The 108,102-nt window shown below is 30.7% G+C and overlaps 11 protein-coding genes and 1 pseudogene across 24 annotated transcripts; 3 read left to right on the top strand and 9 right to left on the bottom strand.

The window, feature by feature from the left end:
* Positions 1 to 12,388: 12,388 nt before the first annotated feature.
* LOC111306343 (plant/protein) lies at positions 12,389 to 20,029 on the bottom strand. Of its 4 annotated transcripts, XM_022904239.2 has the most exons (11): positions 19,723 to 20,026; positions 19,385 to 19,487; positions 17,600 to 17,613; positions 15,855 to 16,088; positions 15,681 to 15,752; positions 14,122 to 14,211; positions 13,660 to 13,698; positions 13,475 to 13,579; positions 13,070 to 13,235; positions 12,774 to 12,883; positions 12,389 to 12,685 (listed from the first exon to the last, which is right to left on the bottom strand). In XM_022904239.2, the coding sequence occupies exons 1-11, from the start codon at positions 19,936 to 19,938 to the stop codon at positions 12,599 to 12,601; spliced, it is 1,236 nt and encodes a 411-aa protein (XP_022759974.1). In that variant the 5' UTR covers positions 19,939 to 20,026; the 3' UTR covers positions 12,389 to 12,598. The 4 variants fall into 4 exon arrangements, with proteins under 4 accessions (XP_022759974.1, XP_022759975.1, XP_089606524.1 ...); XM_022904240.2 differs by lacking the exon at positions 13,475 to 13,579 and having other exon boundaries at positions 19,723 to 20,029; XM_089750398.1 differs by lacking the exon at positions 17,600 to 17,613 and having other exon boundaries at positions 19,723 to 19,993.
* A 1,109-nt stretch (positions 20,030 to 21,138) lies between these two features.
* NAC028 (NAC domain containing protein 28) lies at positions 21,139 to 24,606 on the bottom strand. Its single transcript, XM_089750397.1, has 6 exons — positions 24,282 to 24,606; positions 23,214 to 23,494; positions 22,768 to 23,100; positions 22,256 to 22,684; positions 22,075 to 22,156; positions 21,139 to 21,990 (listed from the first exon to the last, which is right to left on the bottom strand). The coding sequence occupies exons 1-6, from the start codon at positions 24,436 to 24,438 to the stop codon at positions 21,296 to 21,298; spliced, it is 1,977 nt and encodes a 658-aa protein (XP_089606523.1). The 5' UTR covers positions 24,439 to 24,606; the 3' UTR covers positions 21,139 to 21,295.
* A 455-nt stretch (positions 24,607 to 25,061) lies between these two features.
* LOC111305818 (Regulator of chromosome condensation (RCC1) family with FYVE zinc finger domain-containing protein) lies at positions 25,062 to 32,925 on the bottom strand. Of its 2 annotated transcripts, none has more exons than XM_089750714.1 (9): positions 32,779 to 32,925; positions 32,622 to 32,708; positions 31,085 to 31,174; positions 30,912 to 30,998; positions 30,621 to 30,815; positions 28,398 to 30,515; positions 27,472 to 27,618; positions 26,161 to 26,579; positions 25,062 to 25,563 (listed from the first exon to the last, which is right to left on the bottom strand). In XM_089750714.1, exons 1-9 carry the CDS (start codon positions 32,833 to 32,835, stop codon positions 25,452 to 25,454), a joined length of 3,312 nt encoding a protein of 1,103 aa, XP_089606840.1. In that variant the 5' UTR covers positions 32,836 to 32,925; the 3' UTR covers positions 25,062 to 25,451. The 2 variants fall into 2 exon arrangements, with proteins under 2 accessions (XP_089606840.1, XP_089606841.1); XM_089750715.1 differs by having other exon boundaries at positions 28,398 to 30,404.
* A 7,810-nt stretch (positions 32,926 to 40,735) lies between these two features.
* Positions 40,736 to 42,153, bottom strand: LOC111305816 (putative glutathione S-transferase parC). The gene is made up of 2 exons (XM_022903657.2): positions 41,398 to 42,153; positions 40,736 to 41,308 (listed from the first exon to the last, which is right to left on the bottom strand). Exons 1-2 carry the CDS (start codon positions 41,713 to 41,715, stop codon positions 40,964 to 40,966), a joined length of 663 nt encoding a protein of 220 aa, XP_022759392.1. The 5' UTR covers positions 41,716 to 42,153; the 3' UTR covers positions 40,736 to 40,963.
* Positions 42,154 to 42,400: 247 nt separating this feature from the next.
* APG5 (autophagy protein Apg5 family) lies at positions 42,401 to 48,027 on the bottom strand. Of its 4 annotated transcripts, none has more exons than XM_022903651.2 (8): positions 47,771 to 48,027; positions 47,572 to 47,696; positions 47,408 to 47,474; positions 46,957 to 47,046; positions 45,144 to 45,231; positions 44,160 to 44,294; positions 43,011 to 43,139; positions 42,401 to 42,792 (listed from the first exon to the last, which is right to left on the bottom strand). In XM_022903651.2, the coding sequence occupies exons 1-8, from the start codon at positions 47,867 to 47,869 to the stop codon at positions 42,446 to 42,448; spliced, it is 1,080 nt and encodes a 359-aa protein (XP_022759386.1). In that variant the 5' UTR covers positions 47,870 to 48,027; the 3' UTR covers positions 42,401 to 42,445. The 4 variants fall into 4 exon arrangements, with proteins under 4 accessions (XP_022759386.1, XP_022759389.1, XP_022759387.1 ...); XM_022903654.2 differs by having other exon boundaries at positions 42,401 to 42,711; XM_022903652.2 differs by having other exon boundaries at positions 47,602 to 47,696; positions 47,771 to 48,018.
* A 1,343-nt stretch (positions 48,028 to 49,370) lies between these two features.
* On the top strand, positions 49,371 to 51,611 carry LOC111305813 (Pmr5/Cas1p GDSL/SGNH-like acyl-esterase family protein). 2 transcript variants are annotated; one of them, XM_022903648.2, is made up of 2 exons: positions 49,371 to 50,997; positions 51,355 to 51,611. In XM_022903648.2, exon 1 carries the CDS (start codon positions 49,682 to 49,684, stop codon positions 50,798 to 50,800), a length of 1,119 nt encoding a protein of 372 aa, XP_022759383.1. In that variant the 5' UTR covers positions 49,371 to 49,681; the 3' UTR covers positions 50,801 to 50,997; positions 51,355 to 51,611. The 2 variants fall into 2 exon arrangements, with proteins under 2 accessions (XP_022759383.1, XP_022759382.1); XM_022903647.2 differs by having other exon boundaries at positions 51,347 to 51,611.
* A 1,070-nt stretch (positions 51,612 to 52,681) lies between these two features.
* LOC111305814 (expansin-A13) lies at positions 52,682 to 53,904 on the bottom strand. Its single transcript, XM_022903650.2, has 2 exons — positions 53,323 to 53,904; positions 52,682 to 53,241 (listed from the first exon to the last, which is right to left on the bottom strand). Exons 1-2 carry the CDS (start codon positions 53,808 to 53,810, stop codon positions 52,932 to 52,934), a joined length of 798 nt encoding a protein of 265 aa, XP_022759385.1. The 5' UTR covers positions 53,811 to 53,904; the 3' UTR covers positions 52,682 to 52,931.
* A 1,907-nt stretch (positions 53,905 to 55,811) lies between these two features.
* LOC111306606 (homeobox-leucine zipper protein ROC8-like) lies at positions 55,812 to 59,058 on the bottom strand (annotated as a pseudogene).
* Positions 59,059 to 64,675: 5,617 nt separating this feature from the next.
* Positions 64,676 to 70,130, top strand: LOC111305812 (UTP--glucose-1-phosphate uridylyltransferase). Of its 2 annotated transcripts, XM_022903642.2 has the most exons (21): positions 64,676 to 64,921; positions 65,001 to 65,048; positions 65,150 to 65,241; positions 65,328 to 65,418; positions 65,508 to 65,568; positions 65,678 to 65,755; positions 65,854 to 65,904; positions 66,018 to 66,091; positions 66,643 to 66,715; positions 66,829 to 66,886; positions 67,008 to 67,054; positions 67,135 to 67,200; positions 67,793 to 67,825; positions 68,677 to 68,729; positions 68,796 to 68,871; positions 68,943 to 68,999; positions 69,095 to 69,178; positions 69,267 to 69,365; positions 69,449 to 69,553; positions 69,669 to 69,740; positions 69,849 to 70,130. In XM_022903642.2, the coding sequence occupies exons 1-21, from the start codon at positions 64,869 to 64,871 to the stop codon at positions 69,873 to 69,875; spliced, it is 1,398 nt and encodes a 465-aa protein (XP_022759377.1). In that variant the 5' UTR covers positions 64,676 to 64,868; the 3' UTR covers positions 69,876 to 70,130. The 2 variants fall into 2 exon arrangements, with proteins under 2 accessions (XP_022759377.1, XP_022759379.1); XM_022903644.2 differs by lacking the exon at positions 67,793 to 67,825.
* Positions 70,131 to 71,495: 1,365 nt separating this feature from the next.
* Positions 71,496 to 76,644, bottom strand: CICDH (cytosolic NADP+-dependent isocitrate dehydrogenase). Of its 2 annotated transcripts, none has more exons than XM_022903640.2 (16): positions 76,551 to 76,644; positions 75,740 to 75,783; positions 75,532 to 75,641; positions 75,021 to 75,058; positions 74,789 to 74,866; positions 74,653 to 74,706; positions 74,462 to 74,563; positions 74,259 to 74,350; positions 74,055 to 74,158; positions 73,889 to 73,957; positions 73,686 to 73,801; positions 73,494 to 73,528; positions 72,890 to 73,032; positions 72,646 to 72,768; positions 72,344 to 72,442; positions 71,496 to 71,810 (listed from the first exon to the last, which is right to left on the bottom strand). In XM_022903640.2, the coding sequence occupies exons 1-15, from the start codon at positions 76,597 to 76,599 to the stop codon at positions 72,355 to 72,357; spliced, it is 1,245 nt and encodes a 414-aa protein (XP_022759375.1). In that variant the 5' UTR covers positions 76,600 to 76,644; the 3' UTR covers positions 71,496 to 71,810; positions 72,344 to 72,354. The 2 variants fall into 2 exon arrangements, with proteins under 2 accessions (XP_022759375.1, XP_022759376.1); XM_022903641.2 differs by having other exon boundaries at positions 74,259 to 74,344.
* A 2,536-nt stretch (positions 76,645 to 79,180) lies between these two features.
* On the bottom strand, positions 79,181 to 102,415 carry LOC111305809 (Protein kinase superfamily protein). Of its 4 annotated transcripts, XM_022903635.2 has the most exons (16): positions 102,236 to 102,414; positions 102,055 to 102,138; positions 100,784 to 100,924; positions 100,614 to 100,684; positions 96,891 to 96,984; positions 93,186 to 93,263; positions 86,589 to 86,655; positions 84,934 to 85,019; positions 84,750 to 84,800; positions 82,292 to 82,339; positions 81,900 to 82,020; positions 81,602 to 81,782; positions 79,990 to 80,127; positions 79,785 to 79,897; positions 79,496 to 79,567; positions 79,181 to 79,393 (listed from the first exon to the last, which is right to left on the bottom strand). In XM_022903635.2, exons 1-16 carry the CDS (start codon positions 102,389 to 102,391, stop codon positions 79,275 to 79,277), a joined length of 1,620 nt encoding a protein of 539 aa, XP_022759370.1. In that variant the 5' UTR covers positions 102,392 to 102,414; the 3' UTR covers positions 79,181 to 79,274. The 4 variants fall into 4 exon arrangements, with proteins under 4 accessions (XP_022759370.1, XP_022759371.1, XP_022759372.1 ...); XM_022903636.2 differs by lacking the exon at positions 79,496 to 79,567; XM_022903637.2 differs by lacking the exon at positions 93,186 to 93,263.
* Positions 102,416 to 106,006: 3,591 nt separating this feature from the next.
* On the top strand, positions 106,007 to 107,091 carry LOC111306342 (TPX2 (targeting protein for Xklp2) protein family). The gene is made up of 5 exons (XM_022904238.2): positions 106,007 to 106,082; positions 106,151 to 106,261; positions 106,369 to 106,428; positions 106,509 to 106,603; positions 106,691 to 107,091. The coding sequence occupies exons 1-5, from the start codon at positions 106,050 to 106,052 to the stop codon at positions 106,818 to 106,820; spliced, it is 429 nt and encodes a 142-aa protein (XP_022759973.1). The 5' UTR covers positions 106,007 to 106,049; the 3' UTR covers positions 106,821 to 107,091.
* Positions 107,092 to 108,102: the final 1,011 nt, after the last annotated feature.

Raw genomic sequence — 108,102 nt, 5'->3', positions numbered from 1 at the left:
ACTTGTAACTGCACACAAAGCTACTAACATCTTGTATTAGTATCGAGGCCTAAGCTTTTTTTATTGTGTAAAGTTTTTAAGGTTTTTTACTTTGGAATTGACCTAATATCATATGATTTGAGACATACGCCATTCAAATTCAAATCAAACAAATATCAGATAAAAGATGAAATTTATTTTCTTTCTTTCTTTTTTTCTTTCTTGGTAACCAAACAAATTAAATAGTGAAGAAACGAAAACCCAATTTTAGATTAGATTTTGTATATCTAAGAGTGAATTCTACAATAAATTGATAACAAAATTATATATGGAAGAAAAATAGAATTTTTAATTTTCTTTTGAAACCAAGTAATAATAGAAAAAGTGGAAGCCATGAAAGAGTAACAAATAGATGAAAATGAGATAATATCATAATATGGTATTAAAGCGTAAAAAGTTATGTTTTTAGTGCTTTTTACATTAAATTACACCAATACATATAGGCATTAAACAAGAGGAAGAAAGCACAAAGGCCAAGAAATTTTTTGATTTCAAACACATTAGATGCATAACGACGGGATAAGAAAGAAATATACTTGTAGAAGTGAAGGCGGGATGATGGTGCAACGATGATGACAATATTCTAGCAATGGAATGACAATGCAACGGTAATGACAATGACAAAGGGAAAGTGGTTGGGGATCATAGAGAAAGAAAGAGGTTTGGGTTAGGGATTATGTGGGGAAAATAAGAAAGGGTTTTAGAGATTTTAATTTTATATTAGTTATCAAATTACTTTTTTAAAAAAAAATTTTACCAACGGAGAAAATATGTCGATAAAGACTATGGATTACCAATGAATTTTTTTCATCGGTAAATCTCACGGTAATTTACCAACTTTTTGCACCAACATTACTAATGAAATATTGAAGGATTGTTTTCCATTAGTAAATTTTGTTGATATTCTACTAGTAAATCCATAGTAATTTTTTTTATGATCCATCGATAAACTATTAGGAATCCGTCGGTAATTATCAACGAAAAATTTTTGTCGATAAAAATCTATCGATATTAAACAATTTTTACATAGTGTAATGAGAAACTTTCTGTTGTAGCAAACATTAATTCATCAGAGTCTTGCATTGTTCTTGTTATCTAATAATACATATGGTGCATATGGTGTTTCTCAAAATTTAAGTACCAAGAACATTAATCCATATGGTGCATTATTCATTCCACATGTTTTAGTACAATCTTATGTCTCAAGAATTTATGGTAAAAATTAATTTTATTATTTGATTGGTGTTACACATTGGTGTTTGACACAATTAAAGTAATTAGTTATTTTAGAAAATACGAATATTATCACAAATGTGTTAGTGACAAAATATTCAACATTTTTGTTTAATAAATGACAGGCGTAAAATAAAATTATACTAGTTGGATATCATATAGACAAGATAAGCTAAAATGATATATTATTTGCAAGTTTAGGATGCAAATTAATATTTTATTTCTTAAGGTACCATTTTATATATTCTCAAAATTCAAGTACCAAAAATGCAATTAATTCATAGAAAATTTACATAACAATATTTACATGAAAATTAATTTTTAATTTGGATTGAAAATGCTAAATAAAAAACCTAAAACCAAGAAGCTTTTTGGTTCTTTTTTTTAAATATGATTTTACTCATATTCAAACATATGATTTATCAATAGTACTAATAAGACTGTGTTGTAGCAAACATTAATTCATTAGAGCCTTGCATTTGTTCTTACCATCTACTAATCCATATGGTGCATGTGGTGTTTCTCAAAATTCAAGTACCGAAAACATTAATCCATTTGGTGCATTTATTTTGCATATTTAATACAATCTCATATCTTAAGAATTTGTGGCAAGAAATTGATTTCATTATTTGATTTGTATTACACATTGGTGTTTGACACAATCAAAGAAATTAGTTATATTAAAAAATACGAATATTATCACAAATGTGTTAGTGACAAAATATTTAACATTTTTATTTAACAAATAACGAGCATATAATAAAATTATATTGCTTAGATATCATATAGGTGAGATAAGTTAAAATGGTATATCATTTAAAAGTTCAGGGTGCGAATTCTACATTTTATTTCTTGAGATACCATTTTATATATTTTCTCAAAATTCAAGTACAAAAATTGTAATTAACTCAACAAAAATTTACATAACGATCTTTACATGAAAACTAATTTTTAATTTGGATTGAAAAATGCTAAACAAAAAACCTAAAACCAAGAAGCTTTTTGGTTTTTTTTCTTTAAAGATGATTTACTCATATTCAAACATTTTATCAATAATAGTAATGAGAGACCATGTGTTGCAGCAAACGTTAATTCATTAGAGCCTTGCATTTGTTTCTGCCATCTACTAATCCATGTGGTGCATGTGGTGTTTCTCAAAATTTAAGTACCAAAAACATTAATCAATATGGTGCATTCATTCTACATACTTCAAAAGAATCTTATGTCTCAAGAATTTGTGGTGAGAAATTGATTTCATTATTTGATTTGTGTTACACATCGGTGTTTTTCACAATTAAAGAAATTAGTTATATTAGAAAATATGAATATTGTCACAAACAAAGTGACAACAAATGTTAATATGAAAAAAGTTGTTCTAAGAAAAGAAAATGTACTTAAAACGTCGTATCTAAAGTCAATTATATTTTTAAAAAATATACAAATTAGTGTCTAAAAAAATAAAATATATAATTTATACTTAAAACTTTCAAATTATGTTTCATATCACTCAAATTCGGATCCTACTAACTATATCAAATTATATATGTGAGATATGACAAATATTATCAAATAATATATTCACCACACATACTATTAACATATTTTTCAATATGAATTAAAGCATATATTTTTTACGTTAATCCTAAAGATATTTATCTAAGATCGATTAATTATTGTTTGTCACATGATATCTACATGAAATCCATATAAAGTTTTTACAAAGTATTTAATACTTTTATTTAATAAATGATGGACAAATAACAAAGTTATACTGATTAAAATTTAGATTAAAATGATATATTATTTGAAAGTTCAAGGTATAAATTATATATTTTACTTCTTAAGGTATCAATTTATATATTTTCTTAAAGCTCAAATTCCAAAAATAAAATTAACTCAAAAGAAATTTACATATCATTCTTTAAGTGAAAATTAATTTTTAATTTGGATTGAAAAATACTAAATAAAAAACCTAAAAACAAGAAGCTTTTCTTTTTTTTCTTCATATATTTTTTAAAAAAATGAGTTTAATCGTATTCAAACATCTAATTTATCAATAGTACTAATGAGAGACGTATCAATGAGAAACTATGTGTCGAAGCAAACATTAATTCATGGTAGCCTTGCATTTGTTCCCTCCATCTGCTAATGTTATAAGTAGGTAAGGTGATGTATTATTCTAAAACTATTTTTGATCACAGGAAAAGATTCAACTATTTTGTTTAACTTGTAATTTGCATTCCACGTGCAAACCTAATAGATGATCAGTGGGCTTTGTCTAGGCACTTTTTGAAACTCACGAAGCAAACAACCAAATCTGGCCTAGTAGCTGTAAGCACCACAAACTCCGAATCAACCTTTTATAATTGTATAAGTTGCATCAACTGAGTCACAATCACTGTTACGTCACATCACATCTCGCTTCTTGCTAGTGTTTCTTTTCTCATTCTACAGAACCATGCGACCATCAAAATTAGAGTTGAAAAAAAAATTAAAATTAATTTAAAATTACAATGTTTAATTTGATTTAAATTATTTTTTATTTAATTTCAATCAAAATTGGATGTTAAATATATATTAAATTTGAATTAAAATTTAAATCGAAATATAAAAAATAAAAAAAGTAAACTAAATTGAATTATATATTTTTATTAATTTTTATATATTTTTAAAATTTTTATAAAATAAAATAATTATTTTATATATCTAAATGTATTTAAATATATTAAAATTTTTATTAAAATAATATATAAAATTTAAAAAAATTTAAAAATTAATAAACCATATGAGATTAAATCAATAAAATTTGATTCAAATCAAATCAATTTAAAACAAAAATCTATTAAAATATAAATTAAAATTTAAAAAATTATAATATTATGCATTATAAAAAAATGAAATTCAATTTAATTCAATCTAACTATTGTCATCCTTAATCAAAATCTTCCTTGTTAACAAAGATATTTTTTTCTAAGGGTCCTTTATACAAAAACCTAATAGATGAGGCCAATTGCACTACATCTTCAATACATACCTTTTTTTTTTTAGATTAATAATGTTTAAATTAATCTATATTAATTCGATATCTTTGCTTAATGGTTACAAAACAAAAATATTTTTTCTCACATTTTTTTTGTTTTATTTAATAAAAAATAATTTAATAATTGAGCTACAACATAACATACCTTATCATGTATACCAATAATTAAATAAGAATGTTTTCCTTTCTTATTTTCTTTTTACCAAACAAATTAAAGTGTATAGTTTTTTGTTATTTTTTTTATTAAAACTTTGTTTTATTTTTTTTCTTTCTAACAAAATAATAATGAGTCACTCAAACTTTATCAACAAAGTTGATAATATGGCTCTTTCGTATTACTTGAGTCATGTTTTAAACGAGTGTTTCATTCAATATTTAAACAAATTACTTAAACAATAATTATAGAGTCCGTGACATATATAAATATTTATTTATTTATGTGCTATCATGAAAGGAATGAGATTTATAGAGTGAGAAAAAATTACATTTTTTTTTTACAGCAAGACTTATTAAATCTCTCTATATAATCAATTATTTATAATATATAATCTATATTAATAATATATATAAAAACAAGGATGTGAAAAATCTTTTGAAATGATGAAAATGTACATCTTTTTTCATTGAATTTTTAAATTACCATTTTCAATTAATTTTTATTTAAAATTTAATGATAAGATTAATTTTATAGATACATTAAAAAGAGTTTTAATTATATCAAACTTATATCAAACTGCTGTCATTATGATATAAATTTTTGGATACTAATTCTTTAAATAACTCTAGTTAATATTCATAAAAAAAAAAAGAAGATAAAGTTAGAGTCCATGAGTAATTAAATATCCTCTTTGATTAAATTTCTAAATTATTTTTTATTATTATAATTTTGAATTTAAATAATAAGGTTAGTTTTATAGATACAAAATATTTTTAATTATATTGAATTGATCTCATTATGATAATAATTCCTTAGGTAACTCTTAATTGGTGAAATTTTTTAGAGGTAAAGTTGGAGTCCATGAGTAATTAAATCTCACGCCTTTATATATAAATATATATATTCAGCCAATAGTAGAAATTTATTGAATCGAAAAAGTTAATACATAACGCTTAATCCAAACAGAGGAAAAAGCCCCAATACATCAAAACAGAGCACCGTGAAGAAAAACAGAACAATCATCTCCCATTTTTGTAAGGAATCTATGAAATAGTCAGCCTCTTTTTAAACGTTAACAAATTCCACCACCTCAACAAGTTGTCTTAATCTATCAGTCTGAATAGAGACCATTCATTGTTTCCAAAATTAAGAATCCTTATAACACAAGCAGCTAATAGCCACCATAGAATCTATTGATCAAAAGAAAGATGCAAGCTATCCATAAAAGACACAAACTGCTTCACCGAGAATTTTTATTTCTATCAAGTTCCCCCACTAAATTGTTCTTTGTATTTTTTTTTCACTGCACTTTCGATCACCGTTTCCATGCAAGAAGGTTGGGCAAGTAAGATTTTTTTTAATCAATATGGACTTAAAAATTAATGAGATATAAGATGTTTTTTCATCCAATGTGGTAAGAAAGAGTTCTTCAAGCAATTCATACAACAAATGGTGGTAAATCAATTACTCTAATTGGTTTGCATACCCTTCAAATATTTAAATTGATATAATCAATATTAGTTATACTTTTGTCATTTTAACTTATTTTGATAAAAAAATGTTTATTTTATAATTAAGATTTTTTATAATATCAAATGATGCAAAACTCTACTAATAAATCAATTATTAATTAAAAATAAATTATTTATAGTTTATAAGTATAATTTTAAAAATATATTCATAACATATATTTAGAAAAGTCAATTTTAGTTCACAAATTCATTTGTTTTAAAATGACACTATATTTTTCATGACTTTATAATGAAGAATTCGTGTAAGTAGAATGAGAATTTAAAATATTTGAATCTTAATCTCATAAAATTTATAGCAACTTGCAAGTTATATGTTTTAAAAAAAATTAATTGTTTTAGGATTAATTCAGAAACATTCATAAAACTACTTGGTTAGATGTCAAAAAAATTATCAACAATTAGAACTATCTTATAATTATTTATCTAGGATTATTGTTGATGTCAAAGTAAACCTATGGGATGAACGGCTTGCAAATATAATACAAAGTTCAAACTCGGTTTGAAATATTAAAAGTAAAATATTAAACAAAATAATATTTTAATAAGATAAAAAAATGTAACAAATTTAAATGAATTTTAATAAACAAATAGAGCCAAAGCTTGGATCTATATTTCAAGGAGTGAGGGAAAATGGATGATAAGATTTCGATTTATTAAAAAAATAAAAATTTGGAAAGTGCTAAATTAATTTACAAAGGAAACGCAATAAATTGGGGTTGAGCATCAAAATCTTTCGGATTTGGTTTTTTGGGTAAAGATCATGTTTTGTGGGGTGGACAGGACATTCGGTGGCCGGTGTTGTGCTGTGTACAGAAGGAGACATCACATCGTTATTCTCAATTCAGATATGGTCTGATGCAACCTTCCGTTCCCAGAAGGAAATATCAATAAAATAATTAGTTCTCCATGACCCGTCTCTGTATATACATGAATTGTCAGCCATTACATATAATGTATGAAAAGAAGAATAATTTATGGATGTAAAGGGCCTTAATTACCCTTGTTTTGACTTTTGACATTTGAGGAACAAAAGAAAACCATGCGCTACACACGCCACTTGTTGTCGACTTATCGCATTCAATGAGAGCTCTTTTGTTTTTTGTTTTTTAAGGAAGGTTCATGTCGTGTCGTGTTGGTTTACAGAGAAAATAAAATAAAATATTATTTGTACAAATATATTTATAAGAAGTGAAGTGTGAACAAAACCTCAACAACCCTAGGCTTTTAATTTCTTCCAATTTGAGATGGGATAAGTGTTGTTAATACTTGAATTAAGAAAGATATAATAAAAATACTAAAACAGAGCCATCAAATCATTGCTTTTCAACATTTAATTACTATGCTAATATTTATTTATTTATTTATTATATGTGACTAAATTATATTTCATATTATTACTTCCTTTTCTGCTTATCCAGTAGTCGTGTAGAATTAAACGTGCTGGTTTTGCTATTGAACCTTGAATATAAAAATACAATTGTAAGCATTCCCACCGAAGATTATATGAAATTATGGGGGCCATAGTCTCTATAAATGGATGCCCTTCTTACAGTCTCGGCATTCCCACCGACTGTCATCAACTCTACAAATATCTTCATCAATGTCTCTCTTTTTCTTTTGGTGTAGTTTCTCTGCCAATAGTTCCAATTTTCAATAGAGTAAGTTCAAAGGTTCAAACCCCTTTTTCTATGTTACAACTTCAACTAATCTAACATTTGCATTCCTCTTCATTCATTCTTCATATTGGAAAAAACTTCCACCACTACAAAAATAAGGAAAAAATTAGAATTATTGCATACTGGAACAGATTCAATATTTATGGCACAAAAGAACATTTCGTATAAATTGTTGTTGTATAATATATCCAATTATTTTAATTCACATTTTATCCACCAAAGACAACCAAATTTCTTCCTTATTGTTCTTTTATTTAAAGTTTTATTGGATGAGGAATACCTTTCAATTTTGATTGTAAACATTTGCTGTTGATCCAATTGCTTTTCTCCATCTCTATTTGATGTTCTGTACATCACTAAACACTAAAAAAAAAATAAAATCAAAATCAGTACATTACTAAAATATCTGTGAATTTAGGCAGAAAATATTATCAGGCGAACTATTCTGTCACAAATAGCATGGTGCATGACTTTGCCTACAGCCACTGAAACATTGAAAGAGTCCATCATGCCTTTCATCAAAATACTGCAATGCAAATCTGATAGTTCCAGGGCCTCATCACTTTTGCCCCTGTAATAACATCAAAAGAGATAGGAACCGACAGAACTGCGACAAAAAAGTTTGGCCTCATTAAAGAAGCAAAAGAAACACATATTCCATGACGAGACTTGGCACATATTCACAAAACTAAGGCTTAATATAAACTTGGAATGAGAAAACCATAAACAAATAACCTTTAATAAATTTGTCCTGTTAACCTTTATTGTTTTTAGTTGATATTTAATGTTGTTATTAACTATTGAAATTTAAATCAAAAGACAACTAAATTCTAATGCTAACTAAGATAGGAAACTGATAAGAAATTTTACAATGTAACTTAACTATTTTCATTCCCAACAAATTGTTAGTGACTGAAAAACTTGATCTAAAAGGAAAAAGGTGCATTCAAATGTAGGATGAAATACAATTATTTATCCAAAACACCAATATTGTAGTAAAAAGGAAAAATGATCAATACTGCATCCATTCCCACATGTGTAGCGGCTATATGGTGACCACGTGATTTTAAAACTTCAAAACTGAAGCAAGTGGAGTTGTTGGGAGTGGGTTACTCTTGACCGAAGAGGATTGAACTAGAACAGGAGAAACGCAAGGATTCGACTCAACTCGCATGGTGGTAGCAGCGCTGCTAGAGATTGGTGTCGGGCCTAGATTGGGCTGTGATTGGAAACCATGGAAACTTCAGGCTTCATAAAAACCTGAGGAAAAAACCAAACAATTCAATTAAAAAAATTGAACCCAAAAAATCATTTCCAAATGCATGCAAAGAAAGCCAAAAAATGAGAAGAAATTCTGCATGAAATTCTTCAGTAAAAAATCTAAAATAAAATAAAATGAAACCTCAAAGAATTAAAAATAAAAACAGAAGACAAATGAAAAGAAAAAAAGAGAGGCTAAATGGGGTAAAGGAGAGAACGAAGAAGAGTAAATAAAGAAAAATGAAGGTAGGACTGCCGACGGCTTGATGGTAGTGGCAGACAACAATGAGCACCGTGGCACTGGAAAAACAATTTTATGCTCGTATATATGTTTTAAGCCCAAAAGATTGAAAAGGCTGGATTGCATTGTGGGGAAAGCTAATATTTTCCTAATTTCTATAACAACGATTATTAATCCGAGTGCTGAAAAGCTCCATTTTCTTTAAATAAAATTTTGAATATATCTTCTATATATTTTTAACAAAAGAAACCATAATTAAAGAATAAAATAAAAAATTATAAATGTTAAAATTTAAATATAAATTTATTGAATATTGAATAAATTTAAATATAAATTTATTGAATATAAATTATAAATGATGAATTACCTGATATTGGAATCATAGACCGTGAATTTGATTAAGATTTCATGTCAATTTGCAAGGTTTGTCTCCTTAATAATTATTATTATCACTAATTCTCAATCTTGAGAGGAACTAGGAAACCTTTGTTTTCATTAATTTATATTAAGCCAGAGAAGTTTATACAATCTTTAGATGGTATGCAGTGAAGAATTAAAGTGGGAACCTTGCTAAATATTTTTATTTATATCATTAAATTTAAGGTTGGTGTATTGCATGCATTTGGGTTTGGTTTTTTGGGTACAAATTTAAACCCATCAATATTTTTTATTTTTTCATAATTTTTTTCCCTTTTGGGAAATGTTCATATTTTAAGACAAAAAATGTTTGTTTTTGTTTATTTATATTTATTATAGGAGGTCATATACGAAGATGGACAGTGCGGGGAAGCTGTTCATGAATGGAGTGGTGGTTAGAGAGAACATCAACATTTTCATGTTGTGAAAAGGGAAATCAGAGGTATATAAAAAGAACCTTAGAGCGGTATTAACTGTGGAGGTCATATACGAAGATGGACAGTGCGGGGAAGCTGTTCATGAATGGAGTGGTGGCTAGAGAGAACATCAACATTTTCATGTTGTGAAAAGGGAAATCAGAGGTATATAAAAAGAACCATAGAGCGGTATTAACTGTGCTTTACTCACATGGTAATGCATCTGATTTGGGTAATTAGTTTATATCTCTGAGTTATCTTATTGGGGTAAGTTGAAAAACTTAATCTGAGACATTTTATTTGAGTGATCATTTTTTTATTTATTTATGTGCTTTTTGCAGGTATGATTATTCTAGATATGGGTAGTCAATCGAGAAGGTATGCCAAAATATTAGTTTTTTTTGTTATATTAATATTTGTCTGGTTGGCAAGAAAGACTGGTATTTAAGGAAGAAGTTTTCAATATTTCATTTTGTGATACAGTGGATTGAGAAAGTTGGGGAGTGGTGAGAAGAGTAGCCTATGTCTTGAATTTTTATATACTCATCACTTTGTTTCTATGTTTGTTTACTGATATCTTAGTTGTAAAAAAATTGAAATATTTGACGAATCAATAATTTAAGGCATTTTAGTTTTTTACCCTTATGGCAGGAATGATTACTTTCATTACTAAGATTATTTTCAAGGCCAGGAAATTGCTAATGCTAAGTTCAATCTATTATTTTAATTTTAGGTCACTTATCCTTCAGCCCATGGGGTGTATGAAGAAAGGATCAACAAGATATGTAAGACAATCAATGACAATGGGGTCAAGTTACTTTTCATGCCTTGATTGATTGTTGCTTTTGTTGTTGCCAATATTGTTATGTTTATCATCATCGTGTATATGAATAATTGTCCTAAGAATTTTGTTTCTTACATTACTGATTTCTTAGGTAGATCTTCCTTTTAGCCTGAATCCTCTTCCGTGTTCTTCTTTTGTCATGTACGTCATTTATTACTTTGTTGGTTTATTTTTCTTTATTTCAATTGAATTTTTTTTAAAAAAATTTATCTACTTTTAATTCATGATTATTGGTTCTAGGCCAATGAAGATGAGGCTCTGTATGTAAAGAAAATGGTTGATGGACACCAGAGATAGCGCCATATCACTTGCAATTGGTTCCATGGAGGAGTTTCGTTTGTTGGCAAACATGTTCAGTCTTTTAGTCATTGGATTCTATAAGTTCATGCTTGCTTTCGAATTGATGCATAGAGTCTGTAATTTATAGAATCCTCTGAACTTCCATCTTGTATTGTTGCTTTTATGGAATTGTTTATGTTCCATACCTATTTTCTTAGGTTAATTTATACACGTCTGTGCTATGGAATCAATACATTGACAAGATAAGATAAACCCTTTTTTTACTAATTTTAACTTTTTTTTTTTACTTGTTTTGCTTATTTTTTCTAAAAAAACTTTTTATTTTTTATTTTTCTTACAAGTAGGTTTGACAAGTTGGGCTTTTACTATTAGATGTTTGTCTTCTGAATCTCTACAAAACTGAAATAGAGGTGGTGGACTTGGCATGGCACCTATTGGTGTCAAGAGGCATTGGGCACCATTTCTAACCCCATTTCTCGTGGTATATACTTCTTGATATATACATATGCATGTATATATACAAATTTCTATCTTTTCATGTACATCTTATCAATTTTTAGGCATTCCTGTTAAAGAATTGCATCCTAAAAGTTGGTTTGGATTGAATTTCATTTTTATATCTTATCTTTAGAATTCACTTGTTATTAGTTTTCTTATCATAACTCAATAGATATAACTATGCTTGAAATTCTGAGTATGTCATTTCACATATTGTTAACAATAGCTTTTAATCATTATCATTTATCACTGGCATCACATTGCAAAGGCATTTAGTAATGGATTCTTTTGTCACAAGATATTTTTTCTGCAGTGTTGATTTCGTTGTAGTCATATTGTAGATACGTACTAACGCTCTCAAGATTGCTATCTTCAATGCAAATTACTGGCAAAACGCTTATAGATAGCTAATTTTTTCTTTAAAATTCTATGCTTATAATCTGTAGAAACCAGAATACATTTTGATTTTCATGAAAAATCATGATCTGTCTTTTACCATTTTAGCAATTTTTAGAACTTTAAAATTGGTTTTTTCTTATTATGATACTGATATCGTTCATTTATGTTTTAATTTTTTTAATATATGATGATATTTATTGTGCGCTTTGACTGTACAATAAAATAATTTATTTTCAGTTTATCATTATAAAAGAAAAGCAGTATTATATGATAACACATTTATTATATTTTTTCGCGGCGTATCGCGGGTTATAATCTAATTAATATAAATAAAATAGGAAAATCAATGAAATTCAATCTCATTCAAAAGTTTTCACAGCAAATATCAAGTTTGTACGTAGTGAACGACTTAATAAGTTAATATATTAGTATTGCTAGCTAACATAGTATCATGGATACAATTAAATTTTTGGTATGATGGAAAATATCCACGTATTCAAATTTCGGTATTAAAAATTAAAAATTTTGATTATAAAAACAAACAAATCATCCGCAAGATGGTATTGTGGGATCCATTGCTGTTGAGCTATCTCTATCGCACATGCTGGGCTCAATGCTTATAACTCCTTCTCCCTAAATGTTATTTAATATAAATAAATGAAAGAAATAAAAAAAAAAGAAAAATTTAAAAACTAATTATATACAAAATAATTCTACGTACCTTTGCAATATTTCTAAAGTAAGTGGTGTTGTAGTTTTGAGTTGGGAACAAAATCTCAATAAGATCAGCCAAAACAAGTTGGGGTTGAGAGACCGCACCATCAAACCAATCTTTACATGTAAAAATAAAAAAAGAAAAAAAACAAAACAAAAATATATACTATGAACAACTAGTAAAGATGTGTGATGTAAAATTATATATATGTGAGACCATAAATATGAGAAAAAATTTCACTGCTAATTTATAGAAAACGAACTCTTAATCAAAATATAAATATGCGATTTGAGAAGCGTTACCTAGAGTAGTTAAATTATGAATTCTCTTATCATATCTCCATATGCTTTGGTTTGCAAGAAAAGCAAAACAAGAATGATCTTCAATATTTATGTTTCGGAGGAATGTTGATTGAGTGTATCCTACTGGATCCCAACTGTATGTTTCATCAATCACTACATCTACGGTCTACATTAAAAAAAAAAAAACCATAATACAAATGTTAGATTAATTGCTAAATAGAAAAATTAATCTAAGAAAAAACTCCAATCAATTAATTATATATAATCAAGTATTGATTAGCTAATAGGTAATTTCTTGATAGACTATTAAATTTTTAATTTCAGAAAATTCAGTTCCTGATAACTTTAAATATAAATAAATAAATGAATAAAGCAATGATTAACAGATAAAAAAAAAAAACTTACACATAGGATAGCATGCAAATCTTCAATATCATCAGGATTGGAGATATTATAGGTTATCTTGTTAATGGAGCCATCCACATTTTCTCCTCTTGCATCTTCTACATACTGTTTTCCATTTTTAGTCATATCTCTTTAAAAAACCATCTTCTATTATATTCTATGTATTGAACATAATTATTTAATACCTTTAATTTATATGTTTCCTTGGTGAAGGACCATATGCCCTGCATGCAAAAGGTAATTAAGTTGATTTAGTATATTATACATCAACTATATATAATTCTTACTTTCATTTTCATCTTCCATCCATATATAGGAGGATAATTGAAAAGAAAGTTGTTATTTTCACATAATAATAATAATGAAAAAAAAAGAAAATAGATTTTCATGTTGAAGTGACTAAGATGTACAAGTAAATGCAACAACTGTGATAAATACATTTTTTTAACACATTTTCAATTTTGTTTTTCAAATTAGAGTGATAGGAAATTAAGGGTAAAATTATATATATATATATGTATATATATAAATCATAGAGAGAATGGAAAACTCATCAATTATGTGACAAAATTATAGCTAAAATGTGTAGTTGAAGACATGTATATATATTGTATGCATGCTCTTTAATTTTATAAATATAAACCTACATTTTGGTACTCCATCCATGCAACTATTGGTTTGAATGATTTTTGCTTGGCCTCCGCAACTTTAGTTAAGCACAAGTAATTGTCTTTTACCTGCAAAAATATATATGGTATCATCTTAATTTATAAAATCAAAACAATATCATTCCAACTTTATTGCTTTTATAATTTCTTTTGTAAATCCAAGAAGAATAACAACAAGCTATACATGTATGACACTACTCTAACAATTGAAAGTCCTTAAATTATGTAACTGCATGCTGGTTTAAAATTAAATGAATGACTAACTCATTTGCTTAACAAAGTATCATTGAGCAAGGAACCAAGAAACCAGAAAACATAACCCAACGAGATCGATTTATTAAGCAATGCATTTCGATGTCAGTTTTAGAATTTTGCAAACAAAACCACTTGTTTCAATTATAATTTTTATTGTAAAAATTAGAAAAGCTTAATTCAAACGTTATTACTCTCTACAACTAGTAATTTTTTTTATTTAAATTGTTGGGAATGCTCGCTCATAAGAAGTGGTATCCAATTCAAAGAAAAAAAAAAAAAAAAAGCAACTGCCTACAGTAATTATGTTTCAATTTGACTAATCAGAATTTTTTTTTTTCACGTTTAAAGTAATTAACCACCAATTACTTGATCATGTTTGAAATATTAACTTCCAACAAAAGGAAGCAAGAAAACATTCCATTGACAACTCTAAGCTCCATGGCCATGGGCATGCCAGATAACAGAAGAGAGTCTTCTTCTTCTCTATCACAAACCCTAAACCATTAAAAGTGTTGGTCCTCATAAACATGCTTCACCAGTTGAATATATCACATCTAAAAAGGAAAGGTTTTAACGAATTAATTATCCATCTGATCTGCCTGGCAATAATTTTTAGGACCTACTGCTTCAAATCTGATTGATTGTTAGTGAGTTTGAATAACTAGTTACTGATGACTTGTTTCCCTGTTTAAGGAGTTGCTTTAGAGACGTATTAAGTAAGTTTGCCGGCTATGGCTTCAGGACAGAGAAGACCAAAAGCATAAAGAAACAGCCCATTGTCTGTCCGAACACAATGGGGGCCAAGGATTCCCCTTAATTTTGGCAGCCTTAGGAGCCAACAAAGCTTGAACCTCAGTCCAATACACCAAATCTAGCATTCCTTTTTCATCCCCTTTATGCATCCTTAAAGTTTGATTGCAAATATGCAATCATTACATATGTTTTTTTATTATCAGATTAATAATTCTGCTATTCCAATTGCAGAGATCATTTCTGATTCTGTTTCTGGTTTTTGTTGCCTCTTTTAAATGCTGTGGGATGCAGATTGCCAAATATTTTCCTCTTGGTTTATTGGGTAACCGGGATGCCCATCTTCCAAAACAGGGCACATGTCGAACATATAGCTTTTCATGAGAAATCATTGCAGTAGAAAGAGATGATTGAGGAAGGTTGGAGGTGAAACCCAATCCGATCAGTCCAATTGTCATCATTAAATAAGCTGACGTATGTGAAATGTGAACTTCAAAATTAACTAGTTAATGTTAAGAAATGAAAATACTTACTGCTTTATAGACTTGATTTGCTCTGTTTTCCAAATTTGCGAAAGCTCCCAAGAACTTGATCCATTCTGCTCTCTATCGCAAAACACATAGGATCATACTGGTTATTTGCTAATTATGCGAACTATTTAACCTAATTAAAGATTGCAAGATTGCCAGTAAATCTGAATTAATTACCTGTAAAGGCGTCTGCTCTCCTATAGCGGCAAAGTTTGCAAAATTGCAAACTTGTGAAGGAGGTTGATCCATCTCATTAATGTAACTAACAAAGTGTGCAGCAAATTGTGCAAATTGTTGTGGCTCACTTTTGTTGATCATATTTATTTCTCCTCCTTCAAACAATTTTAGTACACATTCAGAAGCCACCGAGTTTGATGTCATCCCCTTCATGCTTCCTAGTAATCCCAAAAGCTGCATTCATAGCTAATACTATTAGCTTCCCTTTTGATGTCAAAGTAAGAAATTTACTACTTTATATCCAAAGACAATCTTCTTCTCTTTTTCATTGACGTGTTCATAAGTCGGGTTTCCATCAAACCCGATAAAATTTAGATTTTAACGATGTCAATCGAATTCAATTCAGCCTGTGAATACCTTCATTTCCCTTTCTCCCCCTCATATATATATATATATATATATAATTGTTCTTTAATGAATTAAATGTATATCTAAATAATATCCAAAGAGATTGAAAATTATAGTTGACACGCAGTCGTGAGAAACTTAACATTAATATACCAATAAATTTCTGCATAAATGATATTTCGACATCAAAATATCTTCAATTAAAATATAATTAAAAAAACTTTTAAAAAATCAAATAGAAACATTTTATGAGCAAATTTGGAAAATGTTAAAATTTTGAAACAATGATAAATATTTTGAACTTCTAATGGATTTAGCTTTTTAAGAAAAGCCTTGGGCAATTCTCTTTGTTATTTTCCATTTTTTTTAATTCTTTATTTTTTAACTTAAACTTGAGTAAAATGTTTTTTCTTTTCTTTTTTTTTTTTTGTAAAGGAAAGATAAAGAAAATGGGAAAAGAAGAAATAATAAAATAATAAGAGTAAGAAAGTTTTCTCTTTTATTTTGGTTTTTACTTTCTATATTTATTTCTCTTTTTATTTAAAATCTTTTCTTTTGAAAAATTATAATAATATAATTTATACAAAAATCATAAAAATATAAAATTTTGTCAATTTAGTTTTTTAAATAACAAAAAAAGAATGCATGATAAAATTTATAATTGGATAAAAATATACCATTTAATAAACTTTTAAATCTATTCAATTTAATTACAATAAAGACCAGGACTGAAAAGTTAGCGTCATGAAATTAATTTTTTATTTGCATCAATTCTTTTCTTGATTTCCATTTACAATCTTTAAAAGCAAGTTCTAAAATTATTGTCTTAAAAATATATTTTTCCATTTAAAATCTTAATATTTTGAATTTATCATAATTTGTATGATGAGTTAATTTGTTAATACAATCCTCCAATTTTTTTAATACATGCATATTTCACCTTTTTAAAAGAAAAGAAGAAATGATTTTTTGGATTAAGTCTATAATTAATCATTAAAAAAATATTATTGAATTCATATGAAATAAATTATTACATATATATATTTATTTATAAAAATTTGTTTTTATAACTCAATTTTTATATATTAAAATAAAAATAAATATTCATAAATAAAAAATAGATCCACAGTGAAATGTAGGATTAATTCTAGTTTTTTTTTAAATGAAATAAGATAATATAATTAAATGTTTCTGTGATTTTTTTATTTAAAAAAAAAAAGGGAGAATCACATATAAAAACTTGTATTTTATTTTTGTGTAATGAAAAATGGATCATCGAATCAAACCACAATATCAAATATGTAGAAGTAGCGAATTAGATCGGTTGTAGTTCTTACCTCAAAAAATGAAACTGAAATCGGAGAATATAAGAGACATGAGAAGAAATTTGTTAGATAAAAATAAAGGTGAAATAATGATATTATAAAACGATGACGACAATGACAATAATTTAAAACAATGTATAACATCATATTAATATTTAAATATTTATTTGACTCTTGAATTATATTTTTTTTGTTAAATTAATTTTTAGAAAGTAAAAATTTAAATATTCGATTCAGTTAAATATTTTGTGTTAATTAAATGGTTGATATCTAATAAAATCATGATATATGATAAAATTATTATATTATTTTTATTTTGAAATTAATAAAAAGAAAAATTAAAAATTTATTTTTTTGGAATTTTTTAAATTTAAACTTAAAAATAAAAGTAAATCTAGAAAAAAAAGAACTTGAGTGAGAGAAAATTAGGAAGCGTAAAGGAAATAAAGAGAGATCATCTTTTTCGTTTCTTTTTTTGAAGTTTTAATTAGAAAAAAGTTCAATATTTTATTTTTTGAAATTTTTTGAAATTTAAAAAAAAAGAAATATATTTAAAAAAAAATTGTTTTTAATTTTAACTCTTGGATTTTATTTTAAAAATTCATTTCTTTGAATTTTTTTTCATTCTTGATGTGGCGGTGGACCATGACATGGCAATGTTTGTTTGATAACAATTTAATCATTAGACAAGTAAGCTACATCATAAAGGCAGAGGAGTACTCAGGCAAAGAGAAAAAATACAAAAAAAAAAAAAAAAAAAAAAGAAGAGAGGGATTGACAACAACATCAGCAGTAGAGAAAGGAGAACCGAGGAATGAAAACTGTAGGCTAGGATTGGTGAGAGAACAAGGACGAGGGAGGCCATAGAGACCCAGTCCAAGCTCAATCAGCATTGGAATTTGACCAATAAACTTGGATCAAATCCAATTGTAATCGGGGAACAAAAATATTGGCTAAGAATCCATTCTTTTATTTTTATTTTATCTATATAATTTCTAATTTAAAATATTACTTAAAAAGTAAGAAATAATATATGATAAATAATAATATTAATTGACAAAAATGGAATAATAAAAGATAATTATTTCTAATATATTTTCTTGACCAAAGATATCTCTCTAGACTGTTGTGATCGTTGTTTACTTAGCCACCAAAACGAGATTTGAAGTCTAAATCCGATTTAATCTGGATAAATCTGAAATATTTAAAAATTAATTTTTAATTTAAAAAATGTTTAAAATATTTTAATATATATTTTAAAAAATGTCTATTTGACTCGATGAATCAATGGAGCCTTAAGCAAAAACTTTTTAAAACTAATTAGGTCTGGCCTTGTCCAATGGACATGTCTAATTTAGATTAAAAAAAAAAAAAAAACAATTTAAAATTTTGAAGGAATGTTTCACAAAATATATAGACGAAACATGTTATAGATGACAAAACGCATGATTCTACTTCCATGTAGATCAATTATACCGTAATTACGGTCACATTTCAACTATTTGTTCCTTTAAAATCAATTTTGATATTGCTTTTCATCATTTGCTTTTAATTTAAAATAATTTTTCTCAATTAATAAAAAAGAAAGGGAATTTTTTTTTATAAAAATTATAATCACTTTATTATTTTCTCTTGAATTTGGTGAAAATAATACACTAAATTAAAAAAAAAAATTCCATTAACCACATCCAAATAAAAAAAAAGGAACAAAAATATTAATCAAGGAAATGACATTTTTATGTATTTATTGATTTTAATTACCCTTCCCTCTCTCAAATTAAAAGTAAATGTAAATACCTGGAAAGCCGTTGGTATCGGCTGAAAAGTTAGACAAAGGGATGACAAATGACTTAATCCTTGATGTGCAATATTTTGTCCTTCCAGCCATCCTCGAATCACTCTATTTAATTTTATTCATTCAAATAAATTTTCATCACCCAATCTGACATAGAAACTATACTTTTAAAATATATAAAAAAAAAACAAATCTTTTTAAATATGAAACTAACCCACTATCTCATTCTAATTTAATAACAAATTAAAGTGATAATCCATTTTTGTTCATCATTTATCACTGAGCAAGCTGTTGTTTTAATTTTTAATTATAATTTATAATGTAGAAGTAAGAAGAGTACCTGGATGAGAAGGTAACTCTTGCCATCAATGGCATTCTTAATAACTTTGAAGGTCTGGCCATAGTATATATGGTAGTTTTGGGCATCTTCTACTTTGGAGATGTTTCCCACTTTCACGGTTGCAGCCGCCGTCCCATCTACGGCTGATAGCCACTTCCAACTCAACAACCAAGCCACCATTAACAAGCTTTGCAGCCAACTACAAGCTGGAGACATGATGATGATGATGATGAAGATACAATAGCAAAAGTTTTTGGAAAATGGCGGAGACGATGGGGGGGCAGGTTTGGCTCATCATTTATTAGTTGGTGAGAAAAAAAATGAATAATTTGGGAGCCCGTGAACTTTGCTAAAATTATCTTTTTCACTTTTTTTTATGAAGCAACCCGTGAACCCATGTTTTTGCCTTTTTGTCATCTAATGTTCCAACTGTTTCCATTTTGTTCTTTCTTAACCCATCTTCAAACTATCCTATTTCCATAGGGAAAATCCCATACCATGTGCCCTGCACTACCGCTGCCACTCACCCACTTTTCCAAATTATCCTATTCCTACGCTCCATTATATTATGAATTATGATTTTGATTTTGGAAAGCCATATCATTTCCATTCATCCTTAATATTAAGTGTTGCAACTATACTTACCTACATTTGTTCATCTTTATATTGGAACTAACATATCTATAACAACATTTGACTGATTGAATATGGGATTTAGTTCAAATAGTTCACTTATCTCTTGTTCATGCAAGAGTTGGTTCGATTCAAATTTTATACATAGATTAAATTCAATGTAAAATAGTAGAAATTAAATGTCTACGGAGAAGATTTTTGTCCCCAATCTTGTACCTCAAAACAAAAATCTATGTTAGGAAAGACGTTCGATTATGTCATCTACTAGCTAATCACTAGTAGGAATGTAGGATGTACCAGACTTCTTAATATGTTGTCTGACAAAGTGATAGTCCATGTCAAGAAACTTCATATATGCGAGAGTCAAAAATAGGATTTGAGCAAAGGTATGTTGCATATATGCAATGTGAGAGGAGGATGAGTAGCTGATATATTCAAATCAGATAAACCCTATTCTTTTAATTATGACTTTGGCTATTCCTTTAAAAATATGTCTCTCTTCACCTTCGTTACCATGTAAAGATCATTGCAAACTTATTATCTATGACGTAAAGATGTTGCTTTAAAGATTTGTCTATCACTTTATTTGAAATCAAACTATTTTCAAACTCTCAGATATTTTATTTTTAGTGATTTTGAATCATAGAATTATTTTTTTCATAAAAAAAGTACTATTTAGAAAATTGTATCCATAACTATATATTTAATTTAATAAAATTAAATTTTGACTTTTGATTTTTATTTTAAATTTTCGGGATATGAAATGTGTATACACTTTAAATTAAAATGAATTACATTTATTCACAATATCTATCAATATTAAAACATTACAAATATACTAAAATGAATTTGTGTTCAACTGTGGAGAAGGCAACTTCCTTGGACCTTCCCAAATTAAACTACATCTATGAATGAGTTAAACATATATAGGGAAGGAAAGTTAGTATAAAGTGCTTGCTAACAATGTGCACACAGCCAAAGATATGGTAAGAAAAAATAGTAACTTTTTCAAAAGCAAGCCAAAATCATTCCACCAACTAGCCTTAACCAACAAATATTTTTCTCTTGGTTTGCTCCTTGTTGAGAAAACTGCAATGGCCTTCTCCCCTGTGTCCTTTGCCATGAATCCATCCACTAATTTCTCATTTTTGGCTTCTTCATCCACCTCAAGATAAAAGCTACGCATTAAGAGAAGCACAAGCATGCAAAGGAAGGCACTTGCTGTCTTCTTACATGGCTTTGTGAAGGTGATGATTTCCATACACTTTCCTTTGGAAAATGAATTGAACTTTCTGAAGAAAGAATTTCCTTTGTTATATCTTGCCTCATCTGACTCTTCTTTCCCCATCTGGAACTGGAAGCTAGTTGCTGTCATTGGATTTTGGTGAACCTTAACTGTTTGAGAAGGCACTGTCTGGTGAAAGAATGTGTTGGCAACTTGCTGAGTTGAAACGAACATTCCATGATTAATTTTGATGTCCTCAACAACCTCCTCAAAGCTTGGTGAGCTTGTCAAGTCCTCCATATTGCCCTCGTCTAGAAAGTGCTCATCATCGATGAATCCTTGTGGAAAATCTTCGATTTCTGTATCGTTGATCCCACTGTCATTGAATCCATGTCCACTTTCTCCTACAACTTTATGGAACGAAATAGAATTTTTAAGCATTAGAATTAAGGAACAGGATCATATGACAGCGTCAATCATAATTTGCTACGTACCTTGAATCCTGTTGTCTTCATTTCTTGCAAAACTCGAAATATTTTGTATGGGCACAATCTTGCTTTCTTCCATAAAGCAGTACTGTGAAATCATATGAAAGAACATATAAGTAAGAATTCTGCGTTAAATTAGTATGTGTATTAATAAAGTAGTAAAAATGGTTTTAATTAGAAGAGTTGCCTGCTCTAGATCTTTGCTCGACATTCCCACCCATCTCAAATTTTCAACCATTCGATCTCCCTGACCCTGCACCTCACTTATGTCTATCGACCTTGTACTTGATTCTTCTAATGGTTTATTCATGTATTGAGGACAACTTATCTCGTTCACTTGATTTTGGTACATGCCTTTGGCAGCCATAAAGGTGAAATCATCGGGATTACTACAACTGCCACCCCAACCCCAAGCATCTTGATGTATCAGTTCCTGAGAAGCATGAGCAACCGAAAGAATTTCCTGCAATATATCCGCTTCATGTTGGGTTTCAGGCATTGGTGTTGTTCGCATCAGTTTATAGTTGGTGAGTCCAACTTGAGGGAAATCCTCAACTTCCAATGGAGGCAATGAAAACCGATGCTGTAACCTTGCACATTCTAGTGCCACATCCACCTGCAAAATACATAGTGAATGCAGCATCAATAAAAGGTTAAGTAGCAATTTCTGAATATATCTTTATTGTTGAAAAAGCTTACCTTAGATGGAGGATGTAAGTCCGTTGCATAGCTTGAAAAGGATGGATTAGTTAACCCAAACGCATCTTCGGACAAGGATTGCATCCATTTAACATCTCTTGCATCAGAAATGTCGATAGATGATCTATTGAGAACACCGGGTGAACATGTATCCAACGGGATTGCAAAACCGGAACTCTCTTCGCACCTACCCTCAGAATATAATTCAAGGCTAGAAGAATGCTCACTAGTGATCTGGATTTGATTCGCAGTTGTAGCAGGCTGGTAATGCTCCCCAATAATATTGGGGGCAGTTGCACTTTTCTTAAACACACGGCAAAGAGCATAAGCGTCCTGCAGGAATATTAGTAATTACTATATCAGATAAAATCATCAAACTAGGGAATGTGAATTGAAATAAATAATAATACTATAAGGCGTAAAAGTTGAGGAAATGATGAACTGACATTCAAGCCTGCGGAAGAAGGTTCACATTCTCGCTCGTCAAGACGATATTCATGCATAACCCAGTCGGTTCGAGAACCATGGGGAGCTCTCCCTCGATAGTAAACCAGGGTTTTCTTCATCCCGACAGCACGCATCTGAGAGTTCACTTTCCTATCTTTCCCTGTGGCTTTCCAATACCCAGATTTTGTTGCTCGATTAGTTCTTGATCCATTCGGGTATTTACGATCTCGAGGACTGAAAAAGTACCACTCAAGATCTTTGCTTGGTAATAGTGATTTTCCTGCAAATTAGTTTCATCAGTTTTTTGTTCACTCAATGCATTAAATTTTAAAAAAAAAGAAAAATGATATAGTTATAGATGTGAAAATATTAAAAAAAATAAAAAGAAGGGGGGTTCATATGCGTTGTAGAACAAGCAATCCATTCCTTTTTCGTTGATGCTTTTTTGAGGGTTCATATCCATTCCTTGTCTAGGGTTTTAAGCTATAACTTTAGGATGTTTGACCATAAAGCACATTCGGTGAAAAGAAAACAATCTTCCTCAAATCATTTTCTGAGATTCCCTTTCACAAAAGTGACAATATAATAAGTTTAAGCTTTGGATTTATTTATTCATAGAATATGGAATATATTGTGTATGAAGTAATTGTTGTTTCTCTAGCCCTGTACTTAAATACGGGAAATATTAATAAGATTCAAATACCTATCTCTGTGTGTGTGTGTGTTTTTTTTTTACTTTGTAGCATCTTGTGTTATAAAATGTGATTGAAACTTTTATATGAGAATGTGGATGTTATTACTTATAGTATGTGTCAAACCACAATTCATCCAATGAACCCAATAGTTCATGTGTTTAAACACAAGAAGAATGAACTGAACCTATGAAGATTATCTAAAACTTTGATGATGCCCTTTCTTTTTCCTTTTATTTTTGGAATAGCAGCCCTTCTTGATATTACTTTGTACGTGTTCGTTTCTTCAGCTGCTAATAAACATGAATGTTTTTTGTGTGCATATAATATTGCAAAACGAAATTGGCAATGAATATAATTAATGGGTGAGAATACCTGGTAAGTCCCAAGGCTCGCACTTGTAGAGATCCACTTCAGGGATGATCTCTAATTCAATCTTTCGGCCATTAATTTTTCTCTTGAGATAATAAACAACAAGCTCCTCATCTGTTGGGTGGAACCGAAAACCAGGCGGCAATGAAACAGGAGCCATCGTTTTCTTGAAGATCTTATTAATAGGACACACAAACAACTACTGTAAGTGCAAACCCTGGCCCTGGCTTTACGTGTTAAGAGAGAACGAGAGAGAGGGAGAGGGAGACAAGGACCTTTGAGAAATTAGAAGAAGATGCAAAGTATAGAGGAGGAGGAGGAGGAGGCCGAGAGAGAGAGAGAGAGAGAGAGTTTTGATATGAAGACAAAAAGAAGAAGAAAAAGTAAGAGGGAGGCGGCCACCCCCTTGGCTTTTGCTTTTCTTTCATTTGACATCATCAAATGATTCCTGCTATCGTTCCTTTGAAGCTTAATCCTTGCTTTCTCTTACAATTATCCCATGCTTCAGACTATGTCCTTTCTCCGAATCTCCGCTACCTCCACGTGCCTACACCCCTTTCTCCCATCCCATTCCATCTCAAAAACCCCCAGCATCTGACTAACCCTGCAAATCGAATTTCGGCTCCCTTTCTCCACCAATTCTCTCTTTTCTCTTGTATATTTTCCCATCATTTTCTTATCTACTGCTAATATATAGAGTTGGCAACTTAATTTCAACTCCAAAAATAACCCCTTTAAACTTCAAATTCAATTTGATTAAAAAAACAAAACAATTTTAATTTTAAATCGAATCTAAAATTACTTAAATTTATGATGGTAATATGCTTCCCCACCATCCAATCCATTGCCAATATAATAAAAATGCATGTACCACATGACATGAACCTAATTTTACAAACAAAACAAAAACAAAAACAAGCAAACTCATGATAACTGTACATGGGAAACATCCCCTATCTTAACCCTTTTGCTGCTTAATTAAATACAAAGGAAATTTCATTTACAGTGGCTACTTCCTCAAAACTTGTAGGTTGACAGTGACTGTCCATCCTATTTATGGTCGTTCAAGCTGGTGAAACCTCTGTCAAAGTAGTGAACATGCGCTTTTACAAGCACCAACTCTTTACTATTTGTACATGCTAGCTAGCTAGGTACAATTAGTTCACTGATCTTTCACTGATTTTGGTTTGAGTTAAAGTATCCTTCAATTCCATATTTTTGATAAACCGAAAGCTGATTATCCTCCCACCATTGCTCTGCTCCCTTCTCTGTGAATCGCTTCCGACTATGCAGCACAACATACAAATGAAATGCATTGAGATACAAATCAAATGCATTCAGATGCAACAAACTAAAAGAGCACAGCCAACCATAAGGAAATCTAAAGACAATGGAAACTAATGAAATAAACCAGGAAATAAAGATACATACATACATACATATATACATATATATGTATGCCAAATTATCCGGACTTTTTTATATGCATGGATTTCATTCATCAGTCTATAAATGAATGTATCGGTATCCATTTGTACGCATATAGATTAATCTCCAATTAGATGATATTTAAAGGGCAAGACCTAGGTGGAGTTCCTCATGAAATCAAAAATTTGCTGAACAGACATATATCCAAAAACTCAAAAGAATTTTAGTAAGCTGTGGTGCTTTATTCAGCTGGTATCAAATAAAAATTACATAAATTTTGTGTCCATTCATAGTTATTAGTATTATTTTTATATACTATTGATCTATACAATGAGCTCTATCAATTTATGGATTTTAATTCTTCAATTTATTATGATTTAATCTTTTTTAGTTGAGAACTTTACTTTAACTCTTAACCTATAGTTAAAATATAAATAAGATATTAGAAAATTACCTAAACCTCACTCGCTTGAGCCCCTTCTGCCCGCTTGCCAAAATTGTGAAGGTAACATACACCCCAGGTTCATATTGTTCGACCCATTCAACTTTCAAATCTGTACTTCGACTTTGCTCCGATTCCATTTGTGTGACATGTGAGTCCTGCAATGCTCTATCCTTGTCTTCAATTCTGTCTGATCTTGCTTGCAGGGATTTCAATTTATTAGAGAAAACAATAGGAGTTCCACAGAGACTGTCAACTTGTCTGTCTGTTGGTAATTTAACTTCCTGGGGTAAATGTGCCGCAATTAACATAGGATGCGCATCCTCAAGATTAGAGCTATCTGTGCTTAGAGGCACCATTCTAGGCAAATGAACATCAAATTTAGATTTCTGTTCTCTTGCAGCAGAAAATTTCTCTGACATTGAATGAAGCTGCAACAAAAATGTTCATACCAAAGCCATCAAACTTAAGAAAATGTGTTTTTCCATTAGGACCTTTATGAAGCAGTTGCAAGGTTTCCCATTGAGAATTTAGGTACAAAAAATAAATCCACATATATATATATATATATATAATAAAAGCACAACAGCTTTTGTTTATATAAATAATTAGGAAAGAGAAAAAAGACAAGATGCTTCAAATTGCAATTTTCCAACCAAACTAAAACTTCAATCCCAAAATGATTGACACAAGATAAATGAAAGTAATTCCTCAAATTGGCATAGTCCAAATTTATCTTAAATGAAAATAGCTTCTTCAGAATCAACTATCCCTTTCTAATACTAAATCACTGTGATTTTGGCTTATCATAAGCTCTCTTCATCCTTTAACTCTTTTCCATCTAAGCATCCTTAAACCCATGCACCTTCCACATGACCATACCATATAAAGCCACTATACATCCTTATTCTCAACCTTGACATAATCAGACGAATATGTTTTCCCTTCTCTTAAACTGGATATCAGCTGTACAAAACTTGTTGAATCCCTCACACACAAGCCCATCAAAATGAGTCAATAACGAATTCCTAAGTAGTCAAGAGTTTCTGACAATCTTAGCTCAAATTTTTGGAATAATCAGCCACATAATTTCCCTCCCTCAACTGATCAATTCTGCATCAACATACCGGTTATTTGAGGCAATCTGCTATCAATGCATCAAAACAGTGCCCATCAAAGCAATAAATTTAAATGAAAAATTATATAAGTACCCGTAATATGCAAGTATAACTGAGTTTTGAACAACCTTTAGATGGATTTCAACATGATATGAGTTCCAAAAACCTTTCACAATAACCTTAAAAGAAGAATTGGATAAATTACCCTTAATGCCAAAACTTTTATAAAGTCCTTTGCCGCTTTACATTTTTCAGCTTCTTCCTTGGCCAGAGACCAAGTATGCTCAATTTTTTGCTGACATTCTTGAATCTTTTGGCTTCCAATTTGGCATTGCATTTGAAGGTTTCTTGCCTTAGAATTGAAATATATAGATATTAGAAAAGTACAAAACCAATGTGGTATAGAAAAAACGTAATCGAACAGCCATAGAGTTTTATCTAAAAATGAATATGAACACAGGAAGAAACATTAAAATAATCAAGTAAAACATCCAATTCAAAGTCTTGAAGGCAAAATACCCACATGAAACTCAGTAGCGTACGTGTTACAATCCTACATATTATTTTTCCTTCTGCAGAGAGTAGGCATGGAAAGATAGTATAACAAATAAATAATTTAGTTTATAGAAGGGCATGTGCTGTTTGCCTAGCAATGCTGCGACCCATTTGTCTATGGAAAATATAGAGCACGCAAAATAGACTCATCAATGAAACCTTAGGGCCTTAATATATTATATTCCCTAGTTAGAACAGTAATCAAAACATGCATTTTAAATACTTTCTTAGCTTATCAAGAGTACACTACTAGCATGGAACAATAATGTACCATTAACAAAATATGGATAAATGAACTTCAAGGTATCAATATTGCAGAAGAAATCAATCTACATGCTGACAACAAAATTAAAATGGTCCAGGATTTGAATTTCAAAATCACAAATGTTCAAAAGTAAAGGTTTTCGATTTCATATCAGGTAGATAAATAGGTGCTAACATCCAGCAAAACTAGACTCTGTAGGCAAAAACCATATGCAAAACAATGTTAGTTAGCCACTATGTGTTTAAGCCCTAGAGAATAAGTAGGACAATCAGTTTAAATGATTTCAGGCCTAACAACAAGAGAATAACTACCTCAGCTTTCAGCCTTTGAACTTCTTCATTAAGCATCTTATTTGATTCAGGTAAATCTTTCTCCACAATTCTGGACTGGAGAACAGTAGATTTTGATTGCAAAGATGTCTTTTGCAAGGAATCTGGGTCAACTAAAGGAGACAGATTTCTAGAAAGAGGAGAACTAGCTGCAGAATTTTTACACTGAGGTGCTTCAAAGAGAACCGGGCAAGACACTTGGCCCCATCGTGGAGTAGCAGCCGAAAAATAAGAGACAGGTTCAAGATATTGTTGCTTTTTGCTTTGGGTCTTTGAGGTCTTCCTCTCAGAATCTTGGTTTTCTTCATAAGTTGAATGCTTAAATGAAAACAATCGGCTCTTTGAAAGGATCACTTCCTTAGCATCTGCCTCATCATGAAAAGTTCTCTGAGGAGTCAATGGTTGCCTTGTCGTTTCGTTCTCATGCTTTAAAACCTTGCTTGAATTTGGGATCTTTTGTAGACGATTAAAGCATGGATTACAAACACGAGAAGGCTTGCTTTTATTTGGTGCTAATGATGCATTTACGACCTTCTTGCTACTACATGCATGACAGAACAGAAGACCACAATTGTAACAGTTATGCTTCTTCCTGGCAAACCCAAATGACATTTTGCATCCTCTACAAGCTGACTGATCGTTAATAGTGATAGGTTTGTGTAAACAGATTGCTGCTGTTAAGCTTGACTCACAAGCTATACTTTCAACATGCCGGTCTCTCAACGACTCAACTAAAGTTGGTGTGTTTCTATCTTCAGTATCACCTAATCCTAACTGTCCATTAGTACCCCTCCCCCATGTATAGATGCGTCCTCCTAATGTCAAGACAGCAACATGATATGAACCTGAAGAGATCTCCTTAACAACTTCTTGTTTTAGCTTCCCTTCTACAACAGTGATGGATTTATCCTTGGCTTGTGGATTCCCTAACTGTCCATACATCGCACTTCCCATTGTATAAATTGTACCTGAACTAGTGAGTGCAGCTGTCAGCATTCTTCCACAAGAAACTTGTACAAAATCAAAATCCACTAGCTGCACAACACATGTTGGTAAAAGCTTTCTCTCTCCATCTGCATGCCCTAGCCTACCTTTATCACCATCTCCCCATGTGAATAATTTTCCACCATTAGCGCTGAGCTTGTTACGATCAGTCATGATTTCTGCAATAGCAGCCGTGTGCCATGGTCCACAAGAAACGGATTTTACCCACAAACCCTTAAGAGACTCAACTTCTTTTGGTTGCAACAATCTTTGTGTATTCCCATGCCCAAGAACTCCAAAAGTTCCATCACCGTATGTAAATAATTGCCCAGCAGTGGAAACAATTGCCATATGCCACTCTCCACAAGAAACACTAAGCACATTTATACCATCCAGGGGACCAGAAATTTTATGTGGCAACCATCGGCTTGTATTTCTCACGTCAGCAACTAAATCCGTGCCATGAAAATCACCACCCAAACAATACAGTTCACCAGATTGTGTCAAGGCACATGTTTGATACTCACCACAAGCAACAGCTTGTACAGCAATGCCATTGAGGGATTCAACTAGCTTTGGATAGCTGATATCAATGTTAATCTTGTGACCGAGCCTTCCACCATCTCCATCACCCCAGCAAAAGACTTCACCCTGTTTCGTAACTAGAGCAGCATGTCTTGCTCCCAGAGTTATGCGCTGCACATCCAACATTGTTGCAGATTCAAGCAATTTAGGCAACACAGCATCTGTTTTCAACCCATTGTGAATCCCAGAGCTACCAGGGGCACCACAAATATTTCCTTCTGCTACCCCTTCACCCCAGATCATGACATCCTTTAGAATTTCATTCTTCTCTATTTGCGTAGAGCAATGAGTAGGTGTAGCAAACCTGTGAGATGTATTCTTTTGAAATTCTGGAGCTGCATAATTGATTCCCCACCGCTTGCGACTATCTGGCTCAATATATGGAGAAGTTGGCATTAAGTTATCCGTTACATTTTGCATCTGTGACAAGTTTGATTCGGAGGAATAAAAGCTATCAGAAGAATATGATAAGCCATCAGAAAAACACCTCTCTGAAAGTGACAGAGAAGGACTGCCGCATAAGCTCCGTACCTTCAAGATTTAGCAAACATAATAAATTATGTTGATGAAAGTTTATGGGAACAAAAAGGAGTCGCATCTCTAGTGGCAGAGTACTGAAGTTAAGGCATATGAAACCTGAGAAAATTGACTCTTATTCTCCAAAAGTCCTAGATTGTGCTTTCTTCGAATAAAACCAGCAGGACTACTGATACAACTTTGTGCCCCCCTACAGCTCCTCAAAGCAGTGATTGATCGGCCGTTGTTACATCTGGATATCACAGCTCTCAAGCCCACAAACCAAGAATCAGCCTGTTCTTTGTCCTTGCATATCTATGTAAGAGATAGCAAAAGAAAATTCAGCTGTCAAATAATGCCAGGAAACAGTATAAAGTGGAGAAAATATAGAAGAGGAACTCCAAAGATTACCAAATTTAGTGAGCGTTCACCATTAGCGTAAATAAGTGAAATTGACTGCTGCTCCTTCTCTGGTTGGTGGTGCCTTTGAAAATTTGCCTGCATTATGTCAAACCTCCAATCATGTAAATAAAAACATCATCCAGAATCACCGATACAAAGTAAAACCAGCAACAATCACGTACGGTCTTCTGCCCAGTCACAATCTTCATAACAGAGCTCAATCTCAATTGCCTTTCCTCTTGTCCTGAATACCAAATCAGATATTTCTCATCCTGAAATACAAATCAAATTTGGCTATTGATCAAGATTAAACAGAAGCAGATTACAGTAGTTCTAGTAGAAACAATTATGCAACTAAAACTGCTATTATGATTAATTTTAAGAACCAGAAGGAGAACTAGCAGATGCAGTCTAAGTCACATTTCAAATCTTCCTTTGATACAAGCGTCAGCAGCATGTGCATAAGCCAAAGTTAGGCAATTTCAAAAGCACACTATGTAAATGGGATATTCACCGTACGATGGTTCAGAAGATTCAAGCGTCCCATAACATATCTGTCACATCAGAAGTAAAAGATAGTCTTGGATATTGAAATTTTGATAGCCCCAGTGCCACCCTGTTATGTCAACTCTAATCTAAAGTTCTCTCCTCTCATTTCTAGAGCTCATATGCTTAACTACTCAATTCGGGGTTAGAAGTTGATATTCTTCTTTCGCCCCTTTTCCTTGTTCAAACTAGGACACTTCAAAATTAAACCAATGATAATTAATTTATGGTAACAAGTATTCAGATAATGAGTTATTAAGGATGATAAAAATTAATGACTTTAGGATGTGTAATCCTGGTGGATGCGTGCCATAATTTGTTCAAGAGGCCATCTAAAGAAACACCATCCTGAGGCGAGCAATCCAATTAACAAGAGCTCAATAACCCTTACCACTCCATCAACACTTCTCATCATCTATACTGAACACCATGAGAAACTAGTTCTCTGCTAGTTTTATCAAAGGGTTAATGTCATGAATGACCCCTCAATCATAGTGAAATATTTAATGTAGTACTTGAATTTTAAAAATCTCTAATATTGTATTTGCATTATAAATATGTTAACTAATGTGATACTCACCCCTATTTTGCTCCAAATGATGACAGGAGGCTGACAAATACCTTTCAAATATCACATTAGTTAACAGATTCATGGTTTAAATACCACATTAGCGATTTTCAAAGTTCATATATCATATTGAATATTTCATTATTGTTCAGGGGTCATTCGTGACATTATCCCTTTACCAAATAGTATGCCATCCTCCATTTTTATTATGTATCTAAAAAGAGAACTACACTAGGGCCTCAATTATAAAAGTCATTACCCATGTTCACTCATAAACTGAATTTTCTTCCACTCATCATCAATAATGTTTTAGTTAAGAGCCTCATTACATGAAAATATAGCAGTTGAGCAAAAAAATGATTCTTCCATTTCGTTTGGTAAGTAGTGATAGTCCGATAGAAGCTATTCAGTACAGCATTAAGAAAAAAAATTAACAGGCAAAAGAATCCTGGATCTGTGCAGCTGCACAATTATCTAGCAGCAGAAGGGATGAAATTGCAAACAAGAGAAATCAAGTTATTGTTGCATCATCCAATAATAATGTTCCAGAGGAATGAACATGTCTTAGAGTTTGTTTGAAAGGAAGAAGAGAAAGCAATGCCCACCGTAGAAAGCCTAAAAGGACAAAGTTTAGGCTTCCCCCTTCTACAACACTTGAGAAGATGTGCGCCCTTCTTCATTGCCAAAATTGCCTGAAACATAAACACAACAGTTAAAGATTGAAAGGCAATGGAAATAGCCGAAAAGAGAAGAGGAAGGGACCTGTTCAACGTGTCTGTCAAAAGGAAGTAGTGATGCTATAGAATCTGCTTCACCCATTTTTAAAAAAAAAAATTTAATTTTATTTTATATTTTGGCAGAGAATTTCATTTCATTGGAAACAAAAAGAGGAAGAAGCGGCAGAGCAGAAAGCAGAGAGCAGAGAGCAGAGAATAGAATGAGAAGAGAACGAAGTGATAAATATAAAAATGGGAGTTGAGTTTGTTTAGTTGGTTGGTTTCCCCACAAGGAAACCTTAACTTTCACTTTCACTTTCATTTTCACCTTGCGTGTTACTATCTATAATTATAACAAACACACGCACACACTATAAATTTCCCCAGAGACACAGATATAGACATTGTCACAGACAGACAGAAGCAGACATTTATTTTATATTTAAATTTATAAGACAAAAAATAAATATAATGTTTTCTTTTCTTCTCTGGCACTCTTTAGTGCATAATTACACACATTTTATTAAGTTTATATGGGATTTGGTAGTCTGTCTGTCTGCCTGTCTGTCAAGGCTAACAACACTCTAACAGTCTATACTTAACCTCCACTCACTCAGTCCCTTGTATTTTACTAGCTTTTTTTTTCCATCATTTTCTTTCGTCCGTACCAAACATAATGTAAGTGAATGTGTTTCTCCCATTATCACTACATTGATATTGGCGTAATCAGATGAGACGGAAACAGTAAGGGTTACTTTTGATAATAACCAAAACGCAAAACAAACAACGATCTAAACCCCACACGCCCATTTGCACGTGTATTCCCATTTCAATTGCCTTTTCCCCCTCCTTTTACCCCCCAATCCTCTTTACGTATTTTCTTCCCAACCATCTACTCTTTTTCATCATTTTGTTTTTTACTTTTTTCCTGACCTTTTGTTTTTATTAAAACTAAAATCACAAATTAACTTTAATAATTTATTTACAAATTATTAAAAAATATATAACTAAGAGTTTCATTCATTTATAAAACATTTTAGAGATTTTCTTTTGAGAATTTTTAATATAATAACATAACATAGCTAAATCTACATTTATTCACATAATAAATACACAAATAATATAAAATGTATTTAAGACATAATAAATACAAAATAAATGCATTCAATGTGGCTTTCTTGCCCCATAAAACCGCCGTGTGAATGCTACTTTTTTTTTTTTTTCATCTTAAATAGGCAAAATTGAGTGAGTTTCAATAGCTGGGATTTCATATTGGGATTGGATTTAAGTTTTGCTGCTTATAGAATGTACGCACTTTAAAAATTATTATCATTATTATTATTAGATATGATGAAGAGAAAAAATTAACTACGAAAGCAAGGAAAGTGAACAAGAAGAAACCAAACAAACAACTCACAATAACACACGAGCAGCAGAAGGCAGGTGAAGACCAAAAGCCAAAACCACTTTTTACAAGAACAACTTTCTTTCCTTGCTATAAAGGACCATCACTTTAACATTATTTTATTAATCTTAATTTAAAGTTGGTCAAAAAAGCAAAACCATCCTACTTATCATCATTATCATTATCTCATAAATTATATAGGCTAAAGAAAGTAGAGCGATTTCAGCCATCAATTTTGTCCTTTATTCCTTAAAAAAATAATCAAGTGCCTGGGCTTTGATTTATACTTTTTAGGACTTGTTTAATGTGACCAAAATAGAAATTTTGCCTTTTGTTATCCAATGCTTTTGAGTATAAAAGAATTTTTTTTTTTTAATTTGAGATAGATAAGTTATTTAATTTTTTAAATTAAGATAAAATATATTTTATTTGATAATTTAAAATAAGTGATTATAAATCATGTATTTTAAATAATTTTAACAAATGATAATCGATAAGATTCAAATTTAAAATTTTTTTGTCAAAAAAAATGATTTTAATCCATTGAATCAATTATTCATTGATTTTTTTTCATCATTATACTTTGTGCTTCTGGAACGTGAATCATGCAGATTAACAAGTCCGTACAAGATTTAATCATTCCAAGTAAAATGAATTTGAACTTGAAAACCAAATGAATCTGAATTCGATTTGATAGACAAAATAAAATTTTTAAAATTTAAGATAAGTTAAGCATTATATACTTTGCACCTTTTTAAATTATATGAATCCAAAATTATTTTAATGTAAATTTTTTAACTTGAATTTTACCTAAATAAAAAATAAATTAAAATAATTATATTTTACATAAAATTTAATTAAAAATTACATGAATTAGTCAAAATTTAAAAAATTAAATATAAAATTATCTGAATTTATAAAATTCAAATTTAAAATGATTCAAATACAAAACAATTGAAATTCATTGTAACTCAAATATAAATTAACTTATTTACCACTACTAATTATAAGAATTCCAATGGAAATAATTAATAAACTCTCAATACTTCATTCCAATTGATTTTGGTGCAATGTCACCACAGGAGGAATTTCACCATTTGATTCTTAATAAGTAGAGGTGTTCATGGAACGAATCATGCTCAACTAGTCTTTCAAAATTTATACTCAAGGTTTGGTTAAGCTCATCAAGCTCAAGAGGCTTAGGGAATTTTTAAAAAGTATTAAAATATTAACATTTTAACATTTTAAATGTATTTTAAATTTAAATTAAATAAAAAATATTTTTATTAATTGAATAATAGCTTGAGGTTGAACCAAATCAAACTTCGACTTAAAAAATTTTGTCCAAAACTCAAGCGAAATGAATAATTTGATCTTTAAACAGATCAACTAATAATAATAAGATGACATTAATTATTAAAAAAATGATAAAACAATTTTTCAGAATAAAAAAATTTAGAAATTATTTGGCAAGATTAAATTAAAATTAATAAAATAGTGATATAACATTAAAATTCAAAAATTATAAATAAAAATCAATAATTTTTATATTTTTTATTTTTTTTCCTTTTCTTTTAATTTGCCCTTACTTGAAATGTTGGTTTTATTGCCGACAAACCAAGCAAAATATAACCCTAGATAGGCCGTTCAATGCCGAGCCAATCTTATGAGGTTGGTTTTGCCGACAGATCAAAGGAAACAAAATTCGACAAAAATATTTATTTCTTGCCCAAATGAAAGAAATGAAATGCTTTTGGAACGTAAGAGAAACTTATTTTTTTATGAGTTAACTTTTGCATATGCTACTTGAATTATAACAAAATGCATAAATTAATATCTGAACAACTAAAATAAATACAATGTACATTTTAAACTTTTAAAATATATATAAAGTTATTTGTTCAATTTGTTCAATTTTAATGCTTGTAACGGCTTGTAGATTTCAACTAAAACCCGAGTTGAGACTCTGTATAAAGTTGCCTTAAATGACATAACTTGATTATGATTAAAGTCTGGATTTAGGAAAGCTCAGTGATGATTCCCATGCTAATTAAAATGATATTGTTTTTAATAATAATAATAATAATAATAATAATAATAATAATATTTACTTATTACTCACAATATAATATGAAAAATCAAATGATATATAAATATAATTTTAATACATTAAATCTAAATATTTTTATATTTTTATAAATATATAGCACGTAGATTAATTTTTTAATAATTAATATATTAAAAAATAAAAAAATAAATCTCAATTTAAAATTATTCACGTGTCGAACTAACCGTCCTATCCTTGGGACTGGCTTGATCCAAGCTGAAGTCTCGACCATGATTTAGGATGTTATTTTATTTAATTTTAATGTTAATTGTACAATATATTTAAAAAAATTTTAAATAGAAGTTAAGCTTCTGTCGGATGGATATGATTTTTCAAAAGCCAACCGAGTACAATCCGACCTATAAAACCTATCATCTGGACCTAATAAAAGGAATAACCTTGAAATATAAGAAATAAAAATTCCAATTGCGGAGGGCAACCTTGTAGTTGACAAAAGAAAGACACGTATTGCACTTGATTTGAATTAAAAGTAAGATTTGACAAAAAAAAAAAAAAAGGCATGTATCGTAGGTAGGCTAGGAAGACCCATGTTATATAAAAAGAAAAAAAAATTAAAATAAGACTTGGTAATAATGCTATGTGATAGGATGTTGGGAACACGTACGTGGTTGTTGTGTTGTGGGTGTCGTTGTGTGTTTTGAGAGACAAATGTATTGATATTGGTGTGTAGCCCTTCCTTCAATTCATTTGCAAACATTTAGCCCACCACCATACACCAATTCGTGCCACGGATTAAAGGAAAGATAGCGACTTATGATCTCTTCTCATTAACAAAAATTTAAAATAATATATTATTTTATTATTATAATTATTTACAAATAATTTTCATATTTTAAAAAAACGTAATTATATAATTGTTAATACTATTAAATATATCTTTTTCAAACAATCATTTATAAAAAATAAAAAATTTTATTCTACAAATCACTGTTTTAAAATGTTCAAAAAAATTTTTAAATTTTTATTTTTTAATATTTGAGAGTGTTTATAAACATTCTACTATTTGCCATGGATCCAGTGACATATGGACAAAAGCATTTCAGCCACTAATTGTTGCAACGCCAATTTGTTTTTTTCTCATAAATTATTCAAATTAGTTTGGTGTCACAAATTTTCTCTAATACGCAGTGTGGAAATTGTTGCTTGCTGAAATTTAATCCGTGAGTAACATGGCTTGATACACTTTAGAATGATAGAACTAATATATAGTGATCTTATCTAATCAAGTACCGCCGCTATCCCATCAATACTGTCATACTCTTATTTTTATTTGTCAAACTTTTTTTTTTTTTAAGTTTGATTCCATTATATTTTAAATATATTATTAATTAAAATATGAAAAAAAATATTTGAAAAGCAATTTTTTAATGTAAATTTTATAAATTTTAATTGATTAACTAACCAAGTTTTAAAAAATTGAAAAAAAAAATTAGCTGAAACAAAGGGAGTATTAGTTTATGGTAAAGGGTTCCAAGAAGAAGCTATGATTTTAATTTGTTTAAAATATATGTAGCAATTAGAAATGAATTAATGATGTAACATTTCAAGAAGAAATTCAGAAGTTTGTTAAAACGCATCTTGCGAGGACAGCATATTCACCTAACAAAGCTGATAGGTTACATCTTACTTTGGAAAACTACGCATCTGGACGCCCCTACTACTCTCATTATCATATAATAACACACCATTATTAGCTTAATCAAAATTATATATGACTCAAATGCATGCCTTTTGAAAATGATAAACAATCGATTGCATGCATTTATTAAATTTACATCCCAGAATTGTCAATTCCCGCCAGCTACAATAAGACAGCATGCAGGAGATGATGAAGAAGAAGAAGAAGATGAAGAAGAAATGCATTCGAGAAACTAAGCAAATGGCGGTAATAGATTTGGAGCATGTGCATGTCCTGGTTTGTAATGAGCAGAGGGTGAGTTTGGTATACGGAGAAAGAGAACAATTTGGGAGCACGTGGGTCTGTTTTGTCAGTCCAATGGTATGGGCGTTATGGAATAGAAAGGATCATACTATGGCTGTCCACATGCATTTGGCGACAATGGTTTACAAAAAACATTGACAAGCAGTAGCTAACATGCTCCAAAACTAGTTGCTTCACCCACCATCACATGCTCTTATCCTCTTCTCATATCTCCCAAACCTTTTGTGACTCCTCATCTCATTTTCGACTCCTCCCTCCTGCTATTTGCTAATTCTAGCTCCATTTTCAGCCACCACAAGTGATCACATGTCTGTAATTATTTCTTGATGAGAAGGTATATCTAAACAGATATATGATACCAAATTACATATAAAGCTATATATGACATTTAACTTTTGATGGAGAATTTATTAAATCTAACTTTTCTATCATATCAGATATAGATTTATATCAAATGCGGGTGTGACATTGTCAATTACAAGTTATATATATAAGTTCAACATACATGAATCCAACATGTGTAATGTTGGTTGTATTAGGCAGATCCAAAGTTTAATTATTAATTAATTAGCACATTTACAACGACATATATCTAACTCCTAATAAGGTTGAGTTAGGATCACAGGATTATAACGTGTGTCATATGACTTGTAATTGTAGGAATTAACTCTAATTAAGTGTACTTGTAAAATCTCTCCCCTAAATTTTCTTTAGAATCCATTAAGAACTTTAGGGTTTGAAGTGTGTGAGATTGTGGACAAACATAGTACATATTTGCCTCATAGACAAGAAAGATCAAGAAGTAATTAGTTCCCATGAAAGTTTGTGAAGTAAGCATCGATGAATTGGGTTAGATCATATTGGCATTGAAGTAGATAAATCCTAATAAACATTTGGTTTGCCTTTAGTGATATATATAGAGTATATATTGTATGCTTATTTTCACCTCTATTATATATACTGCTATGATTATTTGCCGTGCTAGAAAAACTATAATGGCCTAATTTAATGATGAAACTTTGATCATCTCATTTTTAGGCTGATATTTTTGTTACATGAACATATATTATGGGGTAGAGGAACTTGTACAAATTTTTTATTATCAAATGCTCTTATATATGGCATAAGCAAATCGAAGCAAAACTTAAAAAAATGACTATAGATTTTTCTCACATGAAATTATTTTAGTGAATAACATTTATATGATTAAAATCCGTATTGTCTTGTATGCTTTTCATGCATGCAAATATTATTTAAATTATTTATAGAGATGATAAATGAAAATTAAAGGTTTAAAATTTGGGAATTAATTAAATTGAAAAAACAAGAAAAGCTCCAAATATGATATGTGAATGGAAGAAGATGAAGAGCAAAATAAACCAAAGCCACACTTTCTGAAATTCAACTATAATTGATGGAACTCACCAACACCAACACGGTTTGAATTTTGGTTTCTTGGGTGGAAAATTGCATTTTTTTTTTTTTTATGAAACTTGCTTTTCTTTTTTTATTTGGTAGAAATAATATTTTTGTCAAATACAAAATTTTAAAATGTTTTTTTATAACAAAAATTATTTTTTATGAAAACTAATTATTGTTATATAACCAAGTAACTTTGCATGCTATTTATGTTCCAAAAACTTTTGCATAAATAGAGATTATACTTTATTATAATATTTAATTGTAAATAAAATTTTAAGTTATCAATTTACTCCTTTTTTATTTGATGTAATTTTTGTATTATTATTTTTTATTTTCAAACAATAATATTTTAAATAATTATCTTTATTTTAATATTAATACTATTAATTTTTTAAAGAATAAGTACTATTACAATTTATCCTATCGTTCAATATAAATTTTTATTTAAAAAAATAACTCGGTTGATGGCCCAAACCGGTCTACGAGGTTGGTCTCCAACACTTACGGTTGGAATTCGATACAATTCACCACTAAGATATTGTGCTTAAATTGAAAAAAAAAATGGAATTGTTCTTGATATTTTTTTAATTCTATCTCCCATATCAATTTTTTATTATAATTATTTTTTATTTTATCTAATTTTAATATTAAAAATTTTTATTTAAACGATGCAATTACAAATGCTAGTAATTTAAATTGATGTATTTCAAAATAATTGCATTTTATTTTTTTAAAATTTAAAATTTCTCATGAAACATATCCTCAAAGACCAACAAAATAGAAGTGGAGGGGCTGAAAATCATTTTAATCAGGCTTTAGGTGGCTGACTTGGGTTTCACTTTCAAAAAATGAGATCGAATTTGGGTAAAATTTGAAACTTGGATTGAAGTTGAGCAAACAAATATGAAGTTAACATTGGAGTTAGGCCCGCTCCATGAATAGCTCTGTTTGCCATCTAAATTCATATAAAGGAGCACGCAGGAAAGGATTTAGCTTCCATATCCCACTACGTGCATGGCCGATGGGTTCAAAGGATCAGATATTAAAATGAAAAAGTATTTTTCATGACGCATACAGCAATAAATAAAGAAAGAATTATAAGAGGATTAGGACCAAAGAGTAATCCTATATTAATTAATAAAAGCAGCATTCGCAAACCAAAACACAATTATTGTTTGTTTCGCCTTTATTTTTGTATCCTCCTCATTAGCTATGAGAGGAAGAACGGTCGTCTGGTGCAACACAAAAGCTCAAAATACAAGTTAAAACGAAGAAAAAGTAGGTAGGTAGGTTGGAATAGGAAGGCAATTATATGATATCTGTGTCTTAATTAATTAGTCGATGCCCAGCATCTTCCTGAACATCAACACAAATTCATAAACCTTTTCAGGGTCTGGAACGACTTTAGCAACGCTCTCTCTTTTCAAACATCTCTTCATCCATGCTGAAAACTTGGGGCACTCGTCCTCCACCTTAAGCCCGCCCAGCTTCTCAACCGCATAGAACCAGCTTGTTAGAGGGATTGCTATGATGTCTACGAACCCAAATGTGTTACCACCGAAGAAATCTTTGTCCCCCAAGGCGTCCTCTAACTGCTTCAAAATCTCTATGAACTCCCTTTTAGCTTCTACTGGTGCCTCTCCTTTGCTTCTCCATATGTTGTCGCATGCATCGAATACCTGATTTGCAACATGCATGTTGATGATGCTTTTAACCTTTATATTATCAAGGATATATAAATAAATAATTAAAGAAATTAGTTATATACCTTTTTGTCAATATAATCAGCCCAAAAGCGTGCCTGAGCTCTTCCATATGAACACGGTGGGAGCAGCGGAGGGGAAGGCCAGGTCTCATCAATATAGTTAACAATGATAGTTGACTCACACAAGGGTTTCCCGTTGTGCAGAAGCACCGGGACTTTCTCGTGGATGGGGTTTGATTTGAGCAACAAATCACTTTTGCCCCCGAACAAGTCCTCGGTTCTAGCTTCATATTGAAGCCCTTTCTCCTTTAATGCTATCTTCGCCCTCATGCAAAATGGGCTAGCCCAGAAGTCTAGAATAACAAGCTCCACCTTTGACATCTTGATTTACTATGAACAGCTAGCTAGGCCTCTACTAATCTTTTTTTGAATTTGCAGTGGAGAAATGAGTAAAAATGTACAAAATTTATAGGCAAGTTCTGCCCCTTGACGAGCTTATCAAAGTTTTGCTCTTCCAAACAAGTTTTCTCGGCATACCCTCTGGAAAATGCTAGTGCCTAGTGATTGTCATTTGACTAGTTTGTATTCCATTGGCTTTATGTGGTGAAAGTTGTATGCTCTGCTTGTGCTCACAAGGTTTGTCTTTTGAGTACATTGGAAGATACCCATTGGAAAGCAAAATACTAACATGCTCATCCTTGCCTGCAACTCCACCCTAACACCATCTGCATACGAACCAGTTAAAATTTCCATCATTTAATTTTAACACCCATACTTTGTTTTTTGTTCCAAGCCTACCCCATACAACCCAATTAAAAACATTTTCTTCACAAATCATATATTTTCATTTCATTTTATTTTTATTTTTAAATATTAGTATTAATATAAAGTAATAATTAAGTGTGCATGCAGGGCTGTGCTAGGTCTGACTTTTAAAAAGAGGTACAGTAGGCCAATCCCAAACCAAGCCTAATCCGGCCATGGTTGCCATTTCTTTTTCTTGTTGCCAACACAAAGATGTAATCAATATTATTCACAATATAAATGAGTTCTTTTGCTAAGAAAAGACGCTAAAAGGGAAAAATATATATATATATTCACGTATATCCTTTCATGTGGAATTTTGCTGTGGAACTTTGACACAGACACAGATGTGAAGGAAATAGTCTGGATTCATTAAATTGTTTACCACCCAAGAAAAGGGTATCTCTAACTTTGGTTCAATACCCTGTATACGGATAAGCTTGATTTCAGCACTACTGGAAATGGAGCAAGCCTCTCGGTGTTCATATGCGTTTTGTACGTGGTCTTCCACAACTTTATCACTGCTCACATCTTCAGAGGGAATTCTCAGTGCATCCTCAAAATCTACTCCAGCTGATTTTACATTCATTAAATCGTTTGAAAAAAATTCCGGCACAAGAATTTTCAATGCATCATGTAAAGTGAAGCATTTATCTGCACAGAAAGAGCAATACAGATAGCACAAACGCAGACAACGCATATTCTCTAAGATAAAAATTTTAAAATCCACAATTGGGTGCAATGGAAGAGAAACAAATTATGAGTGTCCAGTTCTGATCCACAAACCACATCAGAAATAAAGGAGATGACTATGAGTGCCCTATTATTCACTTCTCCACATGCACAGCTTTCCAGTTCACATATTTGCTTACCTTCTTTGTGGATCTCAACAGGTCGGTTTATGTAAGAGATCTTCTCCCAACTATCAACTTTGGGCATGTCTTCCAAATCATCAAAATCCTCGCTTACACTCCATACATACAACCTGACTGGAACTCTACCTAACAAGAGCTCACCAACAAATAAATAAATAAATAAATTTAAGGGAAGTGAGGACAACAAAAGAGCTATTCCAAAAATAACATCCCAAGTCCCAACCATATGTAATGCAATCTGAATTGCTTCTTTTAAGCATATAGAAAGAAGTTGCAGCCACATATATCAACTGGTTAAGATGCAAATGCTCATATTTATCAGTGCATGCTTGACTAGGTATAAAAGTCTAAAATGTGCATTTTCGTGAATCATGATTGGTACTGACAGCAATTTTCTGTTCTAGATGGATTATATAAGAACAAGTTCAACAGTATTTTATATCAGTCAGTATGGTTCGGCAATTGAATGATAAGTTGTAGTCCAACTTTACAGATGATTTTTTTTAAGAACTTTCAGATGATTTAATCTGATTCATGGCTGCTTTGCTATTAGTTTGGTAAGACATTGCTACTTTGGCTATTAATGATTTCTTAGTAGTAAGGGTTGGCAGACTGCCAACATAAATCCATCCACAGATTAATATAATTATACATCAAAAACAGGCCACATTCAAGAAGAGGAGCGCTGGGAACATATTTAAAATAGGTAGATAATAGATGCAGATAATAAAAATGTCAAGAATATTCTGGGGTCCCTATTTGATAAAGGACTGATTTACAACTTATTTTAAACTAGATGTAATTCTCAGATTTTAAAGTGTTAAAGAGTATTCCGGTTTGAATTATGGGATTTTAAAAGATTGGTATTTTGGATATTTGAGTATTTGGTTATTTATATTTGATAACTTTTATTGAGATTTCAGATTATTTCTTGAGTATTTTGATTTGAAAATACTCGTTCTACATCAACTTGTTAGTTCTGCTCCACAGCATATTATCAATGCTCTCATTTGGATAAACTTTCTCCAGTTATCTCAAACCTAAAGCATTAAAATATTCCACATTTCTTATGAAACAAAACGAGGACCACCTAACTTGATTTGATGCAATTCATGGGTCTTTAAGTATAATAACAAATATGCATACCAGTCTTAACTTGTCCAGCCAAATCTGTCTCCCCAAAACCTTGTTGAGATTTTGACGAACACAAACTTGTATGCTCATCCTCAACCGTTGCAAGTTTAAGCTTAGATGACACTCGTTGGTATGTTTCCAAATTACCTGCCAGAAACCAATTTTAGGACTCAAAATCTTGGAACAAAAAGAATGTCACTAAGAAAATGGAAAAGGAGGGAGAGTGGACTGGAATGGTGGGAAGGAGGAAGAAAGAATTGACACATGAAGAAGCTAGACAAGCATATTTGTATTGTTGCTGGACAATCAAGTTGTACCATGTTTTGCAGGACTAGAGGAAAATACAACATAACTTATCAATTATGCTCAGAACTAGTTTTTCAATTATTCAGACTCCATTACAAATTGAATACCCATTTTCTTTTTTCAGATATCCCAAAATCATGTCCTTTTTATTTATTTGAAAATCTAGAATGCTTGCTTTTTCTTTATATTGCAATCCTCCCAGGAACCCACTTCCATGAACCATAATTGAGCCATGTAGAATGTGGATTGAGCATAGATTACTCAACCCGCCAAAACAAGCTACTCAAAGTAATCAAAGTTAATCAACTACAAAGAAATTGGTTGAATATGTATCCCGCAACATGCCCCAATCAAGCTACTTAAAGAAATCACAGTAGCAAACTGCTCTTTTGCATCTTAAAAGAAAATATACACTCATGATAAAACTAAGTTCGTCCATGTTAGGTCATAGACTAATATAGGACACACCAAATCAAGTTATGGAGAACTCAAACAAAGTAAAAAATTGCTTTAGAAACAATACCCCACTGTGTGTGTGTGTATATATATATATATATATATATATAAAACCACCTTAACCTTGGAGCTGCTTAACATCACAACTAATATGATTGCATTTACTTATTAAAAATGATAATAGACCAAAAAGACAAAAGCTAGTCTCGAGTCCTTATTGATGAGCACACATACCATTCATGACAGAATGCCAAAGCTCCAGCTGATCAGACTGAGACATGTTCATAACATTCTTGCAATTTCCATTCATTATATATGCTGCCTGTTAGCATAACAGAACACTGTTAAGGATAAGCAGTAATGAAGCATCCTTTAATTACCCAATTGAATTGAAAATGTTTCAAATAGAGACAAATCTGAGAGGAGTAAATAAACACAAGTGACTGGCTGCGCTTATACAAGAACAAGATACTCCAAATGAAAAAAAAAAATGAGAAAGACAGCATATTGAGAGACAGGAACATTCAGCATTTAAGGGATTTGATTTTCTTTGTCCTGTATTTTTTGAGATTAAAAAAAGAAAAAAAGAAAAAAAGAGAGAGAGAGCCAAAACTCCAGAATCTCAAAATTTGACAGAATGACCTTTTCTGTAATCTTAACAGCTAGTTAGCTAACAAAATGTTCTCAGCATTAAGGCTTTCTTGATGGAAGGTGGGTGGAAAAGTGGAAAGCAATGATTTTCACTAGTGGTAAAAGAGAAAAGTTGGAGGAAAGAAAATTGGAAAGATTATCATTTTCTATCCTTATTAACAAAAATAAATCATTCCAAATTGGAAAGCTTAGTGGAGGGAGAATGGAAGAGAAGTGAGTTAAGCGTGCTTATTTATAAAAATAATCCATCATTTTTTTAGATGTTGTCTTTTTATCTTAACTTGCAAAGGATATAATGATTAAATAATGTAATATTCAGTTTCTTTCCTTTCATTTCCTACCAAGAATACTAATGGGAAGGAAAAATACGCATTCCATCTTTTCACTTTTCTCCCCATCCAATCTTTCCATTTTTCTATCCATTCTACCAAGCAAAGCCTAAATGACAACAACACGAACTGTGAATTACAACAGTATTTAGAAATAACTTTTCATGCAATGCCAGAAAATGATGCCCACTTCAGCTACTTATTTCTTATCTCCAACAATAAAACACTTCAAGTCAGTTCAACTTCTTCCACTCCAGCATTTCTAGGTCATCCATAAACATATATTTCTAGAGGCTAATTACATGACCAAGAGGCTGTGAATTGTCAACAAGGTGAATTGCGGGCCAATATTAGTGCCCAAAAGTTAACAGAGAAGGATACTAATTTTCCCACAAAATGGTTAATTCTAATGATTGAAACGACTGAGTTTGAAAATAACACAGTTTCAACCATCCTTGTACAGGCTGCAATAACAAAAAAGATTTAAAACCTTGATTGAATAGATTGCAATCCTTTATCAGCATAAAAGACCATAGCTAACTTTGAAACGACCTCCTAATCATCAAGATTTTAGCGGCAATTATGGGAAATTAACAAAAGCACCTAGGCTAGAAGTTTATAGAATGGTTCTTTTTTTTCCTTCCCCATTTCAGTTAGCTATTAATGCTCAAAAATGAAAATGACAAAGGAACAAGAAAAGGCAAGACAAAAAAATGCATTGAAAGAGAACAAAGGGGGTGTACAGGTTAGAGGAGGGGAGCAGTTTAAAGAACTGTTGATAAGTCATTGACATTCACAATCTATGAAGCACAGAGACTAATGGGCAATAAGAATGAATAAGAGACAATATATTCAAAGCAGAAGGAAAACTATTTTGATTTAGTAATTTAATATATAAAAAGTTACTGATGGAAAAGGTCAATTAAATCTAATCCTAAAACTGTTTAGCAAATCAATAAATCTCAAACATACATAGTACCTAGTAGAATTTTTAACCTTTTGAGAATTAGTAACAGTAAATTTCCCAAGAAAGCAGTGTTATCAAATTGTAGGACACCTGTACTAACCTCTTTTAATGAGTTTATATAGCTCCACTTCACAGAATCTTCACCTTCACAGGGTATCAATACAGTTCCCGGATATCCTCTAAAATGCACCTGCAGGCAGATCAAAATTTTATCTTTAACCCAATAATTAATTAATGGGATAAAAAACAGGAAAGAAGTACAATTACAAACATCTATCATACAAAATATCCGGTTTCTATAAATTCCCCACGGATAAAAAGACTTTCCATCTATTCAATCTCACCCCCCTTATTCTTAATTTTCATCATGTTGGGGTAGGGTTGGGTAGGTTTAAATCATCTATCAAAGTAGTTTAATAGTCCTTGTATTTAGTAGGTGCATAGAAACTATGATCCAGCAATGACGTAGTAGAACAACATATTCAGAGGCAAGCTAGAAGATACAAGCAGTGACTAATTTCAATAATTAGAGCAAAAGTAAGGGGATATACAGTGAGATTCCAAGGCCTTTCAGGCTCGGCGCAAAGAAGATCAAAAAGAACCCCAGTTGGTATGTACCTGCAACAAGAAAAGCTTTTGGCTTCAGGTTTCAAATATTTTAAACAATTAAAAGAAAAACAAAACAAAAAAAAAATTCGTTTATAGAAAGAGGAACCATTTGAGAGGGAGGCCATTGTAGTCGAACCAAATGGTATCAACGCCGGGAGGAAGTGTGCTGCTAAAATAAGGCTTGAGCAAAGAAGCTAAAAGCGGCAGATACCCGATTCGTGGAGCTAAGATCTGAAATGATTTATGATTCGAATCAGCAATAGGAACAGTAATATAAAAGAAAAAAAAGAAAGAAAAGACTTGACCAGGGCAGGTGGAGGAGGAGGCAGAGTGGTGACTTGGGATTCGTGGAGATGGATCTGAAGAGGAATCGCCCCGTCCCACACATACTTTTGTGCTTCCATTCTCTTCTCTATCTCTATCGTCGCCGTCTTTTTCAAGCTTAAAAGATAGAGGAGGCCGGTTAACGCTGTCGAAACCAGAACGGGTCCGGCAGCGTTTGGGAGGGAGAGAAAGATGCGGCTCTGTTTTGGGAGGAAAAGAATTAATAATAAATAACAATAACATAATATTGAGAAGTAAACAAATTTTTGTTTTCTAGTATTACATTTAATTTTATTAAATTACTATAAACTACAGATTTTAAATGTCTGACAAATAAAAATAAATTCAAGCTTGAAAATAAATCTTTATTCTTTTCACTATATTTATTTATATTTGAAAATAATTCCTCAATAAATAAATAAAATAATACCATGTAGTTTTATATATTTCATATAAAATATTATAAATTGCTAAAAAAAAAGTATTATACATAAAAATAATGGTAATTATGTAATTAAAATAAATGAGTGGTGGGTTTTTGGTCTTTTCAAATGGGATATTTGAGCTTTTAACGCAGTCCCAAACAAAATATAAACGATTCATCATTACTAATAATTTATTCAAATTTAATTTATCGAATGAGTTAAATTTAATATTTTTAATATTTGATTTGAATGGTTTGTAAATTTAATTAAATTTTTATATTTTAATAAATTTTTTATTATTTTAATTAAAAATTATTATTTACTTTTATATATATATTAATTTGAGCTCGACTTTAAATAAATAATTGAATTTAAAATTAAAGATGAAAATCAAGCTCTTTTTTTTATTTAATAAATAAATTAAATAAATTTAAATAATATAATTTTCATCTCAAATCGTACTCAATTTAAATTTTAAAACTTAGTCAAACTCAAGCCAAATTTAAAATAATAAATTTCAAATTGAGCTCTTACTCAAGTTTTTTATTATATTAATTTAATTCAACTAAATTACATCTCTAACTTAAAGCTTTTTAGTATTTTTTTTCAACAATTAAAGTTATTCCAATTTATTTTTTTTGCCATTAAAATTATTCCACGAATTTGTGTGTAGCATCTAGATATAAATTATTTCAATTCATATCTAGGAATATAATATAAATAATTAATTCAAATTTGATACAATTAAAATTTTAATAATAATTATATATAAATTTAATAAAATTAAAAATATATATTTTATATTTTCATATTGACATAAATTATCACACATAATTTTTATATAAAATTAATATTTTATATAATATAAATATACAAATCATCGAATTTATCCGTAGCTATACCCTACCACAATACATTCACCTCTTCTCAAGTTCACCAAAATTATAATTATTATTAAAAAAATTCAAATAAACAAGTTTTAAATTTTAATTTTCTTTAAAAAAGTGTTTTAAATTTAACTTAAAACTATTTTTTTAGTTGAATAAATAAATATAAATAAAAAATCAAATTTGTTGATGAAATATTTTTCAGATGTTATATTCATTACAGCCATCGATAATGGAACATTTTTGTGCAAAGTCTTATAATTCTTGAACAAAAGAAATTAGAAAGGAGAAGAAAAAGATTTTTTAAAAAATAAAGGCAAAAAATAGGGCCGATGATGAGATTTCAGATTTGGTAAACACGACGCAACAATTAACAACCATAAATAAAATAAAATAAAATAAAAAAATCCAACGCTACGGTTGTCCCATTCCTTTCGGTTTTGGCTTTGATGCGAAGCCAATTAAGAAAAAAAAAAAAACAAACTATTCACCAGACAAGCCTGAAAAAGTTTACTTTGAGAAATTGGCAGATCTATGATTGAGGCACGCAAAGGGAAAGAATGAAAAGAAGAAGACGTTGATGATGATGATGTTGGAGGTAGTACAGTTGGGAGCAGCGGCGGCGTGCGTGGTGGTGTTGGTTCCAATGGGGATGGCTGGATTGCATTTGAGCCGAAACAAGATGCTGTTTTTCAGCGGTGCTCTTTTCATTACTCTGGCTGTTTGTGTCCATCTGACTCCCTATTTCCCTTCCGTTTCTGATTTCGTAACCTCCGTTTCTTCTGCTGTTGTGTTCGATCACCGCACCTCTTGCATCAATTTGGTTAACGACATTTCTTGGGAGGTCAAGCCCAACGCCTCTCTTCACACTTTCAACAATCTCTCTTCCTCTCTCGATTTTTATGACAAGCGCTGGGATTGGTCCAAATCCCCCAAGCTGGACGCCTGCGACTTTCAGAGGTTGTCTGCAACCGATGCTTCCGACTTACTAAACGGTTCCTGGGTGGTGGTTGCAGGTGATTCCCAAGCTCGATTATTCACCCTCTCTTTATTAAATTTGATTTGGGGTTCCGAAGCCAAGCGCATGGATTCGGTTAGAGCTGATTTGTTTAAGAGGCATAGTGATTACAGCATTTTACTTGATGAAATTGGTATGAAATTGGATTTTGTTTGGGCACCTTATGTTGTGAATCTGACCAATTCGATGATGGCTTTTAAGACCAAAAAGAGTTACCCTGATGTTATGGTCATGGGGGCTGGTCTATGGCACATGCTTCATGTCACCAATGCATCAGACTATGATTTCGCCTTGCGAATGTTAAAAAGTTCTGTGGTTTCTTTGTTGCCATTTTCACCTGAGTTAGGCATGAATGGACCAGTTACTGGTTCCGTCTCCATTAAGTCACCCCATTTGTTTTGGCTGGGGATGCCCATGCTGATCAATGGGATGTTGAACACACAGGAGAAGAGAGAGAAGATGAGTGATGCAATGTGGCATGACTATGATAGAGCACTTGGTGACAGTAGGCTGTTACGCCAAACCGGTGGCCCTCTGCTGTTGTTGGATATCCAGTCATTGACTTGGAATTGTGGGCCGCGTTGTACATCTGATGGTATGCATTATGATGGAGCTATCTATGAGGCTGCCGTTCAGATCATGCTAAATGCATTGCTTATTGAATCTCATCAGAGGCTTTGAAGCCGCCAACAGTTTTTTTTCCCTAAAATCTGTTCTGTGTAGCTTTTCCAGAAACATACCAATGGTTTTACGGCAAGCTTCACGAGCATTTGACCCTTAAGAGAGGCTCGATTCTTCTTGCCCGTATAGAATCTTTGAAAAACTTGCCAGCATCCCCCTTTGGCTTTGGAGTTTGGATTAACACGTAAATTTTCTATGTATGTCGAAATTCTTTCTTTTTGTTTTTGGTTTTATTTTCATACGTTTGAAAACTAAATATTCACTTGCTTGTATACTGTAGTTTGATGGCACTGTGTATGATTCACATCCAATTTTGTTGTGACCAAATTTGACAGTTGTGCAATATTGGATACATCTTTTAGTTTTTTGCAATACATAGCAGCAGCAGTGATCTTGTTGTTCCCTCCAGTATGATTTAATGACATAGCTTTTCTGAATTGGATTTTGTAGTTTGTATGACATTTTTAGAAGGAATGTTCATTGATATAGATGGTCATTTCTTGTTTGTGTTTCTTCTTATAGTAGTTGAATCTCTTTATGTTTTAGTTTTGCAGATTAGCATCCAATATCATGTGTATATGGCATGCAAGCATTCATGTCCGCAGACATGAATCACCAGCCATCCACCCCATGATGGATCAATGGATGGTGAATTCGGGATTTGTCTAGTGAATTGTTGCATGTGTTAGGGGATATTAATTCCCATTCACTGAAATATCCAAAAATTAAAAAAGAAAAAGAACTGCAATTGTAATGAATGGTATGTTTGGAAATTTTCTATTAGCTGTAAAATCTCTTCCTTTTGTTAGAATGGAGATTCTTAGGTTGTGTGTTGGAGATGCTAGATTTGGTATGAATTAAGAGTGATTGCAGATGTAGCTGGTGCCTTCATAGAACGAGGGTTCGAGATCACACTGTAAGTCTAAGGAAGTTCTTCCAATATAATTGAGTGTTCTTATATTACAGCAAATACAAAAGGGGTCTTTTAAAGGAGATTGGCAAGGCACCTCACCACGGTTTTCTTGGCTAACAAACCTAGAGACTCCTACATACGCACCCACAACCTGAGTTGTTCTCGTGAAGTTAATCCTTCTGCTCCTTCCATGTGCATTAAAATCTCCATAAGTAGGTATTTTGTTTATGACATATTACAGTTGTGAGGGCTGCAACAAGTCGGACAAACTGCCCAGCATCTAACAAAGAGAAAAAATCCATATTTGCATTACATTTATTTTTATTTTCTTGACATGTTTTTCTTCATCGGTAGTTGTACATATAGATGTATCTAGTTTGTTTCCTCTTCCTGATATCAGTTTTTTTTAAGTGACCTGTGTTCCATTGGGTAAAGCTTGCTTGTTAATAGAGTAAAATGCACAAATTTATGAGCTTGTGGTTCTATGAAAGGTACACCTGTATATTTTACCAATTGAATTGGTGTTTAGGAAGGTCCAGAAATTAACCAATACTGCAACTTCAGCTACTTGATAATCCCCAAAATTCCACTACATGGAACAACACTCCTATATTTCATCCAGTAGTCAACCCAAAAGCTTGAATTGCCTAAAAGAATCAACCAATCTTCAAGCTTTCAAGCCAATTTATAAACTCAATTATCTGTTTGTATGTAGAAAGGATACCAAAACCACCAGCAGACCATCTTCGTTACATGTTTCTGAAGAATAGATGGCTTCAATCAGAACACCAAAACCTTCAGTTTTGCGTACGCACATATGGTAAGCACTAGGCAATCTGTCTGATAGTCTATCCTTTATTCTTCTACAAAAGTCTTGAGGTGGCCAAAATGGCGTAATTGAAACGAATCCGCTTTGGCCATGACATTTCAGGGATCTGTCAGATTACATTCTAGGAATACATTTCAAGTTTTGAAAGAGGCAAAATCGATTTCTCTCCTGCTGTTACAATGAAGCTATTCATACAAAATGTCATAAGCCACTACATCACTTGAACATCTCAATCAAAAAGCCAACACTTTTACAATTTCCACCCCAATCAGCACAAAAACAACAGATAATAGAATGGGAGAAAGAGAAGAAAAGAAAAGAAAAGAAGAAGAATAGCATTGCTCTTGCCTATATATAACAACATTCTTGTTGATGCTGACTGACTGATCTTATGATTCGAATTGCTTTCCTTCGAAAGTCTGCCCAAAGTTCCAATTCTTAGGAGCAACATTGTAAGATGTAACCGTAAGCCCATCACTACTTGTGACCTCAAAAGAAAGAGGCTGATTCTTTAGATCAGAATTAATATGCCAATTCTGTCCCCAATTCCGACCCATTTGCAGCCACCCTGTTTTTGAACCCCTAATCTTGACTGCAACTATATCCCCAGCACCACCAACATTGCTGATGAGCACCGATACAAAGATGCCTGAACCATCAATCGTAAATCGAACACCTCCTTCTTTTCTGCACTTGATCCTGTTTAAAACAAGCAACAAAATATTCTTTTAAGATGAGAAGCTTAAAGTAGGTTATATGAAAGAAAAGAAGAGTTTGTACCTTCGATACTGAACAGGCATGTTGCCAGCCTTCCAAATCGCAATCTTCTCAAAGGCCTCAATGGGAAGCACGAAGTGCTTGTTGGGAGGATTACAATGGCCTCCACCCTCCGCAGTAAACCCATAATTGGGAGCACAGAAATTGGTGGCTGTGACAATGATAGATGTCCCTGGTATGCACCACCGAAGGTCATCCACGCACCTCAGCTCGAAGCATGCGCCACAGATCTGCCCACGCTCAAACAGGGTCTCGCTTAAACCCACCGTTGCCATGCCGTACCCAGCCTTCACCAGGTCTCCATACCCGCACGCCCCACCCACCGCGTCCCGAGGATCCGATGCTGCGTAGTAAGTGGCGCGTGCGGGAAGCCACTGGGAGGATTGGGGCGGCGATGGGGAGGAAGAGGAGTAATGGGAAGTGACTACTGAGATTAGTAAAAGTAGTAGGAGTGTGAGCAGAGGAGCTTCAGTCATTAACGGCGGTAACATTTCTTAATCTCCACAACAACTCCTTACTCTTACAATTGAGAGACAGAGACAAGCTAAAGAGGAAAGTTAAACATTAATTCGATCAATTCATCAAATGTCAACAGACTTCCACTACAAGTGTCCTTTTCTTTTCGGCTCTTTTTTTCTTGTTTTGGGCCAACCTGGCCACACTTTTTTTATTTCACAAAACTAAACTCGGGCCAATGATTTATTGTGGATAATTACTGTATTGGCCTTCCCACATTATAAAGGCTTGGGGTGTGTGGTTTACATGGGATTTCCATTAACTCAAAATAATTGATTTTGAAATTAATGGCATCTTTTATCTCCGAAAAAAAAAAAAAAAAGAATCGTATCTGTGTGTGCATGTGGATGGCCTCGTCGAGAAGCCTTCATGGGTTCACCAAAAGTAGCATGTCAAGCCTTCTCACGTAAGTGGGTTTAGACCTCTATCTCGTGTGGTAGTAAACTTTCACACTGAAAAAGTTCGGAGTGTATGTATCATTTGTTTATATGAGATTTTGTGTTAACCCAAAATAATCGATTTTAAAATTAATAGTGTGTCTTATCTTTGATCAGAAAAAAATTATTGTATTCTAATTGATAAATTATTAGAGTTAATATTTAAAAATTATAAATTTAAAAAAAAATTTATAAGCATAATGTCTTCACCCAAAATAAGCATTAGTAGACTTAATAATTTTAAATATAATACAATAATATGATATGAAAATAATATAAAAAAATCATATATTTATTTTAAAAGATAAATTTTATGTTTATTTATATTAATATGAATTTTGACATAATATAATTTATATTTTATACATGTTTACATGTGTAAACACATGTAAAGCACAAAAAAAAAAGTTTAAATAAATCGTGTCCCATGAATATACGTTTAACACATTTTTTGTATTTATTTTAATATAATATAAATATATGAATATTATTTTAATTTTTAATTTTTTAATTATAATACCTAATTAGCTATTCAATATACCATATAAAGATTATTTTAAAATTTTAATTATGATACTCATTTAAAAATTATTATAAAATTAATTTTTTATATTAATAATATAAATACAATATAAATAATAATATTAGTACTACACAACATTATTTTATTTTTTAATTTTTAGTAGTTCATCATTTTGGATTTGGTGCTAAAAACTAATATAATTATGTATAAAGTTTTTTATTTTTATATTAGTAATGTATATATCAAAATTTTAAATATATATGTTAAAAGTTAAATTAGTATAAATTTTTTTATACTTTTTAAATATGCAAGTATTTTTTATATTAATAATGTATATATTACATATATAAATCTTAACATATTATATATATATTGGTTTTTCTAACTTTTTATAATAAAATTAAAAAATAATTTTTTATTAAAAAGAACTTAAAATGACAATATATACTTAATTGTTAATAACAAGTAACATCCTATACTATGATCATTGATCAAGCAAAGCAATTCCAAAACACCTTAATATACAATAATATATTGTATCGATAATAAATAACATTTACAATGGAGAGTTCAAAGTTGTTTATTATTTTAGTCGTATTTTTATGTATATTCGTAATAATCGTATTTATTTATATATATTAATATTATTCATATTTATTTGTGTCATATTTAAATAAATTAATTATGCATATGTTAGTCATGTCATGTCACGTATAATACATATAATAAATATATAATATTTATATTTAAAATTTAAATATATTTTATAATTTGTGTCATGTTTATGTTTTAATAATTCGTGTTATTATATATGTCAAATATGATATGAAACATGATATGAAAATATCATTTGCTAGATAGGAGTATTAGTATAGAAAGATTAAAAAAAGGTAAATTAAAAATTTTTAAAAAAAAATTTGCAATAAAGATCAATCCACTCACAATCAATATAATTAAGAGAATTCCTTACATGCATCATGTAAGTATTAAATTTACCAAAATTAGTTTAAGCACCAATGAATTTGCATCAAATATAAGGGAATTGAACGACATTGGAAAGAAGTCAATCCAAATTAGTGCAATTTAAAAGAGTTTTTATTCTTTGAACTGTGGAAGTGACCAGAGTATTCACTGTTGCAACAGATTGCATGTTTAGCTCCTTTGACGATGAACTGCCGGAGACCAATATTTGGAAGGCTACTGTAAGAAGTGAACCGCTTGAGTTTGCGGCGACTCCTCTGTCGCCTGAGCATATAAAACCTGATGGAAGTATGGGTATGTTTGAAGAATCCTCTCCGTTTATAGCAATGTTTATGGCTGGTATACAGATTGGAGCATACACTACCATGGCTCCCAAACGCTCACTGTTGCAACACTCTTGAAGCAGCACCATGTTGTTCTCACTGGGGACAAAAGGCTGCTTCAAAAACACCATTCTCCTTTAGAACTCTATATATGTGCATGCCTAAATAAAAAGCAGGAAATTAATCAAGGAAAATCTTACCCGAATTATGGATATACAATTCCCCGGAATATTTCCAGTTGAGATGTTTGAGATCTCATTTACAGGATTACCGTTGCAAAGAACATCCCACTGGCGAATAATGAAAATAAAAATTCCAAGTATTAATGAAAGAATATAATGATTAACTATAAATGATGTTAATAATCATAATATATAAAGTTTATAAATATCAACCTTAAATCTCATGTTCTCATCTTTGAGCAAGCTAAAGACAGTTTGGTATGGTAATGGAAGCCAAAGAGAGGTTGCGGCACTGACAATCATTCCTTTGGTTTGGCCTGGTTCTGTGCTCTGCCGGACAGAAACTCGAACCCCACTGTTGGTCTCCTCCGATGCTTGAGGGAAATCCAATTTCCCTGACATGCTCAACATGGAACAAAAGGTTTTCACCATCCTATGGGAAAGCTTCATCACGCTTTTCCCGCCCTCTGGTAAAGTAATCACTGAACCATAGATATATAGATAACATGAGTAAAAATTAAGAACATAAACAATAACATCTTAATTTAATTACTTGAAAAGAATACCTCCTCCAAAGTCATGGATGTGTTCAGTAATTTGTCCATTTGAGATTGATAATCTCTCACACATCCTTTGAAGGGTAATAACCCAACGTTCAGACCCATATCCTGAACCCCCACCTATGAGTTCTCTGTAGAGTCGATGAGTTTGTGTTTTATCATCCACTTCCACATGTTCTACCCAGGTGATCTACAAGTGATGCATTCAATCCAATTACCATACGTGCCTCATGTTAAGATAATTCATTTTAAAAAAGAATGACTTGAGATAAAGAGACTCGAACTCGACTCTTTGAGCAGGAGATACAAAGCCTGCAATTGATTCAAATGCTCATGTCTATTTTAAGAAAGCATATAAATGACGGGAAGGAACATGAAAAGTACGGAAACTATTATACATTTGTGATATTTGCAAAGGTAGAAATTGAATGAGAAATACACATATATATATATAAGTGGTTCAGGTGTTCCAGAGATTTGCAGATTAAGTCACCTTGGAACAGCCATTAGGCATTTCTTGGATCATACATCCAGAGGGGAGCTTCCAAGAGTAGGAAATCTCTTTGAAGAATGTATAGGAGACATCAACGAGCACCCACAACCCCGACTCAATTTGTTGGCAATGGCGGAGGAAGTAGAATTCTCGAGGTGGAACAAAAGGAGAAAGGACGTGCATTTGTTCATACATCTGTACTTGGTAATTTAGACTGTGTGAGTTATTGGAGGCAAATGCTAGAAATTAACCAATTAAAAACATGTATAGTACAGGAGATTTACCAGTTGTAAGGAACCATTCTTGTTTCCGAGCATTCCTGTTTCAAGTACTTGAATTGTCTTGGCTTTGGTAACAATTGTTGGAAAAAGATCCATCCACTTATCCTGCAAATTCCAAAAACCAATGTTCAATGATCACATTTAAACTTGAAGAATGGTGGTTTTGTCATTGCTTAGTTACCGCGTCTAGGAACATATCAACTAGTTGGGTAGCCTCCATTGTGACCAAGGCTGAATCTTTAGAAGACTCGATTCGAGCATTAGAACTTCTGAAATGGGTGATTCTAGCAAAAGCTTTTTCATAGCTATCACGGTGAATAACATATCTTCCATCCAATGGGGACTTGACCCACAAAGGCTCACTCGTCCGCAAGAGCCTAATCAACTCTTCCATGGCAGTGACAGCAGTTTCAGACATCACTACTCTTTCCATATCACTGACTGTGACTCCTAATTCAAATGGATAGGGCAATGATGTGTTTTCTTGAGAAAAGGATTGTGTGGTGAAACGTGGTGTACTAATAGGATTTAATGACTCGCATTGTGTATCTACTTTCCCTGTATATTTGGCCAGAAGGGCTGACACCTTCTCATGCTGCAAACACAAATAAGGGCCCTTTAGGCTTGCCCGTAAATAAAAGAAGAACAAAAAAAAGTAGATGAAAATGTTGCCTCTTGTCTCAATTGGGCATTCTGTAGCTTCAATGTTTGCAGGCTCTGTTGGCGTTCCTCTTCTCCAATAGGGGGGCCACCACAAGAAGGGCAAATCACATTCTTCAAAGCCTCTCTGATTGCCAGGTTTTCACATCGAATCCTCTCATTCTCAGCTCTTAGAACAGAGTTAGTAGCCCGTTCATGTTGAGCCTACTCAAACACCAAACCATTTTAACCACTGACAAAAACATGACAATAAACATTTTTTTAACACCACCCCCCCCCCCCCCCAAAAAAAAAAAAAAAAAAACCATCACCTTTGTTTGAGTTCTTTTGTTTTGAAACCAAAACTTAATCTGCTTAGGTTGTAGACCAAGATCCTTGCATAATTGTCGTCGCTGGTTGTCATCCGGATGAGGGCATTCCTTGAAAAATCTTCATTCCAAGCAATGAAACCAGTTGATGAATAATCATTGGTTGTGAAAAAAATTATATGTTAAAATTCATGTATTAAACTTTTTAATACAAATGAATCATAAGTCCGCAACTCAACGACAAAGAAGAAACTTCTAAGATGAATTAAGTTATGTGACCAAATTAAGAATAGTAGATGTGAGAGCAACATGAATAATGTGTGGGATCATATATATGGTGAGCTTACGCTTCAAGAATATGTATTTGGTGAGCAGTGTGGCGATGGTAGCTCTTCTTTCTATTACCGGAATTAGAGCCTTCTCCTTCATTTTCGTCACCAGAATTCCCACTGGTACTTCCCATTGTTAAATCCATTTCTCACTCTTCGATTATTTCTTGTAACACCCAAACCTATATATACACCATATACATGGTATAGTTATGTATATGTAAACAAAATCTTTACTTTGATTTCTTGCTATATATATAAATTAATAGCTCTACACCTTTCCAAATAAAGATATCAAATGAAAACCATTTACAACAATTATCTTGATTTGTATTTTGGGTTTGGTGGAATATTTTATTTGTTTTTTTGTTTAGTATTGTGAAAAAGTGATTTTAAAAAATTACTTTAAATTTATAAATTTTGAGGGATGGATGATTTTCGTATTTGGTTGATAGTAAGATTTTTGTATTTAATTACAATAATGTAGGATTTTTTAATGAAATCTTTTTATTATATATATATATATATATATATTTTAATGAAATCTTTTTATTATATATATTTTTTTATGCCATCTGAATAATAAATGGCATATTCATTTAATATGTTAAATTATTTATTTAGCATGTATATAGTTTACTCTTTATTATTGTGACATTAATAAAAAATTAAAATTTATTAAAATTATTTCATATCAAATAATATTTTTGTAAATAAATATTTTTAAAATATTTATATATTTTTTGTTTAATTGCATGGAGTTTAATTATTATCTTATCATTGATTGTCCTCACGACTAAAGCAAACATCCGGATTTAACATGTAAATTATTTATTTAATTATTAATTTAATATATCAGTTATTATTTATTTAATACATTTTAATATTAAAGATATAGTCTTTATCAAAACCTTAGAACCAAAAGAAAAATAAAATTTTTTCACAATATATTTTTAATACAGATTATGTTTTTTAATCTTAAAAATATAATTTTTGTTGAAACCATACAGTCGAAGGAAAAAAATTTCATAATATATTTTAATAAAGACTACGTTTTTAAGCTTAAAAAAATAGTTTTTAATGTAGTCTTTGTTGTAACTATAAAACCAAAGAAAAATAAAATTTTTTCATAATATATTTTTAATGAAAACTTTATTTTTAATCTTAAAAATGTAGTTTTTGTTAAAATTATTGAATTAAAAAAATAAAAATTTTTTCATAATATATTTTAAACAAAGATTATATTTTTAAACTTTAAAAGTAGCATTTGTTAAAACTATAAAATTTTGAAAAAAAAATTTCTTATAATATATTTTCAACATAAACTATGTTTTTTATCTTAAAAACATAATCTTAATTTGTTGAAACTATAGAATTTTGAAAAATAAATCTTTAATCAATTGAAAACAAAAATTTAACTATAACCCACAAATTTGTTAAATATATTTTAATTTAAAATATTTAAAATATTATTTAAAAATATACATGTGCTAAAAATTATAATTATTATATTTTTATTAAATAAATTCAAATAAAATATAAAAACTGAAATCAAATTTAATTATATTAAATAAAAATTCAATGCAAATAAAATTGAATTAATTTTATATCTTCTAAAAACTAAAATTTAAACATAGTTATTGTCAAGGAATGAGACTTGAAATATTCGTACAAATCAGTTTGGGTCTCGATTTATTATGTAATTTATTTATTATTGAATGGTAATATAAATCATAAAAATCATTTATTCAAAGTAAAAATGAAATAAATTTTGCATTTTGTCAAAAATTTTAAAAAAACTTCTTGGAAATCCAGATTTCTAATTCAAAACTATTTTCCTTTTCTTGATATTATTGGAAATCTTTAAAAAAAAAAAAAAAAGAATCACATTATAGAAATCAAACATAAAAATCACATTACCAAAAATAAGATTCCTGAGGAGAATCCTAACGGCATGTTTGGATTGAAGTAATGGGAAAGAAGGAAATGAATGGAAAGAAAATAAAAGGAAATGATGAATCATTTTCCTTGTTTGTATATGACATAAATAAAAAAAAAAAAAAAAAAAAGAAAGATATGCTTAACTTTCCTTGGTTTCTTGCAATTTTTTTCATTTTTTAATTACCCCAATTTGAAAGAAAAGGAAAGGAAAAGAATAAAATTTTTAAAATATAAAATGATTGTTATATCCTTATTAATTTCTCTAAATTAAAAGTGTATGATTTTAAACTTCAATAATTAGATTGAGAATATAAAATATCATCTACCAATAAATTTATTATTTCAATTTTTTTTCTTATTTTTATGAATTTCATAAATTTCATTGATGACTATTTTTATGAAGAAATAAAAGAAAATTAAAAATATGGAATATGTTAATATAAACATGTAAATGTTATAGTAAAATCAAATATAATCAAATATTATAATCGAAAAAAATAATATTATAAATTATTTCCTTTCCTTTCCATTATTTAATCAAACAATTCTTGTTAGGATTTTTTTATTTTCTTTTTCTTTATTAATTTTAGCTATACAAATAAAGGGTGCATATATCCTTTTTTTTTTTTCTTTAAAAAACCATTCATTCCTTTACTTTACTTTTCATTCCTTTATTTTGCTAATGTTTATCCAAACATAATGTAAAATTCACAAACCAATCACTCCCTAAGAGTTAATTACATTTGCATATTGGAATTTCCAACAAATATATAAATTGATACTTAAAAAAATGTACAATTTATGTCCTAAACTTTTAAATAATATATTATTTTCATCCAAATTTTAATAATGTTAATTTAACTCTCCTATTATATGTACTGAACGTATAAGTTAATAATATTTATCAAACATCACATATAATAGTTGATATAATTAATGAGTTAGAGTTTAGGTTAACATGATAAATAATTTGAAGGTTTATAATGCATATTGTACTCTTTTTTTTTTTTTTTATGTATCAATTTGTATATTATTTTCAAGTTCAAGTATTAAATATGTAATTAATTTTTTTTAAAAAATCATAATTTAAAGATAATAAAAAAGAATTACAAGTGCTAAGATTTAAACTTAACTTCATATAATTTATTTATTACCTATTAAAAATAACTTTATAATCCAACTAAATTAAATCACACGTTAAAAAATTGTACAATTATTACGTTAATTGAATTATGAGAAAAACAAACGTTTGATATTTGCTCTGGTTTTTGGGTCACAAATTTAGAAGTGACACCCTTTAGCAAGTCTATTGTCTTTTTACGGACAATTTAGATGAATTCTATCTATCTTAATTGGCAGTCATTTAGCGATTAAAAAAAAAATACAGATTCAATTAAGGCATTAGGAACAAAGAAATTAAAAATAGTATTGATAATGAGATTGACAAGATGGAGAGTTGCTCTAGAGAAATTGCAATGGGGTATGTTTGCACAAAATAACGATAACGATAACAATAAGATGAGAGGAAATATGATAATTGAAAAAAATGAAAATTAAAAATATTAATTTAAAAAACAATAAACATTAATATATTAATAGAGTCTATTTTTATTTGCTAATATGATTTAATGTATGTCATTTATTAGGTTTTCAATATATTAGCAATAAATCTAAATTATAATCTAATTTTAATAAAAATTAATTAATTTATATTCTTAAAACATTATGGTTACTTAAATATTAGAAAGTCAAAGATAATTTTGAATTAACCTTTCAATGATCGATCAGTGAAATTCAATCCTTTCATCATATATTTTTAAATGAATATAAGTATGGTCTAATGTTTATTGTGAGATTAGTCACACAATTAACATATGATAATATTTTCGTAAACACAATTGAATAAAATATTAAATAAAATTCTCAAAACGGGATATATTCAATGAATTTATTTACATAACAAACACTCACATGTTAATCTCAAATATTTCTCTTACACTTCAACTTATAAGATGGTTGCTTGCATTCATGAAATAAAAATACTTAATATGTGCTAGTATTTCACAACAATATTGATGTCCAGTCTGAATGAAGCATTGACCAATAATTAGATTTAGAAATGATGCTTTGATATATAAGAATCTCATAATTCTAACACTTTTGTAATTCTCTTATAAGGTATATTCATTCTTAAACTTTATTATAATTATTTAAATTAATGTCACAAACGATTTTAAAATATAATAAATAATGAATGTAATATTTAAATTTTAAAAATTTTTAATATAATATTTACTCTATAAATATGTTAAATCGTATCGCTCCTAACTTTACAATTCGAGTAATGTTTCAATGCGTTTCCATAATCATTCATTGGAGATTTGGGATCTAGTCCGCCAACGCTTTTTTTTCATCAAGTTAACGATTTAACTTTTCTTAAAAAAAAAATTATTAAATAATTTTGTTAACTTATTATAAAATCAAAATTAATTATTATATAACTTTATTAATAAATAAAATTTATTATTATATAATAAATTAATAAAAAATTTCAATTATTTATTAACAAAATAATTATTTGATATAAAAATAATTTAATAATAATTTATTAAATTATTAATTTTATAAATATTAAATAATTTAAATTTTTTATTACTTATAAACTTTATCTATTATCTCTTAACAGTAATTTTTTTGGGTTAAATTTATCTTATTGTTATCATCACTATTTTTATATTCAAATATATATATTATTAATTTTAATTTTATTATTATAATAATTAATTTTACTTTTATTATTATTTTTAATTTTATCAAAATCAGTCTAATGTAAATAAATCTAAACCTACTAATTGTTGATATTTAATAGTAGTTATAGACATAGAAAAACTTGATTTAGCGTCATGCTATGACACTTTTCATGGTGTTTTGGCACCATGAAATCTTAAGTTGAAAAGGGAATATTCTAGAGTATAGACCAAGATAAAGCAGGATGCTGCGAGACAGGCGTCTCCTTCGCGTAAAACTGGCGCCACCCGTTTCTACTTCCCATCTCTAATTTTCTGTTGGCTTCGTATTCCTCCAGAATTCCACCTGGATCCAGACTTTTATTACTAATTTTAATGTACTCAATTTAATATAATAATAACATTGATAATAATTGCTGAAAAACCAATATTTAAAAAAAAAAAAAAAGCAAAACAACAAATTTTTCTGATTTTCATTATTTTCCTTTTTGCATCTTCTTTTGTTTATTTTATTTTATTTTATATTCGTTATATAATATAATGACAATAAACATAATTAAAAATGGGAAGAGAACAAAAAGTGTTGCTTACTGCTTAATGCAGATGCACACATTTAAAACCAAAATATATGCTTCCAGAAGATTTACCTTCCAAATTAGGTTATTTAATGATCAATCATAGCTTAAAGTTTATAAAGGAATATATATACTTATTACTCCAGAATTTTCAACAATGAAAAAGAAGACTGTTATCCTTAGTTGTTAAAATAAGTGTTTCATAAAATTTTTTATATTAAATTTATTTTATTTGATTGGTTAAATTAAATTGCTGTGGTATCAATAAAGAAAAAGAAAATGAGATGGAATAGCGTAAAGTAAAGGTCACAGCCGTCACCCATCGCTGCGATTGGATTAGGTGTCCGTCTGACATGCTTCTAGGAGTGATACCCCTTTCTTTCTTAATTTTTTTTATATTAAGAAAAGAAACAAAAAAAAAAAAAAAAAAAAGAGAAAACTTGGTATGCGTAGATGCGTATTTCACGAGCTTATATTGGATCTTGTGACAACAGATTTGTAAGTTTCTCCATCTCTCTCTCTCTCCCTCTCTCTCTCTACGCTTGCGTTGTGTATATGAACGGTTGATTTAGGCGTTTCTCATTTCTCATTCCTTTCTCCTTTCCTTTATCTTTTTGGTTTTTTTTGTAGTAAGGTAACACTGTCTATAGTAGCCTTGTTCTTTTTCTTGTTGTTTCCGTCATCGCCAGTCCAATGGAAAAGCTCGATCACCTCAAACCTGCCGTTGCTTCTCTTTCTCAGATCAGGTACCTTTCCCATCTTTTCTTTTCTTTTCTTGAATTAGCTACTCTATAATAGTAACACCGATCTTTGATGATTTCTCAGTGAAAATGAGAAAAACGGATTCATCAACCTTTTCTCCCGCTATCTCAGGTATACTTCAAATCGATTCTCTTTTTCTTTTTTTTTTTAAATATAATTTATTTTCTGTTAGCTTCAAATTCTGATGTTGAAATTGTGATTCAAACGGAAAGTGGAGAAGCGCAACACATAGAATGGAGTAAGATCCAAACACCAACTGATGAGGTGGTTGTTCCGTATGACACCTTGTCTCCATCTCCTGATGGTAATTTCATTTCAGTCTTCATTTATATTACTCTATTTTTATACCTTCAAAAGAAAGAAATCATAATCTGATTGGCTTTGATGCAGATCCAGCTGAAACTAAGAAGCTTTTGGACAAACTTGTCGTCTTAAAGCTTAATGGAGGTCTGGGGACAACCATGGGATGCACTGGTCCCAAGTATGTCCTTCTCATCTTAATCATTCACTTTTACTCTATTTTTGCATTCCTCACTCTAATTGTTCGTTTGATTTGAAAAACAAACACAGATCTGTCATCGAAGTTCGCAATGGCTTGACATTTCTTGACCTCATTGTTATACAGATCGAGGTCATCTATCGTCCCTCATCCTCATAAGTTGTTTATTTTCTTTTGATTTTCCTTTTTATTTATATATAATCAGATTCAGTTGACAATTTTTTTTCTTTGTTTTGATCAGCATCTTAATTCAAAATACGGATGCAATGTTCCGTTGGTTCTGATGAACTCATTCAACACCCATGATGATACATTGAAGGTTCCTAAATTTATATAAGTTATTTTCTTACAGCTCTTTATTTTTGGGTTCATTAGAGATATTGGATCTAATGTTTGTATAACACTTGTTCGATGCAGATTGTTGAGAAATATTCCAATTCAAACATTCAGATTCATACTTTTAATCAGGTTGGTGATGTTGGATTTCTGCTTCTTCAGATTCAATTTAGATTTGACAACATGAGAGTGAGGTCTTTTACTTGTATTCTCTTTTCTCGGATTTCATTATTGGATTTGCGTAGAGCCAATATCCTCGTCTGGTTGTTGAAGATTTTTCTCCATTACCATTGAAGGGCCAGCCTGGCAAGGATGGATGGTAAACCTTTGCTTTATTTAGGTTTTTTTCACTTTAGTCACTCCATTAACCATGGCTAGGATGGATGGTGAGGACAAATGGTAAACTTGTAGCTAAAGATAAATTGTAATTTTAATGACCTGAAACTTGTGTACTTTCATCTGCTGCTCTAATTTCATATGCCTTAAATATTATCTGTGAATCACCACAGCTAGTTTTTATTATTTTGAGCTTCTTAGCTTTAATTGAAAATTTGCCTCTTAGATAAATTTTTCCCTTCTACTTAAAGGTTTTCACTGGATTCTTCATGGTTGTAATGGTCGATGAAGTTATAGGACTGATTCATCTCAAATTTGTATCTATAGTTTCTTTAATATTCTATCTTTGCACTCACTTGTATAGTTCATAATGACAAGATTTTTTTTATTCCATCTTTTTTAGTTTTCTTCATTTCCTGCAGTGTTAGGTTTGAGAATTATTGATGGAGTTTTTTATTATTTTTCTGAATTGCTTATTTGGCGCTAATCGCTTTACAAGAGCTTTTTTTTTTTTAATTTTTTTTCTGGATGAAGGTATCCTCCTGGTCATGGTGATGTGTTCCCATCTCTATTGAACAGTGGCAAACTTGATGCTTTCTTATCACAGGTTGTGTCTGTGATGCAGTGTGATTTTTGTTTTTCTTTTTCAAACATATTAGATGTTGTATAAATTTAGAAATTTTTTTCAGCAATTTATTTGTGTTCCATTTGTCATTACAGGGCAAGGAGTATGTGTTTATTGCCAACTCAGACAACTTGGGTGCTATTGTTGACTTGAGTATCCTCATTCTAGTTTCCAATGAACTCAGCTTTCTAGTTGTTAGTCACACACACACACACACACTCAGATGAATCAAGCTTTTTTTCTGGCAGTTTTAGTCCTTGACAGGTTGCTTTAGAAATCTTAAACCATTTGATTCAAAACAAGAATGAATATTGTATGGAGGTACATGAAGAGAACTGTAAGCTGTGTTATTTGGTTTTTCTGGCTCTGTGATTATTGCTCTATTACTTTTATTTATGTAGGTTACACCCAAAACCTTAGCTGATGTGAAGGGTGGTACTCTTATTTCTTATGAAGGAAAAGTTCAGGTATGAAATGAACTCTTATTTGTCTTTAGAATCTATCTTTCAATCCTCCCTCCTTTTCTAAACTAAGTGAGGTTGTAAAGATAAGCTTCTTTTCTTGCTTATAAGCGCCATAGATAGGGTTTTTTATTGTAATTACTGTTTCGCATGTTTTTATGATGATGACTTGCTAAACCAAAAGTATAAAGAGTCTCATACCATATTTTTTAAACTTTGTTAATAGATTTTCTGATTGTATTAAACAAAATAATTCTTATCTGCAATAATAAAAACTGTATGAGTTCTACTTTAATCTCCTTATCATTATTGAATATTGAAAAACCTAGAGTGATTTCTGCAGCAAAGAACTTTTTGCAGTAAAATCAGAAAATTTCCAGCTTAAGCTTTTCCTCTTAGCTGATTGTCTCCGATAGATTTTTGTTTGGGATCATGATGGTAATCTTTTTAATGCTAAATGGTGAATCACCAACTGAGAAAGAAAACAAATATTTCCTACTAGTATACAGCAAAATCTTCCACTGCCACATTTGAAAGGAAGAGAACAGAATGAAATTAGAGATTGACTAACACCCTTTTATTTATTTGTGTGATTCAGCTCCTTGAAATTGCACAAGTCACTGATGAACATGTAAGTTATCCATTCCATCTTTGTTTGTCTATTTGTTGTTTTGCTATTTATTCTTCCACCCTCAATTTGCTTTTAACTCTCCTTTGTTAATTTAATAGAGATCATGTGATTTTAATATTAGAATTTGACCAGAGTTCAGAAGGCAAGTGGACTGCTAGGTGGTGCTTGGGTTTGCCACCTATGATAGGCTACGTCTAATTATATTGGGGATGTTATTACTACATTATCAATTGTTAGTAGATCTTGTTAAGAAAGTTGAAGTACCATGGAGTGGTTGGTAAAATTAGTTTTACTGATTTGCCAACTACTAGAATGAGTACCATTGAACAGATAGAAAGTTGGGAGTTTTTGCTCAAGTTTAGGGTTAAATCAGTTGCAGAGATAGAAATATTTGTTGACAGTTAGGATTTGTAAAGGAGTATGATTGTATTAGGATTTGTAAAGGAGTATGTATAGGACTATGATTAAATGAAGAAATCAATGTCTAGGAGTTATTTGGATACTTTCGTGTAACTATGAATAGTGGTTTGAGCTGTGAGGTAGTGTTCAATGCCCTGAAAAACAAGCAAGTTTTATCTTCCTGTCTGTTTCCAGTCCTTAATAGCCTTGCCTTTGTTTACCAGCCATCAAAGCCTTCTCATCTTTTCTCATCCAGTTAAACCCTTAAATGACAAGTTCCTGCCGACCATATTACTAGATTTTTCTCAATTTGATGCCAACCCTTTTCTTGTCCTGATGCCAAGTGTTTTAATTTCAGAACAATTTGTTCTGCATCACTGTCATACATTGAAACACTGACAAAGATAACCTTCTACTGGTTTATGGCTGACATGACTCTCTCTTTGTAACAGGTCAACGAATTCAAGTCAATAGAGAAATTTAAAATTTTCAATACAAACAATTTGTAAGTCATATGGCCTTACAATGTTGTAACTGCTTATAGGTTTGGCACTAATGAGTTATGTTACAGGTGGGTGAACCTGAATGCAATTAAGAGGCTCGTGGAAGCTGATGCACTTAAGATGGAGATCATCCCAAACCCAAAGGTATGTATAGTTTTCTTTACCATGTTCCCTCTGGTAAAATTCTGATTTTCAAATAATAAAATTGGATGCAGGAGGTTGATGGAATCAAAGTTCTTCAACTGGAAACTGCTGCTGGTGCAGCGATTAGGGTATAAATTGTACCGCTTATGTTTATGATGTATTAAAATGTTAAAAAAAAAAAAAGAAAATTGGTCTAACTGTGTTATTTCCATGTGTGAACAAGTTCTTTGATCATGCTATTGGTATCAATGTACCTCGATCACGGTTCCTTCCAGTGAAGGCAACTTCAGATTTGCTTCTTGTTCAGGTTATTTTCTTCTTCCCCTGACATTGCAATCCTGAATGGTAATACGAAGCTCTCTCAACACATCCTCATTTTTTTTTTTTTTTTGCAGTCTGACCTTTACACCTTAGTTGATGGCTTTGTTATCCGGAATCAAGCTAGAACAAATCCTGCAAACCCATCCATTGAATTGGGGCCTGAATTCAAGAAAGTTAGTACTTGTGGTGTTGATCTTGCACTTTTATATGGATGCTATTCCCATAATGACCTTGATATTTTTAATTTACTTAACAGGTTGGCAACTTCTTAAGCCGATTCAAGTCAATCCCAAGCATCATTGATCTTGATAGCCTTAAGGTGACCGGTGATGTATGGTTTGGTGGTGGCATTGTTCTCAAGGTATTTTTCGACCCCCCAGCTGGCATTTTTATTATGGATAGGGCATGAAGGTTTAAATAAGGTGGAAGTATAGAATTTTTAAACTGTTTTTATTTTTCTGGATATATGTTATCAGGGGAAAGTGAGTATTGCAGCAAAACCTGGGGTGAAGTTGGAGATTCCTGATGGAGCTGTAATTGAAAACAAGGTAAACACTGGGTTAAAGTTGAACTAACGTCTGTTTTTAAGCACCATAACACTGGATTGGTTTGGTTTTTGTTTTGCTAAATGGGTGTGGTGTAATTTTTGTGCATAGGAAATTAATGGCCCCGAAGACATCTGAGAGTTGCCTGCCAAAGTTGTTTCTAGTTGTTCTCTTGCAATGGTTACGCTTGTTGATAGGAAATCAAATAATGTACTTTTACAAGTATGTGCTTTTTTTTTTTTTTCCTTTTTGAGTTGCGGAGAGAGATTACTAGTAGTACTTTTTGAGCTCTGCATGTGATTAAAAGCAGTATTCTAGTACTGTTACGATGTTCTGTGGTTTTGTTCTGTTTTATGTACTTTTTGCATTAGCAATTTCGCCGTTTTTACAAAACTTTTTCAGTAACCTATCATTTCGAGTCAGACAGTTCTTTTAATTTTGAAGATATTAGGTTTCCGAATGGCAAATGAAAAAAAAAAAGAAGAAAAAGGAACCGGAATCAACCAATACAAAATCAAATTTGTATTAACATGATTCAAATCAATCCAAATTTGAAAATGCAATAATTAAAAATAATCCAAATTTTCTTAAATCAAAATGTTTTCAATCAAAACTATCAAAATTTGTATGAAATAATTAATTTTTAAATTTATTATTTGAGGGATGTTTAAATGCAAAATTAAATAACTTTTACATTTTTTTTCATATTCTTTATATAATTTATATTTTGCTAATCGAACGGTTGGATCTTATGTTGTATTCATGTAGGACATGCATGACAAATTTTAAATTAATTAAAATTATATTATTAAAATTTGATAATAAAGAATCTTCAATAATTAAACACGCATTATAAAATAAGTTATCATTGATCCATTAGGTATAGATATCATATTGATTGGATTTAAAAAAAAAAAAGTTTTGAAAAATTGTGAACTTAAAATTCTCAAATTTTATTTTTCAAAAATTTAATTCAACACGATATAACAAAATCTATAATTAAAGTGAGTTAAATTCAACTCAAAAAGATAAGATTCAATTTGAAACCAAAATATTAATTTTTAGTTTTCCACCGCAAGACATTCATATACTTCGCGTCCGAAGTTGAACCAGTGACCAAGCTGGCGACCTGTCTCTATACCAATATGCACAAATTTTGCGTACCCATACCGCCTCAAGTGACTGTTATGGATCGATCACCTGTCTCACTCCTCAAGTTTATTTCTCCCTGGTGCCTGCGGACTTTTGCTTCTTATGTTGTTTACATATGGACCATGTTATTAGCTAAAGCAATGTTTGATGCATAAAATGATTAATAGAAGAAGACCATAAACATTTCATAGTATATATAGAAAAAACCATAATTTTCTTTTCCACATAAAATGATCAATCCTCCTAAAGTGAAAAGAAAATATTCATAATTTTCTTTTCCACATAAAATGATCAATCCTCTTAAAGTGAAACGAAAATATTTTTAAAACAAGATATTAAGCTTATATTTTATTATTCCTTTAAGATTTACATTAACTTAAATTGTATAAATTTAAAAACAAAAATAATTTGACCCAAAAATAAAATTATTTTATCTTAATTTTTGTACATATCAAATATAAGATAAAATATTATTATTTAATTTAATTATATTCATAATATTATTTTATTTTATTTTATCATAATCGTGTATACGAAATGCACCCTAAATTACTCTTACATGCATTAAAAGAGAATCTTCATTATTAGCTACCAGAAGGGTAAAGGTTATAAAAAGGTGAGATCATTATCTCATTTCTTTTCCAAATAGCTGTTCATCGGAATAATCATCATATGGTCACAGCTAGAGTGAAGTAGCAGTGAACCATGACAAACCGAAATTGTATCAAAATCCTCATCCATTAAAGAGTGCATAATCAAAACCTTAAAAATAATGAGATAAATCAGGGAGATGGAGAGAGAGTTCTGAAATGGCGATTAAAGTCATCAAATTACATCCCCCACCATCATTTGCACCTTTATTCTTTCCCTGCAAAAGCCCAGAAGCATCATCAAGAGCTCTCAACCCTTGCCATTTTGGACCTGCAACAGAGTAACGCAAACGTTAACGGCAATGAGTATAGAAACACATGCAAGCATTATGATAAACACATCTCAAAATTCGAGGGCTTGAAGAAATCATTCATACACCTTTTAAAAAAGAAGCTCCTTTTAAACATATATCTAACTTCCTGAGCACATTCTATCAAAAGCCATAGTTCACCTTGCTTAACCAGAACTACAATTTTCTCCAGCAATACAACATCAAGCAAGAACATGCTACAAATATATTATGTTCCCATGTTTACCCAAGTTGAAAGCATCTATTGGAAATGTACCACTTGCCAGGGAGTTTTTATTGCAACCAAATTTGAAAGCAAATAAAACGTTTTAGATTAAACATTTAGGAAAATAAGTTCATTTAATATGTTTATCTTCCCAACAAAATTGGTCTCCTAAGGATGGAGGGAATAGAACAAGCACAGAGGGCTTCCTCAGGCATTAATACACAAAGATAAATTTTAAAACTGCAAAATAAATGTCATTCAGTGGCAAGCCACGTTAGGTGTAGTTACCATGTTCATAATTAAGCTGCAATAGAAAGTCTTGCTTTGAGCTCGTCTGCCACAGCATCAATGAACTCCTCAGTGCTCAGGTACTGGTGCCTAGCAAGCCTGCAGCATTCATATGAATGTCACAAACATGTTCTGTACAACACATATATACATGCATGCAAGTGAACATACAAAAAATATGAGTACCCATTGACACAAACAAACATATCATATGTATGTATACTCTTTTGCAAGTTAATAGACTAAATATTGTAAGCTCTTTTCATTTTTAACTGCATAAAACATGCCTGATAAATACTTACTTAGAGCCATGAATGATAAGTGCAAGATCTTTGGTCATCTTCCCAGATTCCACAGCTCCAATACAAGCTGCCTCCAGTTTCTCAGTGAAATCCAAGAGTCCAGGATTGTCATCCAATTTTGCCCTGTAAAGAACATAATTATAATTCTTAGCCAGTAGTTACAGAAAACGTTCAAATAATTGCATTCGGTACCAACATAAAAATAAAAAATAAAAAGAAAAAGATTACCATATGCTAGTATTACCTGTGTGCAAGCCCACGAGTCCAAGCAAAGATAGATGCTATGCTGTTTGTGCTGGTTTCACCACCTTTTTGGTGAACTCTGTAATGTCGCGTAACTGTACCATGAGCAGCTTCTGCTTCTATTGTCTTCCCATCAGGGCACACCTGAATAACAAACCAATTCATTCTTGAGTAAGGTACATTTGGTGCTTAGGATGATGGACAGGATATCAGAATTATGTCATCCCATGTTTGGTATTCATCTTAAGAGGAAGATACAATGACTAATCCCATTAGTCATCCTCCTAGAATAGGATGATTGAATACCATCGAAAAAGGGAGGAATATTTTAAACCTACGGTATAGGATGATAGACATAATAAAAAAATTGCCATATCCTACTCTTATAAATTTATTTATGCCTGCTATTAATGTTTGCACGCACCAAACATAAGATATGATGATATTATATTATCTAATCCAATCCACTTCCTTGTCCTATTACATCTTATCCTCTTCATTATTCTATGCATCAAACACCCCCGTAGTTTCTAATATATAAAGTTATTATTGCCACTGGCAGATAAGAAGATAAAAGTTAAAGAAACTGTGGATATGAGATATACCAGTACAGATGTCATCAGTCCAAGAGATCCAAACCCTACAAAAAGCAATTTAGGCTTAGTTACCAGACCAATATAGCTTCCAAGCAACAAGAACAACCCACATAAAATTCAGAGCCATTATGGCCTTAAATTTCAACAAATTATGGCCGTAAGGGGAACAATCTTTGCCTACTACTAGTTTGTAGCACAAACCTTGGGCTAAGAAATCACTCTGGACATCACCATCATAGTTCTTGCATGCCCACACATAACCTCCTTCACTCTTTAGAGCATACGCCACCATATCATCAATGAGACGATGCTCATACCTTCAATTAGATCATTTGAATCAATATTTGACATGGATATATAGAATATTAATTAATTTCATTGAAACAAAAAAGATTCACACTCACCATATCCCAGCAGCCTCATATTTTGATTTCCAGTTAGCCTCGTAAACCTCTTGAAAGATGTCCTTAAATCTTCATTAAATAAACAAACATGTTTATAGAAGTCAAAACCGAAAAAGAAAATGCACACAGTATTAAAAATACAACTCAGTAAGCAAGCTGCATATACCTTCCATCATACTTCTTAAGAATAGTATTTTTTGTACTAAGGTAAAGAGGCCACTTTTTCTGATAGGCAGTGTTCATAGAGGCCTCAGCAAAAGCACGAATGGACTTCATCCCCAAGTCAAACGAAAAGCAAAAGAAATCAGATTAAACTAGAACCAGCAAATTAGGCTTCAATAATACCGTAAAAAGATTTATAGATTCAGACCTCATCTGTGTTATACATGGCCAACGAAACTCCTCCATCACCAGTGAAGTTGAAAACTTCTAACTCTGTCTTCTCACCTTGTCCCTCTGGAACTGCAAAGAGTGGCAACCAACGAGCCAGTTAGCCATGAATCAAGTGCAGAAAATTAGCAAATGCCAATTACCATAAGAAATGGAAGCCAAGGAATCATCAAGCGATTTTACCAAAAACAAGTTTAAGTTTCCCAGCCCCTTTAATGACACTGTCAGTTGCTCGATATTGATCACCAAAGGCATGCCTTCCAATGCATATAGGCTTTGTCCAACCTGATGAGACAAGAAGTTAGTGTAGCTTCATATAAATGTAAATATATATATATATACACACAACTGCAACATCAAGAAAAACTAAAAACCTGGGACCAGTCGGGGGACATTTTTGCAAATAATTGGTTCTCTAAAGACAGTTCCTGAAGCCAAAATAGCTAATTAAGACCCATCACAAATAATAGGAGAAATATTCTAGAAAGATATGAATGCATCAATGTTAACCATTCAAGATGTTCCTAATTGTCCCATTAGGACTCTTCCACATCTGCTTCAAGTTAAACTCCTTAACACGAGCTTCATCTGGCAATCACCAACACCCAATTGTAAGAATTTGCTCAGTTTCAAGCTTTGAAGAATATCACCATTCCAGTAAGAATCCAAATTTCACTAATTCAACTAGTAAATGTAGACTTCTTTCCAGTAAGAAATTCAGCCGTAGTTCAGCCACGTATACCTGGAGTGATAGTAGCACACTTGATGGCTACATTGTACCTAAAATGAGAACCAGAAACACTAGAGATCAGCAGGAGAAGAAAACTCTGATAACAAAATGCACATACACGGACCCTATTAAGTTACTAAGTAATTTAATGGCTGATATTAGGATGTTGACCAGGAAAAGAAAAAACACAGTTATAAGAACCATATCTGAGTAAACGATACAGCCATTAGTATCAAACGCAAGAGCAGGATGCAGCTTCCTAACTGTTTTATTATTCTGTGATACTCTAATCAACCAAAAATATGGTTCATAATAGAACAGAAAAAATTGCAAACAGCAAGAATAACAATAACATACAAATTTCTATCACGGTAGATGAAGAAAATAAACAGAAAACACCATGGCCAGACCGGTATGCCAAAGCTACTAGGATGATAGGGGCAGATGGAATAATTAGGAACAAAAGCATTGTTGAGATATTTTCATTATCTAGGAATTTTAGAAAGAAAGAACTTAAACATACTTAAGAGTAGCTTCTGCACTTTCAATTGTAACTTTGTCATTGGTAGCATCACGGTATGGGAGACCAAGGTCAAAGTACTTTATGTCCAACTCTACAAAGGGAAAAATGAGCTGCAGAAAAATCAAAGGACGTTACACTCACAAGAAACCATCTTAAAATATTTTTGACAAGAATTTGAAATATGGAATCATATAAATCAATGCATCACCTTATCCTTGATTGATTTCCAAATAACTCTGGTCATTTCATCTCCTGTGCCATAGAAATGAACAAGCACAAATGATCAGGAAGAGAACAACGAGACTATCCAGATACAAAAGAATATCCTACAGTGATTATACCAACTCAACAGAACCAATACAAAGAAATTGCAAGGTTTAATGAATAACATTCTCGTAAAACCACAATTTATATCCCCTCTTCACAAAACTGAACCATTATCCCTTGCCACACACACACACACACACACATATATATATATATATATATTTATATACACATACATACATATATGAGTAGGAATCCATTCATACTAGTGCAAGTATTACCCATTTTTTTGACCCTTGGATCAAAATTAAATCCATAACACTTACACTTATTCATTTTGATCCAAGGGTCAAAACAATATGTAACACTTACATAGTGTAAGTGAATCCCTACTGTATACATATACATATATTTATTGATAGATATGTGTGTGTACTTTTCTAAAAGGTTTTGTAGCACCCAACATGCTTGATCCGATGTGAAGAAACTATTCTTTTCGATAGAGTTAACTTTTCATGATAAGCCATGCAGTGGCAGTAAGATAGCATGGGGATAGTGAGTATTAGTATCCAGATTTGCATCGACTTCTTCATCATTCTACCGTCAGTTTTTTCTTTTTCTTTTTCGAAACTAAAAGAGCAAAGAACAAAGAAGAACCCAGATCTCAGAGCAAAAGCAAATCAGATCTGAAAGAAAACGAGGATATGGGAAAAAGAAAAACCCAAAAGAAAGAATAAAAGGCGGATACCGACCGTCCATCTCAACGATGGGATTGGCGACCTTGATCTTCTCAAAACCCATTGCTTTGACCGATTTGATTTCTTCGATTCTTAGATAGGTTTAGATGAATATAATCAAAAATGGGCTGCCTATAAGTAGAAGAAGAGGATACGTATGTTGTTGACTTTTTGACCACACCAACCCCAACCTACCTTTTTTGTTTATTTTATATCGTCCGTGACCACCACCAACCATTCCTCTATTTCATTATTTTTTTTTTCTAATATCAATTATCAGCACAGCCGCATTATTACATTGGATAAAACGATTCGTATTTCATCGGTTTTAATTTGTTTTGATTTGATAAGAATTTTTTTAAAAAAAATTGTTGAATTGAAGACTAATTTTAGACTACGCCGTTTTTATCCCTCTCATAATCTGTATATATATATATATATATATATATATATATATATATATATATAAAATCAAAATTAAATATAAAATTAATAATTTGATGTGAAATCAGAATAGGGACAAATAAAAATACTTTCTGCTCAATCCGTTGAACTCAACGTACCCAACACCTCATAGCCAGACTGAATTAATTTAATTATTAAAGATTGTGACTTTTCAAGACAAAATTTTAGGGTTGAAGAAGAAATTTAAAGAGGCGTGACGAAAGAGGAAAGGTGAAGAAAGAGAAAATAAAAATGAAAATGATCAGGGTTACAAGAGAAAGGAAAGGAAAAAATTAATATAATATGATGATATAATAAAAATATAATATAAAAATAATATGATTTAAATTTTTAATAATAATTATATATAAATTTTATAAAATTAAATATATATATTTTATATTTTTATATTGATGTGAATTAAAATATGTAATTTTTATATAAAATATAATATGAATAAATAAAATTTAATATTTTATATAAAATAAATATAAATTATTAAATATAAAAAAATGAAAATAAAAATGAAATTTACATATGTCAGAGCATATAAATGGCTACCAAAGCTAAACAATTGGGAAAACTACAGAGTTAAGGTTCCATTTGTTTAACGAAAATTAACTTTTGAAAAACTATTTTTATATTTTTAGATATTTGTTTAGTAAAAAATTGGTTTATCAACGAAATATGACTTACTAATTAATGAAAAATAAGATTATATTTTTAGCAATTGTCTTATGAATTTGAAATAAGAAAAATATTTTTTGAAAAAAAATTGTCTTTGAGTATAATTATTTATAAATACTTTTGAAAATAATTTTACTTATAAATAATATTATATTAATAAATAATATTACATTATAATATATATTAATATATTAATATACTAATAAATAATATAAAAAGTAATAAATAGTTTTATTTTAAGTATTTTTATATTAACATAATATTTTAATATTAAATATTATTATTAAAATATAATTATTTTTTAATATTAATAATTTTAATAATAAATAATTTTTAATAATTTAATAATTATATTAATATTTTTTGAAAAAAAATAGATTTTTCATAAAATAATCAAACAATGAAAAATATTTTTCATTAACTCACCTAAACAATAAAAAATACTTTCAATCCAAAAACTATAAATATTTTTTAAAAATCATTTTCTACAAAACAATCAATTGAGTCTAAAATCAACTTGGGTCTTCTCAAATATCTGGAGCGGAACAAAATAGGGTTAGGGTTTGAGCATACAACAAAATGTGATAGACGAAAAAATACATAATTTGTAGGCCATGATATTTTAAACCCAAATCGACTCTTGGCTTCTAATGTTGGGCCTATTCAGAATCTAGGTTCCAATATGCCAACACCAACACGTTAGCTGGTCATGGTTTGGGAATGCATAACCAGCAAACAAACTCGATTTTCCTCGGAAGCTAATGTAAATAATAATACCCATTGAGTCTCTGCACCTATCCCTTTCTTATTATTCTCGCTTGTTGAACCTTTGTTTATTTTCATAAAATAATAAGATTTGACTCAAGATTGCCCAATTTTCATTACGAAATTTCTCTGAATTTGAAAGTTATCACTTAGTAAATTTTCGTACCAAAGCTTAATCCAATCCAATTAAGTCTGTAGTGTCTACCAATTTCGCCGTATCCAGTGCCAAACTTGAGGTTACCACTGGAAAGAGAAGTTCATTGATGATGGAAGAATGGAATAAAAAATTAGGTTCTAGAGGCAGAAAGGGAAGGCCATCAAAAAATTTAAGATGATAGTGGAAGAGGAGAAAGCAACATAATTAGAGTTTCTATCCGGATTAGGTTTTATACATTTTTCATGATTTACAACATTTAAAGTTACATGATACACGGTTTGCCTAAGTTAATTTGATAGTTTTATTAAGTAAGATTACAAGATAAATCTAATAATTTAAAATATGATATAATAACACAATACGAATATAATATAAAAATAAAAAAAATAATACAACTTCAATTTTAATAATAATTATATATGAATTTAACAAAACTAAAAATTTATATTTTATATTTTTGTTTTGATATAAATAATGCCTTGTAATTTTTGTATAAAATATAATATAAATATATAAATTTCAAAATCTTACACGATATGAATATATAAATCATTATATTTATTTCGAGATTTGTAAAGAATAGCAACAAATATTATAGTTTGAATTTTAAGGTTTAGGATTATAACTACAATTAAAATGTTATAGAGTTTTGTTAGACCAGCTTTGTGTATAAAATACATAAAAATCTACAGTTCTAAGTTGAATAACAATGTCAAAAGACCTTTTCCAGCACCACTGATCTTTCTGTAAAAGTTATTGAGATGTTGCTTCAAATTCCCCATCCACAAAACCAATTCCATTACCCCTGAAAATATTGAAACATTTCAATCATTCTGCTACCCCTCATAAGGTAGTTTATTATTACCTTACCTAATGCATCCACTATTCAAAAGAACAAAACCCTTACCCAGAGCAAACCTTAGATGAATATATTGTATATTTCCTATCAATTTGGTATATAGGACCGCTAATTTGAAATCTGGAAACAGAAGAAAAGTAATTGTATTTGTCAAATTGCTAAATCAAAGCCTTCCAAGTTGGACGATGTTCACTGTTCACGAATTTAAATCCTTCTCTCACCATATGCTCAGAAATGCACAAACACGCAAGGATTTACACATGGAGAAACTTCCATTAGAAGCTCTTGCCCGCTCGGCAAGATTAAGATTGATTTAAAAATTGGAAGAAATATTTACCAGGGCTAGGATTCAACTTAGGAGAAAGACCGAGCGAGGCATATTTGCCATACGTTAGCAGCCTCACCCGTTTTGAAGCCCCGAGCTTGCTAATTAAAGATCTCAGTAATTCACTGAAAAAGAAAAGACGAAAAACAACAAAAAATAAAAAAAGAAGAAGATTAGGAGCTATTGAACTCCAAATAAACAACTGAATTTATCTTACTCTGCACGCAATATTGTGAGAAAGTTAGAAGGCAGAGATTCCATAAACAAAGATATGTCCTCCATCTTTAGAGTCTTCAAATCTTGTTTCAGCTTCTTTTGCTCTTCAACCAACATTCCCTTCCCAAGGCCAGATTTACTGCCAATCAGATTACAAAAGTGGCAATTAGATTGATATCATTGTTATTAATATATCATAAAGGGTCACTAAATTGAAACTCTCAATCTCTCTTTGGTCCACTCCTCTCCGAAAACAGTAACACAAAAAAAAAAAAATGAAAAGATGCATCAACGTATCAGGCGAAATGCTTCAGGTATCAACCTACAGACACAGATGTATGATTCTAATGGTCCATGCAAATAGGAAGTGAATAGAATTAACTTGGCATGTTGAACTCTTACAAACCAGAGTCTCTCTTAAAGAAAGTCACCGATAATTGTACACAAACAAGAACTAGTGCTGATAGGAATTACTTGAGACATGTCATTAAAGCTGTACTTCATCTAACTTAGAGGGTCACTTTCAAGATTGTGCTTTCTTGCCTCAGACTAACAATTAAACCAGAAAGTGGTTCCTCATTTTCACCTTAACGAGCAGCAAATAAGTAAAAAAATAAATAAAAGTTGGGAAGAACAACATGAATCATAGCAAGAAAAATCAATGAAGATCAGAGGATGCCTTGATTTGCAGACGCAACACTTGAGTTTCAATTACAATGGTAAAGAGGTGACAAGAGGGCTAGGTAAGGCTTCGGATTAGAGAAGAGGAAAGACAGTAAAAGACTAGACATTTAAGCATGTTACTGCATTACTTTTACTGATAGTAATACACAGCTAGGAACCTGAAATATCAATCATAGTGAACAAATTATAGATTATGGGCAGGAGAAAACACAGTAAATAAGTCTTAAAAGAATTGAGTGCCATAAACCTTCTAAAGTTCTCCTTGCGCTCTTAAGTAATTCTACAAAAAACATAAAGGGACCTTTCTCTATGCATTATAACTCTAATTATTGCCAACTGCTTCAACTTTCTATAGAATAACAGGACATAAAGGTGATCTACAATTTCTTTATCCCTAAATTTAAAACTACATAACTATGAATTTCTTCAAATAATCAAGTCTTGACAAGTGGATTACATCTTAGCATGAAATTTTTTTTATGGGGGATCAAAGTAGGAGATAAAGATAGATCTTTTGGAACAGGCTAGCTTGTGGTGCGATAAACCAATAATTTTCGTTAGTAGACAGTCCTGCATAAGGGGTGGGGAATTGGAAATAATTATAAATCTCCCAATGATGTCCTATCTATTTATCTTTGAAACAAGGCCACCCTGATGAATAAATCTATGATATCCAATATCATATGAAGTATAGTAATCTTGACAGTGACATTTGCTAAGTGTTACCATAAAAGTAGAGAATTCTATCTTTAAGATTTAAGAACCTGGTGCAAAATTATAAACTTTTTCCAGTACTGATTTTACTTCAAATTCTTAATGGAACACCTTTAAAGCATTCTACTTAATGTTTCTATAATTAACAATCCCTGACAAATAGCAAGATTCAAGAACAGAAATTAGAAAAGGAACAAAAAAAAAAAGTAGATCACCTATCGATAGTTCTTCCAGAGAAAATGATGGGAAGGTATCTGGAGTACTTCCCAACACCAAACCTTTCACCTAAATGCTGTATCTTTTTTGAGTCTAAAAGAATCAAAGCCTTCCAAAGCTGACAATATTCCAGCCTGAACTCTTCATCCAATTTTTTACAGATTCCATGGTCCAGAAGAACTGCATGTTTAATCATCTCATCATAAAGGTAATTTCCACATCCATCTTTGCATGATTAGTAATGTTTATCTTAGTTCTTAGAAAATAATAGATCTTAAGTAAACAATCAGGACATACCCAAAGAAAAGCCACCCGGACCTTCGGGAGAAACCAATATGTTACCAGGGTGAGGATCTCCATGCAAGAAACCATGAATGAATATCATTTCTGCAAACACTTCCACCAACACCTTTGCAACCTTCAAAACAAACCAAATGAAGGCAACCCTGAGAAAGTGGATTTACTTCAGTGCAATAGAATGAAACATGCATGTAGCCATTAAAGATAACCCAGTTTGTACATGCTCCAACATCAACAAAAAAAATTGCTACACTGGGTTTACTCACCTACCTCATAAGACAGTATTATCCAAAATTTAACACAATATGCACCAATAATTGCAACAGCAGAAAACTCATCATCTGTCATAACAAAATTTTAGAAATATTTCTCAAAAAAAGAAAACAAACCTTCTCTGGATTTATCTTCATTCCTTTCAGAAATTCAACATCATCAACCTGAAAGATATGGAACTTCCAGTTAATGGTACATTATTTTCAAGTCAAAAGCATAATATACACATGATACAAGGGCAACATAAGCCAATGTACCATAGTTAGCTGTATGAATGAGGAAAACATGTTCAGCAATCAGCAGGCCATGCCAGAAGTAATTTCTAAAATTAGTAACCTCACATTTGAAATTTATTATCATTAAAAGGTTTACCCAATAGTTTAGAGGTTGATTTATTTGAAGCGCACACAATTTGCACCGAATGTCAACTTTTGTCAAGGATCAAAGAGTAAATTTTGTTAAATTCCCATCAAACCAGTTACAATAAACATTCCAAAATCACTATCCCCATTGATATGGCATCCACAGGTATTTAATTCAACAAATATCTTCTTTCTTCCTACCCCCACAAACAAAGTAATCAGTATAGAACTGTTTATCTTGCTTTCATTATTCAAGTAGTGATGCTATCTTGGGAAGGTCAAGAGAAAAGAATAGTAAATTTGGCTCTCTTTCAAAGAGCTACTGGCTTGAGTTCTTGATTAATGTGTTTGAAGTATGTACTACAATATTTAAAAAAATATTTACTAGTTTGTTAAAGATTTATAATAAAAAATTATGCAAAACAAAATATCATACATTTTATAGTTAAGGGATCATTTTATTTTGCCTTGGCCACAACAACATGCTGATGCCAGTCTTTCTGACAGATTTAAATGCTCTTTAGATCAGAGTAGTGACTATAACTTACAATCTCCTCAAAATAGACTTATGGCTACTGGTCAGGCTATAGCAAAGCCACAATTGATCCAACTCTTAATAAGCTTACTAGGTAGCCTGATTTGCACAAAATATCAAGCGTATCTAGGCCATGTGTATGGAGTATAGAATCGCATCTAAACTACTGTTCCATCCCCCTAACCAAAATCATATTCCAAAGTATGTGGCTCCAATGACAGGAAGTTGACAAATTGAACCCTACTAAGTAGAGATCTGGTTTGAAGATAAGGCAGAGAAAACAAGAGAGTTTATTTTCAAAAAGAAAAGTTTTAGAGTTGTTCAATGAAAAGACTTACAAGTGTTAAAGCCTACAAATTGCTTTTCGACATCACATGGGAGAATGAGATCCAACAATAAATGTTTGGTCAACTAAAAGTTTCTAATGCATTTGAAACCATTTGCTTTTACTGCTCTTCCTTTTCCAAGCAGATACTACATATATTACTACTTGCACATTTAAATGAGTGCGTGCATCAAACTAAACAAAGCAAACACTCTCCAATGTAACACAACATCCAATAACAGGTACAAGTTGATCAATTATCCACTTGTTAATTATAGATTTTTAAGGAAATTGATGTCCTATGTGATAAGGACCCATGATTAAATAGGGCGAAGGATGAGATGGACCAAGAATCTCATCTTACTTCCATATTGCAAGCTTAAGTGGTATAAAAGCTTACTTAACACCTTCAGTTGTTACTCACATAACCTTTAGGTTGAACTGCGATTCAATCACCCCATAATTCTGCATGAAAGTTAAGGAATTGCCTTGTTCCTGTGTAAATGCTGGAAACCACAATGTAAAAACTTGGCAACATCTTTGAAGTAAAGAATGATGATATCTCAGCCATCATGGTGTTTGTTACCATAATATAGTCCTTCAATATTTGATGCATGCCTCTAAGATTTCATGCTTAGTAGCTACAGGATGATGCTAGTAATTTCTATTTCATTTGATTAATCCTCCAGCTAGCAGTTCTTTCTCAAGTTGAACATAGCTTAATCTTTCCTTAGCAAACTAACCTAAGCTGCTTTTCAAAGCCAGCATCTAATTATTACTTGCTTTGTCTCATTGCCATAAAGCCACAATCTCTAGCCTGCATCATCGCCAACAGTTTTAGTGCAAGTTTGTCTTAACAGGGATATGTATAGTTTGTCTTAACAGGGATATGTATAATAGTCACATAATCCAGTAAAGTAAAAGTAATAAAAAGATACATAATATAAAGGATGGTCAAAAATAAAAAAGAATAGACACTTTTATTTCATGACTTTGATTGTTTTTCAGTTGACTCCAAGAAAAAAATGATGAAGTTTAGTTACACCTCAGGTTGGCTCATGGAAAGACAATCAACCCATGAGGAGGAAGCATATATTTTTGCACATGTTATAATTTAAATTTCATAAATTCAAGTATAATGTCATACTATATCAACTTAAAGAAAACAATTAATGTACAAATTTTTGCTAAAAAATTAAAACAGACTATAGAATATATAGCATCAGTTACCAGCCATCTAACTTCAAAGAGTTGGAGATATTGCAAAGGTAAGGAGTTAAACAAACCTCCTAAAGTTGACAAATCAATATGTTAAAAAATATAAAACAGATTAATCAGCTGCTTGCCCCTACCTTGTGTCCACGGCAGAACTGCATTGTGAGAATTTGCTTTGTTGTCAAACCCTGAAGAGTGGAAATAGATCTTGTATAATCCAAGCATTTTGCATGTTCCCACCAAGTTTAGAAACATGAAATACTCAATTTATTTAATAAATGGAAAACTAGAAAAATGAAGAGCAGAATAACTATGTTATACCCAAAATATAGGAGGTACTCTAACAATTTTGTTGTTTTTAAAGTTGTTGGCCATTGTCTCAGAGTTTCTTGCCTCTTGAATAAAATCTGTGGACACATAGAGGGAAAAACCAATAAATATTGCAGCCATTAAAGTAAGCAACTCAAAGGTTACTTCTACATTGCTTGAGTTTCTAAAGTTGAAACTAAAATGAAAGAAGGATATCTGCTTATATCTGGGTCTGTCATTTCCAATATAAATCTTTGAGTAAATTACACAAAAGCCCCTGAGGTTAACCATGATACAGAACCGAAACAATAGTTTGGGAAATAAAAATCACTAAAATACCCTTGCAGGTGTTATAATATTTTAATGCGAGTTAAATTGCCAAATGAAATTATAAACCAATAATGCCTTCCAAAGAAAAAAAAAATTATGAACTAACAATAACCAGAAAAGAATTTCAACAAGTCATTCTTCATTTCTGAAAGAATAACACACTCTAAGTGATCTTACTCACTGCCATCATCATTTTCACCTTATCTCTATCTCTAATCACATTATCCCATTTATTGAAAACATAAATCTTGAAAAATAAAAAGAACATATTATTCCATTTTCTATAACTTTTTGTCAAATGTCACCTTGTTTTTTGTTGAAGCACACATAATATGTCCAACCAATGCATCAAGAAGTAGCAATTCTGTTGAAGAGTTGCTTTCACAAGCTTAACAATTCAAAGTTTTTCTTCCTTGGCAATCATTTTGTAATTGGGTCTCCTTTTTTCTTTCTTTTTTTTTAATAAAAGGAAAATGCATAACCAATCGGATAGAGAAGGAAATAGACCACAACATACTGGAAATGATCATACAAGACCCCATTTTCACAAATATTCGATAAAGCCAATTGCAAATAGAAGTTTCAGGCAAAAACAGTAAATTCTGATAGAATTCTGACAGAACTAAAATGAATACCGATAAAACAAGAAAATTCTGATTACATCTTAAAGACAAAGTAAAACATGTCCTGCTTCCTAAATAAAAAGACGTTCTTACCACCATAGAAGCAAATAAACAACAGAAGTCTGATAGAATGGTTAAGTTTATATTTTACATTCAGCATTTCTACCGAACCTTAGGATTTGGCTATAAATACCTAGGTTATTTCAGTTTCTAGGAGGCTTTGATTGATGAATTATTGATATATTTGTACTTTGAATTGTTAAGATTTGAATTTTTGAGAGTTTGGAGAACTAGACTGATACTTTTAGATTATTGCTTCACATGTTACTGTTTGAGAATGCTTGTTCTAATCAGCCTGCCTAGCACTAAACCCCAGTCACATAAAAATACTATTTTGCAAGTATTATGATTTCAAAAAATGTTTTCATTTTATTAAACCTTTTGACCATATTCAAACCCTTATTAGGATAATGAAGGCATAAAACTCAAATATGAAAAGGACAAGAATATAAATATGAGAATTTTGAATTTCATCGATATGTGCATATTTAAGAAAAACACACTGAACAATACCAAACCAAGAAACATCAAGACTACGGGCGCACAATACATGCCCATCTTGATTGATGATCATAACTGGCCATTATATATAAAACCGAAGCACAAACTCACAACAGGTATAACATGACTGTCAAAGAGAGCTGTATAACTCACCAAGCTCCAGAGAAACTGCCTCAGTGAATTCTGAGACCAGCCACCGAAACCTATATTCAGGAAACAGCTGTAATGCAGAGAGAAAAGGAGAAGATTAGGCAATCTAACATGACTATAATATGTTATCAAATTTTAAAAATGAAAACATAAGGTGAAGAGGGAACAAAATAAAGACATCTAAATTAGATCAGCTTAATGTTCCAGAAACCAAATTTGGAGTAAAAAAGACAGGTATCACAACTCCTAAGTGGTACACACTGCAAGAATCATTTAAATTGGAAAGCAAAGCTATTGATAAGATTATTCAAGAATTGCTTGTCAGACCCAACCTTCTTCTTTATTCTGTCTATTGGAATATTTAGAGTATTAAGTCTGGTCAGCTCGATTAAAACCAACCACGAGTACAATATCTTCCTTACCTTTCACATGGACACAAATATCACCATCTGTCCAGACCAATTTGTTTAATTGTTTAGAACATGTCAAGCAAATACTTATCTGGTTGAAGACCAACCCTTTCCACCTCAATATTCTTCATTTGAGGAATATCAAAATGTCAGTTGTTTTTTTACTTCCCTCTCTACTTTCTCTTGCTACTCTTTCCAACCACATTAGACATTACTATTTCATTCCACACTTATCAATGGTATACACTTCATGCATGTGCCTCCATCCCACCAATGATGAACCCCTAGCAAGTAAATTATGGTATTTGTAAAAGTGGCAAGATCAACTTTGGCCTCATGCAATCTTGAGTTCGGATCATCTCGGGATTGAATCGTTTCAGGTTCAGGTTTGAGCAGTTTTCAAGTCATTTTGTGTTTCATGTAACCATTTTCACAAATTATGATCACATCAATAATTTGACTTATTATATGAGATGCTAAGTTAATATTATGAATTTAATTTAATATTTTTAATATAAATTGAACAAGAAAAAATTGAAAATTGATAAAATATTTATGCAAAAATAAAAGCTATATTCCCTATCCGGCTATCCAACCAATAAAATGGGATAAAAATTAAATTCTAAAATGGACAATAATTTTCTATTTAGCATATTTTAGTCATATTTTAGTCATATTTTAGAGTAGCATGGCAACCATTAAAAGATTGAAAAGTATAGATCTTAGCCTTCGAAAGGTTGAATATATTTTATATAACTATATTATAATGAATATTATTTTAAAAAAAAAAGATTAACTTTTGATTAAAGAAGAAAAAAAGTTCTACTCTTGGTAATTTTGCATTATGTACAAAGTCATTAAATTATAGATATAGAGATTTTGGTATTGAGTTTGGGCCATTATGGGTTTAGGATGTTTCATGTTCATGTTATTTTGAGTTGGGTATTTTCAGGTTCAAGTTGTCTTAGACTTTGATTTTTTTTCCAAATCGGATGGGATTAGATCAAGTTGGAATTGAAGTTTGTAGAAATCTAATTCTCCTACATTAGTGCAGATCTGATTTTTCTACATTAGTACAGCTTGATTACCCAATTTAGTTTGGGAATATTTCTCATTTATTCTTCTGATTTAGTTAATTATTCTGATTGTCAAGTTTTTAGGGATTTGTTTCTCCTTCCTTTTATTATTTTTTATGTTTTTGTTTTATGTAAGTTGTTTCTTAATAAGGAACTTCACCATTCCTATTTATTTGATGTACTCCTTCATTCTAAAAAGAATAAGAAGAAATAAGGACAATTGTTCTTTAAGTTTTCAACATGGTATTAAAGCAAGTCGGCTTGAACCTTTAGACTATAGCCACACGAGTTTTTGTTATGGCTAGCAAGAGTAAGAACTCTTCTTCTATAGAGGTATAGCATGAGAAAAGTCACAAAGAGATGATGCTCCAACAAACCCTTCAAAACAAGTCTGCAACCTTTGGAACTAGTTTACTAGCACAAAAAGTAATTTCCTAAACGCGTTAATTGTTCAACAGGGAAATACACAATTTTGGATTATTGATTCAGGAGCGTCAGATCACATGACTGGAGATGCATCCTTATTCAACACATATAGACCTTGCTAGGATAGTTTTGCTATAAAAATTGCTTATGGCTCTCTCTCAAAGATGGCAGGAACAGGTTCTATTATACTTTCGAAAGACATAACAGTTGACTCTGTCCTCCATGTCCCTAATTTAAGCTGTAATCTACTTTCCATCAGTAAACTTATGAAGGATAGATGTTGTGTCACTAAATTTTTTTCCCAACTTATGTGAATTTCAAAAATTGGGCTCAAGGAGGATTATTGGCAGTGCTAGGATGTGTGCAGGGCTCTACCTTCTTCAAGATGATGCACTTGAGAGTCCACAAAACTCTTGTACAGCCTTAGCCTCTAGTATGAGTAAGGATGACCATATCATGTTATGGCATTATAGATTAGGACATCCAAATATTTCATACCTAAAAAGGCTATTTCCCTCATTATTCAATAACATCTTTAAAGATTTTTAGTGTGAAATTTGTCAACTCTCCAAGCACACTCAAAATACCTCTCCTAGCCTTTCCTATAAATCATCTCAACCTTGCTTAATGATTCACAGTGACATTTAGGGACCGTCAAGAGTTAACAATATCACAGGTTCTAAGTGGTTTGTTACATTCATCAATGATCATACTCGACTCCCTTGGGTATTCCTTATGAAAGAAAAATCTGAGGTTAGCCAAATCTTTCAAAACTTTAATAGCATGGTACAAATCCAATTCCAAGCCAAAATCCAAGTCTTAAAAACTGACAATGGAAGGGAATACTTCAACTCTATTCTCAGCCCTTATCTCACAAATCATGGCATTATCCATCAAAGCTCTTGCGTTGACACTCCACAGCAAAATGGGGTTGCCACATGCAAAAACAGACATTTGATAGAAGTGACTAGATCCCTCTTGTTGACTTCCAATGTGCCTAAACATTTTTGGGGAAAAGTTGTCCTCACTGCAACTTATTTGGTTAACCGAACACCTTCTCAAGTTCTTGGCTTTAAAACACCTTGTCAAACTCTCCTTGCTTCTTACCTACAAACTCGGTTGATCTCTTCCATTCCCATCAAACTTTTTGGCTGCATTGCTTTTGTTCATTTTAGCCAACAATACCGTAGCAAGCTTGATCCCAAAGCCTTAAAAAGGGCTATAGATGTTAGTCACCCATCACAAAAAAATTCTATAACTCTAAACCTTTTTTGAGAATCTTCCATGCTATAGCACAAATGATATTCAAAGGGAGAATACTACTTAGAAATATCAATTTTTAGCTGTTGACTTGCCAATTTCCCAACCAGCCCATTCAAAACCAGATTCTCAACCTACCCAACTAATCAGCCATGCAATTTTCGAAACCCAACCTGCTCAAACAACTGTTGACTCTTCAAACTCTAAGGTTATGCAAGAAAAAACAAAAGAACTAATAGTCTATTAAAGGAAGCAAAAACCGCAGGAAGAAGTGGACAAACTATACACAGCCACGCACTAAAAATCAACCTAATCCGAGTCTCTAAGAACCTGAAACTAACACAGGTAATGTCCCTATTGAATGTGAAACAGACACTTGTGAGCTAGCTGATGACCTTGACATTCCTATTGCATTAAGAAAAGGTGTGAGATCATAAACCCGCTAACCTATCTGCAAGTACATCTCATATGAAAGGTTAAATCCAAACTTTCAAGCCTTTACTACTAACCTTGACAATGTGCAAATTCCAAAAAATATTCAGCAAGCCCTCAATGAACTAGATTGGAAGGCAGCAGTTCTTGAAGAAATCAATGCACTAGAGAAGAATGGGACATGGGAAATTTTAGATTTGCCCAAAGGGAAAAACCTGGTTGGATGTAAATGGATCTTCACAATAAAACACAATGCAAATGGAAGCATAAATAGGTTCAAAGCTAGACTTGTTACGAAAGGGTTCACTCAATCCTATGGGATAGACTATGACAAGACATTTGCTCCAGTATCCAAACTCAATTCAATCAGTGTTCTATTATCACTAGCAGCCAACTTGGATTGGCCTCTCCACCAACTTAACAACAAAAATGCATTCTTAAATGGTGACTTGGAGGAGGATGTCTAAATAAAAATTCCTCTTGGTTTCAAAAGGCAGGACAACATGGGCAAAGTGTGCAAACTCCAGAAGTCTTTGTACGGACTTAAACCGTCTCCTTAGGCTTGGTTTGTACGGTTAACCAAGGCAGCGACGAGATAAGGATTCCTTCAATGTCAATTTGATCATACTATGTTTGTTAAGTTCACTAATGAAGGAAAAAGAGTCATTCTTATTGTTTATGTGAATGATATCATAATCAATGGAGACCAAAAGAAAGGAATAGATGATTTGAATAAACTCCTTGCAAAGGAGTTTGAAATAAACGACTTGGGTTTCCTTAAATATTCCCTTGGGATAGAAGTGACTCGGTCTAAAAATGAAATATCAGTGTCTCAACGTAAAGTATGTACTTGATTTACTCAAAGAAACCGCATGATTGGATGCAAACCTGCTAATACACCCATGGACTCAACTAATAAAACTGGAAGTGAAGATGGAAGCTCTCTCACGAACAAAGGGCGACACCAAAGACTAGTTGGGAAGCTTATTTACCTATCCCACACACGACCAGATATTGGGTTTGCAGTAGGGATGGTGAGCAGACACATGAATAATCCACCCAGGGAACACCTCAAGGCTGTTCATCGCATCCTACAGTACTTAAAGAAGAGTCCCAGTGAAAGTCTATACTTTAAGAAGTCAATGGACAGGGCAATTAAGGTGTACACAGATGCTGACTAGGCTGAATCAGTAACAGATAGAAGGTCCATTACTAGATATTGCACTTATGTTTGGGGCAATTTGGTCACTTGGAGAAGTAAAAAGCAATTTGTTGTAGCTAGGAGCAGTGCTGAGGCTGAATTTTAGAGCAATGTCCCATGGTATTTGTGAAGGAATTTGGCTAATGAGGTTACTTGGAGAATTAAAAGTTAAGACTATGACATCTATGACGCTGTTTTGTGACAATAAAACTACTATAAATACTGCCAAATATCCTGTTTATCATGATAGGACCAAGCACATAGAGCTGGATCAACATTTCATAAAGAAAAAGATAGAAAATGAATCGGTCAAACTGGCCTATACCCCTACAAGTTCTCAAATTGCAGATATTCTGACTAAAACTCTTCCTAGAAGCATCTTTGACGGATTGAAATCCAAGCTGGGTGTGATTAACATTCATAACCCAGCTTGAAGGGGAGTGTAGAAATCTGATTCTCCTACATTAGTGCAGATCTGATTCTTCTACATTAGTGCAGCTTGATTTCCTAATTTATTTTGGGAATATTTCTCATTTATTCTTCTGATTTAGTTAATTATTCTGATTGTCAAGTTTTTAGGGATTTGTTTCTCCTTCCTTTTATTATTTTTTGTTTTTCTGTTTCATGTAAGTTGTTTCTTAATAAAGAACTTCACTGTTCCTATTTATTTGTTGTACTCCTTCATTCTAAAAAGTATAAGAAGAAACAAGGACAATTGTTCTTTAAGTTTTCAACAAAGTTAGTTCAAGCAGGTATTTGGCTTCAGGTTTATTTTGCCACCTCCAAGCTTGGGCACAAACTTAAAATTACATATAGTGCTTAAGTATAGGTTACATCTATGAGGATCAAGCTCAAGGGGCATTTTGTCTCTAAATCACCTCAACTACCCCAAGTGAACTCCTAGGCTTACAGCATATGCCTCCTTTTTAGGCCTCTAATGGTTCACTCATAACTTACTTCAATGAAGAATACCTTCTTGATCACAAACCAACTTTAACATGCCATTGGGAACTTCTGCAAATGCTATCATCTTCACCATGTAGAGTAAACCCTTCATGGTACTTCAAAATTCATGGACAATAATAAGCAAACCTATTGTAGCCGTGTGGCAATATAAAAAGAATCTAGTGAAAGCATGATATTATCAAGGTGCTGCAGAAAAGAGGTTAAAGTACCTAGGAGGTTCTTGTTCTGGCCAAAAAGTGTATTTCAGTCCCTTTATTCCAATTTTGAGTAATTTAATTTTTTTGTACTTTCATACTTGTGAGTAATTAAGGACAACTGATAACACTATAAAAGAGGAATTGAGGATTTGTTATCTATGCTGATGCGATAATGACAAATCACTAATGTGTAACTTTTAGCTCACAAATTGAGGATGTGGAATGTAGAAAATTTTTTTGTTGACATGGAAAATTTCTTCTCTTTTTAGTTTTCAGTTAAAATTTCATGTCAGCAAAAGAATATTTTTATATTCCACATCCACAATTTGTCAACAAAAAGTTGCACATCATGATTAATTTACTCAAAATTAGGGCCAAGGGATTACAATACACTTTTCATCAATAATACAGTAACCTCCTAAGTATGTTAACCACAGAAAAGATCTCAGTGGCATCGATAAAGATGAAAAAGAATGTCACAACTACATTGCAAAAAATTACAAGAATTTATCCAATAGCTTAACCAAAATCCACAGAAATGACTGAACATGACAAAAACAATCTTAAATCATAGAAAAACAAAATTGATATCATTTGACAAATATTAAGAACAATTAAGAAATTAAGTGTACCCATGCAACGAATTCTGAGAGGAAATACATCATTCTCGTGTCTAACTTCATTTTCTTCTCTAATCCAGGGTATTGCACCTATTCTCCATAAAAGAACAAGCATTTTGTTGTCAAATACTTACAAACCATATGAAAAATCTTTAATGAATCAAATGGTATTCAACAAGCATCACACTAAAACTTAGAAAGAAGCAAAAACAAAGGGAATAAACAATTAAAAAAATAATAAATAATAATAAAAAAATGGTTTCTTTCCTTTAGTTTTTGATGAATGAACAAAATTAAAGTAATAAATAACATAATGATGAAAAATGAAATATATTTGTTTTACAGACTTCTATGCAAGTTTACTTTTAAGTAGGTTTTCATGAGTTCAGTGTATTGGTTCGATACCAAATATGGTAAGCAAAGAAAATAAATTCCCCATTTTCCTTTTAATCTTAGAGAGCATGGAAAATGTACTATTCAGAAAAGGATTGGAAGACTTGCTTTCCAAAAAAAATTTCCATCTGCATCTATCTTCTGTATGGTAGTACATGGTCCCTCCATACTTTCTTGGAGCTCCAACTAACTTAAGAGCTCCAACTACTAACTTAAGAGAGAACATGGTCCCTCCATACTTTCTTGGAAATCTTTTCCAATACCAAACAACAATATTTACAATTCATCTACCACAGTCCTTTTAATATAGCAAGTAATGTTTTAAAACCAAACTAACTCAAGACTTAAAAATCTTTTTTTATTCAATTAACATTATAAATACCTTTTTTACATTTAAAATAGTTCTTCTGTAGCTCTTGCAAAAATATTTAAGGGGCTGAAATTACAGAAGCACAAACAAGTATCCTCATTGGTTAAGGAATTACTCTAGCAAAAATAATTTAGGTAGCCAGTACATTTTAGGTTTCTCCATTTTTCTATGCAACCCTTTTTCTCGTATGACTTATTTTCTCTTTATGGTATGGTGTCATTGCCAACAAACTCCACCCTAACAATGCAACTGTCAATGCATCTTCTGCTCAATAAAATTTTTCTCTTTAAATCATGATGGGATACTAACATGATCCATTTGGCAAGGAAAAGTAACAATAACAACTGGTAATCTTCAAGTGTAGGCCCTCAATTAATATTGAAGGTAAGCTCTTTCTTGATTGCTAATTTGAAGAATTTCAAAGTCCAAATCATGCTTCTATTTTAAACTATTACTATGTTAATGAGCAATTGTCAAACACCTATCACTACATATTTTAGTTGGCTCCCCAAGGTAAATAAAAGGTAAAAGTACATGACCAGTCCCTCTACTTTGTCAAAACGTTCAATTTTCCTCTGCTCAAAATTTTAACATCTAATCCACCATACTTCAATTTTTCAATTAAAACAAGTAAAATTAGTAACACAGTCAATTTATCTTTATGTGCATTAACGTGTCAATGACAAAGAACCTAAGAGTTATTCTTGCTGCCAAATTGATGATTTGACATATTAATATCATTATTTTAATTTTTCTTTAAAATAACAAAATGGTAAGTTTTATTAACTTGCTAATGATTTGAAAAAAAAAAAAAAAAACTGTGACACAACATATTTGCCCTTAATTTAATATCATAACTTTATTAGGTTTGTAAGTAATTTTATCAACCAAGTTGGTGTCTTGTTAACTTGTTACACGAACTCAGTCACTCATTATATAATAGTATAGATCATATCTTACAATGATATGACATAACATCTTATTTTATTAAATTAATGGCAAGAACAAGCACGCATATGGTCTTTTCTGCCACAAGTGAACATGTAAGCAACAATGAATTCATATTCTTTTATAAGTAACAGGTTAATGTTATGAATGGCCCATGAATTATAGCGGAATATTTAATGTGGTATCTAAACTTTAAAAACGTCTAATGTGATAACTAAACTATGAATTTGATAATTGATGTGGTATTCACCCCTAACATGACTAACTCCACATGATGACAAATGGCGCACAAATAACCCTCCAAGTACCACATTAATTAACAAATTCATAGTTTAGGTATCACATTAAAAATTTCACTATAGTTTAGGGGCCATTTGTAACATTAACCTTAATTTTACTTAAATGTATTCCCCACATTTTTTCTAATTTCATTGTCCTATTTTCCTTTTTTTTTTCTAGTTTCAGCCTTGATTTTTTCTCTGTTTTTTTATCAGATCCCTAACCACCATTGCTTCCCCTACCAAGAAATGCCAAAACACCTGCATTGGAGACAAGGGCACCACCACCACAAATCAAGAATCTGGAAAACCAAAACCAAGACCAAGAGTGCAAGAATCCAGCAGCACCAGAACTACTATTGAAACCCTCCACATTTTCCCTTGCCTATCCTTCAAGATCACTGGTTATTGGCACCATGGGTTCTGCATCCAACACGAGCACATCTCCAAAAAATACCCTTTGTCCTATACCCTTTTTTTCTAGACCTACTCCAAACCATTTCCATTTTTTTCTTAGCATAGATCTACTAGTATTGCAATCCCAGCATAAGGTGTGGCAAAGGTTTTCTTCCTACTATAATATACCATTACAATATAGACACATGTTGGCTCAAGATGCAAAGGACAACTCTTTTAATCATTTACTTGTTTATATATAAAAAGGTTTTGGGCTAAGTCATCGTAAAAATATTTGGAGCCATTGCTTTTTGCATAAATTTAACATGATTTCGAGATATGCAGAAGAATGAACTTCAAGGTTTTGGGCTGGGCTCCAAATGATGACATGTGGCGGCCAAACAGCCATCTAAGTACCATATTAGTTAACATATTCATAGTTCAGATAGCACATTAGAGATTTTCAAAATTCAAGTACCACATTAAACATCTCACTACAGTTTAGTGGCCATTCGTAATATTAACTCAATAAAATATAAATGCAATGAAACTATGTATACAACAACAATAAAAATACTCAAAATATGGCCTCAATAAATACAATGGAAGTTGAAGCTTTATTGAAGCAAAAAAACAATGCTTAAGATTTCCTATGGCCAAAAAACAAGGATATTTGAGATTTTTTATTTGTTCTCCACTTGCCTATGAAGGGGCATCCAGTCCAACCCCATAAACAAATAGATATACTAGCCTAGCTAAACTCAAAAAGAGAAGATACATGGGATATAGATGGAACAGACAAATTTAACAGCAAAGCATTTACTATTCCCAACACAATGCCAACGGGTATCGGTTAATAGTGTTCTTATATTGCACAGATTTAGTAATGCTTTACAAATTTTGGAATTTTGATTTAGGAAAAAACAAGTTTATCATTTGGTAATTTCTTGGTCAGATTATTTAGGGTCATGAGTTCAAGTTATTACAAATTTTGGATGGGATCAATGTTAGGTTCAAAGTCTCTTTGGGTTCGGTTTATTTCAAGTCTGAGTCATTTGGTGTTCAAGTGTTTCTGGTTCAAGTATCTTCGTGTCTTAGGTCATTGACCTTTTCAATCAACCTAGGTCGGATACCACGTTGGTTTAGGCAGGTTTTCTAGAGTGGTTCGATTTTTCCACCACTCAGGGAATGGTTCCATGAATACATCTATGAATCACTTTAAAAATCTCTCTATTTACTCCACCTATCTAGATATAAGTCAAAGGCATCAATCACAACTAAACAATATGGTACAAAGAGAAAACAACAAAAGAGTTAGCAATGCCAACCAACCTTAACTGCTACTTCTTGATGGTCTTTCAACATTGCATGATGCACTTGAGCAATGGATGCAGCAGCTATTGGTTGCTCATTAAACCAAATGAATCTAAAATTTACACAAATCTTCTAGTCAATAGAAAATTCAGGTATTTCATACGCAAGATTTTACCAAGGAACATAACCAATGAAGAGAATTTTGCATTCCTTTTTTCTTTTCATTCTATAGGTTCTAACAATGAGATGTTAGGGTCCATAGTCAACTTTTTAAACTATTTCTATCAAAAATACCTATGAAAAGTAAAGAGCTACATAGTTATAATATCTTAAGAGCTTGCCTTGTCATACCTTAAAAGACAAAATGCATAAATATTTCAACTTGAAACCAATTGACAACAAGTGGAGAGGCCCAACCTCAATATAAGATTATAACAAGCGCCAAACTCAAATAATGTAGAAAAACACCACTTAAAGCTTCCTCTCACGTGTTGTGTAAGCTAGATACTAAAAACTGAACAAACAGACCCTAACAAGTGAGCAGCAAACAACTTGGGCTCTGATGCCAATTTAAGCATCCAATATATGACCAACTACTAATAGGTGGAGAGGTTGAACCTAAATATAAGGTCACAACAAATATATTATTAAGAAAATTATAATAGTAGATATCATTCATTTAAATAATTTGAGAAAATTAAAACAATTGACTGTAGAAAATCAAGATACACATATATTTAAAACAATTGATTCAATGAACTCTAAGTGTTAACATTTAGATACAGTTGTACACATTGTAATGAACAGAACATGGGCAAATTACTAAATTTAAATTTAATACTTAAAGTGTTAATTATTTAATTTGAAAAAAAGAATATTCGACTGGAATATTGAAAAAGATATAAGACTAAGAGTAACACAATGTCAAAAGGAGTAATATGAGTCAAATTGGTCTAACAGCCTAATCTTAATGCTTAAAGTTTATAACATATCATGATTTAAAATTACTAGATATTTTACTAATCTAATTGTAGTATTTGACCATTTGAATAGAAAATAGTAATGAAGAATGAAAATGCTATATTACCTATTGGCATGGCATGGATTGGTTAGCTTCATTTTAAGAACTTGAGTTTGAGTGTTAATTCTATGCTCAAAAATACTTTTTTTAAATTTCATTATTTGAAAATAACTTAACAAGTATTTTTTATTAAAATAAATAACTTAATATTTATATATTCAATTATAAATTTTTAAATTTCATTATTTGAAAATAACTTAACAAGTCTATTTGATTAAAATAAATAACTTAATATTTATAAATTATAAGATTTAAAATAAAAACCTTCCTCTAAATTATACTTTGTTTAAAACTAATAGTCACTATAATATTTTATATTTATTGATAAATAATAATAAATTATCAAGTTCAAATATAAAGTTAAATTAATTAATTGACCTTTTAACTTTTTTCTTCTCTCAAAAGAAAAAAAGAAAATGCAGAAATTTAACAAAATAAGCTATGTAGCAAGCTAAATGGCTGATGACTGAGCCAAAATGAAAAAATTTCAAAAAGTTCAAAGGTAAAAAACCTAACCAAAAGCATCTTTCCAACAATGCCATTTGGAAAGAACAACAAATAGGAAAAAAAAATTCCTTCTCTCCTAAATTAGTATTGCCGTCCAATTCAAATATTGATAAGTATATATCTCAACCATTAAAAGTAAAAGGCTGAAACACATTTATGTAAGTGTTATGAATGGAATTTTTATTTTAATTTTAACTTTTGATTAAAGAAGAAAAAAAAACAAGATTACAATAAATTGGGTAATTAAATTTTGCATTTTGTACAAAATCATTTAATTATAAATTCTATCATTTTAGTATTAAGTTTGAGTGTGGTATAAATATTCAAATCGCTTTGAATTTGGGTTATTCCATGTTAAGGTCATTACAGATGTGGGGTTCTTCAAGTCCGGATCTTTAACTTTTTGGTCAACTCGACTTTGATGGGGTTTGGCTTCAAGCTTTTTCGGACATAATTTTAGGTTCAAGTTTCATTTGCCACTTCTAATCTTAGTCATTAGTCCAAGAAATAAGAGTGAAGAGGTGAGAGAGAGTATGGAGAGATAAGTGAGCTATACGCTTTTAACTTGTGGACAAAATGATTGGATTGGAGACTAAAAACAAACCTATATGAAAAGCAAGACAAAATTAAACTGTCGTGAACTCTGTTGGATTGTAAGAACTATGTACTAATTGTTTAAACTAGAAAATCCTTCAAACTATGTTTGGGATGCAATTATTTTTTATTTTTGAAAATATAAATGGAATAGAGAAATTTCTATACTTTAAAATATTTTTCTTTTATTAATTCTTTTAATTATTTGAAATCATTATCTTTTAAAGTAAATAACTAAGTGCAATAGAAAAATTATAAAGGAAAGAAACAGAAAGTAAGAAAATATCAAATATATAATACTCATCAATTTTTTTCCATCACATCATCATCAACAATTGTCATTTAATTTGTTCATATATTATCAAACAATTAAGACTCCATGGATAGAAGTTTTTACTTTTTTAATTTTTTCTTTTTCTATAAAATATGAATTGAAAGGAAAAAGGTAAAATGTAAAAATTAATAGAAAACTAAATATGATATTAAAAAGAAAAAAACAAAAGCATCTATCAAAAAAAACCCTAAGTTTTTTTTTTTTTTTCACGTGGTATTGGGTTCAAAAATAGAAGGTACTACTATTCTATCTCATAAATCCTGCCCTTCTTGCCCTAAGACTCATATGCCAAGACTGCCAGAGTTGGAGTCTCAAGTTTCAACTGCTAAGGTGTCCCCTTGAAGTCAAAAAGATAATTAGTGTCAATTAGAGGGAAAAAGTTTCAAATAAAAAATAATTAAAATTTCAAATACCAATATCTTTGACTCTTTTGATTTTTTTTCTTCTTTTTTTCCTTTTTCCCTAATCCTTTGCATTTTTTTTATCCTTTTCCATTTCCATTTGTTTTAAGTTATTGCAACTAGAAAGAAAGAACCATGAACTAGAAATTATCCCATGCCAACAATGAAAAAAGAACAAGACAAAATAAGCAAAAATAACAAAAGATATTAAAAATTAAGCTGGGAAGTTGCCAAATGCCAACCCTATGAAGCTTCACAATTCAACATTTACATATTGTTTTAATTATTCAAAACCATTTATCTTTTTCTAAAAAAAAAAATAAACGAACAAAAAGTAAGGATGATTTGAATTGTTAAATATTTCCTTTAATTATTTTTGAAAACTACATCATCAACAATTTTTATTTAAATTGTTAATATAATACAAAATAGTTAAGGTTAATTAAAGAGAAAAGTTCTAAATAAAAATATATAGTAATTTCAAACATTAATATCTCAAATTCTTTCCAATTTTTTCTTTCTTCCTTTTTTCATTTTCCTTTCCTTCCTTTCCCTTCCAACTAAAAAATTATTTTAAATAAAAGGCATGAGACCTAAGGTGCCTTGCCCAATTAGGCATTTGCACTATGCTCATGGTGCCTAGGCATACACCTTGACAACACTGGAAGGTAGTATACCATCTGGACTACATGCCAGCACCTAGAAGGCTAGTACAGATATATTAATTTTCAGGACAAAACCATACAAAGGGAATATGGGAAAATCTGAGGAAAGATATAAAAAGTTATACAAATCCAAAGTATGATTAAAGAAAAGCAACTTACAGCTCTGACAGATCCTGACCAAGATTGCTGATTATTGCTTCTTTTATGACCTTAAAATCACAAGGAACTGCCTACAGTATCATAGAAACATAAATTAGAATGAGAACCTATAAAATGTGTCTCTTTCTGGATAACATTATATGCAGAGAAGAGAATGAAATCAACCATACCTGATCCTGCAATGAGGAAAGGGTCAACGAATAATCTTTTGGGACCTGACGCAGGGAAGAAACAAACTGGCCAGCTTTCACATAAAAACCTTTATTTGTTTCACATAATTTCAGTATTCTCTTAGCTGAGCGCAAATGAACCTAATTTGCACCACAAAACCATATATTTAGTATCATGTGCATAGTAAGATCAAATATTCGCCAAAGCTGAAGCTTATTTATACAACCTTTGGAGTATACTCAAATTTCATACAAAGAAATTTATTTTGCTTCTTTGACAATATTTGAGAATAATAATTTATATTTTCTTGTTTTCCTAATTTATTGTAGTTTTTTATACTAAAAAAGCTCTTTAAATATAATGCATTTATCAAAGCAGTCATGTGGGAAGAAATGCATTTTAACAGATTCTTCCAAGATGAGGTAACTCGATTGAAAATGATGGCATCGATTAAAGGAACTAAATTTCCTAAATTGCCTTGGGTTTAAAGCAACTCAAAGCCTAACAGTAATAGAGAAAAAAAACCAAGGAGACATTGTTCCAAATCTAAAACGCCGTATATATGCTTTCCTTTATTCACTTCTCAAAAGTAGGAATGATATTGGTTCAGATTGAATCCAATTTGGTTCAGTTTTTTCAGATATTATATAATATTATAAATATTTAAAATTTGATCCAAATCCAATCTAAACCTTTATACAATCCGATTCAAACCAAATTTTACTGATTCAGTTCGATTTAATTTATCAGTTTTTTAAATTTAATTTTTGTTTTTTATATATTATTTTAATATAAAATTTTAATATATTTAAAAAAATTTTGATAAAAGATTATTTTTTTTATTTTATAAAAATTTAAAATAATATAAAAATTAATAAAAATATATAATTTGATTGGATTCAGTTTTTTATTTTTTTAGTTTTACACTTCTAAATCCAAAATCTTTGGAACTTAATATACACATTTAATATCCAAACTTAATTTAAACCGAATAAACAAAAACAAAAATCGATCGGAACATTACAATTTCAAATTGGTTTTCTATTTTCTCTCGGGTTTTTCCTCACCCCTACTCAGAAGTTGCTAAAAAGTAAAAACCAAAATCATATTCGATTAGTAATGAGCAAATGATTTTAGTGCAATTCCTCTTCCATGAATATTTGTTAATTTTCAAATGGTTTGAGGATAAATTATGGTGGAGTTTCAAGTCTTTTAAAGACAATAACAATAATAATTTCATACAAGACGAGAAGATGGAACAAAATGGAACCTCAGATAATAGACGACGATATTCATCGCAGTCCTTTGGCAGCCCATATAAAGAATACTTATAGTCAGCAACGGTGACTGCAATCTGCACCAAAAACAAATCAATATCACAAAGCTTCAAAAAGACAAAAAAAAAAAATGAAATAGGCATGAGATTAAGAGGGAAGAGAGAGAAATCGGACAGTGAAGATTGCACGAGAAGAGCGAAGGACGCCTTGGAAAACGGAAGAGTCGGAGGAGGAGAGACAATTGGCTTGATATGAGATGCCGCTGACTGTGATTAGGCAAAATGCGGCCTTGGCTTGCGCCGGAAACTTTGATACTATTTGTTTTATCATTTGATACTATTTGTTTAGAATATATTTTGAAAAAAAAAATGTCATTATAAATGAACATTTTATCATTTAAAAAATTTTCAAACGATTATTTTTTATGTTTATTTTTATTTTATTTACTTAATAATCAACCAATATTATTTATTTTAATTAAAAATAGATGTAATAAAAATTAAAAAGAACTTGAATATTATATTTCATAAATTAAAAAAATGTCTTTTAAAAATTTTTTTAGCGACGTGAATTTTGTATAGATTGTAAATACTTGATAAAATTTAAATAAAAATGAATTGGGAGTGAAAAATAACGATAGAGAAAATAAAAACACAAGAGACACGTAATTTCTGTCATTATGATATTGAAAAAAACACAATAAAAAAGATTTTTCGATAAAACAGAGAAGAACACAAATTATCATATTTTTTTTATAAATATCTTATGAGATATCATATGAAAAGTCAGTACTTTTCAATATTTCTTGTGAGTTGGGGTATAAAAAATTAATTTAAAGTATTTAATTTGAAAAAGCTGAGATGGAATATTAGATCTTTACGATAATAATATTTGAAAACAATTTGTTAAAGATAAGCTCCACCTGCATCTTAATTTGATTTGAGGGCAGATGTGCTAAATTTTTTTAGAATTAATTTTTTAAAATAAATATATAAGTTATCCTGAATTAAATAGTTGAAAAGTAAAATAAAAGTTGAAAAAATTATCGTATGAAAATTTTAAAATTACTAATAAATAATTGTTCAATTAATTAAAATTTATTTTTTTTCATAAAAAATTTTTAAATTTAAATATTGTAAATAGTAATTTATTAACGCTAGAATATATTTATAATTACTTATTTTAAATTATTAAATATGATATATTTAGTCTTAAACTAAAAAATTAAATAATTATCTATTCTAAAATTTTTTAAAAAAAAATTAAAAATCCATTGCGAAAAGTAAACATGAATGCCAACAAAGAAAGCTCATCGAAAATTTTGAAATATAAAAATATTAATACAAAAAGTTGGGAAAAATAAAAAAAAAATTGAAGAAAGATTTTAAAACGTACAATAGTACCAATTTTTTAAAAATTTTATTTGTTTGATTAACTAATTGATATGCACAAAAGAGTATTAACATACAAATTTTGAAAATACAATAAAATTTAATGATTGATTATATTTTATTTTGATAAAATTAATTCATTGAATATTCATGAGCATAAAAAATTAATAATTTGATTTGATTATTAAAAACCTTGTGGGGCCTTTTGGCTTTTGCTCTATATATAAACTTTATATAAATTGTTTTTTCTATATCTTTCAAAAAGCAAATAAATTATATCTATAAAAATGTCTATTTGTATATGCATCATTTTTTGTAAGATATAATTTTTAATAAATAAAAAATATAATTATTCACCATCATAGTTAATTCATATTATTTATTATTTTAAAATATTTCAAAAAGCAAAAGACAACAAAAATAAAAAACAAACCTGCTTTTGTTACTATATTAAATTTTAAATAAGAAAGATTTACGGTGAAAAACAGCAATATATAAGGCAAGAACATGTATCCTAGATAAGGCAATCTAGTCTGATTCCTCTTAGATCTATATCCTAATCTTCAAATCAAGCCTTTTTTTTTCTTTAAAAGAGACTTGAGATATTGAAATTGATTATGTGTCAACTGCATAATGGAACATTCACAAGAGTATTAAGGTGATGCTCATGCCGGTTACAGTATTGTATTTAAATTTAAATGTAAAATAATTATAATATATGTTTATTTTTATTTTTTGATAAACTATATTTTTATTCATACAAAGTCAGCAAAAATCTGCTACAATATAAATATTTTACAACTTAACAAATAAAGGAAAAAATAATTCGTTAATAGTTTATTTTAAAAATTTTACATTCAGATTCTAATATTCACTAAATTTTTTATTTACCATATCTCCTGTAATATGTTTCAATTCATGCAGCCTGTATCATATAATTTCCTTGATTTTGTCCATCATTTGTGCAATTGTTACTCCCTTTGCTTGAATATCCTCTGATTCATTTCCTCCTATATAAAATATATACATGTGTTCCAAGTAATTCTCAATAGAATTCATATCAAAGCTTTCCCTTTTAATTTATTTTTTGTTCAGCTCAGTTCTTAGTTAATATTTTGAAATGTGATACTTGAATCATATTAGTTTCTTTCATCCCATTTTTCGTTGTTGTGGTTTGATCTTTTCTCATATCATGGTAATGTCATAACGTCCTTTTGAAAATGATCATACCTCCACTCCGTTTTCGTTTTTGATGAAATTTTGCACAATCTACATTATTTAAAGCAATTTCCTCCGATTCCAACTGTTAGTTTGCTTGGCAGCTATTTGCCATATGATCTTCCCCTTCGATTTATAAGCTTCAATCCAAGTGATCCATAAAGAACCAGCTTTTGCAATTATCGACCAGATGTTATGCAAAACGCAAGCTAAATTTCAGGTCGAGATATCTTTAACTCCAAACCCTCCTTCAGACTTAGGATAGCATATTGCCTACCAACTTACTCTAGCTCTTTTTGCTTATCCTTCTTTTCCTTTCCAAAAGTAAATTATTATTTTTATAAGTAATGAAATGTCAAATTAATAATATCATCATTCTTTATTTCCTATTATTAATTGTTTTAAATATAATCTAAGTAACATTAAAAATCATTTGATAATTGATTTAAAATAATATTTTAAGTTAGTTTTATTCAAAGATTTAAAATTGATTAATTTTGTTGATAATAAATTATTAATATAATTACATAATAATTATAAATAATAACCAAAACTTCAATGTAAAGAAATGCGCTTAGTTAGGTTAATTTTCCTATCATCATCACCTAACTAAGTGTTTGACACTCCTCTTAACTTGCTTTTATGTCTTGGTTAGATATCGGCTTTAACAAGAAATAACGCTTCAAACTAGGTGGTTAACCAACCTTTTGGTCGCCTTTCAGCTTTTTAATAATAATTTCAATACTCATTTGAAGTGTGAAGGTGACTCATAGTTGACACAGTAGCACTATAGTTTTAAGACACTTGCTCACTGAGTTTCCGCTACTTTCATACTCTGCATCATTCACATGATACAGAGTCGTTTAAATTCTTCATTAAATGATATATCTAGGTTTCTATTAATTAATATTAACGGACTCTGACACAATTTTTTTACGCTTTTTTTTAAAAAGGTTCACATATATAGTTAAGCAATTAATTAAATCTTAATTATCATATGTAATTTACCAACACCTATAACTCAAGTGATAACCTGATAGGGCGAGGCGAATTTTGGATAAAATTCTTAATTTGTGGATTAATCCCTTAAATTAAGATCAAATAGTGATGGAAAGTTAGAGATTTTATTAGTTAATTGGAGGATTAATAGGAAAAGACATGCAAAGGGAGTTAGTAGGGAATGGCAATCAAATAAGTGTGGATGAGAGGGAGATTTAATCAGAAAGTTTGGTGCCAGAGAGCAATGCTAATCCCTTAGCATGCTGCTGATGTTGCAACGGACAGCACTAAAGATGGTTACAAATCTCCAAACTCTGATTTTCGTCCCACCATTTAAATCCTCAGTTGTGGTTCAAGGAATCAACAGCCATCGATCCAACATGGAGAAAACACACACCAAATCTCCATTAAAGGTCATTCCTTCCTCATCCTCTTAATTGATTTCTGTTTTATTTAATAAATGCTTTTTGTTTTTTGGCAGACGCTCAAAGACAAATATTCCAAGCTTCCAGCCAAGGAAAATACCAAGCCACTAGAAATCAAACTTCACACTGAACAAAGAGCGGTCAAGCGTGCCATGTTCAATTACTCGGTACGTAATTCACTTCCTTCGATCAAATACTATCAGTTTCATTACATTTTTTAAGGTTGCCAATTCAATCTTCTTCAGTTTCAAAGTTTTTTTATATATATGCTTAGGTGGCGACCAAGCTATATCTCATGGAGTTACAGAGAAAACAAGTGGAGAAAGTGCAAAAGGTAATGATCAGCATATATATGTAGAAAATTCAATTATGGTAATTAACTAAGCGTAAGCCAACGTGCATTGAGCGAAGCAGATGATAGACGACGAAGAGATTCGTTTGCTAAGAAAGGAGATGGTTCCGAAAGCCCAACTCATGCCTTACTTCGACAAGCCATTTTTCCCACAAAGGTATACGTCCCTCAGTTACATAACATAGTTATGAATTATCTAATTCGATCTCTTGGTTCTGAAACCTGAACTGGTGTTGAACTGCAGATCCAATCGGCCATTAACGATCCCGAAAGAACCCAGTTTTCGCACTGTAAACAGCAAATGTTGGAGTTGCATCTCGGAGAGTGAGCTCTATTATTTTCTGCATGCTCACGCTTGGAGCCCCATCAAATGAACCTAATTGATAGCAAACTGCAATATGATTGATGGCAAACAATTTCCCCTCATGGGAAACAAGATCACTCTTGCATTCTAACCAGCGAATGAGTTAAGCTCCAACAAGCTACATTAATAAATATGAAAAAAAAAAAAAAAAAAAGATTATAGAGGCGAAGCAACTTATATATCAGTAACTGTAACTGATAGCATAATAGCAGGAATGTCAAATCTGTGTATGATGTTCTCTTTGATGAAGTGGACGATATCGGATTGTTTTACTTTTCTCATTGGTTTGGCCTTTACACACATTGTCAAGTTGTTAGTGACTGCAGCTAGAAAATGTTGTCCTCTTATGGTTGTTCGATAGATATTTTCAATTAAACTGACGTGGCAAACAATTCCTACGTGTTCAAATTGAGTTATTTCATAATTGAACTATATTTTCAAATTATTTCGATTTTGGGTCCTTAGAATTTAAATCATTTTATATTCATATATTTTTATGTTTAATTCAAATTTAGATACGAGCAAAGTTGATTATTTTTTAAATTTTTATGAAGCATGTAATCAATTTAATATGGTTTTTGAGTTTAAATTTTCTTTGAATTTGGGTAAATTTAAATTAGAAATTTTTGCATTCAAGTTATTTTAAGTTTAAAATTTTTCAAATTTAAATCTTTTGATTTTTTGGATTAAATCAATTCGAACAATTTTTTAAATTCAAGCTCATTTTTCCACGAGGGATTACGATTTCACAGGTGGGCATAATTACAATCCAAGCACCTTTTGCACAATTTTATAGCACGCAAAAGACAAAATAAAAAAATTTATATTTGTTAAGATGAAAATATTTTTTATTTAAATTTATCAACTCAATTAAATAAATTTAGTATTATTTTTTTTCCAATTTAATTAAAATAATAATTTCATTTTGATTTATATTTTTAATTCAAAATTATGAGTATTTTGATTATTAATAAAACAATCTTAAATAATTAATTTCTTTCTTCATATTTAAAAATTTTTTCATAAGTATAGATCTCTTTTTTATTTACTTATGAATTAATAAATTTGATTAAAAATATTTTTAATCGTTATTGAATTATAAAAATATTTTCATTATTATATAATTATATATTTTTTGTTTTCTTAATTTTAATTATTTAAAGATAATTATGTCTTTTTATATTTATTGACTAATGATTGACTAATAACATGAATGATCAAAGGGTTAAAAGCTTCATTTTGAAACAAAAAGAGCCTGAAGTATCTTTTACTGGTATATTGGGATTTTTTAA

The sequence above is a fragment of the Durio zibethinus genome, chromosome 21 (genome assembly GCF_047325235.1).
Source record: "Durio zibethinus cultivar Kanyao isolate XHJ-2024 chromosome 21, ASM4732523v1, whole genome shotgun sequence".
Taxonomy (NCBI): Eukaryota; Viridiplantae; Streptophyta; class Magnoliopsida; order Malvales; family Malvaceae; genus Durio; species Durio zibethinus.
The sequence above is the reverse complement of the archived record's forward strand: the minus strand, read 5'-3'. Positions and strand labels throughout refer to the sequence as shown.

Bases quoted from the DNA above. Each gene is read 5' to 3' on its own strand.
- LOC111305814 (XM_022903650.2), bottom strand. From the start codon at position 53,810: ATGTTACCGCCGTTAATGACTGAAGCTCCTCTGCTCACACTCCTACTA. The intron at 53,242-53,322 runs GTACAAACTCTT...TGTTTTAAACAG, and splicing joins ATGCCTGTTCAGTATCGAAG to GATCAAGTGCAGAAAAGAAG.
- LOC111305816 (XM_022903657.2), bottom strand. From the start codon at position 41,715: ATGTCAAAGGTGGAGCTTGTTATTCTAGACTTCTGGGCTAGCCCATTT. The intron at 41,309-41,397 runs GTATATAACTAA...GTTGCAAATCAG, and splicing joins CTGATTATATTGACAAAAAG to GTATTCGATGCATGCGACAA.
- LOC111306342 (XM_022904238.2), top strand. From the start codon at position 106,050: ATGGAGAAAACACACACCAAATCTCCATTAAAG. The intron at 106,083-106,150 runs GTCATTCCTTCC...GTTTTTTGGCAG, and splicing joins ACACCAAATCTCCATTAAAG to ACGCTCAAAGACAAATATTC. The intron at 106,604-106,690 runs GTATACGTCCCT...GTTGAACTGCAG, and splicing joins AAGCCATTTTTCCCACAAAG to ATCCAATCGGCCATTAACGA.
- LOC111305818 (XM_089750714.1), bottom strand. From the start codon at position 32,835: ATGGGTGAAGCAGATTCTATAGCATCACTACTTCCTTTTGACAGACAC. The intron at 32,709-32,778 runs GTCCCTTCCTCT...TTTATGTTTCAG, and splicing joins TTGACAGACACGTTGAACAG to GCAATTTTGGCAATGAAGAA. The intron at 30,516-30,620 runs GTTTCATATGCC...TAAATCTTGAAG, and splicing joins ATAAGAGTCAATTTTCTCAG to GTACGGAGCTTATGCGGCAG.
- LOC111305812 (XM_022903642.2), top strand. From the start codon at position 64,869: ATGGAAAAGCTCGATCACCTCAAACCTGCCGTTGCTTCTCTTTCTCAG. The intron at 67,826-68,676 runs GTAAGTTATCCA...TCTTTGTAACAG, and splicing joins CACAAGTCACTGATGAACAT to GTCAACGAATTCAAGTCAAT. The intron at 69,000-69,094 runs GTATAAATTGTA...TGTGTGAACAAG, and splicing joins CTGCTGGTGCAGCGATTAGG to TTCTTTGATCATGCTATTGG.
- CICDH (XM_022903640.2), bottom strand. From the start codon at position 76,599: ATGGGTTTTGAGAAGATCAAGGTCGCCAATCCCATCGTTGAGATGGAC. The intron at 74,564-74,652 runs GTTTTTAGTTTT...TTGTCTCATCAG, and splicing joins TGTCCCCCGACTGGTCCCAG to GTTGGACAAAGCCTATATGC. The intron at 73,529-73,685 runs GTTTGTGCTACA...TGCTTTTTGTAG, and splicing joins GAGTGATTTCTTAGCCCAAG to GGTTTGGATCTCTTGGACTG.
- LOC111306343 (XM_022904239.2), bottom strand. From the start codon at position 19,938: ATGTCTCCAGCTTGTAGTTGGCTGCAAAGCTTGTTAATGGTGGCTTGG. The intron at 13,580-13,659 runs GTATTAAATAAT...AATGGAAAACAG, and splicing joins AGGAAACATATAAATTAAAG to TATGTAGAAGATGCAAGAGG. The intron at 13,236-13,474 runs GTAAGTTTTTTT...TTTTTAATGTAG, and splicing joins ATTTGCATGCTATCCTATGT to ACCGTAGATGTAGTGATTGA.
- LOC111305813 (XM_022903648.2), top strand. From the start codon at position 49,682: ATGATGATGATGTTGGAGGTAGTACAGTTGGGAGCAGCGGCGGCGTGC.
- LOC111305809 (XM_022903635.2), bottom strand. From the start codon at position 102,391: ATGATAAAACAAATAGTATCAAAGTTTCCGGCGCAAGCCAAGGCCGCA. The intron at 100,685-100,783 runs GTATGGTTGATT...ATGATACTGTAG, and splicing joins TTTCCTCATTGCAGGATCAG to GCAGTTCCTTGTGATTTTAA. The intron at 80,128-81,601 runs GTGATCTACTTT...TCTGATTGGCAG, and splicing joins TCTGGAAGAACTATCGATAG to TAAATCTGGCCTTGGGAAGG.
- NAC028 (XM_089750397.1), bottom strand. From the start codon at position 24,438: ATGGCTCCTGTTTCATTGCCGCCTGGTTTTCGGTTCCACCCAACAGAT. The intron at 23,495-24,281 runs GTATTCTCACCC...ACTAATTTGCAG, and splicing joins CGAGCCTTGGGACTTACCAG to GAAAATCACTATTACCAAGC. The intron at 22,685-22,767 runs GTAAGCTTTTTC...TGTATTTTGCAG, and splicing joins ACTTACATCCTCCATCTAAG to GTGGATGTGGCACTAGAATG.
- APG5 (XM_022903651.2), bottom strand. From the start codon at position 47,869: ATGGAAGCACAAAAGTATGTGTGGGACGGGGCGATTCCTCTTCAGATC. The intron at 47,047-47,407 runs GTATATCCCCTT...ATCTGCCTGCAG, and splicing joins AAAGGCCTTGGAATCTCACT to GTGCATTTTAGAGGATATCC. The intron at 44,295-45,143 runs GTATGTGTGCTC...GGTTTCTGGCAG, and splicing joins TTGGCATTCTGTCATGAATG to GTAATTTGGAAACATACCAA.